Here is a 101,059-nt window from a genome sequence, read left to right as displayed (position 1 = left end):
ATTGACTGAGTCACCTGGTGCCCCAAGAGTTCAACATACAGATTTTGAGAGGACACATTTCAACCCATAACATAGGGTAAGTATAGCTATTAGAAAGTCCGTATGCCTGAAGCCCAGAGTGAGAAATCTCAGGTCACGTCATAATTCTTTATCCCACCATACCCACCTCCCTCCCCAGTATGATTTGGAAATAACCCTAAATCCCACTTTGGCTGAGCTGGAGTAGCTAGGTTATAACAGATATGTGAAGAAACAACTTTGGGAAAATCCCCTGAGAGCTGATACAGGAAGCTAGGAAGCATGACTCTGGAAGGGAAAATAGAAACTCCTGATTGGTCATCAAAATGAACATTTATTAAGCACTGATCATGTGCAGGCATGAGCCCTCTATTCTGTATGATGCTGGGGTGTGTGTGTGTGTGAGCGGATGAAAGGAATAAACAAGAGTTCTAGTCTTTAAGGATATGTTGTTGTGCACATGGCAGCTTGCTATGATGTAAGGCAGAGTGCACTAAGTTCGAAATAAAAGGACAGTGATAGGCCACAAGAATTCACAGAAAGTAAAAATGAATCTGGTTGGAGAAATTTGAGTGAGCTTTGAAGGGACAGAAGGTGGGCACCTGGGTGGCTCATTTGCTTAGCGTCTGACTCTTGATTTCAGCTCAGGTCATGATCTCACAGTTTGTGGGTTCAAGCCCCACGTTGGGCTCCATGCTGACTCTCTCCCTCTCTCTCTGCCCCTCCGCCACTCTCAAAATAAGTAAATAAACTGAAGGGACAGAAGATCATGGTGAGAGACAGAGATGTAGACAGCCTTGTAAACTTGAAAGCACCAAACCTTTGGGGATTGACAATTATAAATGGTCACGTAGCTGCATAAGGTTCAAACAAAGGGTGAGGGTGAGGAGAGGGAAGAACAGATCCACTTGAAATCTGGGGATGATTTGGGGCCCTGAAGTACTATGAGCCACTGTGTCAGGCTTAGAAGCCACTTGCTGACCGTGGGCTACAACAGGAGCAGCTTGGAAGAGGCTGAGATGCATTTCAGCCAAATGCAGTGGAATTGCCTGGAGACTGTGGTCCACGGCAGAAATCTTGGTGCAGATAGTCAGGGGAAGTGCTTTGGGTTTGGTAGACCTGGGTCAAGTTTGCATTCACCATTTACTGGTCCTATCTTATTGGGCAAGGTATGTCAGTGGTGTAGGCATCAGTCTCCTTGTCTGTAAAGTGGGGGTGATCATACTACTTCTACGTCATACTTGGGAGGATGAAATACTGTAGGTTATGGTCAGCAACATTATCTGGTACACAGGCCCAGTTACTGTTCACCAACAAAAAGCAAGTTATCCTTTACTGATTTTGGACTTGATGGTTCTCTCGCCCTGTAGCAGAATAATTTGGGTTCTTTAGAACAGCCAAATATGAGAACGTGCCAAACCGCTGTGGACAACGGTGAAGCAGAAAGGTTGGGAATGGAGTGGAGGGTGCTTGACTCCATCTCCCTTCCCAGTGCACTCCACCCACCGGGAGGGAGAGAATCAAGAGGAAAGACATTAAAGCAAAAAGAGTAGAAAGCATATAGAGAATAGCCTATTCAGCATTGCGCTATCCTGGCCCCTTACAGGGGTCTGACGTCTAGGTGATGCAGACCAGAGGTTGACATCTCGCCTCCTGACCACTAGAGGGTGCCCTGATTTGACCCTTGGGATCCAGAAGGGCCTAAAACAGATATTTGCTTCCTTCGTGTTGGAGAGATTGCAGCTCAGAATGACTGTGGCTCAGAGGGGAGACAGTGGGGAGAAGGGGCGGGTGAAGCCGGGTCTGGACCTGGGTCGGGTAAAGGGGTGCCAGGTCAGCATGAGTAAGATGCAGGCTAGGAATGGAGTATGGAAGGATGCATTGCCGAAGGACTGGAGCCAGCTTCGTGGACCAGTAGGGCAAAGTGGTAGATGCAGCCTTGGGTCTGAACAATGGTGGTGGAACCTCCTTGTTGTTGTTTTCCTTTTCTCCTGTCTCAGAGCTGCACCACTGTGCCATCCGGCAGCTGGATCAGCAGGTTAGCCGAGGGGAGATCAGTGGGTTCCAGGAACCTGACAGCCGATGGAAAGGAAAGATAGGGAGGACAGTGATTGATGGGCATGGGTGAACAAATGGATGAAAAGAGAATAGGACAGATGATGGACGGGAGGGACAGTGGGTAAGAAAGGAGCTGCATAGTCCAAATCTTCCCTGGCTGATAGGATGTGGTCCCTCCAGCCCATTAGGCAGTGAGAACAGTGTCTCATGTTGATGGTACAGTATAAGGAATTCAGTTTATAATGATTTCCCTCTACTGAGAGCAGACATTAGCAACTGACCGGTGGATATGAGGATCTTGCTCAACCCCAAACTGTACAAATGTGATGAGAACACAGCAGACACCTGCTGTTGAGGGGGGTGCCTAGAGGACTTTGGTATCATAGTCTAAGGCTGACATTCAGCCAGGACGCACCAAATGGCTATATTGTTTCTGGTCATCGTCCAAACAAATTGGTGGATGCCTAGGCCTACAGCTGGCTAAACATGTTGACTGTTACCCCGACTATGCTCACATAACTCTAGACAGCTGCTCTATAATGTCTGCTGTACCTATCAAAGATGAGGCTAAAAAACAATGAGTTGTCTTTGTTCAATCCATCACCACTTTTAGAAAAGCGATCTAGATGTAGTTCCTTGAAGGTCCTATGGGGTTTCCAGAGTACTTCAGTATTTTGTTCCCGAGAGGTTTCATTGTCCTTAGATCCAGAGTACCTGGCTGTAAGTAGGTAAGAGATTTAACAATGTATCCAATAGAGTACCTTTCTCACTTGGTATACCTTATCAGAAGAATTAGTCTGTCGGAATTGGCTTCAGTAGGGCCCCCAAATAAAAACCAGTTTTGAAATGTGCACCCTCTTTAGCAATCGTTATCGGTAAACTTTATCTAGACTATCTATCGTGTAAGACAACTTTTTTAGACTTTTAAAAAGATTATATATGCCCCTAAAGTGGCAAATATCCCATAAGGGAAAAGTAAATTTGCAAATTGCGTGAGAAAAACTCACTCTTCTTCCCTTACTTTCACACAGACCACTGTATTTCTGAGACTTCCGGTCACCAAAGGGATGGGGTTTTTTTTCCCCCGCAAGCAATTCTCCGTGACACCAGCTGGGTGTCCTACAATTCAACTCCATTCTCACACTGGAGATAGAGCCAGATCCCACAGGTCGAAGGTTCAGTCCTACAAGCCTGCTGCCCTGTCTCCCAATTGCAATTCCACGTGGTCACCTGAACACCTGACCACCGGTGGGCCATAAAGCAGGCGTTTATGGCCCATCACTTCCTCCTCAGTTTCAATTAATTTGTTAGAGTGGCTCACAGAACTCAGGGAAACAGTTTACTTACTGTTTATCAGTTTATCATAAAAGGATATGATAAAGGATACCGATGACCATCCAAATAGAAGAGATGTGAAGCAGAAGGTAGGTGGGAAGGCGCTGGGAGTTTCCATGCCTTCTCTGGGTGCTCCTCTCCCCCGCCCCCCACCCCCGACTTCTTCATACCCCCCAACCTAGGAGCTTTCCAAACTCTGCTTTGGGGACTTTCATGGACACTTCATCACATAGACCTACTCAATAGTTAAATCCATTTCCAGCTTCTCTCCCCTCCCTGGAGAAGGGGATGTGGGGCTGAAAATTCCAAGCTTCTCCTCATGGCTTGGACTTTTGGGTGACCAGCACTCAGCCAGGAGCCCACCAAGAGTCACTGCATTAGAACAAAAGACATTCCTATCACCCTGGGAATCCTCAGGGGTTTAGGAACTCGGCATCAGCAACTGGGGGCAAAGGCCAAATATTAGAACAAAAGATGCTCCTGGTGCCTTTATCACTTAGAAAATTACAAGGGTTTCAGGAGCTCTGTGCCAGGAACCGGGGGCAGAGACCAAAAATACAGTTTCTGCTATTTCACACAAATCACTTTGGTTTAATTATCCATCAGGACGGATGATAATGTGTTTGGTTAAATATGGCTCCTTCGCTCATCACTGACAGCATGTGAAAGCTGGCTGACTGCGGGGTGCTTCTTCGATGTTTCCAAACAACTCTACTGAGGTATAATATACATACCATGAAATCCACTTGGTTTAACATTTTTTTTAATGTTTATTTATTTTTGGCAGAGAGAGACAGAGACAGAGTGCCAGCAGGGGAGAGGCAGAGAGAGAGGGAGACACGGAATCTGAAGCAGGCTCCACGCTGTCAGTGCGGAGCCTGACGTGGGGCTCGAACCCGTGAGCTGTGAGATCATGACCTGAGCCAAAGTCGGACGCTTAACCAACTGAGCCACCCAGGGGCCCCTGAATCCACTTGTTTTTAAGTGTGCAACTATTACCGTGATTCGGTTTCAAGATGCAGTTTTGACATGTAAAACTCATACGTGTTAGACAACTCACCTTCACTGTTGGGCTGGATTAAGGTCTTTCGGGGTTGTAAGCATCCAGCAGGGTTTGCTTGTTCCTTGTCCTGATTCCCCTCTTTCTTTCTCTTCTCCTCCCCCTGCTTCCCTCCTTCTCTTCTGTCCTCTTCATGTGTTAGGTGCTCCGGGTAGAAGGTGAAAGATAATCCCTGCCCTCAAGGAACAGTAAGACAGTCACAAAATCCATGAAAAGACATCATCACATTCTTCTGTGGAAGCATCATCCCCCATAGAAGGGGTGTCTTTGGGGTTGTGGGGTCACGTTTGTCTCAGCCCCACCCCACCTTCTCAGAGACTTAAGGGCTCAGGCCAATAAACACTTGTTGGGTACCTGTGCTCAATGCTGCGGGTATAAAGATGAATAAAAGCTCATCCCTGTCAGGATTTAAACAGCTTTAGTTCAACCTCAGGTGACTAAGCATCAGTCAGTGTTACCAGTCTGACTGACCTTGTGACCCAGTCCTGGTCTCCCGACCTTTGCCCGTGGGAAGTACAGACGCATCTCTTGGGCGCTGTCCCATAAGGGCTCACTGCCTGCCCTGCTCCCTCACTTCCTGCAGTGAGCTCCTCGAAGGGCCCTCCCTGGCCCCTGAACTAAAATTTCAGATTTCTTCCCACGCAGAGACTTCATCACCCCCTCTCCTGCTCCTCCCTTTGCCTTTTCACCCTCCAACGTTCAATTCATTTTACTGATTTGTTAGGCTGTACATTCTCTGCTTTCTCTGTTTGAGCGTGTGTCCTGTGAGGGCAGCGATTCGGGTCTATTTTCTTCTCTCTCCCGATCCTAGTCCGTACTCAAAGAATATCTGTCCAGGGGCGCCTGGGTGGCTCAGTTGGTTAAGTGTCCGACTTCGGCTCAGGCCATGATCTCACTGTCTGTGAGTTCGAGCCCCATGTCAGATTCTGTGCTGACAGCTCAGAGCCTGGAGCCTGCTTTGGATTCTGGGTCTCCCTCTCTCTCTCTGCACCTCCCCTCCTCATGCTCTCTCTCTCTCAAAAATAAAATAAAAACATTAAAAAAAAAAAGAATATCTGTCCAATGAACTCATGAATATCTGATCTTTATGTTGTTCCTCAGGACCAGCGCCCATCCTGATGGGTGTCTCCGTCTGGCATGTGAGGCCAGAAGCTTTGACCACGCTGCCCGCCAGCTTGCAGCTCCGAACCCTGCCCGGCCATGGCCGCCTTGCTCCTGGACCGGCCTCACTGAACACTCCGCTCAGACGTGTCGCTGCCTGTTCCTCCCCTGACTCAAACGGTTGCTGCCTTCCCCGGGGGGCTGCCCCCGACTAGTCTTAGAACTGGCCTATCCCAGTCTGCCCCAGTTAATTAACCTTCTCTACGTGACAGCTTCACAAGACTGGACAGAAGGCAGAACACCCATGATGTCGTGTGAATTAAAATGCCAGCCAGCGGGAATGAATGAGTAAGAATGCAAGTGACCCCACACCACGCCGAATGCGCGAATCCTCCCAAGGGGTTGTTTTGAAAGCAGCTGAAAGAAGAGTTTAAATATTTCGGAATAATTACTGGTCCCTGAAATTAGCTTCTTAAAAGTAGGCTTTAAAGACCCTCGTGTATAATCATAATATTTATAGGCTAAACTTTCCCGGTAAAATATTTGGGTGTGATAACTTACCATCCTATTCCAAGCTCCTGGTCACCATCAGAGATTTCAACACTCTCGTTAGCATCTCATTGAAAAAAAACCTTTTTTTTTTTTTTTTTCTGCCCTGAAATTGAGGCCGAAAATAAAGACTCCTAAAGTCTGCTTCAAGAATACCTGAGGCTTTTAAAGCCCCCATCTAGTTTTCACTCCTGCCAGGTGCAGCGAGGAACTTCAGGGAACGAAGGGAAAAGGGGTAGGAGCCAAGTGAACGCTTTAGTTAGGAGAGAACTGACAGCCATCGAGCTATAAACCTGTCCCTGGGTGACTGATTTCTGTATGTGCTTAGTGACAACACATTTGGAAAGACCATTAACAGGTTTTACTCGTGGAACAAGGAGGGTCGATTGAGTACACTTTGAATTTTAGTAGGTCATACAGGGCCCTCTCGTTGGTTCACAGGGTTTCCTTTCCTTGGGAGAAGCACTTCAATGAGCTTTTGGCAAAGGTTAGAATGGGAGTTCTTTCTTCGTGGACAAGACAGTAGGACAGAAAGACAGCTCCACTCCAGCAGGAGTGGAAAGGCTGCATATGCTCTGTTGATGGATTCAGTAAAGCCCTGGTGCTGAAGATCCGGGCAGGGTGGTCAAGGCTGATCTTTACCAGAGTCATAGAATAGAGTTTTGGATCTTCATTCTGCATAGAAATCCTTTAAAAAGAGCACGGATACCCTCCTCTACGGGCGACTCCCCCTCCTTCATTCCCCAATGTTGCAGTCACAACAAGAGGCAAGAGACCAGGTCTTTACATTTCCTTGGAGGAAGTAGTCATTCTAAGCAGGGTTTCAAGGTGGAGAATAAGGTGGGCCTCGGTGGGTCGCACCTGCCATATAACCCTCAGGACTTGCACCTGCCTCTTTCCTACTCCCCGACCCCTCCCAGGGAGCGAGGCGGTGGTGTGGGGGGGGGGGGGGGGCGGTATCTGTTCCGGCGTCTCCGGACGCGTCCTCCACTCCACAAAAGCAGGACCGCTCCCTGCTTGGATTACGTGAACTTTTAGGGGCAGCCCAAAAGTATCTGAGGTGACGCGGATTCCAGTCCCTCGGTCGCCAGCCGCACATTTGTCCCCGCCAGCCTCTGCCCCCACCTCGGCTCCGCTCTGGAGCCGGCCGAACGCGGCCTCTTCACACCTGATCGTCGCCCAGGTCCCCCCCTTGCGCGGGGGGAAAGACAACGCCGAGGTCCCGGCCGAGGTTGGGCACTTGGGGCGTGGCCAAGGGAGCGCGCGAGCCAGCGTGGGCAGCTCCGCGCTCGGGGTGTCGGTGTGGCAGGCCGGACTGACAGACGCACGTCCCCGACCCGCCGCCGCGGGGGCGTGGAGGGGGGGGAGGTGTCGGAGGAGGTGGAGCCGCCGGGGAGGGGCGGTGCCGCGGGGAGCGGAGCCCGGCCTCCCGCCCCCACCCCCTTCGGTGCCTGGGTCTGGGCGGTGACACAAAAAGCTCCCGCTCGGAGCCGAGCGCCTGGCGGCGGTGTCCGACCGGGAGCGCCGAGGGCGGCGGGCAGGTGGGGCGCCTCCCGCAGGGTCGAGCCGGGGGCAGGGGCTGCGGGCGCCGACGCCGCGCCCCCCGCGCCCGCCCCGCAGCCTGCCGCTGCGCGCGTCTGGCGGAGCGGGTGGCGGGCGCGCCGGGACCACCCCGCGATGCTACCGCTACCGCCGCCGCCGCCTCTGTAGGGAGCGCCCGAGCCCGCTGCGGAGAGAGGTCGGTGACTTTCGGTTTGTTTCTCTGCCCTGGTCCTCCCGGGTCGGGGGCGGCGAGAGGGGCGCGAAGGGCTGGATGTCTTCGCCCCCACGGCGGCCGCGCCCGGAGCCAGGGAAGCGGGGAAGGGGAGCCGCCGCCTGGTGTGTCGGGGGGCGCCTTTTGCACAGTGGATGGGGGGAGTCGGGCCGCAGGGGTCCCGGGAAGGGGAGCGCGGGCCACGGCGGGGCGGCCCCCGGGCGCCGGGGACGGGGTCCCTGGAGTTGCGTGTCTCCGGAGCGCTGGCGGAGTTGGGCTGGCGGCTGGGGCGGGGGAGCGGCGCTGTCGGCGGCTCCTCCGAGTCCTCGGATGCCCCCTGGAGCTCCTGTCCGAGGGAGCGCGTCTCGTGCCCGCGCCGCGCGCGCCCCAGCGGCGCCCCCACCCCGCACGCGCCCCGGGATGGTCCCCTAGCGAGCCCCTGGTCGAGCGCGTTTTCCGCCCCCCAGAAGTTGCCCTCGCGCGCCACTCCGCCGCCCGGGAGCCCCTCTCGGGAGGAGAGGGAGCAGTGGCGGGCCAGATGTTGGGGGGTCTTTTGTGCGGACCCACGTGCCTGGGGCGCCTGCTCCTGGAACGGCAGCGGCAGGACAAAGCAGGCTGGACGCGTGGGACGCTGCACGCGAGGCTGCCGTCCCCGAGCCCGCCTAGGGTGGGGGTGGGGCGGGGGGAGCGCTGCACGGTTTTGGAAAGAGTAGAGAAATCGGCTGAACAGAGTGACAGTGACTTGATGAGGTGGCGGACAGGGGCGAAAGAAAGGATGCTTGTGAATGCAGCGCCGCTGTGTGTGTGTGTGTGTGCGTCTGGGCGGGTGACCGGGCGCCCCGCATTCCCATATAACCTGGTTTACTAGTATATTTTGCTAGTGTGTGTTTGCCCCAAGATGTTATTCTACGCCTTCTCGTCTTTCTTTCCTTTTGAGGGGTTACGGTTGCTGGTAGAAGCTGTGCCACCGGGGAACTTGGGGGCGGGGGAGACTGCAGCGGAGTGGGGGGAGGGGGGTATTTATCCTGTAGAGACAATTAGGGAGCGTTACGCCCCCTCCGCGGCTGGCGGGCGCTCCACGCCTCCGCCGCCTTCCTCCACCTCCCGGTGCACCCACTCCACCGCCGCTGGCCGGGGAGGGTGCTCGGATTTCTTTCTCTGCTGCGCGTATCTAACCCTTACTGCATGTATTTCACTGCAGGCTGAACAAAGCTCAGGCTCAATTGTGCTTCCTGCTTGTCAGCCTCTTGCCTCCCAAACGCGTACCGTTTCCACTTGATGTCATCATGCAGAAGGGGGTGAAAGGGACTCGGTGACAGATGCAGGTAACCCCCAGTAGTCTGGGTAGCCGCCTGGGTGTCTCTGGGTCATTTGGGCCAGCAGTGTTTGCACGGGGCTGTTTGGGTGGTTTCTGCATCCATTCCTTTGCTGTCTGTGTCGAGGAGCCTGGGGGCTGCTGAAACTCCTGGGTCTGAGAAGGAAATTGCAAATGACTTGAAACCTTCCTTTTGAAAAAGTCATTGAGGGCAGGGTGCGTTTGGGGTCGAATAAATTCCACCGGGTTTCTACTGATGGGAATTTTGATAGAATCAATACATAGACAGTTGTGTCTGAATGTGGGGTTTGGATATATGCCTGCTTTCTTATCTGTAGTGATACATTTTGGCTCCAGTCTGGTAATGGATATCGCTTGTTGAAAAGGTATGGCTGGAAGGCCGGTTATACATTTGACCAGTGCTCAATTAGGGCATTGGTCAGATGTAGTAACCTTCTTACGAAATAATGTCTCTCCTCCAAGCCTTCATTGTAATAGTGTTTGCAATATCAGGAGGGACATGCCAGCAGCAAGTTAACTGGGAGGTGGAAGGGAGGGCAGTTGGGGGAGCAGAAAGAGAACAGAGAGCCGGGAGCGTTAGTTAAGTTTCCATTTACATAGCCATGAACCATTAGGCTCTCGGTCTGCATTTTATCTTTAGGTCGTTGGTGCTTTTCCAAAAACTCTGGCCGGTACCTTTCTTTCCAAGGATAGTTCTGCTTCGATGTCGAGCTAACGAAATCTGGGGTTATCTCGATACAGCTCCATGAAAAGGTAACCTTCAGACATACCAGGACACCTTGGCACTGGCATTGTCTCCTAGAGGGCAGAGTCCTGGCATCCTGCACGAGGAGCAGAGAATAAGAATGGTGATGGGGGTGGACTCAAGGTTTATCTTGCTGGGAGAAGCGATTGCGGAGGGCCACGGGCTCCTGGTGCTCTGTCTTCTTGCACTGCAGCCACAGCAGTGCCGTGGCTATGGCAGCCTCTCTCGTCACCATTTCCGCCCCCAAACCCACAGAAAGATAAAATTCAAAAACTTGAAACATGTGTCATTCACCTCTAGGGTAGTTGTGTTTTGAAAGGGGACTTTGAAAAAACAGGAGTGGCACTGGCATTGATCCCTATACTCAGAGCATCCAGGAATCCCTGGGAGAGGTGAGGGAGTTATCTGGTCTCAGCTAGAACAAAGGCCACCGCTTTGGGAAGATCAGATTTGTAATGGTGTTAGGATAGAGGTACTTTGACAAGTAATTTTAATGTCAGCAATAATGCAGGGTGTGTGCTGTGTTCCAGCAAGAGGAAAAGCCACGTGATGGGATAATAGGGAGTGTTAATAATGCAATAGAAACAAAGGGTGTGGTTTTTTTTTTAATAGAAAAAATAAATACCTCACACACAAAATTCCCCATGGGAAGACCAGTTGCCTGCACATGTAAATGCACGTCCAAGAACAAAGATAGCCATAGTGCAGTGTTAGGTTTCCTGTGGTTTTAAACTGTGTGCGGTAATAAATCATAATAAAGTGTTGTATTGATGCTTATTTTGGTTTTTCTTTTTGTAGGTGGAGGCTCCCCGCCCCCAGATGTCTGCAGTAGTGTTTAGCTGTAGGCTGGGGGAGCCCTAGAAGGTTATCAGACCAACCTTTGCGTCCAGTGCCCGAGTCCTTTCTACAATGTTCATTTAATTCATTCAGCAGATGTTTATCAAGCACCTGATAGATCATAGACTGTGAAAGATGCCAAGGGGTGGGGGCGTGGGGTGACTGGAGACATAAAAATGAACCACCTTCAGGGAGCTTCTCAGAGACCTGATTCTGATTAAATTCAAAGGAAGCTAGAGAGAGAGGAACAAAGGGTGGTATTGGACTGCTGAGGGACTATGATCATTGAATGCCTCTTTCATTGGGGAGATCACTACTTCATAAGTGACCGGACCTGTTGTCTGAAGGTGACCTTTTCTCCAGCTCTTCAGCTAAATTCCACGTGAATGTTTAGATTTCACCATTGTTGAAAGGTCATTCTGTTTCATTCTTTATTCCCTCAGAGTTGCTTGAACCTGTCTATCCTGTCTGCACCCTCTACTTTTCAAAGAATTACTTGAATTTTGAAACAAACCCTGCTTTTTTGTATTCTCTGATTTAGGAAACAGTTGGTGGGAGCGGGGAGGCACTTTTGCAGGTTCTGTCTTTTATAAACAGAGACGTATTGGCAATGTAGGTTAGGTTATGTTGCAGTAAGAAATCACCTCCAAATCTCTGGCTAAATACAGATTTCTTTCTCTCCCATACGATGTGTCCTGCGTGGTCAGCAGGTGGGCCTTGCTCGTCATAGTCCCTCTAGGACCCAAAGTGATGGAGGTGTGACCCTGAGTGTGAGTGTGTGTGAGGTCCCTGCAGTGTGGGAAAGGAAACTCTGGAGGATCTTGCTGTCTGTATTCACGACACCCACGTCACCCACAAGTGACTTACATTGCTTTGGCCACAACTAGTCCTATGATGCCATTTGAACCCCAATTCAATATTTCTCGCCCTGCAGAAGGGACAGCTGGATATAGGTGAGCCTCTCTCATGACCTCCGCAGGTGGTGTGGCCTAGATGAGGTTATGAAGTGTGTTCCCGTGGGGCTAGCTCATGCTTTGTAGACGTTGGGTGTTTACGAGTGCCAGTGCGATGAATGAATAATAAATATCTTAAGGAATTTGGTCCTGCCCCACCATGGTATTTACTGATATGTTGGTGTTATATATACTAATGTGATTGTCCATCGATCATCAAATAAAAAATTACAGTGTTCTCTCTTGTTGCCTGTTTTGAGTAGTTGTTTATTCTGAAGCGATAGGCAAGGAGGTAGTTCCAGGGCTAGTTCTAGGAGGTTCTGTGTTTAGCATTATGTAATAGAGAGCTGTTACTTACAGACTTTCTCTCCCTCACCATCTGCCTCTTGTCTAAGACTTCCTGAGTTTGTCTGGAACAGCCTGGGGTAGAGAAGGAGTGGTCGTGGGCCTAATAAGGGCCACAACTAAGATTTCGAGGGGGCAGGCATGTGTGTAGGGTGGCCTTGGGTCACCCCCTTGTTACTCTGGTGTTTAGAAAAGGCACTTTGGATATGTGCTGTTTTCTGGTCACGGGACCGCCAGAACACTGGGTTGGTGTTCTGGCACATTCGTGCTTCCATCAGCCACCACGTTGACAACGTTGACAACGAAGGTGGTCAGTTTTAAAGCCTTCCTCACCACGCTGTCCCTCAAAATGGTTGGGTGCTGAGGAGCAGGCATTGCAAGGGGCTGTGGATTAAGCAGTTGGTGGCTGGTAGAGAGAGTTTGCTGTAGGACGCACCGGTTCCTTAAATACCTTTGTTGGTGTTGTGATAAATGCATGCATGGATTAGAATTTTTAGGATGTGATAAGTACCTGCGGCATAAGCGTGGAATTTAACAAAATAGTATTGCTTCTGGCTCAGTAATCACCTTGCTGAAGTCATTTCTATAAAGACAGCTCTCCCCAGACAGGCGATACGGTAAAATGCCTGCTGGCCCCTGAGTCACAGAGGCTAGAGGACATCAGTGTTAGCCTCAGAATGCAGAGGTTACCCTCTGCTTCCCTGGGGTGACAAACTATTGCATCCAAACGGAGGGAAAGTGGGAAACGAGTGGCGGAGAAACCAGCAGGGAGAACCAAATATAGCCCATCCGGGACCTCCAGGAGCCAAGTCGGGGTGCGTGGGGGCTGGGCTGAGGGCGAGGCGCAGACCTAGCAGGAGGGGAAATGAGGCCCTGAGAGTCTAGGCTCGAAATATATTTGGGAAGCTCCAAAACACACATCTGTATTTTGTTTGGCCTCTTGAGCACCCGCCGCTGTAATTGCACGACGAGGGCGGCCGTCCAGGTGGAGGACACTTGCGGGGTGGAGGTGGCTCCTAGCGCTCCCGTCCCGAAGGTGTGGTGGACAAAGCAAAAGGGAGGAAGGCATTGGTCTTCCTGCTCCCCCACCCCTGGCTTGGTGAGCCACGAGGTGTTCCAAGGAGCCCGCCTTCGCGGTTGAAATCTCCTTCGGATAAAATAAGTCCTTGTTTGATGTTTAAGGATTTTTTTTTTTTTTTTTTTTTTTTCTGGATGACCTACTGTCATCGTAAGACGTAAGGCCAGCAGTGTGTGCGACTTGTTTCTCCTTTGGGTGGTCGTCGAGGCCTGTGGTTTTTCTGGCCCAGACCCTGTATGGCTGCTGAGGCTTGGAGTGCATTTTTTGCAGAATCGTGGGGTGGGGTCGGGGGGGGCTCCTTGTGATCTACTGGGAGCGGAGAGCATGAGTAGGACAGGATGCCTTCTTTGCCACTGGGTTTATTAATTCCTGCGTACCTAACACTCACTGCAAACATCTCGCATGATAAAAGTTATTCTGACATCACACAGGCTTCCTGGGCTATCAGACCGCTTGCGGGGAAGGTATTGATCAAGTGCAGACGAGCCTCTGGTGGAGGCAAAGTCAAGATGAGGTGGAATCTTGGAGGGCCGTGCTCTGTCCTGGTGTTTTCTGATTCACCTTCCATTTATAAATCCAGATAACCACACTTAATACACTCCTCCCTGAGGTTCTGTCAGCATTGATGAGGTTTTGGCAAAAGCTTGGACAGATAAGTGTGAAAATAGGGAGTATTCTTATTAATATTGAAGTTCTGCTGATTAACAGATGAACTTCTGTCCCCACCGCCATATCCCAGATGGGGACCTCATTTCTCTGGACTGTAAGAGTGGGTACCCTTACCTCCTGGCTTTTCCACCCCAATCCATATTACAAAATGCTGATACTCTCAGGACAGTAGGCCGTTTGAATTGTTCATTCCCTTGCATAATAGGGAATGGCTTTCAGTGGCTTCTGCTTTTTGGGGACGAAGTTCCTATTTTTTTAGTCTTCCCTTTAAAGGTTTCCCCACCTAGACCCCAGACTTCATGCCCATCCCTGACTTTGGCTCTGCCTGACTTGAAAATGCCACATTAGCTGGATGGTTAACACACTATTCCCCCCAAATGCTTTGCATAGCCTGTTTTAAAATTCTGGAATATTCCATAGCCTGCAATGTCCTCTCCCTATACTCTGTCATTGAAGGTGTGACTGGCTCTTAACTCTTCTAAAAAATTTAAGTCTGTCTCCTTAGCCCATCGCAATCCTTCACCTCTTCCAGGTTCTCTGACAAAATTGCCTACATCTCTCATTTCATTCAACATTCATTCATTCATTCATTCCACAAAGGGCACTTATCTTGTATTATCACCTGAGATTGAGGTGTCTTTTTCTTTCTGTTTAATTGCAAGGAACAGAAACCCACTCAAGCTACTTCACATAAAGGGAGATACACTGAAAAGATGTCCCAGGATGGGAATGGGACTTTTCCAGTCTCTGCTCAGCTGGGGGGAAGGGTGAGGGATCTGGCTTCCTCCAGGGGGACCTTCGAGCTGGTGGATGTAGGGACTGGAACCAGCAAGATCTTTCTCTTGCAGGCTCCTTAGAGGTGAACACTGGATGAGGTTTGAACCTATTTTGTATTCCCCACCATGTGCGTACAGCATAAGGGCTCAATAAATACTCAGTCATTGATGAATCTTTGACAGCACAGAAATGATCTCGACCCACTGCGATAAAGGAATTATGGATGTTTTTGGTCATAGACCTACGGGAAGTTAAGAAGAAGAAAACTTCTTTTTAAGAGCTTCCCCTACTTGCATTAATAATGATTAAATATCGAATCAAATTAGAGTTGCCAGGCTGCATTATACGTTTCAGTGGTTGGGAGGTGAACATTCTCACTGATGGTCATCATTCTAAGAAAATGAATTGTTATTGGTAGTCTGTTTTTTGATTTTAGTTTGTCTGCTTCTTCCAAAACAACAACAAAACAAACAAAAATGTCTTCTCCTTTGTGACATATAGCAAGCCGTGTTAGAACTTTACATCCCATAATCTCAAGGCCACCCCACAATCTCAAGAAATAGGCTGTGCTGTTTGGGTTGGACCTTAGCGGGTGACAGTTGCCCACAACTGACTACCATATGTCCCTTTGTAATTAGCTTTTAGCCATAAATGCCTTCGTGATGGACCTCTGGTTTGCCTCGCCTCTTTTGATTTTGGAATACTCATTCACATGATAGAAACTTTTGTTTAACACTTGGAATGCTTGATCATTATGGATAGCGTTATTATGAAAGAGGAAATGTGTTCAGCTGCTTGAGGAAAATGGCCAGGAATACATTGACGTGAAAACAATGTTCTCCGTTTGAGGGATAATGAATGGAGCAGAGATAAATGTCTCAAAAACAAAGTGTTTGGTGTGATATTCTCTTCCAGTTGTGTTGCTCTAGGTTAGGGTTTGTAAACTGCTTCCTTGCAGGTTAAAAGGGGTTGGAGAAAAACGTGGATAGATCTCTGTACCTTGTCTAGAGAATTTGCCCCTTTGTTGCCTGAGACATAAGGATTATGGTTATTTTAAGTGAATAATAGCTAATTCAACCATGCAGGTAGAGAGCCATCCTTATCTGGGGCAAGAACTTGTCCATCCAGTCCTACTTCATCAGGCTAACATGTAAGAAACCGAAGATAGGGATCCATCTATTCACCTCTGGTGATGGGTAAAATGGCATTTGAAACACTGAGAATCAGTGACTTAAATTTTTTTTTTTTAAGGTTTATTCATTTCTCAGAGACAGAGAGACAGAGCATGAGTGGGGGAGGGGCAGAGAGAGAGAGGGAGACACAGAATCTGAAACAGGCTCTAGGCTCTGAGCTGTCAGCACAGAGCCCAATACGGGGCTCGAACTCATGGACCTCGAGATCACGACCTGAGCTGAAGTCAGACACTTAACCGACTGAGCCACCCAGGGCACCTGGGCATGAGGATCGGTGACTAAACTCCATGTTAGATATAAAATTGTGTATATTAATTTTATTCAAATACTCAGTGCCTGCCATTTGCTGGGCACAATTCTGTACAATTCTAAGTAAAATCCTTGCCTTTCCTTAGCTTAATGTACAAACTTGTAATTAATTTGGTTTTCTGCCTTTTATTTTTTGTAATGGTAAAACTAACAGGGGACAGAATAAACCAAATACATCTGATACTCTTCTCTCTCAATTCTTGATCCCTTACCATCCATACCCACCTTACTTGATCCTAATTTAGTTAAGTGATTAAAAACATGGAATTTTTGAAGCAAGATGGATTTGGGTTCAAGTGTTGGCTGTGCTGTAATGACTTTGAGTAAATAAGGTCTGACTGGGCCTTGGTTTCTTCATCTGGAAAATGGAGGGACAGTCAATCTCATTGACTTATTTAAGAGTAAGTCAGATCATTTACATAAGGTGCTTAGCGTGTTGCCCTGTGCATTGTAAACACTACATAATGGCGGCTATTATTAATGTCTGTTTTATTTAGCATCTACCATCCACCAGTCTTGGTGTTCAGTTCTGGAAATCTCAGGATGAATAGTTGCGCTCTGAACTGAAGAAGCTCGTTAACCAGCCAAGAGGATAACCACATCTAAGTAACTACGGCCTTTGGCATTTTTATGAGGATTTGCTTTGTATGTCATATCATTGGAGTCTTGTCATTGGAGAGTCTCTGTAAAGCTTTGCTTAAATGATGTGGGGTTTAAACGGATAGGCCTTCTCAGTGGAAGCTGGAGGAAGCAGGGAGGCTGTGAGACCACCTGCAGGGGACTCAGGCTTTCCGTAAAGAGCACCAGACACCCTTCCTGTGGTCTCGCTCCTCCCAGGCAAAGCAAGGGTCTGGTTTCCTAGGGTCTGGTTTCCTGGGATGTAGGATGCCACAGTGACTCAGCTTGGCCAGGACTAAGAGGATGCCCAGGGTGAGGGACTTTCTGTTTTAAGACCAGAACAGTTCCAGGAAACCTAGGATGAGTTAATCACCCTACTTAGGGGTCCTGTCCTGGTTCTGTGACTGTCTTAGCATCCTGAAGCAGGCTTTGGGGACACTTCACATGGTTACAGATGCAGCCATCCTCAGAAAGGAGGTAGGAGAGAACAGGACAGGATAAGACTGCAGAAGGCCAGCGTAGCTTTGTCAGTCGTTTTATTTATGGATCTTTTTTTGGAATGGGATCTTTATTATTATTATTGCCATCTTTATTAAAGAAGAGATCTCTTTAGCACAGGCAGGAAGGGAAACTGAACTATACAACATAAAGGTAAAGTTAATGGGATCTTTTAAAAATGCTCCACAAACCACGGTATTTGCTGTGCCTGGTAGGGTTGTTGTACAGGGCTTGGGGCACCGTTGACATTCAATAAATACTTGTTGAGGGACTGGTGGAGTTTCATCTTTGAGAGCTGGGTTCCAATTCAGGGCTGGGTTGCTGATCTTTGTAGGATTTCAGTCTGGGCCCTTTGACAGCTGATTTGAAAATGCATACACCTAGATCTGCTCTGGGTTCCTTTGTTGTGCAGATAACTCGTGTTTTTATGTATGAGCTTATGTTCTTCTTGCCTGTTTTTTTTTTTCTTCTTGGTGGAACCATGTGACGCTAGCTGATGAGTTGCCATGTCTTTTTGTTTGCAGCTAAGGATGCTTCTGGAATGCGCACATGTTGTGAACATAACAGTAGTGTGATAGGAGTGCTTGTGTGCACAGTGCCCAGTGCTACCCTCCCAGAGTTGAGGGAGAGATTTCCCGAGGAGTCTGTTCACTCCAGCAGCGGAGGGGAGGGGAGGGGGGATGTGGGGGAAGTTTGGGGGGTGGGGTTGGGGGGCGGGAAGGGAACTGGGCCACTCTACTGAGTGGAGATAGCTGGAGCCTGGGCTCCAATTTGCCGACATTCCCTCTTCCTGAATCTCCATTACTAACACATGGGATTGATGGCAACCGATAAGGCCCTTGGATAAGCCACAGATTGTTCTAGTCTTTAGCTGATGCCTCCAGTGATAACCCTTTGTGTTCTGTTTCTTTTTGGGAAGTGTAACTATTTATCTGGGGATGTTAGGACTTGCAGCAAATTGCCAGAAACAGTAATTAGCTTGGTAGGTCTGCAAAAACCCCATGCACATAGCACCTGAGGGCAATTGCTAGACATTGACGCCTCAGATTCCTGTGTAATCACTTCGTGCACTGAGAAATCGTATTCATTTATGTTCCTGATAAGCTAGATTTCTTCCTGGGGTATTGCTTCACCTGAGAAAAAGGTAAATGGTTTGTCTATGGAAGGGGAAACTCACAGGCAAGCAGAATTCATTTTCTAAATTGCCTTTATTTCTACACACAGATGCTAAATATTAGTTGAGAGAGTTAGTGTTTCTTTGCAGAATCACCCACTTCCTTTTTTTTTTCTTCCAACAGTGGAGTCAGAGCTATCAAAAACAAATCGTTCACACATCTTGAGTTATGTCAAAATAATAATACACAAGGTATTTGAGAATCGCATCTTACCTCAGTCATTCATTCCTACAAGGAGGTCTTTGATATGCCAGGAAAAAAAAATGCCTTCACCAAGGAGTTAAAAAGAATATGTTAGATTTTACCCCCAGATTTATTACATCTTATTTGTGGAACCTGTCCGTGGAGAGCGCCAAACCCTGTCTTTAAGTTGCTCCTTAAAATAACACCCTCAGGAATCAAGGCTAGTCTGGAATGGAAATTGAAAAACGGATGCTGTCCAGACAGTTTAGAATTCCTTGTAAATTAGGAAGGCAGTGGTAATCAATTTGGAAGCGTAAATGTGATTCGGCCTCAGTTCTCTGGTTGCCTTGGCTTTCATTTTGCTCCTTGTCCTTGACTCATGGCAAAGGGCATCGCCATTAGATTCTGTTGCTACTCTTTCTAAAGGTGAATGGGCTTCACATGGATGTCCACTTAGAACAGCCTAGAAGTGGGTTGTTTTCGCTGCAGGAGGAAGCAGTTCTGCACGGGCTGATGTTCCTCTGGTTCTGGAGTTCACTTCCCTCGGTTTAACTTCTCCTTTGAGATTCTGACTTGTAGAGAAACAAATCTCTTCCTTTTATGAGGCTTTTTAGTGCTAGGTGACTGGTGTCGCTCGATATAATCTATAGTACTTAACAGCTAAATACACTTTGTTTTCCCAGAGCTGATCACAGCGAAAATGAGAAAAGGAGAGAGAGGGACAACAGTTTGAGGGAGGAAAGGCGAGTTAAAGCGAATAACGGGGTAAATAATTGTGTAGGAGCGTGGTATTTTCTAAACTCAATTTTAGCTTCAAAGTCAAGAACAACTGTTGTTTACATGGTGCTATTGGCTTCGTAATTAAAAGCATCTTGCCCAAAGCAAATTGACGTTGTTATTAATAATGCATGTTCTACGAAATGACATGGACGTTTATCAGATGCTTCCCTTCCCAGACTGTGTGGGATTCCACAGTGTGTGGATTGACAACTGAAAGAAAGTTGGGGGGCGGGGGATGGAGGAGATACCTATAGAGCAGAGGTGACAGATAATGTTTATCATAGGCTCCAGGCACAGCCCTAACTGCTTTAAGCATGCTCTCTGAGAGGCGGTAGATCCTGGAAAGTTAGGTGTCTTGCCCAAGGTCACCTGGTGAGTTTATGTCAGAGCCGAGTTAGGCATTTGTGTGCTCTGTGCTCTGATCCACAGCCTGGGAGCCGCATTCACAGTCGAGATTTGGGATTGAAAAAAAAAAAATGCGTTAATGCTTTTTTAAAAAATGAGTTTGGTGTAATATAATTTAAAAAGAGATCTGACTGCTGTGCTGTTCTGTCTCTGGGAACCAAGATGGATGATTTGGGTTCACATCTGCCTCAATCAGTTTGATGTTGACTTTGAGGCCGCATGGTTTGGAGAGTCGGTGATGGGATCTGTTGGGAAATTTGCAGTGAGATTTCCGACTGTTATCTGAGCTTTGCCCTGTGCTAACAAGTTTCTATGTAGTTTGGTGGTGTGAATTGTTTCTTGAAGGGCCACTTGACTGAGAGCCAGTGCGTGTAGCTGGGAGCTTAAGACTTTCATGAATATGCTACTAAAAACATTGTTTGAACAAAAAAGCATTTCTTTTTTTTTTTTAAAGGTATTTATTTATTTATTTATTTTTAATTTATTTATTTTTGAGACAGGGAGAGACAGAGCATGAACAGGGGAGGGTCAGAGAGAGGGAGACACAGAATCTGAAACAGGCTCCAGGCTCTGAGCTGTCAGCACAGAGCCTGACGCGGGGCTCAAACTCACGGACCGAGAGATCATGACCTGAGCCGAAGTCAGCCGCTTAACCGATTGAGCCACCCAGGCGCCCCCCAAAAAAGCATTTCTTACAACCCCTTCTCCCCTGGTTACTGTTCTGCCCAACACCAAAAGGGGAATAGATCATCTCCTTTCATATCGCCATTCCTTTGTTCATATAGTTTCCTTGTCCTGGAGTGCCTTGTCTGCCTGTCCCCCCACTGCCCCTTCCCACTAAACACCATGTCTGGATGGAAAGCTGTAAGTATATGCTTGCTTCAAGACTTCCTACTCATTCCGCCGCCTTACGGATTCTCCTCCAGCTATCTCAGGAAGAAGCAAGAATTAGTTTTCCTTCTATTTGTTCTTTGTTTTTATTTTGTTTTATTTTAGAGAGAGAGGGGGGAGAGAACCTTAAGCAGCCTCCCTGCCCAGCACAGAGCCCCACACGGGGCTCGATCCCATGACCCTGGGATCATGGCCTGAGCTGAAAATCAAGAGTCGGACACTCAACCGACTGAGCCACCCAGGCGCCCACCCCCCCGTTTGTTCTTTGTAATCCCACTTACCTCTGTGTGTGATAATTTTGTACGTGGTTACCTCCCTGCTCCACTGAGAATTCTCTGACTGCAGGGACCTTGTCTCATTCAGGAGTTTGGATGAATGGACGAAAGGATGAACAAGTGAGTGAACAAACTTGATATGTGGATATGTTGGGATGGATTAGAGTGTATCTCCGTGAAAAATGGTGGTAGACCTGAGCATTGACATGTCATTTGATTTTGGTGACTGGTTAGAGGCTTAGCAGAATCTCGACAGTATTGATATTTGGGACTGGGTGATTATTTGTTGTGGGGAAACTGACCTGTGCACTGTGGGGTGTTTAGTGGCATCCCTGGGCCCTACCCACTAGATGCCAATTGCCTCGTTGTAACAATCAAAGATGTTTCCAGACATTTGCGATCTTTCTGGTCGTCAGGCCAGCTGCAGGGAGAGTGGGGGAGAACCGTGAGGCCCCAGGGTATGATGGAGCCACGAGATCGAAGAAGCCTGGGTCCTGAATGACTGAGTAGAGTAGAACCTCCCTTAGCAAGCTGCACTGGAATGCAGTGTGAAGAAGCGATGAAACCATTTATTGCATTAGGCCAGTGAGATTTGGGGGTGCTTTATTCAGGCAGGCAGTCCACCCTGCCTAACCTTCCCTGCCATTTGGCTGAAGAGACCTTGTTGGAGCGCCCATGCCCATATTCCAGGTAGTAAGTAAAAACAGACGTTCCAGCCATGGAAAAAGGGACAGATATTTTTGTTTGTTCTTGTATAGCGTCGGTCTTAGTGCTCTTAAGTCTTTTAATTTCTGTATTTTGTCAGAAAATGAGATAATGATAAATGTGACTTTGTTATTTCCACCACTCTGGTAATTCTGACCTGTGAATGTTGAGCTATAAATAACTTTAGGAGAAAGTAATAAAACATCAAATGTCCTAGCAGGTTTCACTTCACTGTATATGTGTGTCTGGAATGCAAGCTCAAGTTGAGATATTTGTGGCAATTTATGTCTAACGCATTGTAACATTTTGGGGGGAAAAAATGACAGATGTTGATACCCTACAGCCACAGCTGTTCCCCACACCATGAATTAATAAGTCTCTGTATGACGCGATGGGCTTTGAAACGGACTCATATACGCTTAGTGCAGCCGAATGCTGTAGATTAGTGCCCAAAAGCTTGCTTATCAGACAGAATTCAGTGCATAGTTCTCGATTTCTTTTGCAGCAATTAATTGTATCTGTGGTTGTGTCTACACAGAGCCACTGACCAAAATGCGTCAGTCAAACGGTTTCGTTTGGCATCCGTCTGGAGGACAACAGCGGGGTTGTTTGTGGGAGACAATGGCTGTTTGTGGGTGAGCCCTGCGGTGGCTGAGGGCTTTGTGTTTGGTTCAGTGGTCGAGGTGCCTGCTCTGTTTGCACGGCATCCCCTCTGTGGTACAAAGAGCCACCCCTGCTGAATTTCACCCTACCTGTCAGTCGGTCAGAGAATTCCTGTCGGGAAGTAGAGTAAATGTGGATTGACGATTTTAAGATAGTAGAGGCCCCCTTTCGAGTTAGAGATCCTCTTAGGCGTCTTAACTACCAAATAGCAGATTCTTGTGTTTTTCCCCCATAGAGAACGCCTTCCAGTAATAAGTCTAACTTACTTGGATGACACTGATTATATGCCAGGCTCTGAGTGTTTTGTATGAGGTGTGTGCATAATTCTCGCTGCAGTCTGAAGGGGAAGGTACTTTTAATATCTCCATTTTAATTTGTCGACAAGAAACTGAGGCTCCGTGACTTGCCCAAGGTCACAAAGTGAGTAAATGCCAGAGCGTGGATTAGAACTCAGCCACAGATGGCTCCAGAGTTTGTGCTGTCGGCCACTGCGGTGTGCTGCCTCAGATTCTTCATTCTGTTCAGGAGACTCCCTTTCTCTGAGCTGTTCCGTATTTTCATGAATCCAGCAAACATCTGTATATGATGCTTACGAAGAGTTAGTGATGTGACTGCTTTATTTTTGCATTGTTTGAGCATAATTTCCCAATTGAGCTGTCAACCGATACTCTTCGGTCTTCTATAACTCTTGGCACAATGCTTCCTTGTAAGAAGGGTACGAACGTAGCACGTTGGCTTGATTATTTTCACACAGAGATGCTCCTTTTGGAGGTCACCTCTGTCGGGGTAAGGACACATGGACACAGGGGACTCACGTGCCAGGTGGTACTGGATGAAGTGATACTGGAACTCGGAGGGGAGAGATTACTCTAGCCAAAGGATTTAACGTAGCTTCGTGCAAGGTGATGCTCTTGAAGTGCAGGTAGTAATCCAGACGTGCGGGTGGTAGAATGACATTCCAGCAGCAGCAAGGTGACAGGGGAGCATGGATGTTGTCTCCCGGACACCAAATAATGCTTTATGACTACAGCGTGGAGGATGTGAGCCGGATTGGTTGGAAAAGGATTGGAATAGCTGGTGGGAAGGTGGGGGGACTTTGGGACTTGTTTGGTTGGAAGTCATTGATGGTTTGGAGGCTGGGGATCATGCGGGTTTGAAGCTGTGCTTTTGGAAGCTTCATCTGGCAGCGGTCAGTGTGGATTGGAAAAGAAAGCTGGGGAGACCAGCTGGGGTCCAGAAAAGACATAGTGAACACCTGCACCCCAGGAAGAGGGCCACAGGAACAGAAAGGATGCATGAATGTGAGAGACATGTCAGAGACAAATTTAGTGGCATTTTGGAGACCGGTTCAATGAGAGGTGGGAGGTGAATGGGTTTTCAAGTCTGGGGTACTGGGTGAATAACAGTAGCAACTGTAAAATTACATGGAAAAGACCAGATTTGGAGGAGATCAAGAGTTCTCTTTGGAAATGGCATTTGGAAGAGAGGTCAGAGCTGTACCTTTGAGAATAATCCACATCCAGATGGCCGTTGTGAGTCTGAGGTCGAACCGTGTTGCCAAGTGGGAGAGAGAGCCTCTGCGAGCTGGCTGTGAAGGATCGTAGGTCGAAAGGGAGGTGGGAACAAAGAAAACACATTTGTTTTCTGGAGCAGAGGATATTTGCATGTATTGAGAACTAAGAGTGACTTCATGTCATAGTGGAGCTTAACTTACATGTATTATTCCCGAATTGATTGTGATTTCTCCTAGACTTAAGATATTTGAGCTATTTGACATGCATGTCAATAGCGCATGAAGAGTGGTCCACATGGGGCCCTGCCTGGAATACTGGGAATTCGGTTGATCGATGCTCGGCTCGTCTGAACCGGCTAACTCACCTGCCCCTGGGCAAGCGCAGGCTGCCTTCCTCTCGTTGCCTCCTTGAGGATGCTTGCCTTCTCTTTTTTCCTCCGTCCTTCTGTTCAAATCCTGACTCTTCCTTTGATACCCTGTTCAAATCCCATTTCTGAATCCCTGATGATCGCTACCGAAAATGACCGTCGCTGCTTCCCTACATCTTGCAGACCTAGCGTAGGTCCCGGGGGCGGCCAGCTGCTGACTGATGATAGATGTGGGTTCTGGGAGGGCTGTGCCTACCTCGCGCATCTCTGCATCTCAGGGACCTGGCTTATTTTTTCCCCACCATGTTGTCACCAGCTGTTGTCATATAAACTGTTAACCTTCTGTCTCTCACTGGGTCTTCATCTCCTTAGAGACTGCAGTGATCTAACGCTTTCTTACATCTCCCCCACTATTTTGGATATGGTATCTTAATGCTACTAGTTGCTTAAGGGCTGGATCATTGGGAAGTTTTCTTTTCTCTTTGGGGTCCTGTATCTTGGTAGTTGAATCTTGTATTGGCAATTGGAAGTATGATATGTCGGTTACCACCCCTGGCTTAGCTTGTATTCTACTCAGAAGATACATTGACTGTCTTGATTGATTCTTCTCTCTCTGGTCGGTTAACGCGCTGTGAAACTAACAGCAAGGGGATCGTACGGGGGTGAATGGCCCTGTAGTGTGGCCTTCGGTTTCATGAAAGAAGTTGAGAGTAGATTTTCAGGAACCAAAATATACTTGGAGCCTAAATGGGTAGGACAGTAGTAGAGGCCTGAAATTAGTTTTTCTATTTCTAAAATTAAATTAATCAGACGAAATTCATTTAGCAAAGTGTGTGGAGTGCTCACAAATATACAGAGTAAAGCTTCGTGTTTAGATAGATGAGGAAAATCTTTTGGGGACAGGAGAGGCTTTCCTTTTCCTTTTTTTTTTTTGTCAGACACCTAACCGACTGAGCCACCCAGGTACCCCTCTTTTGTTTTTTAATGTTTATTTTTGAGAGAGAAACAGAGAGACAGAGCACGAGCGGGGAGGGGCAGAGAGAGAGGGAGACACAGAATCCGATGCAGGCTCCAGGCTCCGAGCTGTCAGCACAGAGCCTGACGCAGGGCTTGAACCATGAGATCATGATCTGAGCCAAAGTCAGCCGCTTAGCCGACTGAGCCACCTAGGGGGCGCCTCCTTTTCCTTTTGTGGAGTTTGTTTACTAGTATGATCTCTGCCCCATCAGTCTCAAAAACTCTAGTATTCAGTGCTGATTAGTTCGAATCTGCTGCCCTGCGCTCTGCTCTAGCTGGCTCCGTGGTCTCAGAAAATGAGTCTGCTTTCTTTGGGTTATGGAGAAGGAAGGAACTTTATAGACTGTGTCAGGTAGACTGATGTGCATAAGTGGTGGTTGAATAATCAGTTTAGTACATTGGCCGAAAAAGAAGCAAATGGCAGTGGCATTTGTAGATGACATACGAAGATGGCAACATTTTGATAAAAGTTTATTTTGGTTTTTTAAATGTTTGTTTATTTTTGAGAGAGAGAGAGAGAGAGAGAGCATGCACCACGAGCGGGGGGAGGGGCAGAGAGAAAGGGAGACAGAAGACCTGAAGTGGGCTCCGAGCGGAGAGCCCAACGTAGGGCTCAAACTCAGCAACTGTGAGATCATGACCCCCGCTGAAGTCTGACGCTTAATGGACTGAGCCACCCAACTGCCCCTATTTTATTGTTTTTAAGTAGGCTCTGTGCCCAACGTGGGGCTCGAACTCTCGCCCTCAAGATCCAAGTCTCACGCTCCACCCACTGAGCCAGCCAGGTGCCCCTGGAGTGAAATTTTAAACAGTGAATATCTTTGAATTGACGTTATAAGTTAAAGAAGTAACTGCTAACTTTGCTTGGCGGTAACTGTGTCCAGAGCATTTTGCAAAGCTCTGTGTGAGTTATCCAAGCTAATTATCACGATAATTTAGGAGCAGGTTCCGTGTTTAGCCTCATTTTTTGGATGAGCAAACTGAGACACGGGGAGGTTTGGTAGCTTGGTCAAGATTACGCTGCCGAGTGGCAAAAGCAGCTTGCAAACCCTGAGTGTGATTGGTGACAGCACTGGTAACTGAGAGCGTCACAATACGGTGGTCTTTCCAGACTTTGCCTTAGTAGTTATGGAAAAGTACCAATAAAAAGAAACAGCGGCTATTACGAAGAAAATATACTAACAATAAGCGTCTTTAGAGTGATGATTTGCTGGCTACGAAGATGAACGTGATATTAAAGATGAAATACGAAAACTTTCAGGGTTTTAATTTCGGTCACTCGTGCTGTAGTCATAATAGAGTTGTAATTAATTATCTTATTGTGGCTATTTTATTTCCACACCAGAAATTCATCTGGAAATTATAGTGCAACAAATAGCTGCTGAAATCATGATGGTAGTAATTATATCCATGACATAATTGTGGAAATATAGAATAATGAGGTTATTTTGAGGGAAGTCCGCGTCAGTAGAATAGTGAATGCTTTTCAAATGCAGAGCAAGCCAGAAAGGAAAGGGGCCTAATTATGGATTTGTAATAATATAATGGAAATAGGTGAGTTTTCAGGAATATTTTGGAGACTAAAAATTACCCTGCTTGGAGTTAATGTGGAACTTTTAACCAGATATTATCAAGGTCATTAGTAATATTTTTGGCTCTGGCAGGTTTTTTTTTCTTTTTTTCAATAAGCATTGTTAATCTCTAGACTATTGTTTTATGAAGCCTCCCGTTTCTAACATTAGAAGTAACTTATATCCCCAGGTTTGCTGTCTTCCCTGCTGCAGGATCCCTTTACGGAGTTTCCCCGTAGGAGGTTTTATCTTCCGCTGAGAACACCTCCAGATGTCAGGAACTTACAGCGTCCCAAGTAAATTGTTCCACTTTATAGTCAGGAAAAGCTGAGCCCAAGTGAGGTAAGTTGGTAGCCCAAGGTCTGCCCTTCAGAGCTGGGCCTTGAGTTAGCTCTGACGGAATGTGCCACACTGTTCAACCCTGGTCACGCTCCAGGAATCATTCTGTGTCTACCCCAGCTGCCCAGCCTTTTCTTCTGATAGTACACTATCAGCAAACCATACGACCCTTTCAGTGGGATCTTACCCCATGGGCCTGCAGGGTGTCTTTGGTTTTACCATTAGAGATTCACTCCTTGTGGTGTGGTGAAAAGAGCAGGGGGATTGTGGTCTCTTGGTAGACTGAGGGCTGTATCCCTGCTCTGCTAGTTCATCAGCCTTGTGATCCTGAGGAAGTCCTTCCGTGTCCTCATTTAAGATGAGACCGGTTAGTACTTACTTCAGAAGGTCATGGTAAAGGTCATGGTTAACGATGATAAGTGATGTGCATGGAGCCCTTGCAAGGTGCCAGGTGCTGTTTTAAGTATTATGTATATGTTCACTTACTTACTTCTCAGAACAGCAGTCTGAGGTAGGAATCAGAGGCAGGCCCAGAGAAAGTAAATGGTATGTCTGAGGGCTGAAGCTGGTATGAAGAACAGTTCGTTATAAATTAGTTCCTTTTTCTTTTCCTTTTGGGTTTTGTGTCCATGGATCCTTTGCTAAAATGTGAGTGCCCTCGTGAAGGATGACACAGTCACCTAATCACTTGGATCAAGCGTTTGCCAGCCCCATGGGGACGCAGGTGCAGAGAGGGAGTGGGCAGGTATGATGGGGGTGGGGTAGTGGGAGGAGAGAGAGCACCAACACCAGGGCTGGATGGGCGGACATGGGGAGACCTTGAGACACTCCGTTGTACCTGGACCGATTGGCCTTGGATGAAGCTGGCCCCTTGCTTTGGCTTCACTTTTCTTTTTCTTGGATCTGAAGAGGTCAGGTCTCCAAACACGCCGGCAGGAAAATAGGACTTTGGTCCTCTTTCTTGCTTGGTTAACCTTACAAGAACTCCTCTCCTTTCCACATCCTTAAAAAAAAGGGAGGGGGGGGGAGAGAAAGAAGAGTGACGTCCTGGAGTAAAACCTAAAGGGAGTGGGGATGGGTCGTCATTGGCTGAGACACAGGCCCTGGCCTGGACTCGGGAGCAGTGCAGATGGTGGGGCCGTGAAGTCTCTCCTGAAACGGGGGAGCAAGCCAGCGGTGCAGAGCCTACGGGCGAGGGGACAGACCCGGAAACATGGAAGGAACACTCCGCACTTTCTCTGTTGGGTAGAAGAAAATCAGAGCAGGTGAGGCCACTTAGTTGAAAAGAGCTGTGTGGGAGACAAGGAGACAGAACACATGAAGTGTTTTTTTAAAATCTGTCCTTGAGTGTATTTGCGACAATAAATCCCATCCTCAGACTCTGATCAGTAAAGGCTGTTTCTCTTTGGAGTGTGTAGGCCAGTGTCAGGGCCCAAATGACATTTGGCCACCGAAGGGTTCCTGTGTGCTCTCAACTCCACCCCCCACTCTAGCCTCTTTATAATCCTGAAAGCAGGAGATTAGTGTCAAATGTGGGTCCAGTAAAACAGTATTTCCTTACTTCCAAATTATTTCTTTCCAAGAGAGAGCAAGGTTTAGGAGCAGTGGAGAGAGACCATATGACAAGATATGTGGTGAGGCCCAACTTGGGTTGATAGACTTGCCCATCTTTTTTTCCCCATGGATTAAATTCAGCTCAGTGTACAAGCCTCTATCAGAAAATACAGATGCTTGGGGCACCTGGGTGACTCAGTCAGGTAAGCGTCCGACTTCGGCTCAGGTCATGATCCCACTGTTCATGGGTTCAAGCCCCATGTCAGGCTCTGTGCTAACAGCTCGGAGCCTGGAGCCTGCTTTGGATTCTAGGTCTTACTCTCTCTCTGCCCTCCCTCCTCCCCCGGCCCCCCCATTCATGCTCTGTCTCTCTCTGTCTCTCAAAGGTGAATAAATGTTAAAAAAAATAATAATAAAAAAAGAAAATGTAGATGCTTATAGTGAGTCCTGATTACACCGTCACTGTTGTGATGGTGGCCTGTTCAAGACACATGCTTATAAGCTTTCTTATTTCGTCTTTATATCATTGTTGTGTGTATAGTTAGCAGTTGAAATTTGAGGCTAGAAATTTCCCATGTCTGTGGATTTTACACATTAGGATTTCGTGGTGATTGAAATAGTGAAGACAGGGGTTTCCTTTAGCGCATCATCCTTACAAAGAAATGGCGGGCTTAAGATGTTCACGGAACAAACAAGCTTACCTGCGAGGTGTTAGAAGATTCTAAAAATGCTTTCTAAGAATTTCAAATCTTATGAAAGACCTATATTTAAATTTTCAAAAAAGTGTCTATGTTTGAGAGAGAGAGAAACCAAGCACAAGCGAGGGAAGGGCGGAGATAGAGGGAGACACAGAATCTGAAGCAGGCTCCCCGCTGTCAGTGCAGAGCCCGACGCGGGGCTGGAACTCCTGGACCGCGAGATCATGAGCAGAGCTGAAGTTGGACAGTTAATTGACTCAGCCACCCCGGTGCCCCAAGACCTGTATTTTCATAAACAATGAATACTTTTAGTTCTTCTGTTTACTCACTAACATGGGAACTCTAAGAACCTCAAGTATAGGCAACGCTTTACCTGCTTTAAGTCATGTGTGAAGCCTCCTGTATGCCATTGACCTTCTCAGGCAGCTGCTTTTGTAATGCCTGCTCCTGACTCCCCTCTACACTTTCCTGCTCTGCCTCTTTCCTCCGTGTAAGCACAGGGCATGCTACCGATTTGCACTTTTTGTCCATTTAGTGGACAACTTTGACGTTACTTCTAAAACCTGCACTTATCCTTGCGATCCGAAATGGCTTCTGTGGAGGCTCCGGGCAGCAAGTGCCCCGCAGGGTCAGCTAACAGTGATCAGGCTGCAACCTCCCGCCATCCTGCATTCTCTGAGCTGACCCTGGGCAGGTGTGGCTGCCCTGGAGACCTTGAATAAGCTGGGAGGAAAAGGGAAACGTTGGAAACTATTTAAGAAAGATATCCTCTGATTTCACTCACATGCGGAATTTGAGAAACACAACAGATGAACATAGGGGAAGGGGAAGGAAAAATAAGATAAAAACGGAGAGGGAGGCAAAATAAGAGACTCTGAAATCCAGAGAACAAACTGAGGGTTGCTGGAGGGGAGGCGGGTGGGGGGATGGGCCAAGCTAAATGGGTGATGGGCATTAAGGAGGGCACTTGTTGGAATGAGCACTGGGTGTCATATGTGAGAGCTGAATCACTGGGCTCTACTCCTGAAACCATTATTATGCTGTATGTTAACTAACTTGGATTTAAGTTAAAAAAAAAAAAATGCTTGTCCCTGGGAGAAACACCTCTGAACATAGTGTTATAAGCCTATAGTGACCCTTGAAGCTGACCTCCCTGGTCAGCAGGTTCTGAAGGGCGGTGCTGGATACAAGGAAAATGGGGGGAGGTTGGAAAAACCCAGCTCCGTCCATTACTGTGAGTCTCCTTGGAAGGTTTCGTGAAGGAGGCTGGGGCATCCAAATCACATCCCCGTGCCCCACCCCGTGGGGCTCATTAAGTTCTAAGAAGGTGAGCAAAACTGATTTAATATAGAGCCTGTTTCAGCTAGCAGAGTAGTTTTAGGTTAATTCTGCTTAGTGGCGGAGTTGTGTTTTTATGTGCGTTTTAAGTATTTTCCCAGTACCGTGGGGTTCTTCAGAGAATTTGCGTGCATTGTGCATTCGTACCCGTTTTATGGGATTTAGGAGCATTATTTTATATTTTAAATTATTACCGTGAGTTATGGTTGTTACGTTTGCTTCTCACGCTGCGTTGCTGCTGGTATCGGGGTTTATTTGGTGCCGATTTCCTAGTCAGGAATGGATGCCCGCCTGGTAAGCCTGGTACCGTGGGCAGACCAGCCTGGTTTACATCCCTTCACCCTGCGGCAGGGGCCACAGAAGAGCTTCGGGGAGTGGGTGCCCTCCCTCCTTAAAAATTAAAACGGAACTTCTTCACCTGTCTCTTTGCTCCCCCTCCCGCTGCTAGGAAACAACCATAAAAAGCAGTCTGAGTTGTGGATCCGGTTGTCAAGTCCTTGCTTTGGTGATGCCTGGGTGACTCTTGAGTTCCCATTCTGAAGATTCTCTCTTGCTGATTTTAAATCCCAAGCAGGCTTGTTGCATGAAGCCTCAAGCCGGTGAGCAGACAGATAGGTGAGCTCTCCTTCATGTGGTTGCAGTGTTTGAATGCTTAATTGCTAAAGTATTCCCTGACGGAGCGTTTCAAAAGTTCACATAAGTCTGCCATCCCCTCGTCTTCACTTTTAAGCGACTGAACGGAGGAGTCATTTGGGGACAAGCTCCTGAGCCCCTGTTGTTTGTTTCTGGGTTTTGCTTTTTTTTTTTTTTTTTAAATGTCCCTGATGATTTGCCGTAACACATTCATGAGTTCCAGAGGTTACAGACCATCTCCCCGTGGCCTTGCTGAGCTGTGGGAACACAGGAGCCGGTCGTGGGAAAGCCGGAGCTGGGGCTGGAGAAGGTCACATGCTCGAAGGGCGTCCCTGGTGTCAGTAGGAAGTCGTGAATGGTCAACTGAAGGAAAGAACATGGCACTCCAGGTGCATAAAGGTGGGGAGAAGAGACCCCCCACCCCCACCCCACCACCCCAGCGGGGACGTGGAGGCTGTCATAGGAGGAGAGGTAGAGGGAGAGCATATAGATGGAGGGAGGTGGATGGAGAAAAGTTTGTCAGATGAGGCTAGAAATGTAACTAAATCACCAAAGGACCCATGGAGCCTGGTGGCTATGTGGGCCCTCCCCCTTGGTCGTCAGCAGTGAGTGGGGATTCAAAGCAGTGGCCTGATCAGACGGTTCAAAGCGTGGGAAATCAGGCAGAAAGTGTGGGTGTGAATCCCAGCTCTGCCAGTTACTTGCGCTGTGACTTGGGCAGGTGTTTTGAACATCCTTGTCACCATCTCTTGCTCTGCAACACGGGGACGATGAGGACACCTTCCCCAAGTCCTCTCAAGGATAGAGGAGTCACCATATGTAAATCCCGGGCATGGAGTGGCACCCCTGAGGGCTGGTGGGGATCTGACTTGCCACTTAGGGGCAGCACACAGGACGGTTGGAGTGCGGCAGAGCCGGGGGCTGGGGGGGACCTGGTTTGCAGGGATTTTTGTGGCCATCTGGAATCAAATCCCAGATATGTGCCCTGTGGGAGCCCTGAGTTCCTTTGGAGGCGGTGTGTGTGGTCAGGAATATCTTTGCCTGCTTCTCCTCTCTAGGCTGGGTTGTGAACCCAGGCAGTGGTTACGGGAACAGACCTGAGAGAAATTTCAGGAGGCAGAGTAACCTGGGCTTGATGAAACTTCAGAAGCATTATATTATCTTGTCTTTTGGACAGCATGGTTACTCCAGTGCCCGATTGTTCTAACGGGGAGATATGTAATTGGATCTTAGCTGGCTAGGCTTCCTTGCAAACTAAAAGAAAATTGCCATTTTTAGAGTTGCATGCGGGTTTCTTTGGGGAGATGTGGACAGATATCATGGGGATATTTGCCTTTAATTTAAAATGAGTTTCCTTGGAAATCCATCGGATTATATGTCTAAACTCTAATGTCGAGAAAACTCTCTTCCGAGGCACAAAAGTATTAGTCCATTATGAACCTCTCTGAGGCAATAGAGACTCTAAGTACTAAATTCCACAACGGAATGGAGGCTGCTAGCAGGCGATTATTGAGGACTTGGGTTTAGGCAGTTTGCAAAACAATTCAGCAAAGTATATAAAGGCAATGGGGGGAAATAGTATTGCTTTTTTTGTGCTGCCAACCAGGTTTGTCACATGGATTAGTAATTTAGATAGGAACAGCCATGAATCACTGCTTAGAGTTTTGCATTTAATTTTATCCTGGAAGCGATTTCCTTTCAAATTCTCGAGCTGTAGTTATCATTAATGAATTAAACATTATGAAACCCAGAGAGCCACTAATTCATTTTGAAATAAGTAGACATTTAAATCTGAAAAAGAAACCTTAAATTTTGTTCAGTGGTGTTTAATATTTTCAAGCCGACAGCATGTGGAATGGTATCTCACGGACGTGTTTTCCCAGAGAGGCTGGTACTGGGGGTACGTGTGCCTGACATCTTGGTGCAGGTCTGGGGCATGAAAGAAGAAATCAGGTTTTCCCCATGGCCAGTGACTGGGTGTTTTCCAGAGGGGAGAGATTTAAATATTTGGAAAAGGAAGCTGATTAGAGTCAGAGCTCCCCACCCAACCAAGGTCCTTATCTCCAGTGCTTTCCTGCTTAACCCTTTCAATCCTGTCCTTTCGTGGGACACCTGCCGTCTCTCTGCGTCACTGCCTTCTTCTGCCTTACCAAGTGCTGCTTTGGGATAGGGCTCACGCAGTCATCGAGGTCATTGGACACAGTCTGTGGGAGCTCCGGCCTCTCAAACACTCAAGACCAGCTTCGGGAAGGCACGTCCTCGTGCAGGTGACGGCTGGGCAGGGGCTGGGTGGTTACATGGCAGCGCTTGAAGATTTTAGAGCACACGGTGAGATAGCACACAAAAGCCAGACTCCTTACATTTCAAGCCTGGAAAACATGGTCAGTTTCTTCCCTTCAAAGACTTTAATGTAAAGAGCTGGCCAGAGAATTGGCAGATTGTGTCTACGGTAACATTATGCGAACGTTGTTATGTTCAAAAGAGGGTAAAGGGGCTACGTGTCAAGGCCAGCAAATTTGATTTGGACATGGAAGGTGTCTAAACTTTTGTTTAACTTGTCTTCCCCCCACCTCCCCAAACAAGATTCACCCCCATCTTACCTCTTTTGAAAGCCTTTTGCTTTGTCAGCTGAAGTTATTTTTGGAATGGTCATCTGTGGCAGCCTATGGTCTGGTCTGAGCCTCAGTTTCCTTGTCTGTAAAAGGGGGTGATAATACCTGCCCTCCTCTCTATTACGCAAATGGGCATAATGGTTAAATGAGATCATAGATATGAAAACACTTGTCTAGTACCTTCTTAAGGATGTGAGGCAGAGAGGTGCCACAAGGCTCAGGCTGGAGGAGGCAGGACTTCCTCCTCCATTCCCTCCCCTACTTAGGGCCTTCCCCTACTTCGTCTCCCTTCTTAGGGGAAGCAAGGTTCCTCTGAGGGACTCAGGACCTTGTCTTTCTTCCTCCAGTTCAATCAGGTGGGTGGCCCTGGTGCGAAGGATGCCCCTGAGCACAAACCTGTATTTCCTCTTTCCTATTTGGTGCTGCTTCCAAATCGAGGGGTTTTTGTGATTCCTTGGTTGTTCATTTCCACCTCATATTAATTTCCTAGGACTGCTGTGACAAAGTACAAGGAACTGAGTGGCTTAAAACAACAGTAATTTTTTGTCTGACAGCTCTGGAGGCTGGGAGTCTGAATTCAAGGTGAGAGCCGGGCGACGCTCCCCTGAAATCTATAGGGGAGGACGACGCCTTGCCTTTTCCAGCTCCTGATGTTGCTGGCAACCCTTGGCTCGTAGATGCATCTCATCTCATGCCCGTGTCATCACAGGACCCTCTTTCCTCAGGTGTCTCTTCTCCTCTTGCCGAGCACACCAGTGGTGTTGGATTCAAGGCCCTCTCATCAACATGACCTCATCTTACCGAATGACATGTGCAGCAGCCCTAATTCCCAGCAAGGCCACATTCTGAGGTACGAGGGGCTAGGGCTCGAACATACCTTCTTTTGAGACTCCCTTCAACACCCCCTACATGCGCACACACACACGCGCACACACACACACACACACACGTGGATTGCTACTCATGCACACCACAGCTTCAAGTCCCTTTCCAGAGGGTAGCACGTGCCACCCTGGACAGGAAGGCAGCTCCCCCAGCTCTTTCCAGAACCGGTAGCTGTGACATTATGTCTCTAGTGACTGTGTTGCAGGGCCTCTGAGAACATGGTCGGTGAGGCCTCTGCTGCACATCGGAAGAAACTCAAGAGTTTGAATTAGTACCAAACAGCCCTCTCATGCTCTGTTGCCGATTTCACTTAAGTCAACTAAGCCTGAAACCAAGAAGCTTCGATGGTACCGGTGGGAAGTACCAAAGTCCTTCCAATTTTATTGGAGACAGTTGGTTTTATCAGAAGTACTGAGTTGGGAATTTGAGCAAATGTGTGCTCTGTCCCCTTCTGTGCAGTGGAACAAGTATGCGGTGGCCTCAGAGTCCAGCAGGCAGGTGACGGGCTCGCCAGGGAGCCCCAGCCCATGTCCATAATAGGGGGCTGGCCCACATGAGCCAGAAAGGACATCCTCTGCCCTCCTGCACTGGGTAATCGACATAACTCGGTGTGTAAGAAACCTGGTTTCCCCAGAGAGAGTTCATACTGTAAGACGAAGCCGGGAGACTCTGGGTTAGTTTTCATTTTGCCCCCATCTCGCCAACTGAACTTAGTCACGGTTCTTATTAGAATGGGATCCTAGGTTTCTCATCTCTGTGTGAAAATAGTGAAATTTGCTGCATCATGATGTCTGCAGGGCAATTAATAGGTTGCTGTATGCGAGCTGCTGGCAGACCTCAAGTAAATAGTGAGGGGCTGGTGATGAGGACAGCCTTTCACTCGCTCTGCGTCCACCAGTAAATAGGCTAAAACGGAGGCATTTAAAGAAGAACGTGGTCTGAAATGCAGAGGGCTGGTCGAAGAGCTGCCGGTCTTGTCCTTGGGGCCCAGCCAGGCCCGAAGGAGTGCAGTGGACTTGCCCCGTGGGAGCCCTGGGAGGAAGTCCCCCTGTCAGATACGATGGAGAGGCCGCGGGAAGGTCAGGGACTCGGCGGCGGCCCTTCGGGATAATGGTTTGCAATAGGAAGTTGAAGGAGGCAGAATCGGGGAGTATTGCCAGAGGTGGCGGTATCTCAGGGACAGAGTCCCAGTCTTAGAGTACAGGCTTGAAGGAAGGGTGGTGGATCCAGGTGCTTGGGGGAGGGAGGGGCAGCCAGGGGTCCGGTGAGCTTCAGACCTGGAAGCCTAAGGAATCAAGAACGCGAGTGGAGGTAGAGGAGCCCGGGCAGGATGTCATAGCCAAGTCGGCATTCCGGGGGGACTCGGGTGGGGTCCCAGAGGATGGCACCAGAGTTACCTAGGCATCTCCACTAAGGTTGGGGTTGATCCTAGAAACTGGAGTAGGTGGGAGGGATTCATTCGTGACACAAGAGGCCTGGGGCAGCCTGACTCCAAGTTGAGACAGACCACATGTGGGACAGAGCCATCACCCTACCCTGCTTCACTCGTTTCAATAGACTTTGTAGACTTAGAGATCCTAAAAATAAAGCTCAACTCACACCCACCACCTGAGCATAGACTAGGGCTGTTTTTCCTGCTGCTGTTGTTTTAGTTATCTGATGACTTAAAGTAACAGGGCAAATGCATTATTTTGGGAAATGCTATTAAAAAAATTTTTTTTTAAGTTTTTTTCCTTTTTTTTTATAAAATTTTTTTAAATGTTTATTTTTGAGAGAGAGAGAGAGAGAGCAGGGGAAGGGCAGAGAGAGAAAGAGACACAGAATCCGAAGCAGGCTCCAGGCTCTGAGCTGTCAGCACAGAGCCCGATGTGGGGCTCCAACCCATGAACTGTGAGATCATGACCTTAGCTGAAGTCACACGCTTAACCGACTGAGCCACCCAGGTGCCCCAAGTTTTTTTTTTTTTCTTTTGTGTGTGTGTGTGTGTGTGTGTGTGTGTGTGTGTGTGTGTATGTGTGAGAGAGAGAGAGAGAGAGAGAGAGAGAGTGAGCAGGAGAGGGGCAGAGAGAAGGAGAGAGAGAATTCCAAGCAGGCTACGCATTGAGAGTACAGAGCCTGATGCGGGGTTTGAACTCACAAACTGTGAGATCATGACCTGAGCCGAAATCAAGAGTTGGACGCTTAACCAACTGAACCACTCAGGCGCCCTGGAAAACACTGTTGAACCTAGATGTTTATACACTTCGTGACAAATTTACCTTAAGTGACTATTGATTAACAGGGCTGGGACTGCGAGGTGTTTTGTGATAGAGTGCTGTCCAAAAATAGAATGAAGAAAGGCAAACAGCCCTGTCTTTGGCTGGCCAGGGCCTGGAAGACGTGGAAGTAATGTGGAATTATGTGCTGCTTTTCTGCTTTGTACAAGCAGAACATGGCCATGAACCATGAGGCCTGGGCATTTTAAAGAAATCCATGTACCCACGGTGGAATATTACTCAGTCATAAAAAAAAGAATGAAATCTTGCCATTGGGGACAACGTGGACGGATCTAGAAGGTATTTGAGGCTAGGTGAAACAAGTCAGACAAAGGCAAATGGCATATGTCACATATATGTGGAATCTAAAAAACAAAACAAACAAGCAAAAACAGAAATAGACCCCTGAAAACAGAGAACAAACTGTGGTTGCCAGAGGGGGAGGGGGGCGGGAGAGGGGACAAAACAGGTGAAGGGAATTAAAAGGTACAAACTTCCAGTTATAAAACAAGTCACGGGGATGAAAAGTCCAGCGTGGGGAATAATAACGTTGCATGGTGAGGGCACCTATCGTGATGGGCAATGAGTGATGTGTAGGGTCGTCGAGTCACTATGTTATAGACCTGAAACCAGTATAACATTGTATGTCAATTACACTCTACTCATAAAAATGTAAAAAAGGTAATGGTAGGTTATGAGGAGAATTGCAGTAATAGCAATAGACAATGAGGAGCATTCTCTTGCCTGTCTCTGCTTGTAGGCAAAACCCTGTTGATGCAGGTGTTGAAAATTTACTTCATTTTTCCAGGACTCAACCCAGAGTCTTCTGAGGCCCTAAAGGTTCAAAAGCAAGGCCCAGATGGAATGTACGACAGCTTTTGATGCAAAAATTATTTTAGTGTCACCATGAAAACAAAATCACGTGGACAGTGCTTCGTGTCCTGAGGGAGGCATCGAAATAAGGAGGTGGGTGGTCGGGAGTTGGGTGCCTCGCCTTTGGATGAATCATTTAATTTCCTTAGAGTCTCAGTTTTCCCATCTGCAAAATAGGGGAAATTGTACACTTTCTCCCTTTTACGATATTGGGTCATGGACACAACACTGGAAACTGATATGTTATACAACTGGTAAGTAGGGGTTATCAGCACAAAGGTAAAAAGTCAGCTTCTCCCCTTTTTATGCCCATTCCCCTGCATCTTATTTAAATTATATTCACTCCAGAGTTTTGATTGAAAATGCTTGTTTTCCCGTGTTTTACTACTTAATTAATCTAAAATGTTGCCCTGAGTAATGGCACTATATCTAGACGAGGGCTGTTCAAAGAGGAGAAATTGTGCAGAAGGATGTTTGTAAATAATGCTTAGGTGACACGATTGTGATAATTATGGCTTTTTGAAGATGAGTTTTATAGCAAGTCTTCAATTTTCCTGTCACTTGTTTTCTGGGCTCTCCCACTTAAGCAGGCACATTTGTTTCATGGAACTAGCTCTTCGGGGACCTGAATCCTGGGAGAACTCAGCAGCTCTGTGAATCCACTTTTCATTTTCTGTGGCTAATTTTGCAGACTTTCAAGAGGATGCAGGTTGCTTTACTGTCCCCTTTCCCCAGCCCAGGTAAGGACAGAAGGAAGAAGGTGTAGCAAATTCCTAACCACTCAGTCTCCAGCTCATAATGAATAGCCATCCCTGCCTCAGAGTGACCTTGAACGCTATCCCGGGCCCCCGGTGGCCAGAAGGGGCCCTAGTGATGATGCTCCGATGATGCTTTGGGTGGAATCCCCAGCTCAAGGTTGACCCCTCTCCCCATTCTCGCACATCCCTTCTCTGTCTCTTGGGAGGTTCTGAGCCCTGGAGGCGTCCTGAAAATGAGGACCCTCCTGCAGGGTTGTTGTATGAGCACCCTCAGGAGTCTTTGAAATAAACTCTCGGGACCCCCAGGCTTTGTAGCTTTCTCAGGAGAGGGACCCAATTTTCTATTTCACCATGTTGTTCTCCAGCTTTTTGTTGTTCAGGGTCTTGACCATCAGTGTCATGTCTTTAGTTTATTTACCAACTCAGTTGGAATCTAATTCCAGATAGAAGTCAGCCAGTAAACTTTGTTAATGGCTCTTTTTGGAAGCTTCTAGAGTCACCATTGGAGGAGCCCTTGGAGGTCATCTTGTCCAGCCCTCTCACCTTAACCAGTGAGAACCCTGAGGCCCAGAGGAGTTGAGTGGCTGGTCCAGGTGAATTAATGGCGGAACCAGAACGCAAATCCAGGGCTCTTTAACCACCTGGATGTAGGGAAACATGGATGTAGGGAAACATGGAGTAAAGAATACTTAGCAGGTGTGTTCTCTTTTAGTTTAGCCAGCTTATACCTGAGTCACATGGATTAGAACATCCTCATTTTATTACAAGTTTATGGTTGACTCCTGGTAAACCAGAACTCCCATGTAAAGCTACCTTGTTGAAAAGCTTTAAAAATGCATTGGTGTACTTTTCTGAATTAGTGGCCCAAAGTGACTCCTAGTTGTCAGGGAATCTTGCTGCCCCTAGGAATCATTCCAAAATATTGGTTATAATTGTATAAAATGATAGCTTCAGAGCCTGGATTTGGCATGAATAAAAGCCACGAAATCTATTTCAGTATTCCTCCTGTCTCCCACCACATTAGCTTATTTAAAATATACTATTCTGGTTGTTTGAATTATTCCACATGATCTTTAAAGCCCTGTTTGTTGTTATGTTATAGTTTTGGGTATGGAGTCGATGAGTTATCTTAGTTCAGGTAAATCATGTGACTTGCTCGCATTATACCAGTTGCCTTCTGATGCAGTAGTGATTTTTTTTTTTTCCTGACCTACCATTTTCACATCAGATTGAACACAGACTCAGGCAAGGTATAAGCTTGGCAGTGAGATTTGCTTGGCTTGTTTACTTTCTGCCATTGTTAAAGTGGCTATGATTCAGCACCAGGTTCTTCTCTCCCTGATGTGCTTGGGAGGAGGGGTATGTGTAACCCCAAGGCATCAGTGAAAGTGTGACCATCATATGAGAACGTCCTTTGTGTAGAAAAGCCTTACCCACTGCTTCCTGATGACTCTAGCTAAAATAATACCACCTTCCAGAAAAACCACTGGGATTCTAAATACATACCACGTCCTCAGTTAAGAAGACAGAAAGTAATTCTGAATAGCATGCAGGATATAGGGGCATCATGCTGGTTTCAAGCGTGCAGGCTATGGACATCACTTATAAATTTTTCTCGAGATGGGTGTTATATATGTATATGTCTTAGCAAGTTCAGATTGTTTTGGTTTCTTCAAACTGAGAGCTCACTTTTTCTCTGCATGTACTTTCTTGCGCAGCTAACTCTGCAATAGTTATGACATCATAGTCTGTATAATGGATTACTGCCCCAGTGGGCTTGCTGGTTCTCCCGGCCGTAGGGAAGGGGTCTGGCTTGAAGCGTGTTTACCAGTGGTAGTGCATGGAAGTTTCCACTTGGCATGTACTGGCTGAGGAACTGAGATAATGACTGAGGCTGAGTGAAAACACTTCTTGTTAGCAGTGTGGTGAGAGCTTGGAAAGGAAAGTAATATTGCAAACATCACCTTCGTGTGGGGAAGCAACACTTGCGGCAGAGGGAAAGTGGGACTTAGAAATATGAGATCAGATTTAAATTCAGCCCGGTCCCAGACATGAGACCTGGTTAAGTCATGCAGCTCTGAGTCTGAGTTTTAACTGAAAAATAAGGATGGTGGGCAGGGGCGACGGGCAGGATGGTAGTCGTGACATATGCCTTATTCTGGGGCAGGCTGAAAATGGCCCCCCCAAGATATCCTTGTCCTGATCCCCCGAACCTGTGCATGTTACCTTACATGGCAAAAGGGACTTTGTAGAAGTGATTAGGGATCTGGAAATGGAGAGGTTATCCTGGATTATCTGTGTGGGTCTAAAGTAATCGCAAGGGTCCTTCCTGAGAAGACGGAGGCAGCGAAGGAGCCATGCATGGGTCAAACAATGCAGGTGGCCTCTAGGGGCTGAAAAAAGCAAGGAACAGATTCTCCCCTCAGGGCCTTCAGAAGGAACCAGCCATGCCCACACCTTGACTTTGGGTTAGGGAGGCTCTTTTGAGTCTGGCCTCAGAAGAGGCCCCTCTGGCCTCCAGAACCGTAAGAATAAATTCATGTTGTCTTAAGCCACTAAGGTTGGGATAACTTGTTATAGCAGCAAGAGAAAACTAATACCTCCTAGTGCTTATAACGATTACAGGTGACTTTGTATTTCTATATCTGTAAATCTCTTTCTTATATTTGTAAGTGCTGCATGGATTTGAGTACTTTTAAAATGCATTTTTATATTCATCTGAATTTCCAGATTAAAGTGGTATGGAGATGTCAGGAAGACCAGGAGACCAATTTCAATTATGCAGCGAAAGATTGTGTCTGAAAATTTAAACTCGTGTTATCAGCTAATTACTAATTGTGAAGTTGTTCATGGTCATTACCATCTGTGAGTCACTTAGTTGAGCGGACAGGTGTGCTCCTTGCTTTCTATACCTGTGGGTCTCAACCTTGGATGTTCGGTGGAGTCACTGGGAGGGCTTTTAAAGGTCCCAGCATCCAGACCTCACTCCAGGACAATTAAATCAGCATCTCCACAGGTGGAACTTGAGCATTGGTGTTTTTTAAATCTCTCCAAGTGATTGTAGTGTTCAGCCAAGAATGAGACCCACTGCAGAGGTATGTGCCTGCTAAGTAAGATTTTAAATCAGTTTTCTGAAGTCTGACGACCTAGATGTTCTTCTGAGTTTTGGGGAAAATGCTGTGCTGGGGACTCTGTGTTATATCTTTCAATGATATTAACATAATCGGTTTATGAGCTGTGGTATAATTCTGGCAAGAAATACAAAAGTCTAGTTAGCCAACAGCTCCTGAGATGTTCAGCAGATTGGTGTGCCTACAATTTCAATAAGCAAATACTTTTCTCCTTGTATTGCCCAAAGGCTTTTAAAAGCAAAAGTGAGGGAGAGAGAAGGATGTTGAGACCTTCTCCGTAAATGGTTGATCTCCTTGAGAATTGATAAGAATTGTATTTATTCACGTTATATGTCCTTACATTTCCAGTCTGGAGGAGAAAATAATCATTTTTGAAATTTCTTCCTTTGGAACCACTGGTGGCAGAAGCTGTGGTCTTTGAAAGTTGCCTCCCTGTGTTCCTGGGCGCTTTGAGCTGTGACGTGTCGCTGAGGGCATCTCTGGGCTGCCTGTCACTAAGATGGCCCTTGTCTTTGACAGCAGGTGATGTTACCTGCATCTCGTATGTCACAGGGAGGGTATTATAGATAAAATTGTTTTTATAAATCACAAGGTGCTATGCGAATGTTGCGATTGTATTTTCAGTGGGAATTCTGGGTTGAAGTTAGAAAGCTGATAGAAAGACTGTAACATAAACTTATATTCATGTATAAGAACAGATAGAGGTCCTTATTTTCTAGTGTTCTAAGGTAGTAACCGAGGAGATGCACTGGGTCTTGCACCTGTAGATGGCATGTGACTTTTGAAACATTTTTTTTTTAAGAGAGAGAGAGAGAGCGTGAGTAGGGTAAAGGGGGAGAGAGAGAGAGAGAGAGAGAGAGAGAGAGAGAGAGAGAGAGAGAGACTCTTAAGCAGACTCCATGATCAGCGTGGAGCCCAGCCCAGGACTCGATCCCACAACCCTGGGATCATGACCTGAGCTGAAATCAAGAGTCGGACGCTCAACCAGCTGAGCCACCCAGGTGCCCCAGCATGTGATTTTTTTTTTTTTTTTTTTTTTAGTGGTCATTTAGCTAGTTGGGTTTAATTTTCTTTGCTATAAATGAAAACATTAATGATGTTTTGGGTGTCCAGATAGTAGGGCCGTACTACAGTGTATCTGGTACTGTTTAAATCTTGGCTCTGAAACTTACTGGCTGGGGGATGCTCAGGAAACTATTTAACTTCTCTGTACCTGAGTTTCTGCATCCTTAAAATGGGTGAGTGAGATACCCTCTCCTAGGACTGTTGTAAGGATTAAGTGAGGCCCCTAGAAAACTCGGTACCGTTTCTGAATGTGTCCCATAGATCTGTTCTCCTACCTCCTCACTCAAATGTGGGACAATTCCGGAACCTAGGTAAGTGTGTTTTCCACCTTTCTTTCTTCCCTCCATCCCTCCCTTCAGTAAATGTTTATTGGATACCAGCTACTCATAGGAACTACACTGTGGCTACAATGTTAATGTGAGGTAGATGCTGTGTTCCAGAACTTTAATGGTTTAAAAGTTTGATTTAAAATATTGATACAAAGTGGTGCTGGGGCGGGACCAGCTGAGCAAAGCCTGTCTGTTTCTGTGAGATCAGAAATGTAAGACTACTGTGGTTTATCTGTACCAACCAGAGTAAGATTGTAAGATGTTTTTTATAATTGTGGATATCAGTAGATGGCCTTGGGGACCAAATACAGGAAGGTCGTAGGCATGTTGCTGATGCACTGAGTGGTTGCCTGGGAAATGGACATGGTCTCTGATCTGATTTGCCAGATAATCAGTCATTTATCAAAGCAAACATTGTGACAAGGCATTTTTTGTGTGCTTGGCACTGTGCCAGCTCTCCGGGCCCGGGGAAGGGTGGGGGGGTGGGGAGGGCTGGTCCCTGCCTGGTGGAGCTTCCTGAGTATCAGAAGACTTTACAGTTGAGGGCTGGGGTACTTCATAGTGTGAATGCTGGGTAGAAGCTTCAGGAAGCTTTCACCAGATCCCTGAGCTCTAAGTGTGTGGGGTATTTTATCGTTCATGAAACTGTTTATTTTTTTAACCTGTATTTTGGGTACCATTCATTCACAAACAGATTTACTTTGTTGTCATGAATTATATTTTTTTCATATAGTCCAAAATGAAATCCTCTTGCCCCCAAATTTCCCGTAGTATACCTTTCTTGTACCCTAATCAAGTCTATATAGCTTGACCCAGCTCTTCAGTAACTTGGGTTTTATTTTCTATGAGAGCTATTAATCAAGTTTGGTGGAGATCATAATATCCATTTGTGTTATTTTCACCTCTGCTTATCAAGACTTAAAAAAAAAAGAGAGAATTATTTTAAGGTCATAGAATAATTCTGGAGAATGCTCAAAGAAATTTTGCATTTTCACCAATTCTACTTAGAACCACCTATGAAAAATGATAGGATTATAATGATGATAATGATTACATTGGCTTTCAAGTGGTTATTCTATTCCAAATAATATCCTGAGGGCTTTGCACACACATTCTCATTTTATCACCCAGCAACTGTGTGAGCCCAGGCTTTCCTAGTGTCCACGTTTACAGATGACGCACACAAGGGCACAACAAGGTTGGATAAATTGTCCAAGTTCAAATGGTTCGCCATTGAAGGTCTCCCACTTGACTCCAGATGCGTCTGACAGATGTGCTTTCTACACTACTGTGTTCTTGCTTTGGGCAAAATGCACATGAGGTGGTTGGGGAAGCAGAGCCTGTAGAAAAGACAGGAAGGACATATTAAGTAATTCACTTCCATATATCCCTGACAGCTTTGGATGAAGGGTCATTGTATTTAAAGAGATACAGACAGCTGAGAAATTGAGTATCGCCTCAGGCCACAAAGTAAATCATTGATAGAACTTAATCCAGAAGCCAGGTGCTTTTCAAACTCGTTCCGTGAAGGCTCAGTGGACGCGACTGCACAATCTCCATCAATTCAAATGAGTTGAAGAAGGAGGGATCCATTTTGTTACAGGTAACCTGAAGTCAGAGGTTTAAGAATTTTTAATTTGGATGAAATTCTAAAACTATGCGGGCTTTGGCACCTGTTTGGGCAGACTGGGCAGATTGGGCAATGCCAGTTTGGGCACATTACCTCAACTGAGCAGTGAATACTTCCTTTGTGTGGCTGTTGGGAGGAAGCGGGGCTCGTGGCACCTGGAACTTTGTCGGTATTCTCTATAATCGCTCGCTGACTGGTCACTTGTGATGCATTTGAAATAACTTCAGGGAGAGTTGGGGTCTCAAAACTCTATAATCATGGGCCTAGGGAAGTTCTTCAGGGTCAACTTGAAGGTAGCAGAAATGGAGACTTTCTAAAAAATTCTCTGGCCATACCACACAGCAATTGCATCTTGGTTTTTGCGTGTTGGGTACCGAAGACCATTTGCTTTGGAAAGGGCACTTCGTGCGTAGGTTGTGAGCTGTTAATCGCCCCCCTCCTTCCAATGTTCCACCCAGGGCAGCATTTCCGTGACACAGACTTGGCTCCTAACAGCTAACAGTGAGGAGAAACAAGGAAAACTCTCGGCCCTTATCCAGGCTCCTTGTTCCATGCCCTTCCTGGATTGGTCAAGACTCCAGGACCTCCACTGGGGGTGTGCCAGACATTCTCTGTTCATCCCTCCAGATCAGTCTCCCATCTTCCCAGACCTTCTTGGGCTGTGCCAAGGGAAGCCAGCCTTCCTTGCCCTCTGGCTTCAGGTTGGGTTTGACTACTGGCAGGAGATAATAGGACAGAGAAGAGAGAAGTCGGAGCCCTCCTCTGCTTTCCCACACCCTTGCTCCCTCCCTGCCTGAGCCCCCATTCCCTCTCTCTATTAGCTCCTGCTGGAAAGAGCCCCTTTCCATGTTCCAGAACACCAAACTTTTACTTATTGTGGTGACGGTTCCGTTCTCTTGCCCTTCAGCTCTGGGGTTGATAGGGGCCTTCTAGTGTTGCTAATCCCTGGGGGCCTTGAGAGGACCCTCACCCCTGCCCGGACCTGCATATAGTCCCTTCCTTAACTCTCTTCAGATACTTCCCAGGAAGCTATAGCTGTGTCCAGCTTAAGTCATGGACAGACTGGATCGCTATGTGTTACCGGCATATGGGGTGCCTGGGTGGCTCGAGTCGGTTGAGCGTCCGACTCCAGCTCGGGTCATTATCTCACGGTTTGTGAGTTCGAGCCCCACATCAGGCTCACTGCTGTCAGTCTGTCAGCACGGAGCCTGCTTCGGATCCTCTGTCCCCCTCTCTCTGCCCCTCCCCCGCTGGTGCTCTCCCCAAAATAAATAAATATTTTTAAAAATGGTAAACATATGGGGTGCCTGGGTGGCTCAGTTGGTTAAGCACCCGACTTCGGCTCAGGTCATCATCTCACAGTCTGTGGGTTCGAGCCCGCGTCGGGCTCTGGGCTGACAGCTCAGAGCCTGGAGCCTGCTTCCGATTCTGTGTCTCCCTCTCTCTCTGCCCCTTCCCCACTCGGTTCTGTCTCTCTCTGTCTCTCAAAACTAAATAAACATTAAAAAAAATTTTTTTTAAACGGTGAACATGTGAGTGTCACTTGTTGTTTTCTTACTGACTTCCAGTTTAATTAGAGGAAGGTGATGGTAGAGGAGGGGTATTAATTTATTTATTTTTTTAATTTTTACTATATCTGACACGTGCACTTCTCTTTTAGGATATGGAATCGTTCACACGTGTGGTATGATTTTAGTGGTCAGAAGAATTATGGGAGCCTGACATCTCTTGCAAAAATATTGAGAAACCTAGAAAACTTCGGTCGTGGTGGGACAGAGAGAGAGAGGACAGAGTCAGTAAGAGCCTTCCTGGCCCCCGTGGCGCTTTACTTGGCTGGCGTGATAGCAACCCCTGATGTGATAGAGCAGTTTTTCAGTGGAGCATCCATCCAGTATGTGCTGGACACAGTTCTAGAGGCTTGGGATGCGGCACCGAATACAACACACGTAGAGCCCATGTTCTGGGGACTCAGTGGGGTGACGCCGAATAAAATAGGTGAGTGACGCACGGTGTTCGAAGATGATGTGTCCAGAGAAGGATCACCGAAGGAAGAAGAGAGGGGATGTTGGGAGGCACTGCAATTTTTAAAAAGGCAGTCAAAGAAGACCTTCTTAAGGACGTCACCTCGAAGGAGGTGAGGAGGAAAACCCATCAGTCAGTATCTGAGAGCAGAGATGGCAGGCAGCAGGGAGAGCAGGCCTGGAGCAGAGGGAGCCAGGGGTCCACAAGGGGAGGCCCCGAGATGTGACAGTGATGTCACGGGGCCCTGTGGGTCATTGGAAGTACTTTGGTTTTACTTCTCACGGCACATGTGGCTATCCTAGGGCTTGAGGGAGGAGTCCCTTGCTCTGACTTTTGTCTTACCGTACCCTGGATGCAGTACCCAGAGTAGACTGTAGGGGGCAGAGGAGGGGGTGCGGGGAGCCAGACCACCATCTTGCCAATGCTCCTGGCAAGCAAGAGTGCTGGTGGCCTGGACCAGGATGCAGCAGGGGAGTAGCGAAAAGTGGTCCGATTCCAGACATTTGTAGAGTGAAGCCGATGGGGTAGGTGGAATATGAGGCATGTGAACGAGAGGAGACTGGATGGGGCTGAGGGTTTTCACCTGCACTGCTACAAGGATAGAGTTGCCAGGAAGTGAGGTGGGGAGGACTGTGGGGACAGCAGGTCTGGGGCTGTGTTGAGGGGAGACCAGAATTCCATGCTGGACATGCTCACTTTGGGAAGTTTATGAGGAACCCCAGTGGTGATCTCAGATGTGTGACTGTTGTCAATGTTTGAATGGAAATTTTAATTTTCAAATTATATTACCCTTGGCAGCTGGCTTTCTCTGAGGTGTGTTTTAAGAAACAGAAATGTGTAGGAGTGCCTGGGTGGCTCCGTTGGTTGTGTCCCACCTTGGCTCAGGTCATGATCTTGCTGTTTGTGAGTTCAAACCCCACATGGGGCTTTGTGCTGACAGCTCTGAGCCTGGAGCCTGCTTCAGATTCTGTGTCTGTGTCTCTCTCTGCCCCTCCCCTGCTCTCTCTCTCTCTCTCAAAAATAAACTTAAAAAAAATATTTTTTGAAGAAATGTTTATACCATGGCTGTAGTGATTTTGAGAGTAAGCCTCAAGGCAGACTATGCAATGCCTATATTTTCCATTGATGCAAAGCCATCTTTGCATAGTTAACAGATTCAAGGACACTTGTGGGAATTCATCCTGAGCCAAGAGACTTTTGGCACTGTTTTACCAGCTCCTACTATAACTACACCAAACCTTTTTTAGAGCACAGCTGCCTTCTATGGCATTATGCAATGAGGGTTTCTAGTCAGCCACGAAAACAGACCTCATGCAAATGGAAATAGCACATTTAGCAAGGTTCCTGTTTGCTCGTGTGTTAAAACTCTCCTGCCCTTTTAGATACATTTTTCCTTTAAAGATAATTCTGCTACCTCTTTCTTGTGCTTTTCTCTCCAATTTCTTCCTTCTGATGTATTCCTGAAAGTTCTATTTTCTTGTTGGTAATGTCACATTTGCTCCCAAAGGGAAGTTAGGCGGCAAGTAGGGGAGAGGATAGCAGTGTTTATCGAGCAGCTGGCTGCTGGACTGGATGCCTTACCAATTACCCGTTTCATCCTCAAAACAATACTTTGAGCGAGGTGTGATTCTTCTTGCTTAACGGATGAGGAAACTGAAACTCAGCGAGGTTAAATGATTTGCCTAAGGCCGTGTAGCTAATTAGTGATGAGCTGAGATTCCCATTAGTGAATTTCCAAGGTCCAGGGACTCTGCTGTGCCCAAAATTCTGTCTTCGGGCACCTTAGTGCTTCTAGATGTTAGTGCATTGCCTCATCTGGACTTACCGATGCTGAAGAGGGGAGCAGCACTAGTATTTCTGTGCCCGATGCCTCTTTCATCAATGCTTCCACACGCTTCCACCATGTTCAGTGGTGGTAGGCGGGGCGGCAGGATCTCAGGGCTTACAGTTGAGCAAACAGTAAGGAAACGCACGGGTGAAAAGCAACAAGAGGAAGGAGCAGGTGCATCACAAGTGTGCCTTGGTCTGTTTGGGACCACTTCTACCTCGCCCTTCAGCCTCTAAGCTGAAGAATAGTCCAGCCGGGGAGGTGGGGAAGAAGGCTCTGGACAGCAGGCACAGCAAGAACAAACGGAGGCAGGGCTGAGCCTGAGTAGTTGAGCTAGAGGCACAGGTGTAGTGGGGAGGGAAGAGAAGTGGTCTAGGGGAGACAGAAGTTGTCTGCTCTGTAGTACTGAACGACCGTTGTGTCTTTGACTTTTTATTTCATGATCCCATGGCTGCTCTTCAAGTTCGTCTTTTGGGGATATTTTTTAAAGGTTAGGAAAAAGGGGCGCCTGGGTGGCTCAGCCGGTTAGGCGTCCGACTTCAGCTCAGGTCATGATCTCACAGCTCGTGAGTTCGAGCCCCGCGTTGGGCTCTGTGCTGACAGCTGGGAGCCCGGCGCCTGCTTCGGATTCTGTGTCTCCTTCTTTCTCTGCCCCTCCCCCACTTGTGCTCTGTCTCTATCAAAAATAAATAAGTGTCAAAAAAAATTTTTTTAAAGGTTAGGAGAAAGACCAGAAGAAGCGTGAGCGCGGTTGGGTGAGGGTGCACGGCTGCTTTTGAGCGGGCTTATGCTGAGGCTCATCACGTGCAAGTATGACTACTGGGAGGACAGTTTTAACTGGGAGGAATGCAAGATGGGCTGCCTCTGCTTCGGGCAGCTAGTGTCCCAGAGTGAGGAGTGTGAGTGTTTTGGGGGTACTCACATAAACCTGGCGGTGTCTTAAAGGACGCATGTGCCTCCCCATGTAAGATGAAATGATTAAAAAAAAAAACAAGACAAAACTACGTTGTAAGGGAAGAAATCTTTTTGACTATAAACTTCACCCTTCAGCACGTACATGGATGAAAGGTTGACGTTTTCTAGCACAAAGCTTCCAGATGGCTGGGTCGGCACGCGCTGTATGCCCAGCTGGCGTGGCCCCGGCATGTGGAGCTGGTGAGAGGTCTGGCGCTCCAGGCCATCTTCGTTGTTTAACTAGATTCTATCTGAGATCCCTAGCATTTCTCTTCTTAGCACGGTCAAAACTGTCGCCTCTACAAGTGAATAAGAAAATCATCTTAACCCAACCTCCCTACTGTTATAGAAATCTTACAGTATCACCCGTATTTTTTTGCCCTTGGATCCACTTATGGATCCCCAGATCCCTTGGATCCACTTATGGATCCACTTCTCCCCCGGAGAAGCAGGGAGGATAAAGTGAATGAAATAGCCTGTTTGTTACGTGCCATCTATAAATTGCTCATCACCAAGGTGAGTAGGTGAGTGAATGCGCTTTTGCAAGGCCACTGTGAATATCTAAGGGTCATCAGAGCTTTTAAAAACTAAGATAAAATGCATTTTGCTCATTCCCTTAAGAAATCAAGTCTCGCTGTATCTTATTACTCTCGTTGGAGATACAAGTTTAAAGTACCTGTGACCTACAGACTCATGTTATTATTACTTTCATTCTCTCATAACCTCTAGAGTTACTGTGTAGGCACAAGATGAATCACTTGTGATTGGACAATCTCTGCTAGCGATTTAGGAAAAAAAAAAAAAAATCTGACCTCCAGGTAAAAATGCCGCCGTGAATGCCCTACAGTCCCAAACACATTCCTCAAACATACAACAATAACCAACACACGAGAAACCCCAGAGCCACTGTGTTGGCTTATTCCACCAGATCGAGATGATGAATGTCCTTTGCCATCGTAGGAAGTGGGCGGCAAGGTATTGATTTTATGATTGCCAGTGTTCTGTTACTTATAACTCTTTTCCGATTAGTTGCGTGAGATTTGATAAAAGGCGCTTGCTCATGAATTTGACTTGTACCTCCATACAAAATGCTAAGCATCATTTGTGCTTTGTAGAGTTTGCCCTTTGTGCTGTCTAGACACCTAGATGCTGTAGGTTTTTAAACAATAGCTGGCAATCCTAAAGAAGTTAATGTCTAATTTGGTGAGGCTCACCTTGGGAAACCGGTGCAAATGGCTAGAAACACATCGTGGGCCTAAGTCATTTCTAGCTAGAGCTGGCTCTTTCTCTTAGGGTGTGCAATAGCTGAAAAGTTTTCTCAGTCACTCCAAAACGGTCGTTGAGGGGTTGCCTGGGTGGCTCAGTCGATTGAACGTCCAACTCTTGATTTGGGCCCAGGTCATGATCTCATGGTTCGTGGGATTGAGCCCCGTGTTGGGCTCTGTGCTGGTGTGCAGAGCCTGCCTGGAATTCTCTTTCTCCCTCTCTCTGCCTCTCCCCCATTCATGCTTTCACTTTCTCTCTCTTTCAAAAAAAAAAAAAAAAAGTGGTTGTTGAGGTATCGCTGATATGCACCCAACATAGGTCATGCTAAAATCCCTCCGACAGAGCAGGTCGGCAGCTGGCTGGCCAGGTGTGAACTCCAGAATGCAGTACACTTGGGAGGAAAACCCGTCGAAACCACTTCCATTCTGTGGAGTCAGGTGGTTGTGGTTGAAGGGGCTTGCCTGAAACAGTCAGGAAACAGGAAGCGACCCGGGCATCTCACCCAGGAAGGCGCTCGGTAGTCAAGCATTTGCTCTTTTGCCATGAAGGACGGGATAGGCCGGGCAAGAGGCTTGTGTGGGTCCTAATTTTTGCGAAAACAAGTCTCTGTGGAGACAAAGCCCTTGTGACTGTTGGCCTGAGTCTGACAGCTGCCAGGCTTGTTAAAATGACAGCAGGATTCAGAAGAGAAACGGGCCGCTTGGAACACGGGAGAATGTGTTCTGCTTTTATGTCTGGCGTGCGGTCGGCTGTCAATTAATAGAACTGCTCTGTGAGTTAGAAAAGCAGGCCACAAAGGGTCTTTCAGGAAATGTTTATAATGTGGAGTTATTCTGACCCTTGCTGTGTTGGCTGCAAAATGGAACAATGGCTTCTTCCTAACAAATTGTCCAGTAGGAAAAAGTGTAGTGATGGGAATTGTCGGTTACGTTGATAACAAACCGAATGTGGTAAATTCGCAGTAAGAAGAAATGTGAGTCTTAAAAACATCAGAGCTGAGTTCAGTTTTCTAATTTGCTGTTACAGTCCTTGTGCTGGGCTTCAAAGTAATGCCTTCTAGCATATTCCTTGGGTCAAATCCAGCCTGCCCCCTGTTTCCGCAAATCAAAGTTTTGTTGGAACCCAGCGCATCCATTTGTTTGGGAATTAGCGTGTGGCTGCTTTCTCCTACAGTGGCAGGGTTGAGTAGTTGTGGCAGTTACGGTGTGGCCCGCGAAGCCTGAAATATTTACTATCTGTCCCTGTAGAGGAAAAGTGTGTTGACCTCTGTTCTAGAAGTTTGCCACTCAAAGCAGCATTGGCGATTCGTTGGCACATTGACGTTTGGGAAGCGCTGGCCGGGAGCAGGGGTCCCTTACCTGGAGCTTCAGTGATCGAACTCCCTGAAGTTATGGGCGCACTTCTGCTGGGGTACATGCATATTATTCTGCACCCCTACCCTCTCAGACACAGAGGAATCTGCACCCGTGGTCACTTTCTCAGAATGGTTTGTAGCCCTGAAAGTGAAGAATCATTAGTCTTGAAGAGGGAGACCTTGACTCAGAACTCCTGGATTCATGTTTGAAATGATGGTTACAAAGATCTCACTACTTTACAAGAGAAGTCAGACCAACTTATGCTTATTTATTTATCTGTTCTTAAATAAAGGATGTAAGATTTGCAGCCCAGTATACAGCAGTGAGATATGACATTTCCTAACTATTATTAATGGACAAGGGACTGTTTCATGGATATTGGTTCCTTGAGCCTTAATAGCTAGTGTCATATCACATTGTGGTTCTGGAGATATTTATTACGTGCCTCTCCCATTTGGAAAAATGAAAGCTCTGAGGTCCAAAATTATAGGCCTTGGTGGTGACTTTTTATGGGTATCCACTAGAAATGACTGCTAGTTAGCTTGACAACGTTATTAAACATCCATCATGTGTGGAACCCTGTAGGAATTTCCAAGAAGCAGAAGATCGACTGTATAATGGGCTGGGACTGACTTCTGATCACCTTTCCCATGAACGGCTGTTTCATGTACTCTGTGAGCCTTTCTCGCCCCAGGTTAGGCACCTGTAGTAGGTAGTAGGAACCAGAAGATTTATATATCATCTTCAGGGTACATATATGGACACGTTTCTGGGGATGGAAGCTGAGCAGATCAGTAGAGGAAGGAATAACAATGGTGCTTTTAGCAAAAACTGTGGTGGGACGCTGGGGTGGCTCAGTCAGTTAAGCGGCTGACTCTTGATTTCAGCGCAGGTCATGATCTCACGGGTTCGTGGGTTCAAGCCCCGTGTTGGGCTCTGCACTGACAATGCAGAACCTGCTTGGGATTCTGTCTCCTTCTCTCTGTGCCTCTCCCCTCCCCTGCCCTGTCTCTCTCTCTCTCTCTCAAAATAAATAAACATTAAAAAAAAAAAAAACAACAAACTGTGGTGTCAGAGGTAAGAGAAAGTGAAGAAGCTCAGAAATGCAAGCCTAGCTGAGGAGCCCTGACTTTGGAACCAAAATATCACCCCCACAAGCCTAAAAAGGTACATATCACTTTGCTACACCACTTTAAACTTTTTGTTTTTAATCCATTAGAAATTAATATAGAAAAAGATGGACTGTTACCAGGAGGAACATAAATATTTTTTTGGTGCTGTTTTTCAGTGGGAGACTTCTTCTCTGGGACAAACAGGTTCCTGGGATCCTGGGTTCTGGGAGCTGGGATGGATTGTTCACAGCTTTTGGGCTGCCTGGGACCCATGGACTCTGAAAGTCCACCCGGGAAGCCAAGAAGTTAGAAGCGAACACACAGATTAGTGTGACAAGGAGAAAGACCAAGGATGACACAGTCAGATAGAACTAGAAACTCCCAGGCCAGAGCATGAGGCTTTGGAAGAGGAGAGGGAGCCGTGGGAGACAGGACAGGACCTCTGCTTTGTAGGCATAGCTTCTTGGAATGTGGGCTACGAAGAAAGGACACACCAGTCCAAGTTGCAGGATCCTAGGCGATTTAACTGGTGTTGTCCACTACATGGAGGCAAGACTTTGGACATCTCCAGTGGAGCTCAGCTCCTAGCAGTATCCACTGACAGGGCCTGGGAGCAGTGATAGCTGATGACTGTGAGCACCCCTATGGTTCATAAGATCTTGGTTTCTTTCTTTTAAGGATTAAAACCAAAAATTTTTAAGTACTCTCTACACCCAGCATGGGGCTGAAACTCACAACTCCGAGATCAAGAGTTGCATACTCTTTGACTAAGCCAGCCGGGCGCCCCACTCTTGGTTTCTAAATGCCATTCTGCAACTGAGAGGAATGAGCTCTTGGGAGGAGTGGCCGATTCTGGGCCTGGGACAGGAAAAGTATAAGATGAGCCTAAAGCATCTTTTTATGTCACAAAGTAAGGAAGTGCTCAAAGAGCGATGGGGACATAGGAACCAGCCTGAAAGGAGCCCCCAGGAGCCACATAAATTTACAGCATGAAGATAAATATGGCAATAATGAGCCCTAACTCATTGAATAATATAAAATCAATGAACCCATACTAGTATGAATAAAATAAATATGGAAAAGAGGACATTCGATCAGAATGTCAACTAATAAATGTAGAAGAAAGGGTAGAATTAAAAATCACCATCTGGCAACCATCGTGTTATAGTTAATTCAGGCAAGAAATTTTAAAGCATGCTAAGGTGAGTGGATGAAAGTTTGATAAAGAATAAGCTTTATAAAGCTTCAACATATCTCTCTACCAAACGCTTGTTAAATACAAAAGAGGGGTGGGGCGCCTGGGTGGCTCAGTCGGTTAAGCGGCCAACTTCGGCTCAGGTCATGATCTCACGGTCCGTGAGTTGGAGCCCTGCATCAGGCTCTGTGCTGACAGCTCAGAGCCTGGAGCCTGTTTCAGATTCTGTGTCTCCCTCTCTCTGACCTTCCCCCGTTCATGCTCTGTCTCTCTCTGTCTCAAAAATAAATAAACATTAAAAAAAATTAAAAAAAAATACAAAAGAGGGGGGGATTAAAGATTGACTTTGCAGTGGAGAAACTTGGGAGACACAAGTGATCAAATTAATATAACATAACCACCTACTAGAATTACTTCTGTAATTCTTCTCTCTTCTGCCCACCAAATAAAATGTATAAACTGAATTTGTTCATGAGAAAACGTCAGGTACACTCAATTGAGGGATATTCTACAAAGTAACTCTTGGTAATTTTCAAACTGTGAAGGTTATAGAAAGTCAAGAGAACACTGAGGAATGAAGAATTGTGACCTGTAAATACAACCTGTGACCCTGGATTCTCTCCCTTTGTATTATTAGGACATTTGGTGAGATTTTCTGAATTTAATAGTTGTACTGCTGTTACGTAGGAAATACTTTGAGCATATGAGAGTAAGGGACTTCAGGTCTGCAACTTACCATCAAATGTTACAGGGGAGGGGGAAGTTATTTGTTTTTTTGCAAGGAGGTGGGGGTCCTATGAGTAATCATTGTATTGAAGTTGTGGCAGCTGATGGCAAAAGCTCAGCTCGGATTGCTGACGGGTGAGGAAGGTTGAGAACAAATTGGCAGCCCGTGTTGTCGTTAGCGGAGAAGCAGGTACCAGTAGGGACAAGAAGGACAGAGGACCAGATGGGGAGTAGTCAGTTTAGGATAAAGAAGCTCAACGTGCAAAAAGGTGAAAGTCCTCCAGGAGGGATTAAGTGGGTGGCAAGGAGGTGAGTCCTGAGAAGAGGATAGGGAAGACTCTGATAGATCTGGGTGGGGAGGGGAAAGCAAGGACCTTGAATGGGGCTTTGAACAGCAGACACGCATCAGCTTATGTGCTAGTTCTTTGCTGGAGCCTCCAAGTGCCTGCCTAGTCAATGGCGGCTCTTCTGTCTCTTTGCAGTCATTGTTAGCACTGTCTGAGGATGCTCTGTGACTGTAGATGCCTTGGGGCCAAGCTGGGTGGGAGGGGTGGCAGGAGAGATGGTTTGCCAGGGACTAAAGAAGGATTACAGCAGTTAATTCTAGAAAGAGAGGCTGGTTTAGGTTCACACTGAGGTACATTTCATTGGATCTTGGTTCTCTGAGATTCACTTATGCTAATACTAATGAAAATCAGGCTGGCTTCAAGTACAGGCTGAAATGTGAGCATTTAAGTATTAGTCCTGCACCTTTGGTTATAGGGCTGAACTTTGGAGTCCTTCTTGTAATTGGATTTCTCATCTCTTGAACATGAAGAGTTAGAAGAGCCCCAAATCGGGGCGCCAGGGTGGCTCAGTTGGTTAAGCCTCTGACTCTTGATCTCGGCTCAGGTCATGATCTCACGATTCATGAGTTGGAGCCCACGTCGGGCTCTGCGCTAACAGCACGGAGCCTGCTTGGGATTCTCTCTCTCCCTCTCTTTCTCAAAATACATAAATAAACGTAAAAAAAAAAGAGCCCCAAATCGAATAAATAGGATTGTTCGTATTTCATATTAATTTAATTCACCAAAGTTGTGAATGCCTAGCATGTGCTTAAAAGCTGTGGTTTATAAAGACAAAGAACACCCATTTCCTGCTCTAGAGGAACCAGATGGGGAGGGGAGAACTGAATGAACAAGTAGTTACAATGCAGCATGGGAAGGGGATTCATAGAGGCTGTACAGGGCTGAGGAACTGGGGAGGAGGGAGCCTCCAACTTTTTTTTTTTTTAAATGTTTATTTTTGAGAGAGACAGAGCATGAGTAGGGGAAGGGCAGAGAGAGAGGGGAGACATAGAACCCAAAGCAGGCTGCAGGCTCTGATGTGGGGCTCAAACCCACAAACCATGAAATCATGACCTGAGCCAAAGTCGGAGGCTTAACTGACGGAGCCACCCAGGCTCCCCTCCTCCAACTTTATAGGGGTTGTAAAGGGAAACTTTCGAGTCGGGAGGAACAGTGTGTATGTTTCTTCAAAGAAAGGCACAGAGGCAAAGAACCAGGAGTTGGAGGGTGTCCTGGAGCCTAGGGGAAGGTGTGGGGGTGGGAGACGGAGCCTGTGTGATTAACGGGGACGAGGTCTAAGGACCCTGAGTACCACTCTAGTGGAGTCTAAAGGAAAGAATGCATTTGGGTGCCAGGAGCCCTGCTAGACCCTTGGCCTGGTAAAATAGAAAATTAAGATAAGCACAAGGGGCACCTGGCTGGCCCAGTTGGTGGTGCATGCAACTCTTGATCTTGGAGTTGTGGGTTCGAATCCCATGTTAGGTGTAGAGATTACTTAAAAAAAAAGTCTTAAACAAAAAGAAAGAAAAGAACAGCACAAAGCCAGTATATTCATTTGCTTAGGCTGCCATTACAACCTAGCACAGGCTGGGTGGCATTGACAACAGAAATGTATATTCTCGCAGTTCTGGAGACTAGAAGTCTCAGATCTAGGTATCAGCAGGGTTGATTTCTTCTGAGGCCTGTGTCCTCGGCTTATAGATGGCCACCTTCTCCGTGAGTCTTCACGTGGTCTTCGAAATACCTGTCTGTGCCCTCATTTCCCCTCTTGACAAGGACGTAGTCATATTGAATTAGGGCCACCCTCGTGACCTCATTTTATTTGACTCAATCACCTCTTTAAAGGCCCCATCTCTAAACGTGGTCACATTCTGAGGTGAGAACTGGGGTTAGTACTTCAACGTGTGAATTATGGGGGGGACACAATTCAGCCCATAATAGGAAGTTTTATTTTTGTAGATCCTCCCAAGTTTATGAAGTATGACTGGCAGCTTTTTGAGACGCGTACGAGGCTGGCTTTAGCTGTATTTAGCTTTCTCTCACCTATAATCTTAGAAATAGAAGGACTAACTGAACAGGTGGAATGGAGATGAATTTTACACATTGGCAGGCATCATGACACTTCACTCCCAGAATACATCTCCTGAGAACAAGGACATTCTCCTACAAAATCACCGCATGACACCCAAGAAATTCACCGTCAGTTCAATAATATCATCTAATATAAAGTCCACATTAGAATATGTCCTTTATCACTGTAGAGTCACTCCCCCCCTCCCCCCCGCCCCGGCCGCTGCCAACTCGTGGATCCCAACGTGGTTCGTGCATCTTCTTAGTCTCTTATAATCTAGAACAGTCTCCTTGCTTTTGTTTCCCTTTCCACAATGTTGCCAGTGTTGAGGAGCTCATAAAAGTCCTACGCGTCTTGTTCCTTGTGATTAAATTCAAGATGAACATTTTGGCATGGTACCTCACAAGCAATATTGTGTTCTTCCATGCACCGCTGTAGAAGGCACATGACATCGGTCTGTGCCATTATTGGGAGGTGCTAAGTTAGATCTTTGGTTAAGGTGATACGTGCCAGATCCCTCCAGTGTAGAGATGACTTTTCTCTTCACCATTTAATAAGCAATCTGTGAGCTGATCTTTGAGGCAAGTAAATATGCTATGCTGTCTTCCAGCAACTTTTCAACCCAGTGATTTTTAGCATTTATGGATGATCATTGCCCAAGTCAGTCACTACATTGGGGGTAGCAAAATGGTGGTTGTAAAAATTAATTTGTCATTTTTCATATCTAAGCCAGGATTCATAATTAGAGAGAACTCCCTCCCCCTTCCTCTCTTTCTTCTTCTCTTTCTACATTTTCCCCCTTTGGTTATGTTGGCTCTGTTGTGATGGTTATGTTGTCTGAGTTCAGCTCAGTTGTTTAATTTTATATATTTTTTAATATATTTAATTAATTATATATATTACATATTTTTATATATTATAAAATATATATTATATAAATTATATATATAATTTAATCTATTTAATTTTAGGGTTTGATTTTCATCCTTTTTTGATTTAATTAATTTTTTTGAATATGTAAAATGTCTACATGACTCAAAAGTCATGGCTGTACAAAAGAGATACTGAGAGAGGCCTCACTCCCAAGCCCTTCCTCTCCATTCCCACCCACCCCCTTATATGTGGCCATTTACATTAATTGGTTTGTTCTCTGTTTATTTCCATAAAAATAAGCAAATATATCTTCTTATTCGCCTTCTTTCTTTCACCTTGCTTTGTTTTTTTCCTTCCACATAGTATAACCAGGTTGTCATTCCAAAGTCATTCATAGCATCTTCCACAGTCTTCTGTATGACCACATACCATGCTACTCCAACTGAGTGGATAGAAACCAATTAGCTTCTGTGAATGGGAATTTAAATTTCTCCCTCCCCCCCACCCCCCCAGCATAAGGCTGTTACAAATAATGGTGAAATGAATTACCTTGTGAATTGTTTTATTTTGTAGTAATGGAGGTGTATTTTCAGAGTGAGCACTTAGCTCACTAAGCTAGGTCAACAGGTAAATGTAATTACCTAGGAATTACTAGGTCAACAGGTAAATGTAAATCACACAGAGCTTTGTCAGATAACGGCACCCGCCCCTCCTGCTGATGTGTTCTCCCAAGAGCAGTGTGTGAGTGTGCCTGGTGTGGGATGGATTGTTAAGAGCCCTTTTTAGTTAGAGGAATGATCAGTGGCTCTCAAACCTTAGTTGACATCACAATCAGTCCTGGAGTTTTTGCACTGGTACCACACTCCCAAGCACTGATTTATTCAGGGGTCAGTGGACATTACGAGGCATGGGAAATGATTTTATAGAAGTATTAGTTTAACATCTAAGTTTGGTAACCAACACAGTAATCCCTTCCTTTAGCTTACCATTCTAGGAAGAAGTAAATGAAAGCATACTGTTAATGCATGAATCTTAACCATGTTCATGATTTCTGAATTCCCTACAAATACTGGTGACCGTATGTCCTTAATTTTTCAAAAGTGGCCTGATTTCAGTTAGTTTTCATTTAGTCCGTAAGCATTTATTGAGCTCTTACTGGATGGCGGTCATTGCCTTTGTACTAAGGAAAGGATACAGGACAGGCCAGATCCCTGTTCTCAGGTATTCATTCTGCTTTGGGGAGATGCAGGTAAACAGGAGTCCTTTGAACCCCTCAGTTGGTCAAACACAGGATGTAAGTAGGTTCCTGCCCTGAAGGAACTCTTTCCAACGGGGGAGACACAAGTAAACAGAATATGAGAACGTACGAGTGGCGCCTAACCCAGCTAGAGGGGTAAGAGATGCTATCTTGGAATGAGTGGTGGACATCTGGGCTGGATTTTTCCAGGCCAGAGAAGGGGATGGCATTCTAAGCTAAGAGAACGATGTGTGTACGGGGCCTTGGAGGCAAGAGAGGCACGTTGCTTTTACAGAAGTACAAGTGGCTCAGAGTGAGTGGCTGGAGGGTGGATTTCAAGCCAGAGCGTGACAAGGACTTGGTTAAGCAATCAAGGGCCGCATCAGTTGCTCCAGAGCCTGGTGGTGGTAGGTGCTCAGTAATTCCCTGGACGGCTGATTGCACGAATGACGACTTGCTGATTTGTGGAATAAAGCAGTTTTGCATTAGTCTTTTGCTAACCGCACCCATAATAAAAGGACTTGGTGTTCCCAGTGTATATGATGTTTCATCTCGTGGATGAATTTTTGTTCAATGCAAATGGCAATCAGGTTATATTGGGAAGGGTGGCCTGGATGATGTATTGATTGCCCCATTCTGGATTGATGGGCAGAAAGAAAAATCTGTGCAAATTGTTGTCATGACGTTTCTGTCTCTATCTGCTTATTGTAATCCAGCTTCAGGGATGGATGGCATTTAAAAAATGCATAGTCCCTTTGGCCTTGAGAGCCCTAGACTGTTTCCCATCAGCTAAAGGAAAACAAACAGATGAGACTAACAGCCTGGGCCTCGAGTTCAGTGATGTTAGCTCTAGAATCACTTCCTCAGGAACATGTATTTGTGTGTGAGTCTGTGGTTCTGTGGTTTCATTGATATTCCATTGACGGGAAGACACAGGGATTGCGACAGTTAAAGTGAAGGACGGGAGTTCCTGTGGGCACTGGGACTGGAGTGCAGCTGCCAGGGTGGGGGTAGAGGGGCAGTGGGAGAGGTAGGAGGAGGGGGGAGGGGGGTGGGAAGGGTGTGCTGTGCATCACCTTAGATTGGAATTTCTTTGAGGCTTTGCTACCTCTTGCCCCTTTCAATGTAGGTTAGGTTCAACCTCGTTTTATTTTAAGTTACTCAGTAATTTGAGAGCATTAGAGAATTATTTTCTGAAATAGACTGGCTGTCTCAATAAACCGATATAATCTGATTCCCATGACCTACATCAGCTAATGGTTTGTGAGACATCTATTTTCATTGAAATTTGTATTTGTTGTTTTTACTCCTATTGTTGCTATCTCGCTGTGTTTTAAATTCAAAAGTGGACTTTGGTTAATAGAAAAAAAAATCAACATTGCTTTTAGATCTGTTTTGTGACTATTCTGAGAAAGGTAAGTATGAGAATTTTTTTCCACAAGGGATATGAAAACTGAAACTCAGGAAGTTAATTGGTAGATTAAACAGGCTTAATTTAATAGGGTAGTACATGGCTACTTGGGAAATATTTTTGTCTTCGTGAACTAGGATAGCACTTTTCCCTAAATAAGACATTGATTACTGTAACTGAACTACTAGCTTAGGACAAATATTGTGTACTGTAAGGCTCCATCAATTGATATTTTTATGCTTTAAGTAGTTTTATAGGTAATATGTATATACATGTATACTTAAAACAAAAATTAAATATCCATGTTGTGAGTAACAGTGAAGACTTTACTACAGAATGATTTTATCCCAACCAAAAAGTATCCTTTTGCATTAGTTAAAAATTATTGTGCTGATCATTACTGATGAATTCAGATGTTTAAGTGACTGTCAATAGTTTAAAAATGTGACAATATTTTACTTCCCCTAAAATTGAATATATTTGATTTTATTATTGTAATAATTATTACAATAATTTGATTTTAATTATTGTAATAATTACAATAACTCTGTAATAAAACTAGTTTAAGAATTAGGAATTGTGTCTTTGAGTTTCAAAAAAAATGAATCGGATTTTTATGTAGCCTATACATAAATATTCTTATAGATCATGACACATATATATCCTTACAAGTACATACTATATTTAGAATATGTATTCACATTCTGAAAAGGTTACATAATTAAGAAAATGTTTTGGAACTAAATTTCCTATTTGATCTTTAAGCTTTAACATTTAACAAGAAAATATTTTTTTATAGAAGTCATTTACATGTAAAGTTTTTTGATAACATGAATCACCGCCTTCTAACAAACTCAGAAATTGTATTTTTACAGTGTCTTTTTGCTTCAAGGGTACTTGGTGAGAGCAGGGTAAGCATGATTGCTTGATTTTTTTTTTCCCCCTTGAAGCTTAAATACTTTGTGTGTGGTCTTGGCTGTAAAAATTTGGATAATCCATAACCTCACATTTTAGTTTGGGGCTGCTTGAATATCCTTTTTTTTTTTTTTAAGTTTATTTATTTATTTTGAAAGAGAGAGAAAAAGAGTACACGCAGGGGAGGGGCAGAGAGAGAGGGGGACAGAATCCCAAGCAGGTTCCGCACTGTCAGTGCAAAGCCCCATTCGGGGCTCAAACCCACGAACCGTTTGATCATGACCTGAGCTGAAATCAAGAGTCAGATGCTTAACCAACTGAGCTGCCCAGCTCCCTGGGGAAGTTGAATAGTCTTCTTATCGAGATAATAAGAGAGTGAGGGGCAGGTGTGCTCTTTTATCTGGGTGTTATTTCTTTTTTTATTTAAATTTTTTTTAACGTTTATTTATTTTTCAGACAGAGAGAGACACAGCATGAACGGGGGAGGGGCAGAGAGAGAGGGAAACACAGAATCGGAAGCAGGCTCCAGGCTCTGAGCCATCAGCCCAGAGCCCGACGCGGGGCTCGAACCCGCGGACCACGAGATCGTGACCTGAGCCGAAGTCGGACACTTAACCGACTGAGCCACCCAGGCGCCCCATTATCTGGGTGTTATTTCATAAACGAGTGCCCGCTGTATACCGTCTACTGGGCTTGGCAAGCTTTAGTAATCTGTAAAGGTGTGTCTGTTTGAAGAGGAGGGGGGAACTCAAAACTGAATAAGCAAGAGAGAGATGGTGAATCTGAGCATTTCCTTGCACGGAGTTGGTAATCAAGCCAGGGTTTAGAGAGAAAGGAATTTACAAGGCAAAAAATGGCTTGGAGCCTGGTGACAGTTGTTATTGGACAATGTGGTGACCTAATAAACCACTCTAGCCCGGCACCATAGAACCTCATACAAGTATTTTACTGTGCCTTTTCAGAGAGAAGAATTTGAATACTGCTAAGTTTTAATCTTTGTGAAGTTAGACATTTGTGGTTCAGTCTCTTCTCCCGTTTTTTCTAGAAGACCCACTAATGAAAATACCCATTTCTTCATTGTCTAATAATTGACTTGTGAAATATAACTTCATATAAATAAAATTATGCAGTAATGCTGGTTTCCCAGTGGTTGTCTAAATTTCACATAGAAGTCATGACTTGAGCAGTTAAAAATTTTCAAAATTCACAATGTATTGGCCATTTCTGTAACCCTCAGACCCTGTGCCACATTTCAAGAAGCAGCCCTCCTCAGAAGTCTGACCTCTATCCAGTAGGCTGAACCAGAAACCTGGGGATCTTTCCCTCCCCCACTCTGTGTTACCAAATGGTCTTATGGTCTTATCATAGTCACTAACTCGGAAACGTATGCATGAGCCCTGGTGCTGCTGTGGTCAGCCGCTCATCCTGGGGAACTCAAGGGGGCCAGACGGATCAAAAGCGTAGCTCCTGGCTGGGTTGGCCAACACTGTTGCCAAGCAAATTTGGATAAACTTGTTGTGAGAGAAGCCAATAACTCACGAGATGAGGGTTTGGAAAAGAGAAAGGGAGAAATGTATTTCAGGTGCTATCAGCCTGGGGAGGCAGCAGGCTCAAGCCATAACAATTGACCTCTAGGCCGGCAAGATGTCCATTGGGACTTTATAGGAGAAGTTCAGGAAGATATGCGCAAGAGAGCAGGCAGGGAGCTATGATCACAGGTGGGGGTTGGTATGTATTCAGCACGTGATCTCAGGCAGGGAAGGAGGCATGTGGGGTGTGGTCTTCTAGACATTACCTTGCTATCTGGGCTTTTCTGGCCTGGCGATTAGAATGTTACAGTCATTGTGAGACAGCTTGGTCGGTGCCTCAAGAAAATGTGGTAAGAAATGAACACAGTGGATTTCAGCTAGAGCATGAGTTCAGCTGTCTTGTCTATTTCTGGTTTTAACTGTTGGGGTCTACAGTTGAGCGGGAGGGCTGCCTGACACTCCCTCTCCTCTCTGTCTAATTCTAAGCAGCCTCAAGTCCTCTTCAATTGCTCTTCCCCCTTCCCTCCATCCCCCCTGACTGCCTTCCAGCCATGACCACCCCCTTCATTTGAACCCCTCCCAATTCATTCCCCAAACTGCTGCCCAAGGAGCTGTACCAACTAATGCACGACGGAATATTACTCAGCCATTAAAAGGAATGAAACTTTGAGAACGTGCCACAACATGGGTGAACCTTGAAAACATGCCTAGTGACATAGGCCAGACACAAATGGACAGCGATACGATTCCACTTGTATGAAGCACCTCGAGTAGGCAAATTCATTGAGAAACAAAAGCAGCACAGAGGTTACCAGGGGCTGTGGGGAAGGGGAAGTGGGGGGTTACTGTTCTAGAGTACAGAGTGTCAGGGAGGAAGAAATTCCTATTAGACCTAGAAGAAAGACCATTAGTGGGGAGGTAGAGGAGATGTTTGCAACACAAAGGTTGCTCTGATAAGGAGATAAGTTTCTTAGGTAAAGAGGACTCTGTTAACAGCTCTCTTCTTGGTACAAGCAGGCAATCGACAGGGAGGTGAAGAGCATTTCCTGAATCTGTTGGGTTTGGATTGTTTGGTTTTGTTTTTAAGTGTACTTATTTATTTTGAGAGAGAGAGAGAGAAAGTGAGCAGGGGAGAGGCAGAGAGAGAGATGGAGAGAAAGAATCCCAAGCAGACTTTGCTCTCTCAGTGTGGAGCCCGACGTGGGACTCGATCCCGTGAACCAGTGGGATCATGACCTGAGCTGAAACCAAGAGTCAGACGACTCTTGAGTTAACTGACCGAGCCATACAGGCGCCCCCGGATTGCTTTTAACTCATAATAATCTTCTTCATGTCAAAGTGGCCCATCTTGGGGTGGCCAACCCTTGGCCCCTATAAGAGTTTCTGTTTGGGATGATGGGAAAGTTCTGGAAACAGTGATGATGGTTACCCACCATTATGACTGCACTGAATGCCACTGAGTTATATACTTTAAAATGGTTAAAAAGAAAAAAAGGCAACGCAGTTATGATTGTGATATTCCTCTGCAGTGAAGTCTTCACCAGCCCTGTCACTCACGGGATAAAATGCAAACTCTGAGTAACAGGAAGGGGAGCAGCCATGTTTCCATTCCTTGGAATGGAATCGAATTCCATAGAATAAGATGTGCGCCTCCTGCCTGCCACTGGGCCTTTCTCGGCACCCCTTGCTGAGGATTTGGAAGGAGGAGGGGAAGGGCCCCCCGCTGTGGTTTGCTTTCTTTCCTTCCCCATTCCCTTCCTCTTCCCCTCCCTCTCTCGCTGACTTATTTGCCCCCTTTGGGGGCATGTTTTGGTCTCTGTTCCTACTGCCACCTAGTGACCTGGCCCTTCCCAGCCTGCAGGGACAGCTGCTGTGTTCCGGGACCAGAATGCAAAGAAACAGGAAGTGCCATTTTGGCTTTGGGGCCCAGCCCGCTTCCTCCAGTCTCGCTTGAGTGTAGCCAAGGCTGTATTTTCAGTCCCACCTGTTTCTTTATCTGCCTTTCTGTTGGGCTCGGAGCATGGAGGAGGGAAGGGCTGTGCTTAAGTGACCGATTGGTCAACATACTGCTCAGACCACACCGCCTCCCCGTCTTTCGGATTCTGTTTAGGCCTCCTCTTGTCATCCTCATCAGATAGTCGTCATGCCAGGAGGGGCCACCAGGGTGTCAGGCGCTGTTCTAAGTGTTTTACATGCGTTAATCTGAGTAACCTCTGAGGTAGGTGCTGTCATTATCACCTTTTACAGACATAATTTGGGTACCGCTGGAGGCCACAGGTTCTGATCACTGCTCCTAACTGCTGGTACTGCCTCGTCTAGGACTCGGTGCTGTCGCGTATGCTGTGTCCTCATCCTTGAAGTTAAAATGCCACCTTTTCCTGAAAAAGCTTCCCGGGCGTCCCCAGACAGACACAGGTGCTGCTGCTTCCCTTGCCATCCGATCCCCTACCGTAAGCCCAGACCACACTGCGCTGTGGTTATTCGCATGGTCATCGTTGCGGGAAGGGACCCATCTTTTTCTCTTTGGGTCCCCCAAACCCAGAAGAGTGCCTTGTACTGCCTTGTACTCAGCGCGTGCCTTCAGAGTACTGTTTGCTACTCTATGGTTGTCTCTGGGGAATAGGAAGCTGATTCAACACCTTCTTCCCCAAAGCACGGTCCTTGGTCATCTGAAAGTACACTCAGAATATTACCACTCCCCCTAAACCTACACCTACAGATCAGCTTTTAAATTCGGAAACAAAGTCAAAGATGGAGCAGGGATGGGGGCGGGGGGATGGACTGGGGCACAAAGGGACCGTCTGGGGTGACGGAAAGAGCTTGACTGGCATAGTGGTCACGCAGCTGTGTACAGTTGTCAAAACTCCTTGAACTGCACGCTTGAAATACGTGCACTTTATTGTCAAATATTACTTCAGTGTTGACGTAGAAATAAATCTAAGAAAGCACAAAGGAGAAATCTTTTGGATTTCTTGTTTGGTTGGGAAGGATGGGTTAATGATCGGTGGCATTTGGTTGCACTACCATTCAATATCCAGTTTGGGGGAGGGGTGTACTTTTTTCTTCCTACCTTGCTTAAGTGGAAAATCAAGTCTCATTGAATTGCTGCAGCTGAATGTCAGAAAAAGCAGAAGTGTAGCAAGCAGGCTGACAGCTGACTCCCCCCGTCCCCCCCCATGCTGCTTCCTGGGTTTCGTTTAGTGCCGATGCCTTTAGGAATCCTTAGCAACTTCGGTTTGAGACTTAACTTATGCCATGAATCATCGAAATTGACGGCAGGGTAGAGAGACCGCAGCCATAAACGCACTCTGCTCAAAGAGAATAATCTTATGAATGGCTTCTGAATAGATTTATTTAAAGAGATAGCCATAAACCCACCAGGTTTTTCATGTGCTGAACCTTCCAAATGTTTAATATAGAATGCTTTCTGGGTAATCTGAAGAAATTTAAGAAATATATATTTTTTAAATATGTAAAAGTAGATGAGTCCCAATAGTTAGATTTTTTTACTTTTTTTTTTTTTGGTTGAGCCAAGACTTTCCTGTCCTGCACCCTTTCTAGCCTTAGGGCACCTCAGATGAGTGGAGCTGTCATCATCATACATGTTCCGTGGCCCCTGGAAGGAATTCTTTGTGTGTCTGGGAAATTTACCCAATGTTCCTTCTTGATAAAGGTGAACAACCATAAGATGCTACAGCGTAAAGCTGAGATTCACCCAGCCAGATCTAAATTTGTTAAGGGGTGCCTAGGTGGCTCAGTCGGTTGAATATCCGACTTCGGCTCAGGTCCTGATCTCACCGTTCGTGGGTTCAGACCCCGCATCGGGCTCTGTGCTGCTGACAGCTCGGAGCCTGGAGCCTGCTTAGGATTCTGTGTCTCCCTCTCTCTCTGCCCCTCCCCCCGCTCACACTCTGTCTCTCTCTCAAAAGTAAATAAACATAAAAAATTTTTATAAAAAATAAAAATAAAAAATCAATTTGTCCAGCTATTTCTTGGCCTGCCATACCTGTGGAGACGAACGGAGGATTGTGTCCACAGTTAGACAGTCAAGTGGCATTACCATCGTGTCTCTGGAGTTCCATCCAGTTAGGGGTCATCTTTAATCTGGAGCGGTCACGATGAATTCTAGAGTTCTTGCCCATTTTGTTGAAGTACTAGATCTGTATTTCTAAGTGTGAAGGAAGTCTGGAACCCTACCTTTATGCTCTCATGAGTGGTCTTAGTACTTGTTGGGACGGGTGACTGATGGAAATTGTCTGTATTCTTTGCTCACCTCTCTTTCTTCCTGTTTTTGCGAACAGTCATTTGAAAAGGCATTGCTTCTATAAAGCTGATGTTTTCTTATTGTCTCCCCTGAATAACTATGAAAATATTTTGCCTTCTGTAGCTTGACAGGAACGAGGTGAGACAACGAATGTTAGAGCAGGAAGCTGACGCGAGGATGGGTGTCTGTGGAGTAATATACTGAGTTTAGGGGATGAAGGGCAGGGCTGAGGAGGAATGATGGAGATCTGGGGTCAGCAAACCATGGCCTGTTGGCCAAATCCAGCTTCAGCCTGTTTTTATAAAGGCACTGTTCCTTGTCTGTTGTCTCTGACTGCTTCCACAACCTTGACTGCAGAGTTCAGGATTTGTGAATGAGCCTGTATGACCCACAAAGCCTAAAAGCCTTAGATACCTACCTACCTCTTTTTTTTTTTTAATGTTTATTCATTTTTTGAGAGACAGAGACAGAGCGTGAGCAGCGGAGGGGCAGAGAGAGAGGGAGACACAGAATCCGAAGCAGGCTCCAGGCTCCGAGCTGTCAGTGCAGAGCCTAAGGCAGGGCTTGAACCCACGAACTGTGAGATCATGACCTGAGCCGAAGTAAACGCTTAACCAACTGAGCCACCCAGGCGCCCCACCTATCTACCTCCTTATAGAAGAAGGTTGTGGGTCCCTGATATAGATAAAATGTATTGGGAACACTTTGAAAAACAAATTGCCTGAAGGCTTCAGTTTGTGCTGGCATTGGTGGTTGGGCAAGAAAAGAAGCATGCAATGCACATGTGTGACTCACATTTTGGAGATGGAAATATATACATAGGAAGTCTGTCTGGGGCCTTCAGGGGTCCCCTGTACCCCGCATGAGAAGAGCAGGGGCCGTGGGGACCCACAGCAGAGAGGGGCCTTGGCTCTCCAAGGAGCTTGCCTACTTAGAGCCTCTTGGTCCTTAATGCACAACTCTAAGCGCTCAGACCCTCCTCCCCCAGTGATGACCTAATAGGCTGTCTCTAAACTGCCTTGAGGTGCCACCTCAAATCCCTGCTTCTCTTGAGGCTTGGAGGCTCGGAGCCCACACTGCTGTCTGGGGTGATGCCCACATGAATCTGATGTGATGCTTAATCCTAAAAGGAAATGTTGGTGTCCTTCCCTCTGACTCTTCTGTTCTCCAGTGTCATTGGAGTAGAAAGAACAGAGGGCCAGCTGGTAGCCTCCTTCTTCAGTTCCAGCAGCCTCTCTGGCTCTAACAATATCTAACACTATCGCTATCTATCTATCTATCTATCTATCTATCACTATCTATCTATCTATCTATCTATCTATCTATCTAACACTATCACTAACAGGTAGTGATAGTTCTTTGTTTGGTAGTTCTGTCTAAGCCCTGTGCATGATCCGTTGAACACTACGATCACTTGATAAGCAGCTCCTTTCAGTGCTCTGTCTGCCCTCCCCCCCCACCCCTGTGGATCTCTCTCCGTAGCTCTTCCCTCAGGTGCACATCCAGGCTCCTTGAGGGCAAAGGTTCTAGTTTGCCATAGTGTCCCAGTGCCTTGGGTAATGCTTGGTACACGCTGGGTTCCCAATAAATATTTGCTGAAATGTTTTGCCTTAGTAGATGACCAGCCATTGAGAAGGCTTCAGATTTTTGTTTGTTTTTCATTTCTTTGGCTTTACTTGTATGCCTGACTTGTCGGTTCCTTCAGCTGTACTCAGAATTCTAGGAGTTGGGGTAATTGATCATTTTCCCTTTGTTCTGCCTGCCTGTCTGTCTGATGGCATCTTTTATTATCCCTTCTCTCCAGGGAGCCTGGGGAATCCCATGACAGGTCTTTATATCTCTTCTCTGTGTTTATGAGTGTCTGCAACTTTTCCTTGACCATTACTTGGTGATCAGAACAAGCAAAGGTGAGGCAGAGTGTCTGATTTATGCCAGCGTTAGCCTCTGTGTGAGGGGGACAGCTGTGCAGAATTCTTTTCAAGGGAAAGCTGGGGCCCACCTTCACCCGATAGCAAGTTTGGGTAATAGCGGTATCTTACTTATCTAAGAAGGTTATTGATGAGACATAAGATGGTTATTCTTTGGATTGTTGCTACAAATTGAAGTTGTGGTTGTTTCTGTTAGCGTGTTAGCTCTAGTTAGACTCATTCGTTAAAGCAGAGGCACAAAAGAAGAAATTTCTAACATAAGTTGCCTCCCAGTTATTGAGATGGCCGCTCTCTCACTTAGATGTGCATTCTTACAAGATCATTAACATGATATTTACAAATTATCTGTCAGGTATTATAAGCACAGAATAAACAGCCTGATAACTCTGTCAGGCCATTGGAAACCCAGCAGTGTGAGTGTGTTCAGGTGGTAGAACTAGGTTTGCTAGAAGGTACTTTGGGGATCATCTAGTCTAGTGCCCTCTTAGGTGAAAACACTGCAGCTCGTGGAGAGCTGACTTGCTTAAGGTAACCCATCTGATTAGGGTAGAATTAGAGCTAAAATCCTCACCTCCTGACCCCTAAGAGCAATCAATGAGTGTTTGATAGCAATGGGAAGAAACAAAAACCAATGGTTATTATCACTCATGGCCATTCTGAAATTTGGTTTTACTTCCTAAAATGTTTTGATTCCAATATACTTTGATTTTAAATACGCATTGCCGGATGATGGATGGGTCAGATTCGTTCATCTTTCTTCTAACTTCTGCGTAAATGAGATGTGCCAGGGTGAACAACATCTCTGCAGACTGTGGTTCCATCTCAGCTGCTTGGTTGTGTGCATTTTCAGAGGACAGAACTGGCATCTGTCCCGTGGCCTGGTCCATGTGGACTGCAGCAGTCCAGGGGCTGACCCCGGCATTCTGGCTAACCTGCTGCCCTCTGCCTGCCTAGCCACGGTACCTCTGGCCCACCCTGCCTACCTCTGCCACCCAGACCAGTCTGGCTCCAGATCATTCCCTGCTGCATCCTTCTGGTCACCCAAGACTCATAAGTGACAGTGTTCACTTTCTAGATTCCTTACATCGTTAAATACAGCAGACCAAGGATGGTCAGAGGAGGAAGCAATGAAGATATTTGAGTTTGGGTTGATGGAGTTCTCATCTAAAATTTGTCAGAGTCCCAGAATCCACTGCCTTCTCCATTAAATCAGAGATGGTTACACCAGTGGGAGTCTGCATGTATTGGGCAACTGTGTCCTGAAAGGATTGCTCTCGGCTGTCAGAGGACGAAAAGTCAGTGACACATCTGTCACCACCAGGCCATTCCCATTCTTGCCCCTGATGAGAGTGTTTGTGAAGATCCAATGTAACTAAGTGGTCTTGCCAGCTGAAATACCAAATTAAATGGAATTGTATTTATTTTATTTAATCCCATTTCAAATACTTACATTTTCTCAAAGAATGAAGTGAATTATCTGCATCAGAAAGACATGCTCTTTCAAAAGAGTAAGCGAAGCAGGACAGTGTCTAGTTTAATCTTTGACTTTGACTTTTTTTCAGCATAACCATTGAATTTAAGGTCCTCATGGAGTTCATCAGATGGGACAGCTCAAGGTCAGCCAGATGTAATCACTGTCAGTTCATGCCACAGTTCTGAGGGAGGCTTCCCAATTAATGTCACGGCCACAAACCTGAACATTTTTTTTCATGTTTATTTATCTTTTTGAGAGAGAGAGAGAGACAGAATGCGAGTGGGGGAGGGGCAGAGAGAGAGGGAGACGTAGAATCCAAAGCAGGCTCCAGGCTCTGAGCCATTAGCACAGAGCCGGATGCAGAGCTGGAACTCACAAAGTCCAAGATCATGACCTAAGCTGAAGTCGGACGCTTAACTGACTGAACCCCCCAGGCGTCCCATGTCACAGCCACAAATCTAAATCAGAATGAATGAAGAGTCTTAAGAGTGCAAGCAGAATAAAACTATCTGCATTACTTACTTCATCGGCTTATTTATCCTTATATACCTGAACTTCTAACAGCAACTGGGACTATAAAAATTCAGTATTGGAGACCTTTGCTGTTTTACCACCCACTAAATTCATGGTAGGGCTTTATCATACCCACACCTTTTATAAAGGTGCTTAAAATTATACAGCTGTTTTTAAAAATGAGGAAATTTTATTTTGTGAAAATGGATGGATCAATGTTGTAAAGCATCAGCTATCCACTGCCCCCAGACGACAGCAACATACACAACCCTTTAGTTTTGGGCATCCCCACCCCCACCCCAAATTGCACCTCCCTCTATTTACACGAATCTCAATTCATTTTTAAAAGTATTTTAAACCAGGGCATGAGCTAGTATTGCATTCGATGACTATTCAAGGCCTTTGATCTGTATATTGTACTGCTGACATCATTTATGAAACTAAGTACTGTTTTATGAAAATATGTTTGAAAATAAGTTCTATCTTATAAGTCATAATTTTCTTGAGAATATTCACCTTTAGCTACTATTCCTCTTTTTGTGATCTGATTTTTGATCTTTAGAGTCTTTCAAAATAAATGGCAGTGACGTTTAAAAATTGTTCTAGTTGGGGCGCCTGGGTGGCTCTGTCGGTTGAGCATCCAACTTCGGCTCAGGTCATGATCTCACGGCTCGTGGGTTCGAGCCCCGCATCAGGCTCTGTGCTGACAGCTCAGAGCCTGGAGCCTGCTTCGGATTCTGTGTCTCCCTCTCTTTGTGTCCTTCCCCCACTCCTGCTTTCTCTTTCTCTCTCTCTCTCTCTCTCAAAAATAAAATAAAAACATTTAAAAAAATTTTAAAAAAGGAAAAGTTAAAAAAAACTTCTTCCAGGATATTTCCATATACACCTGTTTGAACGCATTCCACTAAAGTGCACTTTCCTTTTAAGTGTAATGAGTGTCTTATTTGAGTGTGTATCTTGCTCCTTTAAGGAAATAAACATCAAACTCCAGTTTCTAAAGCTTCCGCCAGTGTGTGCTTTGTGTGTGATGCATTTGGCCAGGAACTCTGAATTTATTTTCCAGCTTATGTGGGCCTCGTTTCCATTCCCTTTCTTCTGTAGTCAACTCACACCTTTCCAGTTTCTGAAGAAAGGGAAATGGGATGATTCACCATTAGCTTCGGTCCATAGCCTCATAAATTTTCTTCTCTTTACCTAACTAATCATCATAATTACTAATTATGCTGCAGAAAATACACTGGAATGCAGACAGGCTGGCCTACCATAGGGCAAATCCATGTATAAATCAGAGATGCGGCCTTCAAAATGGCTTGAGTGGCTGGGCATGTAAATTGGAACTGTTTCCCCATTCTGTTCTTGTGCTCAGCCTACATTGTAGGGCCTAGCCTTCCTTGGATAGTGTTGGAAATCCAGTGGTATAATCTAATTTTAAGGGAGCTCAACACCAATTAGGTGAACATTACTTGGAACATAAATTCATGAATAAAATTGCATGTTGGTTTTGTTGAAAAATGATGGTGTGGCAGGTCTTGGGGCACTACCAACACGAACACTGGCATGCCTCCTCCCAAGCTGTTCAAAATGGCAGCTCTCTGAGAGTCAGGAAGCGCTCTCTGGGCAGATGGCACGCAGCACTGGAAGGCATCTGGGGTCAGGGGGCAGAGAGAGAGCACCAGCACCCTTCACTACGGCACAGTACTCGAGCTCTTTCAACTCACTTGATCTTCAGCTACACCTCCGTCTTAACTCATTAGTCAGTGAGGAAGCAGGCTTCCAGAGGTTAAATGACCTGCTCTCGTGTCACAGCTGATAGTGATAGGGCAAGGATTTGACCCAGGATTCCTTGAGGCCAAAGCCCCTGTTCTTCCTCCTCTGCTAAGCTGCTTCCCACGTTTTTATATGGAAGTAAGGTAAATAATTTGGCAAGAAGGAAGGTTAATAAATTGGTGGTCACTGTTTTCATTTTGGTGTCAGGAAAACCTTTTTGTTCCAGCTCCATGTATATTGAAGGTGGTTGTCCTAAAGGCCATGGTTAAGCAAAGCTGTCTCCAAATTCACAAAATTGCAGGAGTCTGTGCTTTTCCTCATACCCCTCCCCGATGTTGTCATTTCTGTCACCATAGCTCAAAGCCGTCAGTCCTTTGCATGCGCACACATTCACATCTCCCTATGGTCTGTAATACTGTGACCTTAGCTCTGTCCATGGGCTTTAACGGTAAGAAGAGATAAGAGCATTTGCCAAGGTTCACCAGCAAACCCTGTGTCTTGTTTTTGTTCTTTAAGAAAAAAAATAAATGCACGGGACGCCTGGGTGGCCCTGTCTGTTAAGCATCTGGCTCTTGGTTTCGGCTCAGGTCACGATCTCACGGTTCGTAAGTTCGAGCCCCTCATCCCGTTCTGCGCCGACAGCGTGGAGCCTGCTTGGGGTTCTCTCCCTCCCTCTCTGCCCCTCCCCTGCTCACGTGTGCACGCAAAGAAAAAACAAATTCAGTACCTTGTGTATGAGATTAGCAGATTCTACCCTAACTGCTAACATGGTGGGGATTTGCCTCCCTCACCCCCCACTGCAGCAGCCCGTGGACGTGCCCCTTGGTGACGCCACACACTACCTTCACCTGCACCTGTGGCTGGTGCTCCCTGTGTTGGACAGCACAGCACAGACCGCCCGGCTTGGAGTCCTCCTGCCTCCTGTGCTCTCTGTTCTCAAAGCAAAGTGTCTCTTGATTCCTCTCCCTCCAAGCTACTAGCTTGCCCCCTCACTTCACACCGTCGTCTCATAAGGGACTCCAGTACTCACACACTAGCACCCTGCAGAGTCCAGTATGCCCGATACTGCCCTGAAAACGTTCTCAAAAGTACTGATGCCTTTGCGGTCACCAACGCCTAAGGTCCCCTCTCCATAACCTTGTGCTGCTCAGACCTCTTTTTCGCCGGCAATACGTGCTGGGATATGTTGATGGGTTTCCTTCTACTTCTGTCCCAATTCTTCCTTTTGATCAGACTTAGCTATGTGTTCCCCAAGGGTATCTCTCTGTTCTGTTCTGTTGTCTCTGGATGACAGTTCTTCTCTGTGGCCATCAGCTGGGTCTCTGAGGTCTAAGCCTGACCCTTGTCTGCAATATCAGCCCCACATTTTCAGCCTTTAAAAAAAGATTTGATTATGATTATGATTATGGTTTTTTATTTTAGAGCACGCGAAAGGAGGAGAAGGGCAGAGAGAATCTTAAGCAGGCCCCACGTTCCACACGGAGCCCACCCCAGGGCTCGATCCCACAGTCCTGGGATCAGGACCTGAGCCAAAATCAAGAGTTGGCTGCTCAACTGACTGAGCCACCCACCCAGGCACGCCTCAGCTTTACTTATTTATTTATTTATTTTTGACTCTTTCATATCTTCCTGAAAAATTTATTTCGTATATCTTCCCCGCACTCAAGTGGAATAGGGCCCAAACAGAACTCATGGTCATTCTCTCGGATCCCTGTTTCTCTTAAGGATGCCACCCTCCTCTCAAACTTCACTTGTGACTTCTCCCACCACAGCCCTGCATTGCCATACGCGGCCAGCTCCCCACCGGCTTCTCTAGAACCACTCGGCACTTCTCATCTCTTCATCCTAATTGCCACTGTTTCCTTCAACTACTCATTACCTCTTGTCTAATGTTATAATAGCTTCCCAGCAGGTCTTTCCAATCTATCCTGAATATGACTACCTAATGAATCACTCTCAGACTCATAACCCTCTGGTGTTTTCCCACTGCCCGCTACAAAGTCCCACATCCTTGGTCTGGTGCTCCAGGCTGTCCACGGCCTGTGGTCTGTGGTCTGTGGTTTGCGCGTGGCTGTGCTCACGCTCCCCTCTCCTCTCCCTGCGGGACTGTGCTCCCCAGCTGGGCCAGTGGGAGGGTGCTTGCAGGTTCTGTGTGCATTCTGTTTCTTTCAAAGGCATCTATATCTGAGACCTAAACATAACAGCTAAAACTATAAAACTCTTAGAGTGGGCTTTTTAAAAAAAATTTAGAGAGCGCCAGTGGAGGAGGGGCAGAGAGAAAGGGAGATAGAATCCCAAGCAGGCTCCACACTGTCAGTGCAGACCCTGACATGGGGCTCAAACCCACCAACTGGGAGATCGGGACCTGAGTCGAAGTTGGACATTTAACAGACCCAGGCACCCCAGGGTGGGGATTTTTTTTAAAGTAGTTAATTAATTAAAAAATATTTTTTAACATTTACTTATTATTGAGAGACAGAGAGAGACAGAACATTAGCATGGGAGGGGCAGACAGAGGGAGAGACACAGAATCCGAAGCAGGCTCCAGGCTCTGAGCTGGCAGCACAGAGCCTGACGTGGAGCTCGAACTCACAGACCGCGAGATCATGACCTGAGCTGAAGTCAGACACTCAAACCGACTGAGCCACCCAGGTGCCCCTAATTAATTTTTTAATTTGCAGGCAAGGTAGTTAGCATCTGGTGCAACAATGATTTCAGGAGTAGATTCCTTAATGCCTCTTACCGATTTAGCCCTTCCCCCCCCCCCCCACAACCCCTCCAGCAAGCCTCTGTTTGTTCTCTATATTTAAGAGTCTCTTGTTTTGTCCTGCTCCCTGTTTTTATATTATTTTTGCTTCCCTTCCTTTGTGTTCATCTGTTTTGTATTTTAAATTCCTCGATGAGTGAAGTCATATGATATTTGTCTTTCTCTGACTAATTTCGCTTAGCATAATACCCTCTGGTTCCATCCACGTAGTTGCAAATGGCAAGATTTTGTTCTTTTTGATTGCCGACTAATCAGAGTGGGCATTTTTAAGTTACTGTAGTATTAGGAAAAAAGTCCTCTAGCCAGTTGCTGCAGGTTGAGAAATAAACTGTCCCCTGATTTTCCATGCCTAAATATCCTCTCTATAATCCAGATTTTTCATTGAGCCATTCCTGATTCCTCCAGCTCCCCTAGGGCGTGCATCACTTTGTATTTATATTACGACTGTTTACATACATAAATGGTTATCTCTAGGCTGGGAATCTCTTATGGGCAGTGATAAGGTCTTAGTTACAAGGGACAAAGACAAATACCATAATGCTTCACATGTGTTAGATGTTCAATAATGATTTGAATGAATAAATGAGTGGGAGAGGAAATCTATTCATGTTTTTATTCATACGTAACCTTAAATTGCTTAAGAGTAGGATTTGGATCTGAATTATCCTTATATCCTACAGTAGGCTACTAGCATTGTGCTTTGTGCATGATAGATGCTCTATAGATATTTATTTTTTTACTTTTACTTTTTTCAGCTTTATTGAGGTATGATTGACAAAACTGTAAGATATTTAAGGTGTGCATGGTGGTGATTTGCTACACATACACATTGTGAAAAGACCCCCATCTAACTGATTAACCTGTCAATCACCTAATATATATCTTTTTTCCGGTGACAACACTTAAGGCCTACCCTTAGCAAATTTCCATTATTCAGTAAACATTTCTTGAATCAGTGGATAAAGACGCAGTTGATTATGATACGAACTTCCTGAATGCCGTTACTCTATCTGACTTTCAATAATTGCATTTAGGCACTCTCACTACAGCTAAAATGTTTTACGATACGTCGCTCTTTTTGACTGTCGCTGTGAATTTTTGCCAGTGATTATTTACTTTCAGCTTTTTCTGCATTTTTAGTTTTGATTTTTAACCAATCATGTTGTTGGCAAGGAGTACCCTCTTAATTTCACAAAGGAAGTTAGAAAAAGGTTTGCTTTTTAAGAAGCACGTGCAGGAGCTTTTCCGTGTCATTAGCTCGTGGCTCTGGGGGCAGATGGGGTTCTTGGACTAGCAGTTATTTCTGCAATAGTGGTTGGGTCGTTCCTTCCAGAGTCACCGTGACTCCATCCAGAGACGCGTAATTTGGATGCTTTCAACAGGAAACAGGGTTGGGCAGCCTTCATTGAAACACTGGCACGCTAGCGGGTTCTTCAAACCCGGGTTAAGTTGCTCTGCCTCCTTTTGAGACCAGGAGGCTAACCCTGTTTTTGCTGTTAATGTTTTATGGTGGGGGGCTGCCTACCATCTTCTCTGACAGCCTTTCACTACTTAATACTTGGTTACGACTGGCGAGTTAATAGTATTTGCTTGGGGTCCCGTTGCCGGTTGCAAGCCTAAACAGTAATGAAATTAGAACTGACTGAAAGATACAAGTGGTCTTTATGTGCGTTTGTGATGCCGCTGCCTGAAGGTGCGATGCTACTGCTGGTTTTTGTTGCCGTGGGTTTGGGGTTTTGTTCTGTTTTTGTCTCCTTTAAAACCAGATGACAAGAATTACTTTGTTTCAATGATTTGGTGGGAAAAAAATAACAGATGCCTGTGTGTGCTGCTTTGGAGGCATCGTTTTAATTTCCTATGAGAGAGGAATAGTTCTAGCCTGTATAAAATGAGCGAGCTAGTTACATGGAGTCCCTAGGTTTGGGAAGTTGCCTGAATCTAGCAATGAATACTTACAGTAGGGTAAGTAGTGTCAGGAAAAGAAGACCAGAGGGTCTAAGGAAAGACCTTGACTTTTAGGAAATGCTAGAAACTTGCCGAAAACAGGAGAATGTCTCCAGTGTATTTTAGAAGAACCACCCAGGGTCCACAGAAATACACAGAACAGGATCAAGACTCCCCCTTTATCAAACACATGGGGCAGCATCCACGGCCACGAAGGTGTTCCCTTTAGAAATGAGCCAAGGATTTACCGTAAGAAGCCACCCAGACAACTCATTTACCTTCCATGGGACGTTACAAGCGGGAATCCCGTAGCCTCACGAGTGGGAAATTTTTACACTTTTGACCCAGCGTCAAAACGTCTGAATGGTGGTGCACAAGTCCATCGATGTGCTGACCATCTCGGCTTGTTTGAAGTCATTAACTTTTGTGCATTTTGTTTGTTTGTTTCCTCCAGAAATGAACACGCCTGAGCATGCCCTGTGCCTGTGAGCTACCTGATCTCACGACTTTGGCAAGACGACAAGGAAGGCGTGGGGGTTCTGGACTCTGAGAACACGCTCCTTCCCCTTGGCCTTGGCCTTCCCGCGCCCAGCCCACCATGGAGACGCTCTCCCAAGATTCCTTGCTGGAATGTCAGATCTGTTTCAATTACTACAGCCCCCGGCGAAGGCCCAAGTTGCTGGATTGCAAACACACCTGCTGCTCGGTGTGCCTCCAGCAGATGAGGACGAGCCAGAAGGACGTGAGGTGCCCCTGGTGCCGGGGCATCACCAAGCTGCCCCCGGGCTTCTCCGTGTCGCAGCTGCCCGACGACCCCGAGGTCCTCGCGGTCATCGCCATCCCGCACGCGTCCGAGCACACCCCGGTCTTCATCAAACTTCCCAGCAATGGGTGCTACATGCTGCCCCTGCCCATCGCCAAGGAGCGAGCGCTGCTGCCCGGAGACATGGGCTGCCGCCTGCTGCCCGGGAGCCAGCAGAAGTCCGTCACCGTGGTGACCATCCCGGCAGAACAGCAGCCCCTGCAAGGCGGGGCTCCCCAGGAGGCGGCGGAGGAGGAGCCGGACCGGCGGGGCGTGGTGAAAAGCTCCACCTGGTCCGGGGTGTGCACTGTGATCCTGGTGGCCTGCGTCCTCGTCTTCCTTCTGGGCATCGTGCTGCACAACATGTCTTGCATTTCTAAGCGCTTCACTGTGATATCCTGTGGCTGAACGGGGCTGCAAGGGAAGGAAGTCTCTCGTGGGTGCCAACTGGGGGTTGAGCAGGTGTTGGTGATGGGGTCGCAGTGAGGAGATGGGGGGACGACGCTGATCGTTTGGTGCCGAGCGCTGGCCTCTGGGCCTGCCGCTTGATGAACCGCAGACAGACACGAAGGGTAGATGCGAGGTCTCAACGACACGCCAGGCAAATCATTCTGAGCATTGGCGGCAACAGCTTCGAAGACGATTGCATGCATCCTCATAATCGTTTATTAAATGGACTGTAATTTATGATTTTTCAAAATCATGTTACAAGATAGACAGACGTATTCTACTTAGACGTTAAACCGTGCAAGTGCATACAATGTGATCTTCTCTAAATGTGGTAGATTAAAACCAAGATGCTATGTATACAGTAGAATTAAACCTGAGAATCCATGTAAAAATCCAGCGGCAACATGCAGCGCCGGTTTCTTTCCCCTTTTTAACGGAAACCCAGCCTTCCTTCAGTTGCTAAGGCTTTTTATACTTTTGGAACGGCACCCACATTAAAATAAGTGAAGTGGACAGTCGTTTTTCGAAGAAAATGTCTGAACAAGTGTTTCCAGCGTGTTGTGTTTTGTTACGTACCTTCAGTTTCCTTCCCTTGTAATTAGAGCTCGCTATGTGTTTATTAAACGGAAAGCCCAACAGGGGAGCAATAAACTGAGTAATCATGAGAAATGCCTAATCCCACAGGAACCCTGTATGCCAATTTTTCTCAAGCCATCTCACGAAATAAGGATTTTAAATGTAAATATTGCGTATTTGTGTGTGTGCGTGTGTGTGTTGTTTGATTTACCTCAGGTTTTGAATCCTTTCAGAAGAATCCCGGGAGTAAGACTTTGTGGGCCTGAGTCCAGGGTCTGAAACGGTGGCCCCCTCTTGAGCACCGGGACCCACACAGTGAAGTGTTACTCGCATGTCACTTCCAACGTTTGATCCTCTTCTATGCATTCAAGTCCTGTATCCTGTGAGGCACGAATGGCGAGTAACAGAAGGGATTCTGTCTCTTCTCCCGATTTGGAGGTATCGTAATAGATACGAGTGTTGTCCATCGATGCCAAACCTAGACTGGCATTTTAACAGACGGTCCATGATTACTTTTTGAAAGATACTATTCCATGAGAGCTAAACCATTTAGAATTCCGGTGTCCTCTTGCTGGTGTCAGTGAGAAAATCTCTTGTATTTCAACATACGTTGTTATTGAGAAAAGTGACAAGGTCAACTAACAACTCACATTCCCAATTTCAGTGGACCAGTTCCATCAGAAGTTCTCAAATATTTTTCAGTGTGTAGTAAGTCTATAGATGCTCACGAAGAAAGATGTACTGGCATCAAAGGGTAAATTCCTGTACCTGGATGTGTGTGCGTTCAGATATAGCTATGAGTTTGACAATTCTCTTCTAATTTCTTTTATGGAATTCATAAAGCAAGTGTATTTGAAAGCTCAAAGTAGAAATTAGGTTAAAATGCCATTTTATTGTGTAAGCTATTGGGCATTATACAACAAATAATCTAGGATTTATTTGGTATTAATAATTTAGGTATCATATTAGCTAAATACTGTCCTCTATTACGTAACATAATATACTGTTGGGTTAGTGTCAATTTCTCAAACTCTTCCAGGCTGCCATAATGCATGTCTGACCTAATTTCTATTCCTCTTGGAGGAAAAAAAAAAAAAAAGAAAGAAAGTAAAAACACACCAAAATGTCGCATTAAGAATGCTACATTTCAAATGGGCTTTTACCCTTGCAATTTTCAGCCAGGCCATATTTAAGTTAATTTTTTGAATGATAATCTACATCTGTTTACGTACAGTAGGAAGTGACTGGCCCTGTAGTGTAGCGTGTCCTAGAGTTCTACGTGTTAAGTAGGTTATATATAGACACTAATGTGTGTGATGATACAGCGCCCTGTGTTTCTTAGTGCAAAGCTGTAGAATAAAAATGTCCACGTAACTTAAAAAACAATCTCATGCTAGAGCTGCCGTGAAGCAGTGCAAAATTAATCGGCTCTGTGATAGATTCTTGACTTTACAGTTTAAGGTAGCAAGAACACCTAAACGAGAATTTTTTGTGTGAGTCTTACTGACATGAGAAATCCTGTTTAAATGGATTCTGCCTGCAGTTATTCATGCACCGCTCGTTAAGGTGTGCATTTGTGCACACGTGTGTGTGTGTGTGTGTGTGTGTGTGTGTGTGTGTGTGATATCTCAGCCTGCAGATAAAGTTTTCCTAGACTTGATGTTTTCATGATGGTTGACATCCCACTGCTCTGGCCTCTTCCGACATTTACCCACGACACTAACAACTCATCTGCCCCCTGTGACAAAAGTCCAGTGACACAATCAACCAGAAGTCACAGTTGCACATCAATGAAAAAGTCACAACCGAAAGCACAGAAAGTTGGAGCTGAAAGCAGCCTCTGCTGGCTTCATTTTGTACATGAGTCCGTTGAGGCCCACAGAGGCACATGGCAGCTTGGAATTCTGCAGCAAAGGGGAGTCGAGAACTTTGCACTGTAGTTCTCTCTTGCTCCTGCCTAGGCCAGTTGACATCTCTGTTGGGCTATGATCTTTTTGAGGGTGGACGAATACACTTTACTAACTCAGCTATTGCTTTAGGGTTTTTTTTTTAATATATATATTCATTTTAGTTAGCATCTACCTCTCTGGGAAATGACAGGAGGGTTGATTGAAGGAAGAGTATAGACATTTAATAAAAACAATGCAATTTGAAGTTTTGAAATTGCAAACCATTGGTTCCCCTCCCCCTTCTTATATAAAGGACAATGAGTGTTGTGTAAATAGTAAACCTTAAGAAGCATGAATTTTCATCTTTATTAATGATCTTGACATAAGCAAGAGAATGCTTAATATGTTAACTAGAGCCAAGTATGCTATCAAAACAGCATTGTCTTTGGAAAATTTTTGTGTAGTGACCTGGGGCGTAAGTTGTGATGAAAAGGCAAATTAGTTCTCAGTTCCGGTCATAGTTTATGATTAGAAAGCTAAAAGGTATTTTCTTTAAGAATATAATTAAGTTTAATCTTGCGCATGACTTACGAGTAGGTCCCTTGAAGGTTAAACCGTATGCTGGTGCAGCCTTTGAGATCTAGTCTGTTCAATAGAACTTTCTCTGATGATGGAAATGGTTTATAACCTCTGCTGTCCAAGATAGTAGCCACTAGCCACATTGGCTAGTGGGCAGTTGGAATGGGGGAGTACAACTGAGGAGCTGGCTTTTGTATTTTATTTAATTTTAAGTTATTTAAACATAGTCACTCACATATGGCTGGTGGCTACCATAGTGGACAGTGCAGTTCTGGAGGGGTGTGCACTGGGATCTAGCATCAGAGTGTTAATAGAGTAACAGAGTAAGGCCAAGAAGACAGTTTGTGGTTTAGTAACATGCAGTTGGTTGAAAAATTCCTTTCTGGGCTTAAAAAGTATATGATCTCAAGTATGACAATAAAAATGTACTGATCGCCCTTAGGGGTTGTTACTTACGTACGCTGGGCCAAAGAATGATCGGCGAAGCTTAAAGAGTGCTTTATGAAGCCCCTTTTCTGGGATCATTAGCTGCATGTGACTCTCTCGTCCCCAAATAGTAGTTAGACAGTAGCTGTAAAATGTTTGACTTGGCAAGCTATGCATGACCTGTACTGTGAAACTGTGTTTAGGGTCTTATGTCCAAAAAGTAAATGTTACAGATAAAAAAAAAAAAAAAAAAAAAAGTCAAATGAAATTCCTCTTCACTTCTATCATCTAACTCAAACTTCTCACTGCATTAGTAAGGTGTGAAATGTAAGAGCAAGCACGTTTTGCAGTGTTCATAGAGGGTTTTCGTTTGCCCTTGAAGTCTGCCAGCTTGTCATTGTATTTGGTGTGGGCATGTGTGGGCATCCTTTTTCAGGTGCCAGACTAAAACATAGGTACGATTTTAGAATGAGATTTGACACTGTTTTATAGTCTCTTTGGTTCTTCCTTTCAGTTATCACTGGACAAATTAAAAATTTGCAGCCTTGCTCAAAGACTTTTATTTTTGACATTAAAAAACATTGCCCATGGAATTTAAAGACTTGAGGGTTATTAAAATGACTAAAATTGCTTTTTAAGTGAGTAGAGGAAAGCAGAAAATTCCATTAGAAATACGTTTTCATGGAAAGATGAGATTCTTCCTGATAGTATGGAATTTATTCCAGTCTAGATTTCATAAACATCGCATTTGTTTCGACTGAGCAGAATCGGTGAATTTTTTTTTTTCCCTAGAACTCATCCGTGGGCATGACTGTTCTTTTTAGCTTGGTTTTTTTGCCAAAATGGTAGTTTTTCTTTAGGCTTAAGAGGAACTTAGAGGTCTAAAGGCTATTGGTATGAGGAGTGATATCGAAAAGTTTTGAATTTCTATCTTATCTGAGAAGAATGCTGCTGCCGGCCAGTCAGTGTTTTCTTTCCACACAAGAAGTCACCAGTCAGTTGATCTGTTGTCCTGGACCTGGAAGGAAAGACCGTTCCTTGCCATTTCCATCGTTACCAGTAAAACATCACTTACAAGGTAACCCTTACCAAAACAGAAGCTCCAAAGAATTAAGTGATCAAGATCATTCAGTAACTATTGAAAATAGTAGTCTATTTCAAAAGCAATGAAGATCGGTTAAATTTTATTAAGCATGAAATACTTCTAAAAAAAATAAGTGGCAATTCAAGCCATTGATTTTTTTTTTCTGACCTGATTCACTGTATAGAGATATATATCTATATCTGCACATGTAGGTATAGACATATATGTAGATACACACACAATGTAGCTGTAATAAGAGTTAAAAAATCAAGTAAAAATGTTATTAGTCATGTCTTCCCACTTGTGGGTTATATGATGTCGAATTTAGATGTTAATTTCTTAGCACATGCTATAGGCTGCATACATTATATCAAACCAACTACCTTTGGCAATGTCTATAGAAATAAACCCATGAGACTTTTCAAATATACAAAGAGGTGGGTTCTACTGTATACATTTTATTGGAAAGCCATTGATGACTGAAGAACATAAACAGGTGGGGCATTTAATTTCTGTCTTCCAAATGGCTTGTTTTTTGGCTCTGCTCAAGCATCATGCGGGGAGTACCATTATTCCTGAACTCTTGCAACGTAGCTCTGATTTCTCTGCACAAGTTTCCTTGCACAGTTGGGCCAATGGGTTTTTCTTTTTTTTCCTTTTTTTTTTTTTTTTTTCTTCAGGATTCACTGCCTGGGGTATCCCACTATGTATCTCTCACTTGTGATGTAGTGGTGCTTGAAAACACTCATCTCGTTAGCTGGACTTTATTATTCTAGTCTAAGATTTTTGATACTATTCATATTATGATCTTTTTAGGGACAATCAGTAATATTTGGGGCAAAGTACAGAGGAGTCTCTCAAAGTCTGTGACAGCATGTATTTGTTTTTCTGGGGGTGCTCTCATAGCTGTCCCTGTCCTTCTAGAACACTGCTCTAAATTCATCACCACAGGATGTAGGGCTAATAGCTCACGTGGAAGTTTTCTGTGTTCTTCCTGTGAGTTACTGGGTGATTCTAACAAGAGTTTTCCAAAGGGACATTCGATTTTTGATTTGACATTTGCTTTTTGAGAATCCAGAAGTAAGACAGTTGAATGTGTTGGTGGTAAAGGAGCATGGGCTGTAAGAAGGAGGAAATAGATGAGGCAAATGCCCCCATGAGGGAAACAAGTGTCAACCTCAATCTGTGTCATCTCTATTTAAACAGTGGGAGAACAGGGTAGCTGCTGTCTTACACTGTGCTTCAGAAAAGTCCTGGTCTGATGTTTCTGGCTGAGAGACAACCCACCCACTGTGTGGGAGCAGTGGGGACGTGATCTTGGATCTATAGCAATAGATGGGCAGATCTGCCCAAGACGGTGAGAAAATACTTGCATAAAAGGAGGGAAGTCTATAATGGGATTATGGGTCCAAAACCAAATATAAAGGAGCTGAAGGTCCATCATGGCAGAAACCAGCTGAAGAAAAAAACACAAGGACAACTAGGAATAACTTAGCCAAGCACAATTTGTCATTCTAGAATGGCCTACCGAATTCAGTTCAGGGTGTTGAAGTTGAAGACATCTAGGGAATGGGCTCAGCTGATGAGCGGATCCAAGGAGGACCCCTGGGTTGTCCACACACCGGTCAATTTGAGAGCTTCCTCTTAGAGGTGGTTGCTGAATCATTACAAACTCTCACAATGGCCTCTTCACAGTGGAATGCCATGCCTGTGCCTGTGGATGTATCCTGACTTGAGTAGGTTGATACTATTGGGAAGACTCGTTCGAGACTATTTTGGTTTTTCTCCTGGTTGTTGTCATTTATTATATATATAGTTTCTATACCACCACGTGTTCCTGTTTGCCTCACTTGACGGTTGCAGGTGGGGAGGCTGGTTTCAGCGTGGGGCAGAGGAACTCCCCGACGTAAGCCATGCAGCTGCTGCACGGGGTTCCTGCCCTTCTTCCAGCTCCACTGGTGGGTTCCCTGGCCCTCTGGATAACTAATACTCCAGTCAAATGGCTAGATTAATGCTGCTCAGAGGCTAACTCAAGTCCTTGACGTGTTTCATTTACAATTATGTGGATTATTTATTTTGGGAGCTTTTCTTTTAAAGGGCCAAATAGCCCTACAGATAAATGAGCTGCTGGGCTGCGTAGAAAATATTGTTCAAATGTTGCCAAATAATTGACTTTGGAAGGGGGATATCAAGCTGCTGTTTATAAATCTGAATGTCTTAAAAGCACTCTTGCTTGCTCTCTCTGTTGTAGATGGTGTCTTAGCAAGTCCTGAGGTTTTCCAATGAACCCCATTTTAATATATGGTATTTTTGTATGCCAAACTGGTGTCTTGTCCTTTGTATATGTGGTAATGTTGATTTTATGACTACTGTTAAAACACATTTGCTATGATTAAAATTCATAAAACGATTTCAAATAGACTCACGCGTTTGTTTCTTTTTTCTTCCCACTCCACGGAGAAAAAAAAAATTGGCTAGAATTTTGATCATCAGCTAGTCTAAGAATTTTAATAGACTCAGGTGATAAAGCAACAAGGAGCTCCCGAGCCAAGAATTTTAAGTGGAGGTGACCTTCAAGTGGCTCCTCTGAGAAGCCAAAGAACGCATTTGTAATGAGTAAGCCCAAACGTGGTTTTGCAACTTGGGTTTTCGTGGCTTCTGGTGGCCCTACCTTTCTCTTCTACTGTTTAGAAACGGCATTGTGTGTGTCCGACCCCAGGTGGACCATCTTATTGTACTATGTGTAGAACAACTTCACACAGGCTCCTGTGTAGTGAGAGGTCTGTCTGGAGAGGTATCTTTCAGTATATGTTTTCATCAGTGGGACAGAGTGTTTTGGAGAGCCTTTAAAAAATATGTGTTTATTTCTTTTGAGGGGGAAGGGCAGAGAGAGAGGGAGCGAGAGAACCCCAAGCAGGCCTGCAGTGTCAGTGCAGAACCCTACACGGGGCTCAATCTCATGAACCTGGAGATCATGACCTGAGCTGAGTTGGACGCTTAACCAACTGAGCCACCCAGGTGTCCCTGGAGAGCCTTTTTTGATAAAAGCATCCTTTCAGTAACTCTGGGTCACATGAATGAATTTCAATTTAGTTTAGCAAGTGGCCTAATCCTGCTTGAGGGGTCATCGATGATCTGATACGCATCCATGCTAGAATAAGCATGACCAGGTTCTCTCTGGACAATTCAAACATAATCCCCATAGTTTTAAAAGTGTGAGATTACTGTGATTCAGTACCATTTCTTGTATCAAAAAGCAAGCTTTGTATTAGGGAGTCCAGATTTTTGAAAATGAGAAATTTATTTAGCATATTTTAGAATTCCTGGTATGGATTTCCCTGGTCTTAGAGTGTGTGCATGTGTGTGTGTGTGGGGGGGGGGGTGGTGTTGGGAGGGGAGGGATTCCCTTATTGTTAGGGCTGCTTTCTCATGCTTGAATTTTTCTTTCAGCTGGAGAAGGAGTCGACTGGGAGGGGGCAGAAAGGCATGTAAGGCATTTATTAAATAACTTACGCTCCTCCATTCCAGAACTGGATTGCGCCTAGAGCCTTATCTGGAGACTTCTCTGTAGACTTCGTGGGAACTGGGTGAATGAGAGGGGATCACAGGCAAGCCCCACGTACATGTCTTGTCTGAGAATGGCCGCGTTGGCAGTCTCTTCAGATGCGACTCTGTTCGGAAAGCACAGGTTTTCTGCCTCTGGGTGTAGGGTTGGACGAAGGTCGGGGTGGTGGTGGGGGGGGGGGGGATCCTGTATCCACTCCGAGGTCTTTGCCACTCTGGCCCCTCCCAACAACAGGGCACTGCGCATGAGCAGCGATGGGTCGGGAGTGGACGGTAGAGGACGCCAGGAAGTGATGGGAGCCAGGCCTCGTGTCCACTGCATATGCCACCCTCACCTTCAGTCCTTCCATATGTGTCGCCTCCAAATATCCGGCCAGATTTCCTGAAACGAAAGCCTGTCTGTCTGCCAGTGCCTTGTTTTTCTCAATGCTTTTGTTTCCAATGATGACTCTTGAAGAAAAAGCCATGTTCCGTGTACAAAGTATAGCACCAAGCTGGGTAGATGGGAGCTGGGGGCAAAGGAACTGAGATCCTGGGAGCGGACTGAGCCTCTGGTTTTCTTTTTATACGTTTGAAAACTTTTGCACCATGTCTGTCTCATTCCTCTTCCTGCTCCCTGCATTCCCCACCTCTTCACACTATTTTGCCTCGATAAATGAATGTTTCTATTATCATTTGCAAGGGCAGGTGAATGTGGAGGTGCGCGTGTGTGTGCACACATGCATGTGTATGTGTATGGTGCGTGCATGCATGCATAGGAACACTCGATGTTCATATGAAATGCATGTGAACATTTCGCAGACTCTTGGCACAGAGGTTTTTAAAGGTTGAAAAAGTGACGATCTTTAGAGATAGATCAGAGTAGAGGAGAGTACACCAGTTGGGCTGTAAAGAAAGGATAATTTATATATAATCACTTGGGAAAATAGGGAGGAGGAAGCTCCCCTTGGGCCGTTCATTCCTCCACATGGCATTTCCGATGCTTGCCAGGCACTGATGCTGCCAAGATGAACGAGATGGAAATGGCCCCATCCTCTTGGACCTCACAGTCCTGTAGGGAAGACAGGCATTAATAAATAAATACTGTTGGGGCGCCAGGGTAGCTCAGGCGGTCAGGCGTCCAACTTCGGCTCAGGTCATGATCTTGCAATTCATGGGTTCCAGTCCCATGTCGGGCTCTGTGCTGACAGCTCTGAGCCCGGAGCCTGCTTTGGATTCTGTGTCTCCCTCTCTCTCTGCCCCTAACCCACCTGCATTCGGTCTCTGTCTCTCTCAAAAATAAATAAACATTTTAAAAATACATACATACATACATACAATTTATGGCCATTGCAGAGGTATGTGGTGTTTAAATGCAAATAATAGGGAAGAGGTCAGGCTGATCTGGTGGGTTCAGGGTAAGAAATTAGTCAGAAAAGGCTTTCTGGAGGAAATGGCTTCTAGAACGAGATCTGAAGGATAAATTGGGGTCAGCGAGAACCATTTGTGAAAACACATTCAAGAAGGGACAATAAGAGACAGAGGAGGCATGATGCCTTTTATGGAGGCAGAGTTGGCTTTTCTTGCCAGGCTCCCTGCCATCTGTGCATTGCCTTATGCCGTGTTGCATGGCGATTGATGATATTTCAGTATGACTCTCCAATCCCCAGAAATAGCCACAAAAGAACGTTTTACAAAAGCACAGCCATGGGGTCTGTTTCACGGGTAGTTATTTTCATCAGACATCACTGTATGTGAAACCCGCTCCACAATGAACATTTCACCTCGCTGTGCTCACAGAACACGTGGTTGTTATCCGCCTGTGCCATGTGCAGAAGAAAAGGACACGTCGAGTCTTTTGTTCCAATAGTTATGCTATTAGTTTCTGAGCCAAATAGGTGTCGAGTCTGATCTTGCTGACATAGGCTATGGGTCAACCGCTAGCTAAGATCATGTCTTGAGAAAAGCATTTCCCAAGCTGTATTTTGAGATAGTTGTAGGTATTATGTGAAAAATGTTTTGTGGCTAAATAAACTGGGATAATACTGGGTTAAACAGTTTTTTTTCTTAATTGCAGAACTTTTCAGAGACTTTAACATACGTAGCATGTTCTCTAGAGAAACAGAACCAATAGGGTATGTGTATGTGTGTGTATATTCTCTCTATATATATATCTGTGTGTGTGTGTGTGCATTTATATACATATATCTATATAAATCTATCATACTGTATACGTATCTATCTATAAGAGTTATTTTAAGGAATTAGCTCATGAAATCACAGAAGCTGGCATCTTCAGAGTAAACCAGTAGGCTGCAGACCTAGAGAAGGGTTAATGTTATAGCTTGAGTCCAAAGAAGTCTGCTGGCAGAATTCCCTCTTCCTCAGAGGTCAGTATTTTTTTCTCTCAAGATCTTTGATTGAATGGACCCACCCACACTATGGAGAACAATGGGCTTTACTCAAAGCCCATTTAACTGTTAATCTCATCTAAAAAATACCTTCACAGTAACATCCAGACCAGTGTTTGACCAAATATCTGGGCATCATGGCCTATCCCAGTTGACACATACAATTAATCATCACAATATGCTAAAGGGCCTTGCAAATCTGGAAAAAGGAAACATAATACGTATCACTTTCTCCCAATTGAGGTGAGTAAAGAATCCATTATTTGCAGAACACCTATTAACATCTGGTAAAACACAGTTTGGAGACTACTGACCTTGAATAATGATTCACAATTTGACCTATTCTAGAGAGTTAAAATATGGTTACACACACACACACACACACACACACACACACACACTGCTTAATTTTTATGTAATAAGATTAAACCATTAGCCTGTATGTTTGCTGTTTAAAACAATAACATGTAAATGTAAAATAACCCAATACTTCTATTCGGTTTACTTTCATGTAATATTGTAATTTGCATGCTAAAACTCTGTGTTCTGCACACATGACTGATGAAATGTTCCCATATTAGTAAATTATGAGGGGAACTATGTATACATCTGCTTTAGTAATAACAGAATGGATGATTCATACTTGAACACAGAGCATACATACCAGAGTAATTTTGGAAAATTATAGCCTCAAAATTCATAAATATTCAGTACTACATACTATGGGGTTAAAAACAACCCACAACAAACTAAATTGGTAATGAGGAACAAAACTAACAATAATTTGCTGTGAAGAAGCAAGAAGCGTGGCAATTAAAAACTGATTATTCAAGGCAGTCCTGATAATTAATATGTATCCTTCCCCCAAATTGTAGGAATCCAACCATTTGCATTTGCACACATGTAATTGGAGCCTTGCAATATTAGTAAAATACTGGATTAGAGCCATGCCTAAATTCTCTAAAATCTAAAAAGCACTAATTTTAGTTTAAAAATACTAAATGTGGCAGAACATATGTAGGCAGTTATTAATGAGTTGATTTCACGCAGTCACTTAAGAAAAAGTTTTGAGATTGGCAAGGGCAACCCGTTAGGAAGATTTGTTGGCCCTGCCGTGGGCAGAGGCTCACACTTTGAAAACTGCTGCATAGAGGACTAGACAAACAAAGGAGTTTACGAAGATATGCACGACACATAAATTAAAAATAAATTGTTTTCTCATTTCATAGGAAATCATTTTAACAGAAATATAAATTTCATGGAATGAAATCAATAGTTGTAATAGCTACTTTCAATATACTCAATATATAAGCAATATAAGGACTATCTATGCTTCCATAAATTTCTATCAGTTTATATATACTTTACTTTTTTAAGTTTATTTATTTATTTTAAGAGAGAGAGTGGGGAGGAGCAGAGAGAGGGAGGGAGAGAGAGAGAATTGAGCAGGCTCCACATTGCCAGCGCAGAGCCCGATGCAGGGCTCGAACCCACAAACTGGGAGATCATGACCTGAGCCAAAACCAAGAGCTGGACACTTAACCAACTGAGCCACCCAGGCACCCCAGTTTACATGTACTTTAAACACAATTGGCCCCACTGCACAGTTAAGTTCCCCGTTAAATTACATCCCCCACCCCATTTAGGACAAATCACATCTCGTTTCTAGCTGTACGTCAGGCAACCAAGAAATGGTCCCTAGTTTACCCATGCTAGTCTGCCTCATTCCCCAGCCATCGTAAAGGTAACATTCATTCCAAAGTAGAAGGTTTGCACTTCCTCAAATTTCAGCCGAGCCCCTCCAGCCTTTTCCAAAGAGATTTGGTGACTTATTTTTATACAAACCATTATTCATTTCAGAATGACTTCAGTTTATACAGTTCTGAAAAATGGGGTTTTGCTTTAAAAAAAAAAGAAGATGGGGCTCTGGGTGGCTCAGTTGGTTGGGCGTCTGGCTCTTGATTTCGGCTCAGGACATGATCCTAGGGTCGTGGGATTGAACCCCACATTGGGCTCTGTGCTGAGTGTGGAGCCTGCTTGAGATTCTCTCTCTCCCCCTCCCTCTGCCCCTCTCCCCTGCTTGGGTGCTCTCTCTTTCTCTCTATCTCTCTCAAAATAAAATAAAATAAAATAAAATAGAGGAGAGACTGAATATGTAAATTTTGGAGAAGCAGAATTAGTGGATTTGGGGTTACATGGGGAAAGACTTCCTACAAGAGAATTTGAACACAGTACTACTGACAGAGGGGTTCATGTTAATGCTGCCTGGATTTACCCCTGATGGACCGGGACCTATCTGTGCTTTGCACTCACCACTGCACCCCCAGCACCCAGAGGAGTGATCCAGGCTCAGTGAGTATTTGCTGAATGAATGAGGATATGAGTCAGCCTGTCTGCTGGGATAACTCGGCGCCAGCAGGCTTCAGATGCGCTGGCAGTTTTGGAATACCCGGGTGGTTGGGATTCTCTTCTTTGCCGATCTCATCACTTTCCACACTTAGGCTCTTGCCACTGCTGAGGGGAAGAGTTTGCTTTCTCTTTCCTGCCCATCAAGCCCGTTTTAATGAGCTGTTCCTGTTCAGCTGTCTTCCTGCAATAAAGTCATTTCCTCTTCCTTAAACTGTTCGTGCCCAAGGCTGAATGCCTTGGTGACTTCACTTGTTCATCAGAACTCACTGATGTCAGGTCTATACCAGCCCTCTCACTCGGCCGCCTACGGATGTTGCGTTTCCCCATGGCCTACCTGGGGCACACGACCGCGCTCTGTTTTGTTGTACTGAACGACGGTGTGTGGTGTGTGTCTTAGGAGGGAGGGGGAGGGTCCGGATGAGGGAGTGACGGGCACGAGAGGCAGCCGGCGTGGAACATCGGAGCAGGTGCTCACTCCCAGGCCCTCACCTCATCCCGGGCCCAGCTCTGGGAGGAGAGGGGGCAGTTGTGTGTGAGGGTGACTGTGTGCGTGTGAGTGTGAGTATGTGAGTGTGAAAACGAGTGTGCGCCAGTGTGTGAGAGCCTGGGTGTGAGTATGACTGTGCGTGTGGGTAAGTGTGTGAGTGTGAGCACGAGTGTGCATCAGTGAGAGTGTGAGTATGAGTGTGGGTGTGAGTTTGAGTGTGAATGCGGGTATCTGAGCAGGAGCACAGCTGTGTGAACGTGAGCACGAGTGTGCATCAGTGTGTGAGAGCCTGGGTGTGACTATGACTGTGCGCGTACATACGGGAGCCTGAGCATGTGGGAGCACGAGTGTGCATCGGTGAGTGTGTGTGAGAGTAGCGAGTACGGGATGGAACAGTGGGATCGAAGGTGAGAGCCAGACGCACGTCGGTTCCGCTAACACTCGCGGGGCGGGTCTCCACACACCGCATGTGCTCAGGTGGAAAACAATCTGAATTATAAGGTGATACCTTATCTTTCCGGTGGGAAGAGCTAAAAAAAAAATATGCAAGTTAGGCCAACTTGAATATATAAACTTTTATAGGCGTAGATGCCAAACGTCTGCTTTAAACATAATTTACCTTAATTGTACAAGAGGTCCTAAATCTTGGGTGACGTTTCACTCTTTGCCTTTAAAAACAATTCTATCAGGTGACCTCCGCAAGAATTTAAAACTAGCAGTTTCTTCGTATTGCAATGGAAATGATAATAACGGTGTATGATTTGTAGGGTCGTTGTGAGGGTTAAAACATTTGATGCAAAGCAAGGGCTTAGGGCAGTGCCTGCCTGGTACGTTGCGAGGGCTCCACCAAGGGCTGAGGCACGAATGCGCGTGTGGGCGAGCGAGTTGCTAGCCCGGGTCTCATCCAGGCTGAGTTTTGTTCTTCAAAGTACACAAACCTCATACTAGGCAAGACAATAGGGATGTGAAAATTTGGGCTACTTTCTCCTTTCCTTTAGGAGCAGTAAGTTTTGAGGTAAACAATCTTGCCTTCTCTTTGGGCAGATCTAGTAACTGTCAGGTAACTGTCACCGACTCCACATTTGAAAAGACCTGCACTGGGGCACTTGGGTGGCTCAGTCGGTTCAGCGTCCGACTTCGGCTCTGGGCATGATCTCACAGTTTGTGGGTTCGAGCCCCGCGTCGGGCTCTGTGCTGACAGCTCAGAGCCTGGAGCCTGCTTCGGATTCTGTGTCTCCCTCGCTCTGTGCCCCTCCCCAGCTTGTGCACACTCTCTCTCTCTGTCTTTCTCTCAAAAATAAATAAATAAACATTAAAATTTTTTTTTAAAAAGACCTGCATTCAAATTTCAGTGGAAGGGTCTAGAAATGTAAGGCGAATTGAGGCTATGGAAAAAGGCACTTGAGAGACAAAGCGTCTAGAAGATAACAATAACTAACTGTGCAAATAAGACTGCTTTGTTTTTTAAATTTTTTCACGCCTTTGAGCGCAGTTTTTTCCCTGTTCTCACTTTTTCCCAAACCAGAAGCCTGTTTCATTACGGTCTTCACTTTGCTCTTCAAGACTGAGTGACTTTAGGTGCGTTTAATTCAACTGGATTTATTCGAGAAGCTCAAGAACTAATTTATTTATTCTATTTATTTTTACAACATGCCCATTACCCAGGGATTCTGGGCACATATAAATGATATGCTTGGGATTGGCAAACAGGAACTGGTGATAAATGGGCAGGGAGCAGACCGTCTGAAAGCATTAGTCAGAAGGACTCTTCCCTTCCAGAAATGCTTGGTTAAGCAGGTTGGTCTTGCAGTTTTCTTGGATCTTGACATTTTATGTGCACGTTGCTTGCCCGTTTTTTGACATACACAACAAGCACAGCGAGGTCCCTGGGTGGAGGCAGGGCAGACAGAGAGGAGCCCCCAGCAGGGCAATGAGTGGGACCCAGAGGCAGGGGGTGGGCCTCCCCCCGACCTCCGCAACCATTGTGCAAAGGCCCGGGCTCTGTCCCCTGGAGGTCTGTTTTGCAACTCACGAAGGGGACGATTCTGGGGCGGAGGATTCCGCACGTTCTCAAAAGGTCATGTAGTTTCAACCCAGGTTCAAGCAGAAAAAATCAAAGATACCGGTCCTCACTTGAGGGGAGGTCAGGAGCACACTGAAGAGGAACCCAAACTGAAGATCTCTTAAGTCCTGCTCAGGAGAAAAGCACGAACAGCGACATGATCAAAGAGGAACCCGAATGTTGTTTTGGCTGTTTTGGTTAATTCTCTCCTCAGCTGAGGAGACCCATTGGACACCACACTGTCCCTGTCATTTGCTGTCAGCCTTTGAGCAGGTCACCTCGTCTTTCCAGGCTTCTGTTTCCTTATCTAAAAAAGGAGGAAGCTGGTCTGCAGTAGAGGTTTTCAGAAAATGTTTCCTGGGAGGCCTGGGGGATACCGGTGGAGGGCAAGGGGAGGACTGGAAAGGTGCCAACCATATTTCTATCTGGTAAAAGGAATTCTATCGGAAGAAATAAACTTGAAAGTCACTTTTCTTGGGGTGCCTGGGTGGCTCAGTCGGTTAAGCATCCGACTTTGGCTCCGGTCATGATCTCACAGCTCATGGGTTCGAGCCCCATATTGGGCTCTGTGCTGACAACTCAGAGCCTGAAGCCTGCTTCGGATTCTGTGTCTCCCTCTCCCTGCCCGCCCCCCAGCCCTGCTCTCTCTCAAAAATAAACGTTTTTTTAAAAAAAGAAAATCACTTTCCTTGACAAATTCTAAAGAGATTTCTGCCTTTTCTCCAGCCAATCTTTTCCCACTAATTTGTTTGACCCTAATTTGGGTCTAAACTTGAGGTGTGGGCAACCTCTCCCATGGGGGTTCAGGAAAAGATTGCCAACATAGTCTTCTTTAAGGCTGTTCTCCTGGGGCACCTGGGTGGCTCAGTTGGTTAAGCGTCTGACCCTTGACTTTGGCTCAGGTCATGAGCCACCCTCGCAACTTGTGGGTTCGAGCCCTGCATCAGACTCTGCGCTGACTGTTCAGAGCCTGCTTGGGATTCTCCCTCTCCCTATCTCTCTGCCCCTCCCCGGATCTCTCTCTGTCTCAAAATAATAAATAAACTCAAAAAAAAAAAAAAAAAAGCTGTTCTCCCTACCAGGCGATTGTGGGGGTTGTGCCCAGAGGCTATTTGTCATTTTTACAGAGTTTGATGAGAGAAAGTGGCTGATTTTAAAGAAGCAGCTTCAGAACCTTGTGGTTTTGAATGTGCCACTCAGCCCAAAGTGCTCTCTAAATGGAAAAAATTATTACAGCAGGACTAATCTCTTTTTACAGCAATAAAACGCAGACCCAGTCATATAAATACAGCGGTGGAACCAGCCAGATTTAACTCTGAATGGAAAATGTTTTCAACAGATAGGTCTGGGAGCCTCAAATAAATGACAGACTTAGCAAGAGGTAGAAGATGTGACTTTGCCCTTTTGAAGGCACTCACTCATGTTTGGGACGCAGGCGTATGGAGACGCCAAACAGAATCAGAGTGTGTTAATGAGCTAAACAAGGCTCACCTCCCAGCATCCACAGATGGTAGAGAAGCCTGAAAGCAAATTAAGCCTAAATGGGTCACCAAATGCTTTTCGGTTCTTCTTAGTGATCAAGACGGATCTTCTCGGCCCCATCGGCCTTTCTATCTAACGCAGAGATTTTACAGGTTTTACCCCGGCAGCGGGAAGGAGGCGAAGGCACCTTGTGAGGTGCCCCACAGATCCTTGGGATTCACTGTGCCAGCGCTGTGTGTATGGGTAAGTGGACTCACCACTTCTTTAAAAAACAAACCAGAAACAGCCCTGCGTTCCTTCCCCTTTGCTGGGCCGTTTGTATCTAGATCAATGACTCCAAGAAGTTTACAGTTCACTAAAAGTTTTGGCTTTCTTTGACATTTTCCGTTCCCCTGACCAATAACCCATTGTCAAACTGACTCTCATTTTGGGGGGATGCATAAATAGGGCATTTGTTTCGAGCTGTTGACGTCATGGGGTGCGGGCAGGGGGGACACCTGGTCCAGGGTAAGGTTTGGGTGTAAGCTCAGGCTTCACAGCTAGTTCTCTGTGTAGCCTTGGGAAAAATGAATTCACCTCTCTGGACCTCAGTCTCTGCATTTGTAAAACGAGGACGGTAAAACTTAGCACCTTGCACAGATACTCTAGGGCTCACACTTGTGAAGATGCTTCAAAAATATGAAAAATATAACATGTATTAATGAAATGCTTCGGTTAACAGTAAATGCTCATTAAATACCTGTTAAAGCAGTGGCTATAGACTAAAAACATAGGAGCACCTGGCTGGCTCAGTCGGTAGAACAGGTGACTCTTGATCTCAGGGTCATGAGTTCAAGTCCCACATTGGGTGTAGAGATTACTTAGAAAAATAAAATCTTAAAAAATAGACTAAAAAAAAATGAAGCATAGAATTTGTTTATTTTTCTTTGACATTCTTATGGCCACTGCCCTGGTTTTAAAGCTCATCAGGAGATTCCAGTAGATTCTTGGCTAATGTCCCTGCCTTCTCTGCTTTATCTCTACTACCCACTTGAATAGTTTAAGTTTATTTATTTATTTTGAGAGAGAGAGAGAAAGAGAGAGAGAGAGAGAGAGCACACATGAGCAGGGAAGAGGCAGAGAGAGAGAATCCCAAGTAGGCTCCCCACGGTCAGCACAGAGCTTGAACCAAGGCTCGATCTCATGAACCATGAGATCAGGACTTGGGCCAAGATCAAGCTTCAGACGCTTATCTGACTAAGCCAGCCAGGCACCCCCTACTACCCACTTCGTATACTCTTCACCAATGCTAGTGTGAGCTTTCAAAAACCACAGATCTCTGAGCACACCCCTCTCCTGATTAAACCCTTTACTGGCTTGGTCCCATCCATAAGACCAGGGTCCCCAAACCTTAGCATCACACGCAGGGGTCCTCACTCCTCCCCGCACCTACCTCTCCAACTCCAGCAGCGGTTAAGGATTTTAAATGTTCCCTGAATGCAATTGTCCGCACACTGTCTCTCTTTCCCTTCCCGATGTGACTGGGAGCTTCTCAATATTCTAGCCTTGATGTCATATAGGCCGGGAAGCTTTTCTGACCCTCCAAGAGAGGGTTCATCCGTCCCTCCTCTGTGATACCTGGTATCTTACGTACCTTTCTTCTTGTGAAAGGCACTATCATGGAACTCGTTGGCTTACATACCTCTGTCTCCTACTGGACTGTGACCCGCCTGTGGGGAGGGGCCTAACTTAGTTCCTGTGTATAAAGGGTCTGTAGAGAGCCTTCTCACTTGTATCTTTTCTCGCACCTGTACTTCTCGAACAGTGCTTGGCTATCGAAAAAGTTGACGCTCTTGAGGCTCGTGAGTGGCATGTCAGAATTTCTGCCCCTACACTGAATGGCCTTGTTCAGTGGCTTAGATCCCTCCTTGCCATGTACGCCTGCCCTGTTCCTTCTTCTCTCTTTTCCTTCTTTCCTTTCAGATATTTCTGTCAACTTCCCTGCTGAGAGTTGTCTCTGTGATCCTGTCATGTCAGGTGTCCTCTAGTCCCAAACTTCACTATGACCGCTGTGAACGGGACCCGAACAGGGAGCCGTACAAGGGCTCTGTGGCAGCTTTATCTTCTGATAGTCCCTGAGCAGCCCCCGGTTAACCAGTAGGCCACAAGAACTTATTAAAAGACATTATTTAGAATACGTACGCACAGATATAAAATCAGCCCCAAGTTAAGTGTCCAAAACGTTTAAATGACTAAAACTGCTCCGAATGAATGGCTTCTACTGTGTTGTACATCACATGGGATATTAGCATACATACGAATTATTATTCTCCAGGCTTTTTGTGTGAGAACTCTAGGGCACGGAAAGGTTAAGCAGCATTGCTAGAATCATACAATAGTTGATGGTGTTGTCAAAATTCAAATCCAGGCAGTCTGAAAACCATAGATTTGGATAATCAGGATCCTTTCTTTTCGAGAGAGAATTAAAGCTTTGAATGGTGCACACGTAGGTGGTTTTTGTGCTAAAAATATTATACACTTGGTATATATTTACCACTCAAATGGGGGAAAGTGGTGAAGGAAACAGGGGGAGCGGAACAAAATAAAAAGGAAATGAGATATTTGCTACAGCATGGCTGGACCTTGAAACGTTATGCTTCGTGAAATAGGCCGGACCCGGAAGGACAACTATTGCATGATTTTGCTTACGTGAAGTGTGCAGAGAGGGAAAGCGTGATAGAGGTTCCTGGGGGCTGGTGGGGAGGGAGGGAGGGAGGGAGAGGCATTGTTTAGCGAGTAAACAGTTTCTGTTGGGAATGACGAAAACGCTCTGGAAATGGACGGCAGTGGTGGTTACACAACATTGCAAACGTACCTAACGTCACGCAGCCGCACGCTTCAAAACGGTAAGAAGGGTACATGTTATGTACATACGACCGCAAGAAAAAATAAAATACGAAGCAAGGTAGCAGTCGTATAATCCTGGACAACAGCTTCCTCTTGAGGCAGCCGAAGAGGCCTGACGTGTGATTGAGGGCTCTGCCATTTGCTCTCAGCAAATAGAATTTAATTACTCACGGCCACCCCCCCTCTTCCGCAGCCCTTCAGTGTGGCAGCGGCTCAGGACCATTACTGTTGACAGAGCAAAATTAAGTATCTGGGGGGGGGGGGAGGGAGTATACATTTCCTCTTCAAAATTAAGGAATTATGCAAAGTAGATGTGCTCTACCTAACGTCAATTTAATCAGAGCTAACTATATCCTGCACCCAGGAAAAGTGGAGTCTCCTGAAATGCAAAGGGTCGTCTCGAGCCTCCCGCCTGGCTGACCTAGGTCAACAGGTGCCACGCTGCAGCCCAGTCCAGCCAGAAACTGTTCTTTCTGACCTGCCAGAGTGTTTGCCTGAGTGGCCAGCAGGTTAAAATCTGGCCATTTCTTACAAATGCGGGCTTCTAGCGTTTTCCTTGAAAAATAGGAAGGTCGGGCAGCGCGGCCCCGTGCTGGTAGGCAGAGGGGGTCGAGGCTGTCCCGTCCAGGCTGGGCACCTTGAGTACCTCCATCCGCTCACTCGCTCACGTTTTCTGCTCAGCCCCCTGCACGTGTGGGTTCCTACCTCAGATGCGAGACTTACCTACCCTTCATCTCATCTCCTCCATAAAACTGCCCAGTCCTCCAATCCCGCCCCTTGGCAGCTCTTGATTCCTGTAGCACTCGCTGTGCCTACGCTACTCTTGGCCCTTATCGCGTATTATCTTTTAAAATGTAATATAGACATGACAGAAAGTTCCAGACTCTCTGAAACGGCAAACGTAATTATTTTGCACTACTCTCTATTTCTGCCTTAGAAGACACAGTCACTCATGACCCAAACTAGATCGTAAGACCCTTCAGTGCAGAGGCTACGCCTTAAATCATCGGATTTTTTTTTTTTTAGCACCCGCATGGGTTGCGTTGGTGTCAGTAACGAATCAGTAGGTTTGGGAACCTCCTTAAGAATGCAGATGACTCGTGAGTTGAGCGATTTAGAGCATTGTGCTAAGGCGGCCAACAGCAGGGACTTCATCCCTTGGAGAGTCAATCCATTTGTCCCATCCTGTGGACACGAACCGTATCTCATCCTCTGGACAATACCCGTTCTTGCTCAACGGGCAGAAAGAGTGGCAGACACATGCAGATCCATCGCCTAGTCCTGGGGAAGAGTTCATGGGCTGGCCTTGTTATTTCTGTACAAGGAGGCTGTCCTTTAGGCAGTAAGGCATCTTTACAAAAGAAGATGGCAGCTATTTGTTTTTAAGCTCATGCTGCCAAGTTTTTTTTTTTTAATTTTTTTATTTATTTTTGGGACAGAGAGAGACAGAGCATGAACGGGGGAGGGACAGAGAAAGAGGGAGACACAGAATCGGAAACAGGCTCCAGGCTCTGAGCCATCAGCCCAGAGCCCGACGCGGGGCTCGAACTCACGGACCGTGAGATCGTGACCTGGCTGAAGTCGGCCGCTCAACCGACTGCGCCACCCAGGCGCCCCC

At 45.8% G+C, this 101,059-nt stretch overlaps 1 protein-coding gene and 1 long non-coding RNA gene across 10 annotated transcripts; one reads left to right on the top strand and one right to left on the bottom strand.

The window, feature by feature from the left end:
- Nucleotides 1-7,450: 7,450 nt before the first annotated feature.
- RNF152 (ring finger protein 152) lies at nucleotides 7,451-86,582 on the top strand. Of its 9 annotated transcripts, none has more exons than XR_008422295.1 (4): nucleotides 7,451-7,859; nucleotides 9,076-9,199; nucleotides 9,851-9,963; nucleotides 14,686-16,607. XR_008422295.1 is itself a non-coding variant. In XM_053902780.1 (4 exons), exon 4 carries the CDS (start codon nucleotides 78,954-78,956, stop codon nucleotides 79,563-79,565), a length of 612 nt encoding a protein of 203 aa, XP_053758755.1. In that variant the 5' UTR covers nucleotides 7,561-7,859; nucleotides 9,076-9,199; nucleotides 16,614-16,722; nucleotides 78,810-78,953; the 3' UTR covers nucleotides 79,566-86,582. The 9 variants fall into 9 exon arrangements, 7 of the variants coding, with proteins under 7 accessions (XP_053758755.1, XP_053758754.1, XP_053758756.1 ...); XR_008422294.1 differs by lacking the exon at nucleotides 14,686-16,607 and adding an exon at nucleotides 10,754-11,984 and having other exon boundaries at nucleotides 7,457-7,859; XM_053902780.1 differs by lacking the exons at nucleotides 9,851-9,963; nucleotides 14,686-16,607 and adding exons at nucleotides 16,614-16,722; nucleotides 78,810-86,582 and having other exon boundaries at nucleotides 7,561-7,859.
- Nucleotides 86,583-94,594: 8,012 nt separating this feature from the next.
- Nucleotides 94,595-98,187, bottom strand: LOC109275786 (uncharacterized). Its single transcript, XR_008422087.1, has 3 exons — nucleotides 97,988-98,187; nucleotides 95,044-95,201; nucleotides 94,595-94,897 (listed from the first exon to the last, which is right to left on the bottom strand). It is a non-coding gene; the product is annotated as an uncharacterized LOC109275786 (long non-coding RNA).
- Between the last annotated feature and the right edge of the window lie 2,872 nt (nucleotides 98,188-101,059).

This window comes from Panthera pardus, unplaced genomic scaffold, assembly GCF_024362965.1.
Source record: "Panthera pardus isolate Hobbes unplaced genomic scaffold, ASM2436296v1 HiC_scaffold_15, whole genome shotgun sequence".
Lineage (NCBI taxonomy): Eukaryota > Metazoa > Chordata > Mammalia > Carnivora > Felidae > Panthera > Panthera pardus.
Note: the sequence above shows the minus strand (reverse complement) of the source record. Positions and strands in the feature narration are given on the sequence as shown.

Coding starts and splice junctions, on each gene's coding strand:
- RNF152 (XM_019463868.2), top strand. CDS start 78,954: ATGGAGACGCTCTCCCAAGATTCCTTGCTGGAATGTCAGATCTGTTTC.